The 144,179-nt window shown below is 40.9% G+C and overlaps 1 protein-coding gene across 1 annotated transcript; it reads left to right on the top strand.

The window, feature by feature from the left end:
- Nucleotides 1-40,673: 40,673 nt before the first annotated feature.
- On the top strand, nt 40,674-133,068 carry Adgrg4 (adhesion G protein-coupled receptor G4; the record flags this gene model as incomplete). Its single annotated transcript, XM_041637257.1, has 21 exons — nt 40,674-41,310; nt 69,281-75,013; nt 76,843-76,937; nt 78,588-78,652; nt 80,558-80,597; nt 81,619-81,671; nt 83,181-83,344; nt 85,351-85,483; nt 87,599-87,717; nt 95,078-95,294; nt 96,475-96,637; nt 108,666-108,800; nt 114,396-114,515; nt 115,647-115,692; nt 117,295-117,398; nt 118,570-118,691; nt 119,710-119,978; nt 123,698-123,776; nt 126,829-127,109; nt 131,810-131,911; nt 132,890-133,068. Coding segments are annotated over 21 exons (8,856 nt in total), but the record flags the coding sequence as incomplete, so codon positions are not given.
- Between the last annotated feature and the right edge of the window lie 11,111 nt (nt 133,069-144,179).

The following is a 144,179-nucleotide window of genomic DNA, read 5'->3' as shown; positions in this document are numbered from 1 at the left end:
GGACATAACCAACAGGACATCACCAGAATAATTGGACACTCCCTGGATCCCTTGACACCCAAAGCCAGCAGGAAGCAGTCATGAAAGACCGGGCTACGCCCCAATTCCCTACCCTTTAAGACCCCCCCCCCAATTTTTTTTAATAAAACCAAAAGGGTGAAATGTTGTTCCTTTTGGAAACTACAGCTCCCAACACCCCCTGGACTACGAATAATGCGCGCCCAGAACATTTCTCCCAGTTGCCCTTGTGTTCCCCGTTAAAAAGCGGGGGTCACCACGAGCCCCCTCTCTTCTTTCCCCCTCTCCTTTCATCTCTGCACACCCATACCTTACTTGTTGCTACCCCTCCCCCAATTAAAGTGCACCCACGTGGGACCGCCACGTGTTCGTGTCTCCTTCTTAACCCCACACCCTGTATGTCTCACTTAACGTCTCCACTCTCTAACCCCGCAGACAAGAAAGGCAAAAACAAGAATAACAGAAACTGTGCCAGCCTTCAAACGTCTCAGCCTTGCAGAAGATTGACACTGCCCGTAACCCTCTCCTAGCCTAGGGTCATGCTACAAGTGGCGGGTAAGTCCATTACTTTTATTCTCACTTGGGCCTTAAGTTTCCCTCACCAATTTCAGTTATAGGGGTAGACGGGACCTATTCCTTCCTACTTAAAACTCTGCCACTGTCCTACATTCTTGCAGAACATTTTTTCTCTCATTCTTTCTTAGCGATACCGGCTTGCCCAGCACATTTACTGGGTGGAGATATCCTTAGCCACTTCCCCAAAGCTTTGTTCCACTTCTTGGAGCTCCTTTTAACCCCGCCCATCTCCAAGATTCTATTTTACAGGTTCACTCCTCCTGCCAGATGTGTGCCCAGGCCAACCCACAAGGAGCTTTCCACATACACCAGCTTCGTGGACACAACCGGGCAAAGATTGGCAGGTTAATTTCACCCATATGCATACTCATAAAAACTTCATTGTCTCTTAACACTTGTAGATGCTTTTACAGGATGGATAGAAATGTTTCCAGTCTCCAGGGAAACAGCAAATGCGGTGGCTCAGACTCATGGAGCTGGTGTCAGAAGCTCACATCTCCTGGACAATGGGATTCATCAAACAACAACTACCAAGCTCTCCACTGAACTAAGGTTATCTTGGCCCTCGCCTCAGGGCCACCCATGTTCCCCTATGGGCCTGAGCCCTTTTAAACTGCTTTATGGCAGGCCCTTTCTCCTTAACCATCACCTCCCAGTTCAAACTCCTCCACTGGTGGGGTACCTACACTACCTCTCCCTCTTAAGGACAGGACCTCACACACTAATCCTCACCACACCCTCAGCGGCCAAGCTCCTGGGACGCCCACGCTGGTACTATTTCTCCAGGCTCAAGCGGGCACCTGCTCAAGACACTTGGTCTGTCCAGCAGACAGGACCTTCTACCTTCCTGTTTTCCAGGATGCCATAATGAAGGGCCTACCTGCTCCTCATTCTGGCACACTCATCTTTATCAATAACAATTTTTTTTCCTAGCCACCTGCCTTCTCATCTCCCCCAAGGAACAGATTCCTGCCTTCTCTGGGATGACAGTTCATGGGATGCCTTTCCAGCCACACCTCGCTAAACGTGGACACCTGGCTCTCCCCTTCCCCACGCCACCCCGTACCCGCAGGAAGTAACCAGATTTGAGTCTACGCCCTTTGTTCCCGAGAGAGCCTAAGTGTTTGTCATAAATACCATTCCAATTTTCTGTCACCCCTATAGCTAAAGAGTCTGGAATGTTAGGCTGGGAGCCTAGGCCCCAGTCCCTGGCATCTATCTCAGCCCCCAGGCCTGGTCTAGACTCCAAATTCCAGCAGGCCAGTCCTGACCCCTCCCTAGGGCACTTAAATGATCCCCCAAAAGAAGAACACGTGGTCCCCCTTTCTTCCTCCCGGGGTCGCATTCCTGTGGCTTCCTGATTTCCCCTCGGGGCCACCCGAGAGTGCAGATCTCCCATTAAACCTGGATATTTCTTAATTCTGCTTGTTTTGATTTGGCTTGATTGGGAATTTTTGCGTCGTCAGAGAGCTCACTTAGGAAATATTCCTAACAGAAGCTATTACGACATAGGCAGGGGCTGGATTATATATGAGTATATGTCAATGTCTGAATGCTTTTCAAGGTAAAAGAATCATAATTATGTATAAGCACAAAGACTTGTATAATCATTGTTTATCACAAAAATTTTCTAACATTCTGTATCCACAGTCCCACTGACTATTTTGTTCATAAAGTATGTGAACAGGTACTAGCAATATTGGTACAACATCAGTATCATCAGCCGCTTGTTTATTAAGTCTTATTAGTCCAGTAGCCATGACATATTCCTTTATTTGAGGGCTATAATAGTAATAGCAAGACTGAAGAGGTAAGTCAGTGGTTCAGAACACACTGAGCTCTTCCCAAGGATCGACATTAGGCAGCTTACAATCACCTGCAGATCCAGTGGATCTGATGCCTCTTGTCTCTGCGGGCACCTACGCTCGTGTGCACACCCCCACACAGACATATGTACATTGTCATGATAAAAAGAATGAAAATAAACCTAAAAAGTAGTAGTAGCAAGATATGTGAAGACTTAAACTTGATAGTTCACCATACTGTAAAAAACAAAAACCAAAAAGAAAAAAAAATTGTCTTATAAAAGCCCTCGTTGGGAGTGGAGCTTAATGATAGAGCACGGGGTTAATATATACCAGGTCCTGGGCTCAAGTTCTGTCATCGAACACAGCCACAAACCATAGAAAAGCATGCTTGACTCTGATTTGCTATCTGACCTTTGGAGATTTTTTTTTACTTGTTTATAAATAGTAAAATCAGCCAGGAATGGTGGCACACACCTTTCATCCCAGCACTTGGGATGCAGAGGCCGGCAGGTTTCTGTGAGTTCTAGGCCAGCCTGGTCTATGTAGCTTATTCTAGGCCAGTCAGGGATATGTGACGAGTTCCTGTCTCAAAAGACAAGACAAAACAACAACAAAAAATAAGTAAAATAGATATACTAGTTTGGCACCATATACTTACATTTACAGAAGATACACATACCACATCTACTCAGACAGCTTCAGTGATTGCTGTAATTACCAACTGAGACAAAATGCAGTATTTATGGTTATTGCTATATGCTATTAGGTTAGTTTGACCTCAAACTATTTTTGAAATAGAGATTTTCTGACTTCAAAGGAAATATCTGTAGAAATGGACAAAATAAAGAATGCTTATATGTATACGAGCATCATCCTAGCAACAGGAACTAGAATCACATGTCTTAACTAACAACCAGACCAAAAGAAAACAGCTTCAACCACGATAATTGCCTCTGTAATCATTCACAAAGCAGAAGCCTTAGAGGAATTAAATGATATTGTTGTTCGCCATCAAAGATAAGCCTCTAATTGGGAAAAAAATATACTGGGAAAATTTTCAATACTCTGCTGCACAAAAATAACATTTACCACTGCCAGAATGGCTGCCTGAAAGTGTCAAATCTTTCAAATAAAATTAAAAACTTCTTCGTGATATCATCCACAAGAAACGAGCTAGATTAGCCAGATAATAAGTGGATGTTGATGGAGGCACTTGAAAAGTATTGTCAGGCGTGTTCCCAAGACAAATTCTACCTACTAACAACACAATCCTGGTTGACTGGGAGGGCGGCTCATATACTGGAGCCAAATCCTTGAGGGCCCTTTGAACACTGCCAAATGCGCTTCGTGCAAGCGCATCCTCAATAGGCTGTAAATACATCTCCTGATTGTTCGCTTTCAAGATGGCACAAAACATCGCCTTTGATGACTACAGTCCTGCATTTGTTTGCTTGGGAGGCTGTAATTTAGGTTCACAAACAGGAGTCAAGTGGTAAACAGACATTTATTACCTCACATTTTCAAACAGCGATGCCAGCAGAGCTGGCCCTCCCTGAGGGATATGGAATTAAGGATCCACTCTAGTCACCGCCCCCTTGGCTTGAAGATGACTGTAATCTCCTGGCCTTTGTTGTTGCTTGCTTGTTTTTGTGAGACAGTGAATTTCTCATTTCTTTACTTTCCATTTCTCTTTTCTGTGTTTTAATTACAAAATAAGGTATTTTAAAGATAGCCTCAAGTCAATGGTTCCCCACCCCTCCCTAGTAGGGGGATTGAATTTAGGGTCCCAGGCATGTTAGGCAGGTAGTCTACCAATGTGGTACAGCCACAGCCCTTCTCCACTTCTCTTGTTGCTTCAACAGAATACATGAGAAAAGTAACTGAAAGGAGGAAGGAGTTGTTTTGGCTCACAGTTTGGGGCTATGGTTTCTCATGGCAAGGGCTATGTGGCAGTCGGGGCTTGAGTCAGCTTCCCTTTGCAGTCAGGAAGTTTCATGGCCTAAAATGGTGCCAGTAGCCTTACCACCTTCAATATCACTTTCCTGCGGGAGTCTTCGATTAGCTTGTGAGTAAGGCAACCCAAGTGCCTGGGAATTGTTATCCTCACTCTTAGAGTCTACCTTTATTACAAACATAAAATCAATCAAAGCAAGAGGCTCGGAAGCACGTCCAGTTCTCGTCATCAGCAGATACAAACTGCATCTCAAAGATGTCTATTCTAACAGCATCTGGAGGATCTTGAGCTCGCAGGCTTAGTCTTCCGGAGAAGACACCAAAGAAAAACACTGCCACCAAGCCTAGTTGAAGAGGACTTTGTCAGACATCTCTATTGGCTGATTGACTCTCCCATTGCCCAAATACTGATGCTTGGATTCCTGTTTCCCCAACTCAAAAGAAAGACATGCGTTCATCTTCATTTTCTGCAAGCTTCAGAGACAGACAGTTCCCAGTCAAGTTGACAGAAGAAGATTAATTTTTGGATTCTGCAACACCATTTTCTGTCTTTACCCTTCTACCGATCCTGCCTATTATTCCACTTAGATGCTTTCTGGAATACTAATGTGACATCCTTTATCGCCATCCTATTATTTTTGCCTTGCTATGTTACCACTTAAGAAAAAAAAGCCCTGAGACTCTTACATGTTTTTCCCCGTAACCAAGGCTCTGCAGTTAACTGAGTGCCGCATATGTCACCCCCTGCCTAACACCGCTGACAAAAATGTAATAGCTGTTCCCTTAAACACTTCAGGAGGTAGATTCCCTTTTACAGGTTTCTTCTGGTACTTGTTTCCTTCACAGCATTCAGCCCCACCACCCTTTTATCTGGTAAAACTCCTATCTTGACCTCACATCAACGAAATGCTTGTACTTGAAGTCTTTAGAATCATATCACAAAGATCCAGTCAATGAGGAGTTGACACTCATTTGAAAGATAGCTTGATTACAGAGATTGGTTTTCTCTCTTTAACCTCTGCAGGCGCAGTTTAACTCCGCTAAAGGGATTTGTCCGTCCTGAGAGACACTAATTGCCTCATTCTAACGTAGTAAATAATAGCCATATTCCTAATACAATCTATACCACGGTACTGCTTTTTCAATATGTCTCTGTTTGCCCCCTGCCACATACTGTCATGTCTTGGGTAGTTGTTATTAAGATTAGTGCACTTATTTTTGCGTGTGTGTATGTGTATGTCTGTGGGTGCACGCGTGCCACAGTGTGTGTGCAGATAGCAGAGGACAGCTTGCTGGAGTCACTGTCATTGCCAGCACCAGTGGATACAGGGATTGAACTCAGGCCAGCAGGCTTAGCAGGAAGCATCTTCGTCTTACCAACCTGCTTGGAATTCATTCTCGGGGTTTAAATCTAGTGGCTCACATCTTAAGAGGGACATTTAGAAGCCTCCAGAACGAGGCAAGTACAAGTTATTTCGGGGGAACTTCAAGGTGGTCTACCTCTTTCTGCTTACGCTTTGCTGTAATTTCCATAGTGCCTATAAAACAAGTAAGGCAGTCTGGAACATGTTTCTAATGCCAGTTCAAGTTATCAATGATAACGTTTCTACTCATTAGGTAGTGCGGTTGGGACAATCACGTGGTCCTTGATTTCCCCCTATCCAGTTAACGGGCAACTGTGCAGGAATAGATATTACTTGTGATACCTGTGAAAAGGCTACAGTAGAAGCATAACGGTTTGTGAATCGGCTAAAAGAAAAAGCCTCCTACTTGCCTTAAAATCTCCATTGAACTTGGAGATGCATTTTCTATTTTCATTTTTTAGATTTCACAATCTAGTCTTTTGGCCTTGAGACACATTGTTGGTACCCATTTCTGATTGTTGTCTTATAGCTGGCGTACACAATCTTTGCAGAATCTTTTTATATTGAATTCTTACCATACAAACAGGTTTAAACTAGAGACACGATTATTCCTGCAACAAACAGGAGAGGTTCGTTACAGTTTAAACATAGACCATACACCTTTAACTATCTTCCCACCAGCCATGTGGAGGATGGAGATAGCATGGAGCAACAACCAGCCATCTGACTTCCTCTGTCCTGGCTAGAGACGCAAAGGAGCCATGTTTCATATCTTGGAATTGGTCTGATGCCCACAGCAGGACCTCAGTGCTACTGGAAGCCAGCTTCACAGTCCTAACTGCCACATGTAATTTACCTGTGGGATACAAACAATCTCACAGAATTGTGTCTCATAAGACACTTCACTATTGTGAACAGAGGTTTATCATTTTGCCTAAGCACAGACAGCAGCAGAGCCACTGTGCAGATAATAAAATGCCAGCCATCTTCCCTTCCTGCTTATTATGAGTGACAGCTACTTGTGTACCTCGTGTATCAGCTACAGCTTTGTCCTCACTCGAGATGTCTAATGATAGAATTCAGAGTGAATTCTCACTTACATGCATGCTTTCCAAGTCATTTAATGAAGCCCCGAAATCCAGTAATAACTCTTCAAAATATTTAATAATATTGTTAAATAAATGCCAAGGCATTTACTCTTTGAAAATTTCTTACAAGGCTATAATGCATCTTGATCATGCCCATCCCTCATTTTTTTCCTCCACCTCCCCCAGAATCCCCATCATATCTCTGTCTCAACTTCACATCCTTTTATAATTTTTAAAATTTATTTTTGATTAATTTTAATTCACGGAGTCCAATTAATGCTGCCTATATGCATGTGGGCATAGATTCATCTATAGGTACACAGACAACATTCTAGTGGCCGTCCTCCTAAAGAATAGTGACTCCTTTCCCCAACAACCATCAGCTGCAAACAGGTTTCCAGCAAGAAGTGGAACACTGAGAGCCCTTTGCCCATTATGCTGAACTCTTAACTGGCTTGATCTGTGCAGGTAAAACCAGCTATTGTGAGTTCATGTGTACAACTGCCGCATCATGTCCATTGGACAGCACTTCACAGTTCTCATCTTCCAGCTCTTCATTCTTTCTTCCCCTTCTTCCTAAACGTTCCCTGAGTCTTGCTAGAGAGTGTTGATGTAGATGTCTCCTCTATGATTGACTATTCAGGATTGCTTATTCTCAGCACTTTGAGCAGTATTGTGTCTCTACATTAACCCCTACCCACTGTGATAAAAAGATTCTCTGACCAAGGCGACAACAGCACAGATCCATAGATACACACATAAATAGAGGGCAGCTTGATAACATGGCCTTTAAGGAAAACAACATCAATAGGTTCTCATCTGGGCTTATACCTTCCCCATGTTTATAGAACCAGGCATTAATTCTCTCCTGTGGAAAGGGCCTTAAATCTAATAAAGACAACAGTTACCTATGCCTGTAAACAGTCTTGGGACTATCACATCAATGGGAACCTCTTGTCTGTCAGGTCAGTATTGTAGCATGCAGGGTCCCATGTTAGTTAAGGTCACTGATGTTTTTCCTTGCCCAGCAGTCCACACAGCACCTCCCAGCGCTATGGTAGCTAGTTAGCTTAGAATTGAATGAACGACTTTAAAGCTTTGATTGCCGCTAAGGCCTGCTAATGAGACCTGTCTCCAAGACCCTAAAGGAGATGTGTTGGAAAGAAGGATCTTTTCTAGTTTACTAGCTTAAGGCATCATAGAGTTTTCCAACTGGCCTAAAGGATATGACTTTCGTGGATAACCTCAGCTCCCAGTCACAGACTAGAAGGAGGAAGGCTTCTTATTAGGCTCTGATAAGATTTCGAGGCTACTAGGGAAGGCATGTGTTCCTCTATCTATTATTATGATTATTGTAATTTTTGAGATTATAACTTAATTGCAACTTATCTCCCTTCTCTTTCCTCCCTCCAAACACTCTCATATATCTTTCCCACTCTCCTTCAAATTAATGGCCTCTTTTTTCACTAATTGTTATTGCATACATAGATATATATGTATATATATATATATATGTGTATGTATTTATACACAACATGCTGAATATATTTAATATTACTTATTTGTACATGATTCAGGGCTGATTTGTTAATATTGGATAATCAAATATGAAGCTCATCCCTAAGATTTTCCCCACTCTCAGCCATCACTATTTATCTATCATTCTTTGTCTTTGTGTTCCCCTGTCCACATCAGCAGGTCTATTGGTATTGGACATGTTCAGGCCTTACTTAGGTAGCCATATTGTTGAGGTTATCATTGGTGTAACTTCCCTGAAAGGAGACACAGTCTCACCGCCAACTTTCTGGTCCTCTGGTTCTTACAGTCTTTTTGCATGCTTTTCTGTGATGTTCTCTGAGCTTTAGGTACAGGAACTGTGTTGTAGATGTACCCACTGGGGATAGCTAGGTACCCCACTATCAGCTGATCACTGCACTTCTACCAGTTATGGTTTTCTCACATATTCTTTTTTTAATTTAATTTTATTTATTTAATTTTTTAAAGATTTATTTATTTATTATGTATACAACATTCTGCTTCCATATATGCCCACAGGCCAGAAGAGGGCGCCAGATCTCATTACAGATGGATGTGAGCCACCATGTGGTTGCTGGGAATTGAACTCATGACCTCTGGAAGAGCAGCCAGTGCTCTTAACCACTGAGCCATCTCTCCAGCCCCCAGTTATGGTTTTCTGTAATGGCCTCTTTTACTGCAAAGAGAACTGTCTTTGACGATTGCTGAGACCTACACTTCTCTGTGGGCGTAAGGGTACATTTTAGAATGCTGACAGCAATTACGGTGGTCTGGTGGAGTAGCAGGCTAGCCCCAGGCTGTTGGCTAATTTCTTTCTTTCTTTTTTTTAAAGATTTTTTCAATTTATTTTAATTTTACATATATTGATGCATTGCCTACATGCATGCCTGTGTGAGGGGGTCAGATCGCTTGGAACGAGTTTACAGGCAGTTGTGAGCTGCCATGTGGGTGCTGGGAGTCGAACCTGGGTCCTCTGGAAGAGTAGTCAGTGCTCTTAACTGCTGAGCCATCTCTCCAGCCCCTGTTGGCTAATTTCTACTATGAGGTGTGAGTTAAGCTCTTGTTGAGTAGGCCTTAAGTCCAATTAGAGAGTTGTTGGTTATCATCAAGATATGAGTGCCACTATTGCACCTTTGGGGATAAATTATTGGGGTTCATAGATATCATAGCTGGGTGGAAGTATAGACTGTGGGAGGGAGAGATGGCTCAGCAGTTAAGAGCACTGACTGTTCTTCCAGAGGTCTTGAATTCAATTCCTGACCACAAGGTGACTCACAACCATCTGTAGTGAGATCTGGTGCTCCCTTCTGGCTTGCAGGGATACATGCAGGCAGAATACGGTATGCATAATAAATAAATAAATAAATGAAAAATGAATAAATAAATCTTTAAGAAAAGAAGTCTAGAGTGCTTCACTCGCTTGGCAACTTGTATCCTATCTTCCAGTAACTGTGAAAACAAACCACAGGGAGTTGGCTTGTGGCTCAAATCCAGCTCAAATCTTCTAATTTCTGTGTCCAAATGTGTGGTGTCTTCAGCAATAGGGGCTTATTTTCAACCTGGAAGAGTCAACCAAAAGCAACAATAGTTTATATTGTTTTTGGAGTCTCTTGGGCTACCCTGACCAACAACCCCAAAGGTACTGGGGTTTTTATTAGCTAGCTTATGGCTCTTGTGGGGAGCATTGTCAATATTCAGCCTGAATAGAATGAATAACTTTAATAATTCTCTCTCTCTCTCTCTCTCTCTCTCTCTCTCTCTCTCTCTCTCTCTCTCTGTGTGTGTGTGTATGTGTCTCTGTGTTAATTCCTCTCTCCCAATGAAAGTCTTCTCACCAAAAATGTATATTTGTAATTTTGTTTATGTGTATGTGTCTCTATATGTGTATGCCATGGTATGTGGGTGCCCACAGAGGCCAAAAGAGGTCATCAAATCTTCTGAGTGTGTAGTTTCAGACAGTTGTGAACTGTGGGTGCTGGGAGCCAAACTTCAGTCTTCTGCAAGGGCAGTGGCTGTTCCTAAGTACTTTTGTGAGCCTCCACGTGGGTGCCGAGAAGATCTTTCTAAATGAAAACAGGATCCTTAGAGGAACAGTGAATTCTAGGTACAAGGCCAGGAAGAATGCAAGATAAATGTGGACAATCTTGTGCAGAAAAGCAAAGAAGTGCTCCAAGTACGCGGAGACCATGTCAAAAAGGTCAGTTTAAAAGCGTTTCTGGCTAAATAAACAGGTCATTCATTGTTCTTCCAGAGGACTGGGGTTCAATTCTCAGGATCCACATGACTCAAAAGCTCTAGTTCCAGGAGGTACAGTGTCCTCGTTTAGCTTCTTCGGGCACCAGGTATGCAAGTGGCACAAAGATACACTGGCAAGAAAAATACCCATCCACATGAAATGAAATAAATTAAAATGGGGATTCATTGAATAAATCTCTGGCAATCTGCGTCTCAGCACATAATCATTTCTGTTTTTATTTGATCGAATGCGTATGGGTGTTTTATCTGCATGTACATCTGTGCACCACATGTGAGTGATGACTATGGAGGTCAGAAGCATCAGATCCTTGTAAAGTGTCACATGGGTGCAAAGACTCAAACCCAGGTCCTCTGCAAAAGCAGTTAATTCCCAAACATTGAACCATCTCTCCAGGCCACAACCTGATATTTTAAGATAGACTGTAACTCTCTGATTCCAATAGGGGTCCATGAAGCCATACTAATAAAAAAAAGAATGAGTGGATGTGTGAGAAAGGAAAACTTCTCTTCCTTTTGGTAGAAAGCTGACTAATAATAAGACGATGGGAATAGAACAATTAACGTGTGGGCTGAAGGTGTTTGTATGAACACGATACTTGCATGGACTGACGGTGTTTCCCCACAGTTCTCTTGCAAATTACAAATGAGAAAAATGATAAGTAAAATAGAGGAATTTGACAGACAAACAAATTAATCAAAGTTAACATCCTCAGTCATGGGATGTTGACATCACATATGTGATAATGTGATCTGCTGAGAAAGGCACCACATCACTTCCGTGCTGTTTCTGTTGAAAATTCCCAACCTGAATCATGAAGATTAGACAAGCTCAAATTGAGGAACAGTCTATAAAATAGCTGGTCTGTATGCTTCCAAAACGTCAATGTCATCAAAGCCACAGAAAACAGTGGAACATTTCCAGATTAAAGGAAACTGAAAAATCGTGACAACTAAAAGCAATGTGTGATCTTAGACTGGATCCATGATCAGAAGGGGGATATGAAATGGAGAACATTAGTGAGCCAGTTGGCTAAACACAAGCATAGACTGTATATGAGATAGTATTACATCAACGTCACTTTTCTCTTTTAGATAATTGTTGTTATGTAAGGAATTATTCCTATTCTTAGGAAGATGCCTGCTGAAGTATTTTGAGTAAAGGGACATGATGTGTCCAACTTATTTTCAAGTGCTAAAAAAAAATACACATAAGGAGAGATAAGGGAATAGTAGCAAAATGTCCAAACTCAGGGATTCTTGATGAAGGCTATAGCAGAGTTCTTTGTGCTCTTCTGTAAGTTTGATGCTATTTTAAAGTAAAATATGTTTTTCAAATCCAGCATGGCTTTTCCATTTCTCCAGAGCAAAACCGAAGTTCCTAAAATGGCCCACAAGACCCTATGTGATCCAGACCTACATGGCTTCTGTAACCTCTTCTCACTCTTTCCTTTTATTCTTTGGAGTTAGGCACATTGACCTCGGTGTAGCCCCTGGAAAGGTTGCATTATTCTTTTCTTCTTCCTGGCACCCACTTTCCTTGGGTACCCATGAGGCACTCCTTTACTTCCTTCAGGGCATCTGTTCAGAGGTCGCTGTATTCTTAAAAATGCCTTTAACTTCTCTATTTGAAATAACACTTCCTACCTTCATTTTAGAAAGCTGTATTAGTCTATGGTATTTATCATAATCTGATATGCCGTATGTTTTATTCATGTGTTTTCTTTAGAGTTCATCTAATCCCTTGACATCTCAAAATTTATAAGGCAAGACAAAAATGTCCCTGCTTTGTTTGCTGCCAGATTCTTAGATCTTTTTATTATGCGTTATAATAGTGAGCAATCAAATATTAATTAAATAAACATAGTTGGTCTTGAGAAATAGTCTGCAAAAGAACATACAGTAATAGTCAATGCTTATAAAGCATTTGTGATATACTAGACAGTATTCTAAGTGCTTAATGTAGAGTATTTCATTTACAACATGAAAACACCAGAAGTGGATCTTATTATCACAATTATGTCATCATCGTCATCATTATTTCCATTCTGCAGTGAGACAGTAAGGTGTCAGGGACCCCAAGAAGTCAGGTGTGACAGTCTGTTAGTTCATAAGCTGTGCTGCCTCTCTTGGGGTATGGTACATTTTATGTCATGCTTATTCCAAGTACACAATTTTTTTTTATCCAAGAACACAAATTTATATCATGGTTTAAAACATGCAGCAGTGGGGCTGGAGACATGGCTCAGAGGTTAAGAGCATTGCCTGCTCTTCCAAAGGTCCTGAGTTCAATTCCCAGCAACCACATGGTGGCTCACAACCATCTGTAATGAGGTCTGGTGCCCTCTTCTGGCCTGCAGACATACACGCAAAACAGAATATTGTATACATAATAAATAAATATTTTAAAAAAAACATGCAGCAGTATTCCATAAAGAAATAGGAAGCATTGTTAAGGTATGACAACATAGAGAGGAAAATAGGACAATTAGTTTTATGGTAGTGTTTAAGCTCTAATATAATCAAAACTGTTTTAAAAACTCCTTTATGAAATTACCAACACACACGATCACATGAGTTTTCCTCTAGCATGGATCCTTTTGCTGCTTCTATAGCTGAGCCCATATTCAACCGCTGTCTTGTAGCTGGATCTTTATTGTGTAAAAGTCACAATTCCCCCACATGCCTTGCTAGAGTGCTCACACCTAGAAAGGGAAAAGGGAATGATGACAACTTAGACCTCCACCAGATTAAGAATATTTTCTAGTGTCAGCAATGGGGACAGAGTCTCAACTCATTCAGCTCAGCCTGGTATGTGAGAAGGCAAATAAACCGGGAGAGCCATATGGATATCTAGACCTTTGAGTTTTCAGGGTTGGGTAGCTCACAACATCCTGTGCTATCCTTTTCTGGTATTTATCAACTCCCATCGTCAATAACGACTTGTTTGTGTCTAACCCCATCTCCCGCTGCAATTTCAGCCCATTTCCTATTACTCTGTAGATATGGAGAACAGATGGTCAACATTCTCCTTCTAACCTTCCACAGAATGGAAGATACCCATAGAAGCCCTCCCAGGTGGCACTTACTTTCCTGGCAAAAAGAGTTCCAGCTTCATTTTTTTTTTGCACAAGTTTCATTTTCTAGTTAGTTATTTCATTGAACTGTGTTGGATTTTCTTTGAAAAAAAATGCAGTGTTTTTCTTTGAAGATCACACAAGCAGATGATCAAAATTCAAACACTGTAAAAAGTATGTGCAGTGAAAGCTAAGCCTCTTGTTCACCTAAGATCCCCGATCTGTCTCTGTGGAAGCAGCTACTCTCACCAGTGTTTTCTCCAGAAAATTCTGACTGATATATCTAAGTATATATGAATGCATTCTCTCTAAATTATCTTCATCTTTATATTAGTAAGCTTTCTAATACTCTATTAAAATACCTGATACAGGCTACTTATGAATAAAGAAGTTTATTTTGGCTTACAGTTTGGGAGATTTAAATCCAAGACTGGGGTTATTTCTTCAAGGCTCTGATAGGGCAGTCCTTCGTGGAAGAAGCATATATCATACTTACATTTTGAGGAAGGCCAAAGTAAAAAAGTAAAATGAGAAACTAAGGTTCCACAATCTCTTTCCAGAGTCCATTCCCAGTGACCTAAGGATTTCATGCTAGGCTCTCCCTCTAAAAGGTCCAGAGCCACTCTGTGGCCCAAACCTTTACATTTGGACCTTGGAAAGACTATTCATACACAAATCATAGTAATCTACAGTTTAGAAAATATTCATTAAGCAGTTTTTATGTCAGGCATTGTATGAGTTCCTGTGTCAGGATACAAGGAAAGTAGAGACATGTTCCTCCACTTTGAGGATATTTACACTGGAGCAGAGGAGACAGATGTTGACACCTACGGATCATGTATAGATTGTGCACCCTCTATGTGCCAGGCTATTGTGAACCCCTGAATAACACGGAATTCATGCCCTCTCACAGCTCAGTATGTAGAGAGACCAATGAGCAACCACGGTGTGAAGTAAAAATTGGCAGAGAAGTACCATGGTACTCCTTGACAATTTCCATATCACTCTTTGTAAGCCATGGGGTGGGAGTAGGTACAAACTTCAGTATTATGCCTCATGTAAAGGGAGATGCCTTGGGGTCCCAGACAGGATCTGTGGCACTGAAAGTATGATTTAAGCCCCTTTACACAATGTACCTCACAAAATCTTTATAATGTGTGGTGAGCTCTACTATGTTTTACCATTGAGGGAAGTTGGGGCTTTGGAGCTTCAGAGACGTCAAGGAACTGACCTTAAATCATATGGCTGAAGTCCCAATCACAAGCCTGTCTTTCTACTAAGCCTCTCTTATCAGTCTCAGCTTCTGTGTCCAGGAGTCAGTGATGGGTAATTTTTATACATTCCTTATTTATTTTCCTCATGGAGACTCCTGGCCTTCAGACTGGTTGTGGGAATCTTCCATTAGACCGAAACGTTCCACTGAAAGAATGAAATGGGAAAGAAATGCCATGGTCTGAAGAGGCAGATCTTAGCAATCTTAGCACTAATTCCTGCTCTGATGTCACAAGCTCTGTGACCTTGGGCAAGTCAAGTCTACTCTAAGGACCTGAGAGTCCTCATCTTTGACGTACAGAAATTGGCAGGGGTTATTTCTGGATTTCTGGTGGGATTTGATGATATGTTCATGGCCAATGATATTTTCATGATAGCCCAAGGGCTGTATTGCTGTCTTTTGAAACAAGAACTACTCCCCTGCATGCCAAGAATGGCTCAAAAATTGGTTCAGTAAACATATTCATCGTCGAGGAAGATGTGAATGTGTTGTTGCCTTCTTGGCCTTTGCTGTTCACTTACAGTTCTGAATGCCTTTCAAGCTCTATTTTCTCAATAAAGTGAAGTGAACCTTAAGTAAATGAGCAAGCACTCATTTAATATATCTAACTTAATTGATGTAATAATTAACTAGGAACAGATGATAATCCTTAATGAAAATTGGGCAAGAGTTCTGAAATTAATGGGTTATTGCAAGTATGTAATAATCCGAGAACTTTGCTCAGGCTGATTTTATGCACCAGAGATCAGCCTTATGACGTGCTGCAGGCCACAAAAAGAGGATCTGCTCTGGTCAATACATCTCCATAAGGCTAGGGGCAGAAAGGCTGTTTGGGTCCAGAATAAAAGGGGACTGAGGCATGGCCAGCAGAGAATAAATCCCCTTATTCTGTCCCTTCCACTTCATGCCTAAAGGATAAATTTGGAGTTCAGATCTCACCATTTGTGAGACAAATTCTTCTTTTGGGCACTACAGGAACACGGATGAGAAGTTAAAGGGACCTATTCCCAGGTAAGTGCTTTTCTCCTTCCCTTCTTCTCTCTTTTTCTTCTCCTCTCCTCATTTCCACTCTCTTCTTTGTTTTCTTCCTTCCTTTCCATTAGAACTGTGATCATAATAGTTATTGATCATAAAAGCACCAAATTGCATGTCATTTTATGAGGTATAAAATATAAATCCTCAACTTCCACCACCTTCTCTTTGCTTCCTTTCTTTTTCTTCATCTTTTCATTCTTCATGTTAGTTTTTAAAATTATGAAAATGATGCAGGTTCTTTGCAAAAACAAACAGCAATAAAAATCCAAATAGCACAAAATCGTAAGTAGTATAAAGGAAATATACTTATTTTCATTCTTCTAGCATTAATCCTTCCATTTTCCCTCCTCCTTCTCTCTTTGCTTTCTCATCCATTAAAATCATATATTTACATTACAAAAAATCAAGCCATATAAAACTGTATTGGACGCACGGGGACTCTTCTGAAGCTACCGTCCCTTTCTCAGCCTACCATTTCATGCCAGACACATAGACTTCTCCTATGCCTTTTAGCAGCTGCATAGTATTCTGAAGTGAATGGCAATTGATTTATTTACTCAATGTCATTTTATAAAAGTTTAAAGGAAATGAAAGATGGATATAAATTGGCTTGTTTGCTGCTGAAAATTCCATTTTATAGATAGCAATCCATCATACCCATTTCTATAGCACTTTATATTTTGAAAATTGCCTTTGAAATATCATCTTAATTGATTCTTTCTTGCGACAGCCCTGAGAAATAGGCAGATTATTATCAACATTTTACAGATAAGGAAACTGAGGCCCAGGAAAATTAAGGAACAGAAATAGGTATGGTCTCACAGATAGTTACTAGATTCTCAGCGAGCCATCTTATGACAGTATAAATTTAAGGTGCATTTTATCTCAGAATTCATAAAAGATTTGGATACCTCCTTACTTCCAAGCTTGTAGGTTAGAAAACCCACCCAAGTCATACAAATTCTCTCATTATCCTAATGAGAATGGCAGGAGGACGCAGTAACTATGAAGAGCTTGATTAATGGCTAGTGCTCATAGCAAGCTCAAGATTCATCAGATTCCCTAATTGGCTTTTATTGTGATATTAAATGTAAAAGTGAATCTATTAACTCCAAACCACACATAGAAGTGGTAAGAAATTCAATATATTACATTACCCTATAGGAGGAAAAAAATGCTTAAATCAGTAGCAAATCATTCAGGAGTGTATCTCATTCAGAATCAGAAAATGCCTGTTAACATCCTAGTTCCAGCTTTCTGTAATAAATTCCCACAGGATTGGTGGTTTTAGCCGCAGTTTCTATTTAAGCCACAAATGTGCTTAGGGAAAAAGGATGCAGACGTTCAATACATTTCCCAAATAAGAACCTTCAGTTGCAGTTAATTAAAGAGAGAAGCTGGGTGAAAATAATGAGGTGGTGGCCAGGTTGCTAGAAACAGACCTGGTTCGAGAACAAGACTTATTTGATGAGTTACTTCTGTCAATAAGGCCATCTTGCATGGTGCTCCTTCCACTCTGACATGATTATTACACAGAGAATACATGTATCACAGCAACACCGTGTAGCCCACAAAAATAGATAATTGTATGTCAACTAAAAATCACATAAAAATCCTGAAAGCAAAACCCACCGAGAAACTAAGGATCTTTAAAACTTCAAGTAGTTTCTTTCTAATTATGTTTTGTATATGGCTCTTCCCACTGAGCTAACTGCTTTCCTCACTCTCTGCCCAGCTAGTAACACAGTGGCACACAGTAGGGATATAGTAAGATCAGCCAGTGTGGCTGTAGCCACTGAGAATGACTCATGGGGGGGGGGGGAAGCCCTTATGTGAAATGCGAGGGAATGGTGTGATCACATGCACCTAGAAATTGCTTGTTTGGAATCTGATCTGAGCATATTTTGACTCTTTGAACACAGGGTAGACAATGAAGAAGCACACACTGCATCAGAGACTTTATGGATTGATTCTTGTTTTGAGTTTTATCTTTCTTTCAGGTAAGAAAATACGTTTTTTTTTTATCCTCTCTCCCAACCTATAGAAGGTACTAGAAATCAACTATTAGAAAAAATACTACCACTTAAGACTTACTGGCTGCCTCCTACTGGTCAGCATAGCTGTAGGACATCTAGAGTTTCAGGGTAAAAGTGCATTCATTAAGTATTTTATGTGAATGAGGGCACACTGTCCTCATACAAAAGCTAGTTTGGACCTCTTTGATGCTTTTCAGAAATACCATCTGATAATCAGCACACACCTAATAAAACATTTGGATTTTCCTTTCGACTGTTTTCTCTCATGCACGATACTTTTTAAGAAACTTCCTGGAGGATTATGACGCCATCTTTCTGCGTCCTGTATATTTTATGGAGATAATAGACTATAGACGAGGAAAGTGAAGTGTGCCAAAATCTGTTACCTGATTGACAGTAACACGTGGTTGGATGTCTAGAAGGGTTTGTACCTTATGCTCTGGGACAGGAGGAGTGGGGATAGAAACTGTTTCTATGTTAAGTAGGTGACAGGCAGTTGACTCAAGTAGCCAGTAATTTGAAGAATTAAGGAGAGACTGTCTAAAAAATATAACAATCTCATCCATATGAATTAAGTTCAGTTGGTAACATTGCTCATTTTAGCAAATAAACCCTTAGCTGAAAGGTTATCCATGCCCGTGACCGGCAGTTCCTGACAAAACTAAGCTGGGCTTTAATCTGAACAATGCTCAGATTTCAGAGCTAATTTCTGGAAAAATACATCATCATCACCATCAATAGCAAACACCGACTAACTCCTTGCTGCATCCAGGGCCTGTTGGGAAACCACATTTCTTATAATAAAGGTTGAAATGGGACCTGCAGGGCACAGTGGCAACTTTGTCACTTGGCATTACCTACCTGCTAAGATGTTGATTTATCCTTCCCCAGCCTGCTTCCCCAAGGCAAGAAAGTTTTCTTCTATTTCCTTATCCAAAATCTACACCACAGGTCTTGTTATGTAAGTTAGGCATTTGGTACATGTGTGCTCAGGTTGAAGCCCTATGACTTTAGACCTCTGTTTGGTGGTGATGAGTATTATCCAAACCTTTCTGAGTTTGCTGTGACAGGACATGGAACATGAAATAGAAACAGAGTGGTATAGGAGTCTAATGTGGTCATGGCATGAAAAATGGAAGAGATGTGGCGTAGGAGAGCTTGTATCAAGTTTTTGAGTAGTGTCCTTAGTCAAAATTATGACATGTGTACAAGGTTTTATATAAACTTATGGAGCTCACTTTAAAGCATTACAAGTTTGTTGAGAATGTTTATGACTCAAATTCATGAATCCAGGCAATAATTCTTTTTGATTAACAAACTGTTAAGTACAATTGTTCTTTAATTAGTGAGCAATGCATTACTTTCTTCCTGGAAAATATTTTTGTCCTTGAAATAATGATATAGCTTCAGTCACTGGCCTCCTAACTGTGAGGGCCATTGTGGGGGAGAGACTGGGGGCAGATCAAGCAGAGAGTGACTCAGAAATGCTTCAACTGGATGGGTTGACAGTGGAGAAAACTGTGTTCATAGAACAATACCGAAGTTCAGTAAGAAGAAATCACCAGTCACGCAGTCCAAAAGTTAAGAGCAGGAACAGTAAGAAGGGACAAACAGGTAGGCTTCGGGGTCAAATAATCACGGAATGTAGCAAGAGTTAAAGTATAAGGCAAGAATAGGTAGAAAGACCTAGGAGTTAAGTTTCCCTGTGCTGTTTTAGTTGGCTTGGGCTGCTGTGACTGCATGTTTTAAACAACACATCTTTATTTCTCATCGTTGTAGAAAATGGAAGATTTAAGGTCAAGATGTCAACCAATTTTCCTACTAGTGAAGGCTCTCCTCCTGGCTTTCAAGTGGACCTTTCCCCAAAGTCCTCATAAGGCTGAGAAGGAGATAAAGAGAAAGGGAGAGAGAGCAAGAAGGCAGGCTAAATGTAACAGGGCAGGCTTTGCTGTATGGAGTGTGTTATAGGACAGGCTAGGTCATGCACACCTTTAATCCCAGCACTCAGGAGGCAGAGGCAGGAGGAACCCTGTGAGTTTCAGTTCAGCTTGGTCTACATAGTGAGCTCTAGGACTGCCAGGACTACATAGAGAGACCCCGTCTCAAAAACAAACAAACAAAAAACAAACTGCAAAACCAAACAACAAGCTACTCCAGATACCAAAAACAAACTCAACAACAACAGAAGAGTGTTTTATGATTTGTCTGTTAGTTTAAAGACAGGGTCTTGTTATTTATTTATTTATTTATTTATTTATTTATTTATTTTTTTAGGGTCTTGTTATTGTAGCCCACACTGTCCTCAGACTCACGAGCTTCCTGCCTCAGCTTCCAAAGTGCTGGAATTGCAGGCATGTAGCACTATGCTTTCCTTGTAATGTGTTTTTAGAGCATTCTCGACGAGTGGAAGAATGGCTGACTTTTTTGACATTATCACAGGGCATTGAAGCTTCGTGTTTGGTACCTTTGAATCTTTTACACTGAATAGTTAATTTGGGCTGAAATTGACTTTATTAATAAGTTCTCTTTCTCATATATATATATATATATATATATATATATATATATGATCAATGCTTGACAAGGTCTAACTTGGGGAAAAAGGAGATGAATATAGAGTTTGAGCTCTATCTATATAGTGAAGGATGAAGTTTGAGAGGGCATTGTAATTTTTTTTTATAAACTCAAGCTGAACTGTACAATATGGTGAATACTTACAACACAGGGCTCTTTAACCCATTCCATTAAAATAAGAGAAGCAAAACTCACATGTTGAGTACTCAGCTCCTACAGGTGGCAAGTTGCTACTATATAGACAAGTGCCAATTACTAACACTTCTGACATCACAAGAAGGGACTTTGTTCCCCTGTGAGCACCCTTCAGCCCCGCCCCCCCCTCCCCATTCCTGAAGTCTGCAGTGGGAGCCTCCAGGCTTCTGAGGGGCCAGTCTCCAGTTTCCTGGTTGGGTGCTGAGAATTTTAACCCTAATGTTCACCGTTTTTTGAATGAAAGTTTTCTTTTTGGCAAAAAAAAAAAAAAAAAAAAAAAGAAGGGACTTTGTTGTTCTGGAAGGTTTCGGGAATTGGCTCTTTGACAAATGACATAAAACACAGGCTTACAGAAATGCCTTTTCTGTCCCATAAAGTATACCAATTTAAACGTTCAATTCATTGACTTTTAGTGTATTTACAAAGTTGCACGCTCATTATTATTATATAATTTCAGACAGTTTTAATCATCCTCAAAAGAAAACTCAAACTCTAATTTCATCTCCTCACCCCCCCCCCCCCTCCAGTTAGACCTTGGCAAACACTGGTCCGCCTTCTCTCTCTATGAGTTTATTTTCAGGGGTTCACCCAGGTGCCATGTAGCCTTCATCCATTCCTTTTATTGTTGAACAATATTTACTTTTACAGAGAAGCCTTGGAGTTTCCCATTCATCAGGTGATACATATTTAAGATTGCTTTTACTTTATGCCTAGTGCAAATAATTCTGCGGTGAGAATCGTATGCAAGGCTTTAATGGACATGTGCTTCCATTTCTTTTGGGAGCATATTCAGGAGTGAAATTGCTGACTCATATGGTACCTTTATGACTAATGTTTAAGAAGCTTCCAGGCTATTTTTCAAAGAAGCTACTTCATTTTGCATCCCTGCGAGCAGTATGTGAGGGATCTGATCCCTCTACACACTTGCCAATTCTTGTTGCTGTTTATCGTTTGATGATAGCCACCTTAGTGGCATAAAGTGATGTATTACTGTGGGTTTTTGTTTTCCTATGATGTAGATCATCTTTCCTATGTTATATAGATGATATTTATTTATTTATTTGGAAAGGGTCTTGCTTTATAGTACAGGCGAGCCCGCAAATCACTGTGTAGCCCAGGTTGATATAGGAATCATGATCTTACTGCTCCAGCCTTCAGAGTGCTGGAACTGTCACAACATAGCACTATACCAAACCAGAAGTTATTGCTGGCTTGCTTAGTTGTTTTGTGATTCTGGAGATCGAACCCAGGGCCTTCTGCATATTAGGTAAGGGGGTTATTACTGAGCTTCATGCCTGCCCCAGACATTTCATCTGTCAATGTGCAGAGCTCGTGGGCTGCAAAATTATACCTCTTAGGGGCTGGAGAGATGGCTGAGTGGTTAACAGCAATGACTGCTCTTCTAGAGGACTCAGGTTCAATACCCAGCACCCACATGGCAGCTCACAACTGTCTGTAACTCCAGTTCCTGAGGACCTGACACCTTCAAACCAATGCACATAAAATAGTTAAATAAATTAGTAAAAATTGCACCTTTCAGATTTTGCTGGTTATATTTTTTATTTTGAAAATTTTCAATACATGTTTTCTTTTTTATTTATTATTTATTTTTATTTTTTAAAATTTGTTAGATTTAAAAAAAAATACCAATCCAAGTTCCTATTCCTTTCTCCCCTCCTCCCATTCCCTCCACATACCCTCCCACCCCATCCCCATCCACTCCTCAGAGAAGGTAAGGCACATTGCCTTGTGGAAAGTCCAAGGACCTCCCTATTATATCTAGGCTAAGCAAGGCATATATTCAAAGAGAATAGGCCCCCTAAAAGCCAATACATGCAGAAGGGATAAATCCTGGTGCCATTTCCAGTGCCCCTCAGTCTGCCCCAGCCATGCAACTGTCAACCACATTCAGAGGGACTAGTTTGGATCTATGCTTGTTCCTTCCCAGTCCAACTGGAGTTGGTGAGCTCCCATTAGCCCAGACAAACTGTTTCAGTGAGTGAACCCATCATGGTCTTGACCTCCTTGCTCATATTCTCATTCCTTCCACTCTTCAACTGGACTTTGGGAGCTCAGTCCCGTGCTCCAATGTGGGCCTCTGCCTCTGCCTCCATCAGTTGCTGGATGAAGGTTATATAGTGATTGTTAAGATAATCATCAGTCTGACTAGAGGGCAAGTCAAGATCGGGCCCCCTCTTCTCTATTTCTTAGGGTCTTAGCTGGGGTCATCCTTGTGGATTCCTGGGAATTTCTCTAGAGCCAGGTTTCTGCTAACCCTATAATGGCTCCTGCAATCAAGGTATCTCTCTCCTTGCTCTCATCTCTGTCCTTCTATCTCGACCATCCCATTCCCTCAAGTTCTCCTCTCCCCCCTTCTCCTTCTACCCTCCCCTCTGCCCCCATCCCATGTTCCCAACCCTGCCAGTCAATTCTGTCCATTTCCAATTTCCAGATTGGTCTATATATATTTTCTTTGGATTCACCTTATTACTTAGCTTCTCTAGGATCATGAACTATAGGCTCAATGTCCTTTGTTTATAGCTAGGATACACTTATGAGTGAGTACATACCATATTCATCTTTTTGGGTCTGGGTTACCTCGCTCAGGATAGTGTTTTCTAATTCCATCCATATGTATGCAAAATTCAAGATGTCATTGTTTTTACCACTGAGTAGTACTCTAATGTGTAAATGTGCCACATTTTCTTTATCCATTCTTCTATTGAGGGGCACCTAGGTTGTTTCCAGGTTCTGGCTGTTACAAATAGTGCTGCTATGAACATAGTTGAACAAATGCTTTTGTAGCATGATTGAGCATTTTTGGGGTGTATGCCCAAGAGTGGTATTGTTTCTTGAGTGAACATAGTCATAGTGCTTTTGGAGCCAGCGCATCACACAGAGGAAAGGTAGAATGGTAAACAGTAGAACGTTTTTGAGGGACTTTTTAAGTTAGCTAAAAACCCATTATATTGACACAGGCTAATAGATAAAAGAATTTTCATTGGTCAGCAGTGAAAATATTAATGGGAAAATTGCACAACTTGAAGAGTAGGCCTCAAACACTGGACTCCCCTGTTCACCTTGCAGATGGAGATAGATACCTAGCCTAGAGTTTTATTACATATGCCCCTTTGAGTTAGTCTGTCAGGCCTGGCCTTGTGGGAACTCTTATCCTCTCAGCATAGAAACCTCTGTGGGAAGAGGCAGAGGTCCTAGTAATTTTACTGTCAGGTAATAATCTTCATTCTTTTCCCATAGGTTCTCTGTACACCATTGGCCCATCTGCCTCCTTCTCTTTCTTCATCCATATCCAATCCATTGAATCTATTTTATGTCACTTCTATATCCCAACCTCTTGTGTGTGTGTGTGTGTGTGTGTGTGTGTGTGTGTGTGTTTACCCCTTCCCTGGCCACCATTACATCCTTTCAAATCGCTTCAAAAGCTTCCCAAGTGGAATCCTTGCTCCACTATAGTCAGTTTTCATTGCAGCTGCCAGAATGATCTTCTAATATATCAGTTTAGACTGTGGCGGACTTCTCGACTGGCGAGAAAGAACAACCACTACATCAGGATTCCACTCAGATCACGCTTTACTGGAGTACCCTTGATTGATGGGGAGCGTGAAACAAAAGGGGCAGGAAACGAGGGGCAGGAAGGGAAGGGCAGGGAGAGCATGAAGCAAAGGGGCAGGGAGCGAAGGGGCAGGGAGCTAAGGGGAGAGACAGCATGAAGCAAAGGAGGGAAGGGCACTGAGGCAGCTGCTTAAATAGGAAATTGGCACACGGGTCGCCCTGTGATTGGCTGCCACCAACAGCTGACACCAGACCACATCAGGATAGGCTCAAGGATCCTCATCCACCGCGCATGCGGGAAGCAGGGGACACGCAGCTCTCAAAGGCATAGCCAAATATGGAGTTGTTTATTTCCAACAAGACAGGATGTTGGCGCCATCTTGTAATGGCGATCCTGTCTGGCTCACTACATTAGACAATGCTATTCTTTTGGCCAAAACTTTCCATGAAGTTCCTATCACAAACTGCAATCCAAACCCTAAAAGGCATGACATAATCTGGTACCTTGATGCTTCTTGGGTCTCATTTTTCTACCATGTTTCTCTACTGTCTTACTCTAGATACGACGTTCCTTGAAAATGGCGATACAGTCCACTAAAAGCCTCTTCTGCATGTGTTTATCCATGTCTGAGTTACCTCTTACCCCATATCTTTGTAACCCTAGTTCACCAAAGACTTCATCAGAAAAGCTTTTAACTAGCTTGTCAACCGTTGGCGTTCTTATTCCCCTCATTTCTGAATTTTTAATTATCTAACTCATCAGCTTGTTAATTTCCTTCAGAACATTTCTCACAATTTGTAATTATTTTATTTACTTTCTTATTGTCTGCTTCTATCCTTACAAAGTAATCTAACAAGGCCAGAGACCTTTTGTGTCATATTCATTATATAACTGTGCTCTAATACTGTCACACAGCAAATTAATTTTCTGAAGGGCTTCTGTATTTATAAGTAAGGTAAATTATTTTGTTGGATTACCAGTGGGAAGTGTTGTTAGTGGGTGGCAGATAGCAACTATGTTCTCTGTGGCTACTCACACTGGGACCACGATGATCTAGGTAACAGAGACCCCTTGCATTATCAGGTGTCAGTATATGTAGCTGCTTAAAAAATTATAGGTTTGCTTGCCAAGAATTTTGTCTACAGATGCTTTAAATGCATCAGAATATCGATGAGCAAGAATATATGATAGTAAGAGCTCTTCCCTTCCCTTTGATAAATGGGTAGTGGTATTTACCATTTGAGACACGGAAGTGTCCTTTGCAGAATGCTCACCCAAGAGTAGTCAGATTCTCTAGACTCTTAACAATTGAAACATTTTTATTGTTGTTTTGCATTGCTAGGGATGGAAACCAAGGCCTTGTGTAGACCAGGAAAACACCCTCCCAATAAACTGTATTCTTAGCACCTCTCCAAAGTACAAACATGACCATAGCCCTGGATGGGCTCTTTCTCCCAGGACTACTCTGCCTCTCTGATGAGTTATGTTTCCTGTTTTGCTGAATTACTGCACTCCAACACTGACTTATAGTTATTGCTCAATTATCACCACTGTTTATTGCAGTCATTTTTCAGAGAGCCTTTGGATTTATGAGTAAAGAATATACTTGTTGAGTGAGACATGGACTTTGAATACAAGATTTTGGTGGGCTTTGAGCACTTCACAGTATCATCGGTTGAGTCACACCTTCCCCAAATTGTTGAAGTCTTAACTCTCAATACCTCAGAATGCGATATTGTTTAGAAATAAGGTTATCGTGAAAGTGATTTATTAGGATGTCATCATACTGGAGCAGTGAACTCCCAATGCAATATAAAAATCTTTATTAAAAGGAGAGATTTGGGTCTGGACACACACACAGGGAAAAGACCACATAAATTTAAAGGCACATACTGAGGTGATTGGTCTGTAGGGCCACATACACGAAGTATTAGCTACAAACCACCAGAAACTAAGAGAGGGCTATGGGGCAGATTCCTCCTGGACACCTACTTAGACAGAACCACATTTGTTAACAACTTGACCTTGACGGTTAGTCTACAAAACTGTGAGACAGTAGGCTTACATTGTTTAAGCTCTCTAGTTTGTGGTTCATTGTTATAGCAGGCACTGGTGCTCTGTTGGGCTGACTAGCTTAGACATTGTCAGTCCAAAAGAGGAAAGTGGATTCTCTAATGACTGCATCGCAGGGAGCAGACTGCTTCCACAATGCTTGATCAGAGGAGAACCCTGTTTTTTCTCTCCTCTAAAATGATGTCAGTCAGTCCATCTGGAACCCTCGTCCCCACTCTTGGCAACACTTGTGCATGTTAAGAGAAAAGTTCACAAAGAAAGAGGACAAAAGCTAGCACAGAATACGCCCAGGGATTATTTAGTATTATCTTCAGCTTAAATACATCATTTCAATCATCCGCCTTTCAGAGTTCTAAACATTTGATTCATGTATTTAAAAATTAATTTATTTTTTCTTCGAGAGTCCGGTGGGGAGAAGTAACTTTCTGCTGATCTTTTGCCAAAAGTTCTCTAAAAGCCAGGACAGGGCACAAGTTCAGTATGGTCATACCTTCTAGATTCTACATGCAAATTCCGACACTGATGCATAATGGACAGCTCTCCACTTTCCTGCTCGCCCACCTGGAACGCTGTCTCCTAAAACAGGGCATAACCATGTATGAAGTAAACAGATACAAAAGACCTTCTATGTGCCAATGAAATGGGACCCCGATACCAAGTGTTATATATAAATTTTGACACAAAGATGAATGCAAGACTTAAATGCAGGAACAATTCATATAACATTATTAGAGGCAAGCACAGGATCCAATCTTCAGGGCCTGAGATTTGGTAATTAATGCTTAGAAATGACACCAAAATCACAAACAACATTAACAAAACCAAAATAGACATGTTGGATTTAATTAACACTTAAAACTTTCATGTATCCAAAGGCATTATTGAGGTAACAACCAGAATGAGAAACTGTATTTGCAGATCATGTCTGATAAGGGTCTAGTATCCATAAGACTTTATAAAGACTGCTTAGTTTTGTTTCAACTACCAGGTAAAATCTGGGCAAAGGGCTTAATAGTTATCTCTCCAAAGAAGATATGGAAGTAGCTGAGAAGAATATGGAGAAATACTCTATGTCATTAATTATTAGAGACGAGCAAATCAAAACCACAATGAGATACTATTTTGTACTCCTGAAATTAATAATAATAAAAAAATAATAACTCAAATGTTAGTGAAGATGTGGAGAAACTTGAACCCTTATACATTGCTAAGAGGAATATAAGATGTTGCAGTCTGGAATATAGTTTTGCTTGTGTATGTCTGTGATCCCAGCATATGAGAAGCTGAGGCAAGAGGATCATGAGTTCAAGGTCAGTCTAGGCTGTGTGTGGAGACCCTGTCTCAAAACAAACATAAAAAAACCACATCTGTTTCAAAACAAAACCAAAAACCTATAATGAATAGAATGGAATGAACTGAAGCAAATGAATGGCACAGAAAGAATTTAAAACATTTTATTGAGACAAAATAAGTGATAGCCATCATATAAACGCTTTTCCTAACAGGTAAATATGAAACAAGCTGTCAGATGAAGCAATGAAGGCAATTTAATATCCACGTAATGGGATGCTGTTTAGCCATGGGAAAAATGGGGTATCAGTTCATGCTACAACGTGTTAAATAAAAAAGCTACACATTTTATGGTTGCCTAGCCTAATTCCATTTCTGTTCCTGGGATAAAAATACCCCAACAAAACAACTTAATGGAGGAGCAATTCCAAGCCACAGTTCATCACTCTGGGGAAGTCAAGATAGGAACTCAGGCATTCAGTTGAAAAGCAGAAACAAATGCACCTATCCTGACTTCCTGCTTCTTACGGCTAGCTGCCCCCTGTCTAGGAAGCGGTGCTGCCCAGAATCGCCTGGGTCTTCCTATTCAAAACCAACAACTAGATAATTCCTCAACTGAGAATATTCCTAGTTGATTCTAGGTTGTAGCAAGTCAAGGTTTAAAACTAACTAGCCGAATGAAATGCCCAGAGCTGGCAAATTCACAGAGATAGAAACCACCTTTCCAGTTATCAGGGGTCTGGGGGGGGGGCAAACATAGACAGATCCTCTGCTTGTTAGGTGCAAGCTCTCTTTGGGGGTGCAGAAAATGTTCTGAAACTAGATAATGATCATGGTTATATACTAATCCAAACATGCTAAATGCCACTGAAATTATATATTTGAAAATGGCGAATTTCCCAGTAGAAATGAAATGGTGCCTGGTGCTCCTTAGGATGAAAACATTGGTATTCTAATCAGGCTTCTGATAAGTTTCCCTTAAGGTAGAACATGATTATGCTATAATGTTAAGTGAAAAAAGCAAGGATCCTGGAACAAACAAAATCAACACATAGAGGAAAAGAGTTAGAGGAAATATATCAACACATTAATATCACCTGTTTCTTGGTGACAGGGCTCTCTAGTTGACTTTGGTATCCTCTTTTAATTTTCTGATGATTTTCACTATTTCCTTAAAACAACCCATACAGGCTTAGAGAGATGACTCAGTGGTTAAGAGCGCTTGCTGCTCTCCCAGAGGACTTGAGTTCAATTCTCAGGACCTACATGGTGGCTCACAATTATGTGTAGCTCCAGTGCCAGGGGTTTGGATGCCCTCTTCTGATCTCTGCAGGCACTAGGCATGTACCTGGTGTACAGATATATGTGCAGGCATGTTGAGGGAGCAGCGGGCTGTGTTCCACAGCCCATCTCCTGGCCGCCTGGCTAGCTTATGCCCCGAAATAACAACACACAAACTGTATTAATTTAAACACTGCTTGGCCCATTTCTATTAATGTGTGTAGCACTGAGGTGCGCTTACTGGGAAGATTCTAGCCTACGTCCATCCTGGGTTGGAACTTCATCACATCTGCTCCAGAGAGCCCAGCTATCGAGTCTGAGCTCACTTCCTCTTCCTCCCAGCATTCTGTTCTGTTTACTCCACCCACCTATGTTCTAACCTATTAAATGGGCCAAGGCAGTTTGTTTATAAACAAATGACCTTCCTCCATCATTTCCCCTTTTTCTGTTTAAACAACAGCAAAAAGTTTAACTTTAACATAGCAAAATTACATATAACAAAACAGTTATCAAGCAAGAATTACAGTTATAATTTTTACATCTATTTTATCTTTTATCATGACAAAGGAAAATTATAACTATCTATATATTCTTTAACTCCACCAAAGACTCCAGAAGGATATAATATTACCTGAGCAAACAAGAAATAAGCAACTTCCAAACTCTAGAAATGACAGAGACATCTTGCTGCCTGGACAGTCACCCAAAGTTCCTCTGTACCGTTGGGGCATCCATTTTCAGCCTACAGGCCCATAGATTCCAGCAGACATTTCCATGAAGCAGGAAATTTCAAAGGCAGTCACTATCTGCTGTGTCCTGCAGAATGTCTTGCAGACTCTTTCATGAATCAGGAACCCTGAAAGATTATCTCACCTTTAGGCAAGTTCAGTAGTCCTCTCTCTGTGGGTTCTCTGTGTCCAGTTTATGCAATAGTCCAGGCTAGAGCAGTTTCTTGCCCAAATGGTTATCAATCTCCATAAGGATCCTCTTCGATGCCCATCGTCCTCTTGAAGTAGATTGGTGCTGCCGGGAGCAGAGGGTCTCATTGTCATGAAAAGTCCTAAGTTATTAAAACATTTAAAATGCCATATTCTATAATCTTTGAAAGATATGAAGAATGCATATCTAAAATATATCTATGTACATCTAGAAAATCTAACATGACTACAAACTTGACTATTATTAATGATTATCCATTAACAACCTATATACATTACATTTTTACATGAACTATACAATCACAATACTTTAATCAATATCAGAAATACATATAACAAAATTGACCTTAAATCTCTATCAATAAAGCAAAATCTATACTAATGCAAATTATTCATACCTATATCATATCCCCCTTTAAATGTAAAAGAACATTTATAAACAATATATGGGAACATGGGCGCAGTTATTTCTCTCCAAACTGCTTCCTGCTGAATGGGGGCGCTGTTAATCAGGTCTTTTATGGTATAACGTGTCTGCTAGGTTCATCTTGGTCAGCAATTGAGTGAAATATTTTTTGAAGGTGTTCACAGCAACCCTTCAGGAGGGCGTGGTCCATCATACCATATTGGGATAGAAGGAATCCACACGGTCTCATCCTCTGTGAAAACAAAAGAAGAAACTCTTTTCCAAAGTATCATATCCTTAGATGCAAATTTTAAAGTCAAGGTATTTTCAAAATATCTATCTTGGATTAGTTCAGCAGTATTTATAAACAAATATCTTTTAGCAGCTTTTGCTCTTTCCTCAGCATTCAAGCAATTCAAAGAGAGAATAATATCATACAGTATCAAAATTCTCTGTTTATTTTCCATCTTTGTACAGCTTTATTTTAACTCAATTTTGTTTATTTTTACGTTTTGAGACAGGTTTTCTGTATATCTTTGTTCTGGAATAACTCTGTAGACCAGGCTGTCCTTGAACTCTCAGAGATCCGCCTGTCTCTGCCTCCCAGGCATTGGGATGAAAGGCGTCTGCTACCACACCTTGAAGTCTCAGAGGTCAATCTCCCCCTGCCTCCCAAGTGTTGGGATTAAAGGTGTGTACTACCACACCCAACTACTCTCTTTCTTCGTTTTTTTTTTTTTTTACTTTTAAGAACTTTAACTTTTAGCCTGCATATATTTTTAACACACTGTAAATCATTGAAAGGTCTTTTTGTTGTTGTTTTTGAATCTCTCTTTACTGTATCTCTCTCTCTTTTTCTGAACACATGAGCCTTTAAATTATGGAGCAATATGGGTAGGATTAAAGCTGTGGCTTTGGCAGCTTGATCCAGCCCATTCCTTAGCTTTCCAGCCTCATGGCGGAGGTACTGGTTGTAGCCATGTTTACCGCCACAACTCTATGGCGTTTTAAGGTCCCTGCCAGCAAGCAAACTGCAGCATTCTGTTCACAGACCACATTCAGTCAGACTACCTGCTTGAATCGGAGTCAGAGTTTGCCCTGGCAGGACGGCCCAGAAAACCAGCATTTTAAAACAGCACAACTTTTTTCCTGCTACGGCTGAAAACCGAAAAGCATGCATTCAGCTTTTATCAACACTGTTTAAATGTTTCGTGGCAGGACCTCTTAAAAGAGCTGTAGGGTTTTGCAGCTAAGGCTGAGTCAGGAAGCCTCTCTTAGATGAGAGTGCTTCCTTACCTCTAGCAAGCAGCGCAGACCGGAGAAATTGCTGCTACCACGTTGGGTGCCAGATGAAGGCGAAGGCATAAGTCAAAAACAATCCCACACCAGTTTAGAATTATGATTAATAGAATGGTTATTTATTTAAAGGGGAAAAAACTTAGAGATCACCGTCCCAGACAACAGCCCTCTGCGCAATCAGGAAGGGAGTCTAGTCGCTGGAAGTGGAGCAGGAAGTAAGAGAGAGTGAGAAGGGAAGTGGCCGCTTTTTTAAAGGGAGAGGGACCACGCCCCAATGGGCTGGTATCTCAGCAGCTATTGGATGGAGGAGCGGAAGGACCTCCCACAACACAGGCAAAATACTTCCCCCCACACACAACACTTTGAAAAATTAAAAAACACACAAAATCATCACTATTATGATAGAAAGAACACCCCCTCACTTTATGTAGGAAAAACAGCAAATAGAATTTACAGTAAAAGGCATGAGTGTATAGAGGTAAAGAGACACAGGGAAGCCCAAACCAAGAGAGAACACACTTTGGGGGAGCAATCATGCAATGTGGACTTGAGGATTGGCAGGGAGCAGATGGTAGCATCCAAGCAGACATCTGCAATGGACAGCAAAATCACATGCAAAGGCACAGGTAGCCTTTTAAGCATGCCCTAGAGAGGCCCACTGGAGAAGGCTTGCATAGCCAAACAGAAGGGCCAAAGCCCTGTCCACTTTGCCATAGCCCTACCTCCTCAGAGGCCTGCCTGCCAGATGCCTGGAGGTTGCAAAAGGGCACAGAGGGAGCACAGATGAAGTTGTAGAAGAAAGAGATTTCTACTGATGACACTGGCAAACATTGCAGTTGACATTTACATAGCACTTCATAGTTTATAGACACTGATACCCTAAATGGTAGTATTGTATCATCTTCTATGATGCCCTTCCACCCCAGATCTGGTAATTACTATTCCCATATGACCATGGGAAAAGGAAGCATAAAGAAGTGACAGGAATTTGTTTGTTTGTTTTTGTTTTTTGAGACAGGGTTTCTCTGTTTAAGAGCCTGGCCTCGAATTCATAGAGATTCACCTGCCTCTGCCTCCCAAGTGCTGGAAGTAAAGGCATGCAGCACTGCCACTGCCCAGCAGGAATTTGTTTACCATTTGTATAGCACTCACTATCTGCCAGACACTGTCCTGAGAGCTTTAAGTGCACTAATTGCTCCTGTCTGAGGGTCTGGGCTACCTCACTCAGGACAGTGTTTTCTATTTCTATCCATTTGCATGCAAAATTCAATATATCATTGTTTTTTTTACCGCTGAGTAGTACTCTAATATGTATATATTCCATACTTTCTTCATCCATTCTTCCATTGAAGGACATCTAGGTTGTTTCCAGGTTCTGGTTATTACAAATAATGCTGCTAAGAACATAGTTAAACAAATGCTTTTGTAGTATGATAGAGCATCTTTTGGGTATATTCCCAAGAGTGGTATTGCTGGATCCTGTGATGGAGGAAGGTCATTGGTTAATTAAATAAAGAAACTGCTTGTCCTGATAGGTTAGAACATAGGTGGGTGGAGTAAACAGAACAGAATGCTGGGAGGAAGAGGAGGTGAGCTCAGAGACGCCATGCTCCCCTCTCCCGGGCAGACGCACGCGATCAAGCTCTGACCCAGGATGGACATAGGTTAAGATCTTCCCTGGTAAGCCACCTCGTGGGCTACACAGATTATTAGAAATAGGCTAGTCCAGGTGCAAGAGTTAGCCAAGAAGAGGCTAGATATAATGGGCCAAGCAGTGTTTAAAAGAATATAATTTGTGTGTTGCTATTTCTGGTGTAAAGCTAGCCATGTGGGACAAAAAGCAGGCCCACAGCTCCAATTACTACAATCCTGGGGTAGGTTGATCCCAAATTTCCCGAGAAACCACCACACTGATTTCCAAAGTGGTTGCACAAGTTTGCATTCCCACCACATCCTCTCCAGCAAAGGCTATCATTGGTGGTTTTGATTTTAACCATTCTGACAGGTGTAAGATGGTATCTCAAAGTTGTTTTGAGGGGCTGAAGAGATGGCTCAGTGGTTAAGAGCATTGCCTGCTCTTCCAAAGGTCCTGAGTTCAATTCCCAGCAATCACATGGTGGCTCACAACCACATGGTGGCTCACAACCATCTGTAATGAGGTCTGGTGCCCTCTTCTGGCCTGCAGACATACACACAGACAGAATATTGTATACATAATAAATAAATATTGTTTTTTTGTTTTGTTTTGAGACAGGGTTTCTCTGTAGCTTTGGTGCCCGTCCCAGAACTAGCTCTTGTAGACCAGGCTGGCCTCAAACTCCCAGAGATCCGCCTGCCTCTGCCTCCCGAGTGCTGGGATTAAAGGCGTGAGCCACCACTGCCCGGCTATAATAAATAAATATTAAAAGTTGTTTTGATTTGCATTTCCCTGATCACTAAGGAGGTTGAGCAGGACCTTAAGTGTCTTTTAGACATTTGAACTTCTGTTGAGAATTCTCTGTTCAGTTCAGTGCCCCGTTTTTTAATTGGTTTAATTAGGATTTTAAAGTCTAGTTTCTTGAGTTCTTTATATATTTTGGAGATCAGACCTTTGTCTGTTGCGGGGTTGGTGAAGATCTTCTCCCAGTCAGTAGGTTGCCTTTTTGTCTTAATGACAGTGTCCTTTGCTTTACAGAAGCTTCTCAGTTTTAGGAGGTCCCATTTATTCAAGCATATTCTTAACCTTACAGAGAACCACTTGGTTCTGCCCCTTGACTTCTTGGATTAAAGGTATGTGTCACCATACACTATATATACATACCTGAGTCCCATTTCACAAACCATCCAGCCTTGAAAAGCATCTCTGCGACTATATGAATCTACCTTATGTGTTTCCATACTCTGTTGTAGAGAGGTAACAATATTCCCAACCATTACAGGTCATCTATTGACACATTCAGTAATGCTTCAATAGATAGCCTTGCAAATCTGGATAACTGCTGAGAATAAGCGACCATTGAGTGCTCAGCCCTAAGCAGAGTATCTGTGCCACCTACTTCAATTCTCAGGACTACTGTGGATGAGAGGCTAGAACTGCTACAGGGGCTGAGCTCCATCTTCTGGATCTGACATGCCCCATGCAATCTTGAACATACCGCAGCTGGGATTACTGGCATAAGGCCTCTCCAAACAAGGAAGGAAGAAAGGAAGAGCGTCAGAGTAGGATGGGGACTAGTTGGGATAAAGGGGATTGATGGGAGTGGGGAGGGGTTGAGACAGGATACTGAGGTAGAACGCGGTCTCAGCGCACTGTATAAAAGTATGAAGTTGTTCAAACTAAGAACTCCCAACACTACCACAATATATCCTTGTACTTGCATCTCTGTAAATCTATCCCTGTGTATATGTGTATTCGTCTAGAATAAGCTGATGAACTGCAATCGCAAGGTCAAAAGTATATGTACAATTATACACAATAAAAATTGTCAAGACATTCACAAATTGCTTTTCAAAAATGCTTCTTAATTGGCCCTCCTACTAGCAACATGTAGAAATGACTCATTTCCCCGCAGGCCTGCCAATGCTAGGTATTCTCAACTTGTGAAAATTCCAGCAATCTAGAGCAGAGCATCATTGTAGCACACACTTATATTCCCGTCACAGTAGAGGGTAAGGTAGAGCTAGGAGGATCTTGAGTTTGAGGCCATCCAGGGCAGCTTGGCTATATACCAAGACCCTATCTCAGAAGAAAATAGCTTTTAAAAACCAGTCTACTAGAGAGACATAGTACACCATTCTTTCAGAATGTTTGAATATAGTGAAATGATATACTTCTTTATATTGTTAGTCTTCACATTTCTGATTTTGTAACTTGATCATTCCTTTCATTTGGTAACTGACTTTGTATAAGTGAATTGAAGAGAGAAGATGCCCTTAAAGACTACCTAACATTATGATGCATTCTTTTTAAAGGGCTAAGTAAACCCTAGAGATTTATGCTCACCATAAACTGCATTCTTATATGTTGTGTTTGATGTTATTTTACTGAACTGAACAGAATGACACTGTTAAGCAACAAAAACGGATACTTGAACTTCATGGTGGTTATCATCTTGTTTCATATTTCTTAACCACATGATGGTAAGATCATATAATCACATAAACTGGGAACAACAGGAGTTCTTGGATGTTGATGTAGTGTGTATGTGTGCACATCCAAGTTGAGAATGTGTGTGTGTGTGTGTGTGTGTGTGTGTGTGTGTGTGTACATGCAAGCTGAGGATGTGTGAAAGTGTGTATGGACATGAATATACTTATGAGTCTCTGCTTTAAAAGGTGTCAAGTACAGGAATGGAGAGAGAGGGAGAGCATGATCAGAGATTGTCTGGAGCCTCTCATTTGGAACCATCTCTCAGAAGCAGGAAAGTGGTCACTTCTGTCAGCCTCTGTAAGGTGCTGTCATAGCTGTCAGTGTTTCAGATCAGTGGTCCTAGAACTCCCACCATAGGTAGTAGATATAGATTGTAACTGCATTTTGTCATGGGGATTTTGGGTTATCTTGGGCTGTGTGGAGACTGGAAGTAGGTTGATATTGGAAGATCTTCAGATATTTCTGTTTTTTTTTTTACAGAGTATTCTCTTTTTTATTTTTCATTGACATTTATTGAGCTCTACATTTTTCTTTGCTCCCCTTCCTGCCTCTCCCCTCCCACCTTCAACCCTCCCCTAAGGTCCCCATGCTCCCAATTTACTCAGGAGATTTTGCCTTTTTCTACTTTCTACTTCCCATGTAGACTATATCTATGTAAGTCTCTCTTAGTGTCCACATTGTTGTCTAAGTTCTCTGGGATTGGGTTTCTAGACTGGTTTTCTTTGTTTTATGTTTAAAAACCACCTATGAGTGAGTACATGTGATAATTGTCTTTCTGGGTCTGTCTGGGTTACCTCACTCAAAATGATGTTTTCTAGCTCCATCTATTTTCCTGCAAAATTCAAGATGTTGTTATTTTTTTCCTGCTGTGTAGTACTCCATTGTGTAAATGTACCACGTTTTTCTTATCTGTTCTTCGATTGAGGAACATTTAGGTTATTTCCAGGTTCTGGCTATGACAAACAAAGCTGCTGTGAACATAGTTGAGCACATGTCCTTGTGGCACGATTGAGCATCCTGTAGACATATACCCAACAGTGACATGACTGGGTCTTGAGGAAGGTTGTTTCTTATTTTTCTGAGAAATCGCCACACTGACATCCAAAGGGGTTGTACCAGCTTGCATTCCCACCAGCAATGCAGGAGTGTTTCCTTTTCCCCACATCCTCTCCAGCATAAGTTGTCATCAGTGTTTTTGATCTTGGTCATTCTTACAGGTGTAAGATGGAATCTCAGAGTTGTTTTGATTTGCATTTCTCTGATGACTAAGGATGTTGAACATTTCCTTAAGTGTCTTTCAGCCATTTTAGATTCCTCTGTTGAGAGTTATCTGTTTAGGTCTGTACTCCATTTTGTGAACTGGATTATTTGTTCTTGAGATGACCAATGTCTTGAGTTCTTTGTGTATTTTGGAGATCAGATCTCTGTCTGATGTGGAGTTAGTGAAGATCTTTTCCAATTCTGTAAGGCCGTCGTTTTGTCTTGTTGACCGTGTCCTTTGCTTTTCATAAGCTTTTCAGGTTTAGGAGGTTCCACCATTAATATATTAATTGTTTCTCTCAGTGTCTGTGCTGCTGGGATTATTTTTAGGAAGTGGTTCCCTCTGCCAATACATTCGAGTGTACTTCCCACTTTCTCTTCTATAAGGTTCAGTGTGGCTGGCTTTATGTTGAGGTCTTTGATCCATTTGGACTCGAGTTTTGTGCATGGAGATAGATATGGGTCTATTTTCATTTTTCTACATGTTGATATCCAGTTATGCCAGCACCACTTGTTAAATATGCTTTCTTTTTTCTATTAGATATTTTTTGCTTCTTTATCAAAGATCAGGTGTTCGAAGATGTGTGGATCGATATCCAGGTCTTCTATTCGGTTCCATTGGTCCTCCTGTCTGTTCTTATGCCAGGACCAGGCAGTCTGTTTTCAGAATTGTAGCTTACAGTGTATTTATTAAGGTGGAGCACAGAAGAGGTTAAATAAGGTACCTTAGCTCTTCTGCTTTTCTAGCACATCAGAGCCCAGCTGACAGGAATCCAGTAGAGATGGTGTCAAGGTTCACACTAACACTAACAGCTGTAACTTGAGCAGGATTTGTGATCCACATGAAATCCACAATGAATTGCAGCAAATCTGTGACACTCAAACTTGCTCAGGCTCAGTATCTGAACATACAGATGTTTGCAATGATCACTGGCTTCAGGGTTTTTTTTTTTTTTTTTTTTTTTCCACGAGACAGAGTTTCCTTGTAGCTGAAGTTTAATGGCCTGGTGTTTTGAAACGTCCTCCCTACTTCTATTTTTGTGATTTACTGCTTCAAAGAACTTCTCCATTTCTTTATCCCTAAGGGTTAAGAAATATAATCACTAAATACTTCTTTTTTATTTATTTATTTTTTATTGAAAAAATTTCCACCTCCTCCCCGCTTCCCATTTCCCTCCCCTCCCCCCACTCCTCTCCCCCTTCCCCCAATCCTTTTCCCCTCCCCCCTCCATCCCCCCTCCCTCTCCAGTCTGAAGAGCAGTCTGGATTCCCTGCTCTGTAGGAAGTCCAAGGTCCTCCCCTGCTCCATTCAGGTCCAGGAAGGTGAGCATCCAAACAGGCTAGGCTCCCACAAAGCCAGCACATTAAGCAGGATCAAAACCCCGTGCCATTGTCCTTGGCTTCTCATCAGCCCTCATTGTTCGCCATGTTCAGAGAGTCCGGTTTTATCCCATGCTTTTTCAGTCCCAGACCAGCTGGCCTTGGTGAGCTCCCAATCAGCCTCACTGTCACAGTGGGTGAGTGCACCCCTCGTGGTCCTGACTTCCTTGCTCATCTTCTCCCTCCTTCCGCTCCTCATTGGGACCTTGGGAGCTCAGTCCAGTGCTCCAGTGTGGGTCTCTGTCTCTATCTCCATCCATCACCAGGTGAAGGTTCTATAGTGATATGCAAGATATTCGTCAGTATGGCTATAGGATCGGGTCATTTCAGGTTCCCTCTCCTCAGTTGCCCAAGGAACTAGCTGGGGACATCTCCCTGGACACCTGCGAGCCCCTCTAGAGTCAAGTCTCTTGCCAACCCTAAGATGGCTCCCTTAATTAGGATATATCCGTCCCTGCTCCCATATCCACCCTTCCTTTATCCCAACCATCCCATTCCCCCAAGCTCTCCCCATCCTCCCCTTCTCACTTTTCTCACCCCAGTTCCCCTTACCCCCATCCCACCCCACCCCCAAGTTCCCAGTTTTTGGCCAGCAGTCTTATCTACTTCCCATATCCAGGCGGATGACTATATGTTTTTCTTTGGGTTCACCTTCTTATTTAGCTTCTCTAGGATCACAAATTATAGGCTCAATGTCCTTTATTTATCAGATATTTCTATGTTAGCTATGGTTTCTAGTGGTGACTGCGCTTCCACTCAATAGTGTCTCATGACACAGGAGCATGCCTACTTTCATTTTTTGTAGATATTATAAAACTGCTTGTCAAAGTACTGTAGCACAGCTTGAAACAGATTCAGGGAACATGGTGGAACAGGAGGCAGAAAGAACGCAAGAGATGGACGATGGGGAGGAGTGTTGTGGAATGCTCTTTTCTGGATATGGCATGAACTCACAGGGGCAGTGGTGACAAGACTACACAAGACTTGGCCCATCACCATTCCATCACTGATGGAGGAGGGGACTTCTCCCTCCCAGAGAGCGCAGTTGTAAGCTGTTAAAAGGTATTGAGTGGAGGTCATGTTCCTCAGTGACATAGCCACTGGTACATTGTCCCCACTCAACCAAATACATCCCACATACTCAGGCATGCAACCCTAATTCAATTTAGTGTGTTCACAAAAAATAGGCATGAAAGTAGGGAAGGAAATACAGAAGAAGGGATTTGGTGAGAGGGGGGAAATTGATAAGAAAGAATAATGTAAACTTTGATCACAGAACATTATATATTATATACAATTGTGTATAATTGTAGAAGAATAAATAAAAAGTCTCAATGAGATGTCTTTCAGTGAAGTTTGAAAGGACTTTGTGAATATCATCTTATTTTATCTTCAAATAATCTTTAAAAACCTTGAAGATAGGGATTATTGGTCATAGGCTCTAAAGTAATTGATAGCTCCTTGTGGCAACAGATGCATAACACTTTGGCTCTAAATTCCCATTTTTCTGAAGCAAACACTGAGGCTGGGGTAGGTTCAGTTACTTGTTCAAGGTTTAAGAGTGGATGAGCCCCAGAGCCAGGGCTTCCAAGGTGTCTGACTTTCAATAGACATAACTGGTTTCGTGGATGTCTTGAAGTTTTTAAGTCAATGTGGGCCTTAGGAAGGAAATGGGAGGGTGCCCTGTGGAGGGCCATGTCTGCCATTCATTCCTGAGGCCAAGAAGACATCCTCGAGCTTTGGGGCTATCCAGTTATGCAGCCCTCAAGCCTTTGTCAGGGCCTTCCAGTGAGAAGCAGTCTCAAGAGGCACAAGAAATCAGTCATTTGGCTCAGAAAAAGGCATTGGGGAAGCAAATTGCTGTTGCATCATGAATGTAATAAGGCAGTTAAGTGGGTGGAAATAATTCTCTTTTGATTATATGCATGAGGACTGTGTAGCAAATTTGAAGTCCAGGCTGCCTTTTTTTGGCCTTTTCCTCCCACTAGCCACACTTCTATATGTCCAAACTGTCCAGCTGGTGTGTGCTTGGGGAACACTTAATCTAACTTTTCATATTAGCCCAGGTAAAATAGAATCAGGGAGAAACTCTTCTGCCAAAAGAATCACACATCACTGTCAAATAGAGATGATTTTTGTATATCTATTATTTCCTTATTTGCATCAAGATTGACTCATAATTATATTGTACAATTTGACTATACTGCCAAAGATGATAGGAAAAAAATTAACTGAAATTTCATTTGTTTTCTCTTTTCTTTTTCTCCAAATTTGCACAGATTCACTTTCCCTGAAAGGAAAAAGGCTGGATTTTTATGGCGAAGGCGAGACATATGTCAGTCTGGCCAACACCGTGCCCGGACTCAGCCGTCTCACAGCATGCATTGATCTGATATCCATGACCGACAGCTCCCATCACTGGATGGCTTTCTCTTATATTACTAATAATACTCTCCTGGGAAGAGAAGATATAGCCCTTGGACTTGCGGGAGACCAGCAGCAGCTGATACTATACAACTTTGGCAAGACCTTTTACATCAGCTATCCTCTGACTCCATTGCATTGGCATACCATGTGCTTGACATGGGATGGAGTGAAGGGCAGATTAGAGCTTTTCCGGAACAAAGAAAGGATACTCGCAATAATGGACCAGCCACACAGCCTGCCTTCTGATGGGACTTTGTTCTTAGGGCACTTTCCTGGGAATGGAGAGAGCCCGATTAAAACTGTGGTACCTCGCTTTACCAGTAGCTTGTATTACTTTCAGCTCTGGGACCGCATCCTGGAAAATGAGGAGTTTATGACATGCTTATATGGAAACGTAGTTAGTTGGGAAGATGACGTTTGGCTCATGCACAAGATAAGTCCAGCTGTTGACAGGAGACTGCGCTGTTGTGAGTAACGTACACCTTTTTTTCCTCAGCAAGGGTAGAATTGGTGCATCCCTGCTCTGTTCACAAATAAGGCTGAAATTATCCATTCCTAGATCAAGGCTCTGTCTTCCTCCAAGGCACCCAAGGCTCTCACAATTTTGTCACCTGCTTTTTGATGTAGAGAAAACACTGTTTTCTTTTCCCTTTTATTTTTAATATAACTTCAAACTCATAGAGAATATATGCGAACAACAAAATCTATAGATTATTTACCTATGAATCAGTGGTTAACCCTTTTTTGTCCACCTGCTTTATCATTCTTCTCATTTTCATCTCTTTCTTGCTGTGCATTTGCCCATCTGTCTGTCAGTCAGTCTCTGTCTGTCTCTGTCTCTCTGTCTTTGTCTGTCTGTCTGTCTGTGTCTCTCTCTCTCTCTCTCTCACACACACCCCATATCACATTCCTCATTTGTTTTGGGGTCATGATTCTTTCTTACTCCCATTTGTCTCAGCATATGTACCCTAAGGATTAGAAATTGTGTTAATTGTATCACAGTGAAGAAAATAAATTTTAACATGAATACAACATTAACATCTAATTGCTAGCTGATCTTAAAATTTAGTCAACTATTCTAATAATTTCCTTTGTAATTTTTGTTTGGCCTAAGATCTGTTTTACAACCATGCATTGCATCTAGTTACCAAGTCTCTTTACATCTTCAGTCCTTCCTTTGGTTTTGTAACCTAGACATTCCCAGTATATAGCCCACTTGTTTCATGGACCATCCCTTAGTTTGGATTTGTCTGTTGTTTTTGGTAGCTAAATTCTGGCTGTGTCTTTTTGGTAGGAATACTGCAAAAGTAATGCTGTGTTCTCTCAGTAGAAACATGGGGCCAAATTGTCCCCACATTCATGATGATAAATTTGATCACTTGGTTTTGATGTCTGTCAGAGTTTGTCACTGGAAATGTGGTATCCTTTGCAATTAATTTCTTGGGAGATGTTTGGAGACAATGTAAACATCCTCCTATCAAACTGTTTTTTGTTTGTTGTTTCAAGACAGAGTTTCTCTGTGTAACAGTCCTGGATGTCCTAGAACTCACTCTGTAGACCAGGCTGGCCATAACCTGGCAGAGATCCTCCTGCCTCTGTCTTCCAAGTGTTGGGTTAAAGGTGTGTGCCATCACTGTCCAGCTTCTCATAGTCTATTATTCTATTTTAAAGAAGACATCTTCCTTTTTCCAAATTAATTAATTAATTCATGTTTATTTGTGTAGACATGGACTTATGGATTCTAATTTACTCATTAGGTTTCCAGTTGTTACTATCGCTTATTTTGATATGACAGTTGTTGTATATTTGGCCAGTGGGAACCCTTCAACCTGGCTCCCCTGTCCCTTTGATACATTCCATCATTCTTTCCATATCCTCTGGCTTTCTGGTAAAAGAGGAATACTGCAGGCTCATTTCATACCTTTTTCTGTCAGCCTAAGAGTCAGCCATTTTGCCAAGGAGACCTGGTTCCTTTTTGTAAATATATATATGTACATATGTATATCTAGCATTAATTATATTGTAATTCATAAATATGATAACATACACACATAAATATTTTACTTTTCTTGGTATAATGATGTTAACCAAAGCCTTCTTGAAATTATATATGTATATTTATCCTTCTCTCTGGTTTTGAGATGGCAATATAGGGTTACTTTTCTCGATGCAATGGCATTTTCCTTTCAACTTCTATCATGATCAACAATAGCATCCCTGAAGTACATGTGTTCAATGACAATAGGATTTTTCAGAAATGTATGTGTTCTGTTCTTTTGACTTTGGCAACAAGTTAGGCAAAGAATAGGGCCTAGGTCTAGACCCAGGAATGTTCACATAGGTTTGGGGCATATGCTTTCTGGGTGCAGAATGGGTTGAAGGCAATCACTGGGTTTCTGTTGCTTTGGGACCAGTATGGAAGAAAAACTATTCTTTATGATTTTAGGTGAAGACACTGGTTTTGTTGTTGGATTCCCTCCTTTTTGAGGTCTTCCAAATAAAGGAGATTGGTTCTAGTTGGCTCTAATTACAAAACTGAGTTAGAGATTAAGAAATCAAGCCTGAATGGCTTATTCAACATATAATGAAAATTTACTTTTGTCCTAAGAAACCAGAAGACTAGCCCTTATAAATGCACAAGCTTTAGAGCAGCCTTTGAAAACACAAGGAAGAGTTCTCCTGCTCCCCCAACCAAATAACCAAGTCTAATTAAAATTAAGGTGCTGCAAACCCTCATTTATTTTTTCTCTCTTGCACACCTTTTTCTTTTATTTTTTAAAAGAAAACAAACTATCTTTTTTCATTTTACATACTAATCCCAGTTCCCACTCCCTCTCTTCCTCTCATTCCCTCCACCTTCCCCCATTTCACCTCCCATCCACTATCCAGCAACTGATGGAGACAGGGACAGAGACCTGCAGCAGAGCACTGGGCTGAGCTCCCAAAGTCCAGTCAAAGAGTCAGAGGAGTGAGAATATGAGCAAAGAGGTCAAGACCATGATGGGGACACCCACTGAAACAGCTTACCTGAGCTATGGAAGCTCACCAACTCTGACCAGACAGGGAAGGAACCAGTATAGGACCAAACTAGACCTCTGAATGTGGGTGACAGTTGTATGGCTGGGCAGATTGAGGGGCCACTGACAGTGGCACCAAGGATTTGTCCCTATTGCTTGTACTGGCTTTTTGGGAACCCATTCTCTTTGGATGTATACCCTGATCATCCTAGATATAGTAGGGAGGGTCTTAGACCTTCCCCAAAGCATACGTCTTGTATACTTTTTAAGGTACAAATATACAATCCATTGTCATGGGCTGAGTCCTTCTGAATATAATACATAATAACCCAAAATACCAAACAGGAAAAACATTACCTAAAATGACAATTAAGCAAAAGAACAGAAGATGTTCTCTCTCCTATTCAGGTTTCTCCAAGTGTTCTTTCAAAACCTTTGAACAGGAGTTCCTAAACTGAGGGACAGAGTAGCCTAGACTTGAGTTGAAAAGGCCCTTGAAATTGTCTAAAGCAGCCACGTAGATTTTTTTCCCCTGAAGACAGAGGCTCCAGTTTCCGGTATATTCTGGAAATATTAGTTCCTGCCTTTTACCAAGTTCTTGCCAAGGTCTGGGCATTTTAAAAATTAAGAAAAGAGAGCTGATAAGCATTCTCTAAGGTTACCAGTCAAGGAAGTTGTGCTGCTGGCATTTAAGCAGAGATGTTACAAAATCCATGTTCCTTTCACTCCTACACCATGCAGAACAATCTAAGCCAGGGCGTCTCTGCCTTCCTAATGCTGAAACTCCTTAATACAGTTCCTAAGGTTGGGGTGAGCCCCAACCATAAAATTATTATTGTTACTTCATAACTGTAATTTTGCTGCTGTTATGAATCGCAGTGGAAATATCTGACATGGAGGATATCCAATATGAAACCCCTGTGAAAGGGTCATTGAATCCCCAAAGGAGTCACGACCCACAGTTGAGAAGCACTTGACTAAGGAGAATCTGCGACTCCACATGCTTCTAGGGTCAGAGGTGCTTTCTTTGCAGGGAATTTCTGCTGCTGATAGTCTACCTGCAGAAATTAGGCAAGCAGCTTGAGTCACTGCCATCCTCACCACTAACGGAAGGGTAATAGCATAAAATTTGTCTCATTTCTGTCTTCGTCATAGGACAGCTAGGAACATGGTGGATAAGTATGAGTGATTACAGCATGCCTAGCTTCAGCTTCTAATACATTTGTATTTATGCTCTATAGAAGGATTATGACCCTTAAAGATCAATTTTAATGAGCACATTACTAGGTCACAAATCTCAATAAATCTGTTTACACATAAAATATATATACATATACATTTTTATTCATGAGAACAAGGTTTTGGGGGAACATGTAACAGAAAACCATGACCCCTGTCTAGGTTTAATGACCATGTAGTCACGACAGCTGGAGCTAACTCAGAAATATTTAAACAGCATACTGATAAATAGTAATCGTAAAGGTGCTGGTCATTATGAATTTATTTCTTGGACGATTAAAGTTTCTTTATTTTTGAAAATTTCATACATGATTGTGAATGAAATAATTTTAACAATACAAAAATGTGCAAAGCAAAACTTCCCCTTCAGTTTTTTCATAGAGGTATCTATTCTTAAAATATATTTTAATGTTGTATATAAGTACATATGCACATATGCATGTATATGTATGGTATGTACAACTTAATAAATAAAACATACATACTTAACTACATATTGTCCTACAAGTTGATTCAACAGTAGTATTATCATGGACATAAAAGTACATTTAAATCTATTTTTGGAGTTCTCCATATTTCATAGTATATATGTAACTTAATTTATTTAGCTGACCTACGATTGATGAATATTTAAATTGCTTCACTGTTTTAGCCACAAATAATGCCACAACAAATTTCCTCATGTGAGTATGCATCTTGTTCTTTGGCTTGAAATGTTGTAGAATTTTTTTTCTAAGAATACTATTTTTCAGAAAAAGTAAATGAGCTTTTATAATTTTATTGATCAGCATTTAGCCAGTTATTTTTTATCAATGTTCACTAAAATTAATATACCTTTCCAGGTAAAATTATTAGATACATACAGTAAAAAGATAATACATAAAAGTATAAATAAAATCTCCTTTCACTGCAATCCCTTACCCCAAGTGACTCTCCTCAAAAGTAAGAGTTGCTAAGTACTTCTGCAGAAAGGAACTTTGGTTTAAACATGACTAGTTTGCTGCTTCACTGTTAGGTTCATTACTCTACTGTATCTTTTTCTTAACCAGTATGGATTGGTGATATTTCAATTTCAGAAAATGTAGAACTCCCTGATTATTTGAAGGTATAGGCTATAGAATGATATAGTAGGTGAGGGTACCCTATACTTTAGTCCGTAAGGTCAAGCCATTTAAAGGACTTTTTGTTTCCAGTTTTGCCCAAGACAAAAGCCTCCATGATTTTAAAGTGGTGGTGACAAAAATCCTTGAAGCAACCATTTAGCACCAATACAAATTTCAGTTCTTCTCTTGTTTTCCGTTCAGAAACATGGCACAACAAAGGCTTTGTTCTAATGTGTGGATGAATGCATGAAGACAACGAGTCTTCCAAATACACAGAAATAAAATTCCTCTTGGTTATGTATCAGAGACCCTCCTATTGAAAAGAATGAAACGCTATGAATTGAGTCCATCTTGGGAAATCTACAGTCTATTAAAGCATAGCTGTCCTCCATCTGTGGAGGCATTGATTTGTTGAGCTTTATTAATTGATAGAATGTTCCAGCTGCCTTGGATTACTTTATGAAATATGCAGAGATGGATTGTATTGTCGGTGTACTTTCTAAAGGCCTTTGTTTGCCTCGCTATTAATCCTTCTATCCAATTATCGGTTCTCATCCGGACAATTCTGTGGTGGTGGGCTCTCCAGCTAACAGGCAACTTGGCCTTGCCCTTGTGCATCAATTCTTTCTGCTAGCCTCGTTTTTCATCAGGAAAGATAAGCATGAACAGTTGTAGTTCGCTTTGACCTCCCTTATTGGTATTCGCCCGCACAGGGTGACATTCTGTAGATTCAGAGATGGAGTTTGTAGCTGGTCTTTCTCTTACAAGATTCATTTTCTACTTCCTTACTTGAGAACTGAAATCAGGCACCATTTTGGCAAAGCACTTTTTAAAATTATTATTCAAAGATACTCATTTTGGATTTTCATACCCCATGGGCAATTCTGTTTGTGGCAGTTTCTGGTCACCATTAGTTCTCACAAATTTAATCAACACATTGAATTATATTTACAGGGGTTGTGATTGAAAGAAAAGCCAGATGCAGTGTGTGAGCTAGAACAACACACAGATTTAATATGAGTTGATATATCCAAATCACAACCAGAATTTGGTATCTTGCTAAATGTTCTACTTAATATTCTGTTGGCAGGTACATCTGCCACCAAATGTCTCATAAATATTCAGCTACTCTATACCTCTGATCTCCAGCTCCAAATGACTACACTAACACAATTTAATGTAGAGTGAAAGAGCAAATGGCAATTAAGCCCATAGGCCCCTGTGCTTTCGCATGGATTATCTCCACTTTACCATACAGACAGGGAGACTCGTGTATGTCATTTCTGAAGTGATCATTTGCTCATAAATGAAAACAGAATGAGAGTGGCAAAATAAGTTGGATCCCATGGATTTTGAGATCCCCGCAGTACAAATGGATATTTGTATTTGATATTTAATATTGTTTTACTGTCTGGGCAATAGGAGATTTTATGGTTGCTGTATTCATTTAAATTTTAAAAATGTGTTTCTATTATGTGTATGCCGTTTTACCTGAATGCATTTCCACGTACCTTGTGTGAACCTAGTGCCCACAGAGAGCAGAAGAGGGCATTGGATCCCCTGGGACTGGAGTTACAGATGGTTGTGAGCCATCATGTGTCTGCTGGGAAATGAGCCTGTGTCCTCTGGAAGAGCAGCCAGTACTCTCAACCACGGAGAAATCTTCCCAACCCCCACCACATGCTTTGTTTTTAACCAGAAGTTTTAATAAAATAACTGTAGATTCCACGGCAGTTGGAGGTTCCTTCTATACCTCACATAGTTTACCTTAATGGCAACATTATGTAAGACTTTAGTATAGGAAAAAGGATACTAACATGGCTATAATGCACCGTCGTTTTCAGATTTCTCTAGTTATACTGGTACACGTTTTTGTGTGTATATTAAATTCCGTGTGGTTTTATCATGTGTGTTTGTTGGCATATCCACCACCAGAATCAGTTTTGAGTACTTTTTACACCATTGACCTCCCTCACGCTGAACTCTCTCACCGAACCCAGCTCACGTAGTTTCCTCCAGGCTCTGCCCCTTAATGATGATGATTACATCCTCTGTTGCTAAAATTTTGTCATCTTAAAAATATAAAAAAATGTGGCTTCGGAAGCCCTCTTCTGGCCTCAGAGAGTATTGGGTATATGTGTGGTACACAGACAGGCATGCAGACAAAACCCCCAGGCACAGAAATAAATTAATAAATAATAAAATTGAAAAAAAATATATGAATGCAATTCTGTAGCCTGTGGCCTTTAGAGTGTGACTTTCTGTTGCTCAGCCTGACGCTGTGGAGAGCAGGTAGTTATTGTGTATCCACAGTTTCTTCCCTTTTGGAAATCTTTTTTAAAATTTATTTATTTATTAAAAATTTCCACCTCCTCCCCACCTCCCATTTCCCTTCCTCTTCCCCCCCTCGCTCTCCAGTCCTAAGAGTAGTCAGAGTTCCCTGCCCAGTGGGAAGTCCAAGGCCCTCCCCGCTCCATCCAGGTCTAGTAAGGTGAGCATCCAAACAAACCAGGCTCCCACAAAGCCAGTACGTGCAGTAGGATCAAAACCCAGTGCCATTGTCCTTGGCTTCTCAGTCGGCCCTCCTTGTCAGCCACATTCAGAGAGTACGGTTTGATCACATGCTCCATCAGTCCCAGTCCAGCTGGCCTTGGTGAGCTCCCAATAGATCAGCCCCACTGTCTCAGTGTGTGGGTGCACCCCTCGCGGTCCTGACTTCCTTGCTCATGTTCTCCCTCCTTCTGCTCCTCATTTGGACCTTGGGAGCTCAGTCCAGTGCTCCAATGTGGGTCTCTGTCTCTATCTCCATCCATCGCCAGATGAAGGTTCCCTTTCATTGCGGATGGCGTGCTTGGTTCACAAATCTTCTTTTAACCTGTGGAGAGTACCTGAATTGATTCCAATGTGAGTCTATTACAAAAACGTTATGAATGGTTTCATGCAAGCAAAAGTTGTTTTCCTTTGTGGTCAGTGCTTAGTTTAGCTTGTGGATCATGTGACAGTTGCAGGTATAGTTTTATAAGGAACTTCTGTACAGGTGGACGTCCATTCCTTATCCACACTGGCAGAGTAATCCAGTTTCTCTGCTTCCTTGGTGGCATTTAAAGGTACATATTTAAATAATGCTTGTCAATATGTAGTGATGTTTCACAGTGCTTTGAATGTGCATTTCCTTGATGCCCAGTGTTGTTCAACATCTCTCCTTGTGCTTTCTTGACATCTGTTTGTTAACAGTCTTGGCTGTCCTGGAACTCGCTCTGTAGACCAGGCTGGCCTCGAACTCATAGATCTGCCTGTTTCTGCCTCCTGATCGCTGGGGCTTAAGGTGTGTGCCACCACCCTGCTGTTCTTGTCTCTTGCTTTTTTTTAAAAAATAGAATCAGGACATTTGTTTGTATTACTGTTTAGGTTTTAAAATTTGTGGCTATTAAATTTTATTAGCTCTTTGAAAGTTTCGTACAACATTTTTTGATCATATTCACCCCTCCTCCAGTTCTTCCCAACAGATCCACTGTCCTCTCCCATCCTTTTGGTAGTAGATACACTGAAAATACTAGATAGCTACTTCTCCTGCTCCAAAGAATTAAAAAAAAAAAATCTTTCATACCGGCTTTCACAGGGCAGAAACTTAATAAAGTCTAATTTATTTTTGCAGTTTGTGGGTTTGGGGTTAAATGCAAGGACTCTTAGCCCTAGAATCTAGTACTTTCTATTTTTTTCTTGTGTTACAATGAGGAGATGTAGCTAGAGTCTCTATCTTTTGTCTTATTCCCAGTCTTTGTAGGAAATCACTCAGCGTTTCACCATTATAACAGGCTTCTTCTCATTTTAACGTCTACTTTTACGGAAAATCACACCGTGTTCCGCCCGTGTATGTGTCTGTGTACCACGTTCATGCTCAGTGTTCACAGCAGTCAGAAAAGAGTGTTAGGTCCCCTGGAAGGGAGTTACCCATGATCATGAGCAGCCACGTGTCTGCTGGGAATGGAACCCAGGTCCCCTGGAAGGGCAGCTAGTGTTCTTCACCTCTGAGCTATTTCTCCTGCCCCTGCTGGGGATTTCTTGACAAAGCTCTTTTCAAGTTGCTGCAAATTCCTTCTATTCCTTACCCACAGAGAAAGGTTATCGTGAATGAACGTGGTAAAGATTTTGTTAAATGCTTTTTATGCATCAATTGATAAGAGGATGTTATTTTTCATCTTTAACCTTTGGATATCGTGAATGTTGATTGTTTTCCCAATGCTTAACAAGTCTTGCATATCTGGAGCTAGCATCACTTGATCATGGTATAGGACTTCTACAGACCGCTGCATTCAGGTTGCTAATATTTGGTTGAAGATTTTTGTAACTGTCACATTCTGCAGAATAAAGCAAACTCACGAAGTTGAATGTAGCTTGTTTTTTTCACCTGTGTGGAATATAGAAAATGGAATCTATGAAAACAGAAGGGACTATTAGAGAAGAGGAGCAGACTCAGAAAGGGGAGTGAGATAAATATGATTAAAGTACATTATATGCCTGCACAAAAACATTACAATGAAACCCAATGCTAGGAACAATAAACCTTTGGTAATAGAATTCATCAAACATTCTTGTCAGAGAATCCCAGCATTTGGTTCATCTTGGTGTTACTATGAATCGATTGTCTTTTCTCATTCAGATTGTCTTTGTGTCCGGATGTCTGGTCCATGTGAAGAGAGAACGGGTCTTATTTACATTTTTAACTTCTGCAGCGAGCCATCATGTTTAGGTTTAGCACAAAAGACTTACTCTGTCTTTGTGAGCTGTGCTTTTAAATGCAGATTAATTTTTAGAGTCCCTTTGGTGTTTGGTGTTACTTTGTCTTACTTGGTTTATTTTGTGACTCTGTGGCTCCCACTGCTCCCTGGCAGGACTGCCTGTGTGAGAAACATAACGATTCTCTTCAGGTTGGGAATCTGGATTCTCTCATGGAGGGGTTGGGGTGATTCCTTGGTGATGTCTCTTGACTTTGCTTTACCTGTGTCTTTGAACCAAAAAAGGTAAATTTTCAATCAGGCTTCCTGGGTCAGGCCACCTGCTGCCACTGGGTCCCCATTGTTTGCCTTGTTGTCCCTGAATGGGGAGAAAAATCTCAGGGCTCCAGAGACAAAGAGGCTGCTAAACCAGACCACTTATTGTTACTGGCTCCACCATTCTTCCTTTTTATGGATTTGTGTTTCTGTATGAGCTCAGATACTCTTGGGGCAACGGAAAAAAAAATAGTCTTCCTGACCCAGGTACTATTAAACAGGTATCTACTGGTCAGGCAAGGGACCTCAGGCCGGTAGGGATAGAGAGGCATTTCATTTGGCTGCTTATTGGTAGCAGGACTCTTGCCTTCGCTGATAGTGTCAGGCTTGTAGAATGTTGTTAGAGATCCTCCTATTGGGTCCAGAAAGAGAGTAAGTCCACTTGGACTATATTCCGTCGCCAGGTTGGTGACTGGGATCCCAGCTCTTGGGTCACATTTGTTGTTTGGTTGAGGGGAGGCTTTCAGCTTATGCCATTCCTTTACTCCTAGGAAGAAGAAGAAGAATGATTACAATAACAACAACATCAGGAACTAGGCAGCCAGTGGCCTACAGAGTAACATGCCCAAGCTTTATTCCTACTATTGTGATATGTATTTTGCCCATGACTCCCCATCTGTGAGAAAGACTCACTGCAGTATAGGAAGTGCAAAGAGACTATGAAAGGCTGCTACCAGAAATGGATGGAAAAGAAAGCCCGAAACCTGTTGGACAATATAGCAGCTGCACTTCAACAACAACAAAAAAAGTTATAATCTCTTGTTCCATTCTCTGTTCTTTCTCTTGCAGAGGCCAAGATCCCACTTCCTCCAAACTCCCCGAACCTCCGTGTCCTGGTACGATGATGCATGGGAGGTCCTCCTATGATGTCAATTATGGCCCTATTCTTTCTGGGATGATGCCCATGGGACATATTTCTGGAATGAGGCCACAAATGGAAGGTCACAGGTCCACGATGCCTGAGCCTCCAATAATGAGGCCTCTTGCTTGTTCTCTGATGGTACCCGGAATGACATGACCAGGCAGATACAAGCCGAGGGGCTCTTTTATCTGTTGCGTGGCAGGGCTTTCTAACTGCATGCAAGAGACTTTCCCTCCTTTCCTAAAAAAGAAATAGTTTTTTTGGGGGGGAGAAGTGGGGTTAAAAGGCACTTTTCAGTTGTGCTATGAAAAGAGAAAACAAAAATAGAAAGGAGAAAACCATCTACTCTAATAATAAAAAAAAACAAAATTTAAGTTTTTAAATAAAAGAATTAAAATAGAGGCTCTTCTGGGAGTCAGCTGACTTGGGAGATGGAAAAGCAGATGGGATCAAATTGATTGCCAATTTAAAAAATTTGTTTGAACCGCATGGCTGCATTATCTGTTTAAAATATCATAAAAGTGAGTTTTTAACAACACCAAGGGAAAAAAAGCCCAACTACTTGCCTGGGTGGTGAAGTGGTAAACATTAATGCAGCTTATTTTCTTGAGTCTTGGCCAAGATTCTTTATAATTCCTGTCATAGTTTTATGTTCCCTTACCAGCAAATCTCAACCTTCCTGATGCTGAGACCCTTTAAGACAGTTCCTCATGATGTGGTGACCCCAACCATAAAATTATCTTCATTGTTACTTTATAACTGCAATTTGGTTACTGTTATGAATTGTAATATAAATACCTGATAGGCAGGATATCTGATATATGACTTCTGTCAAAGGGTTATTCTAACCCTAAAGGAGTTGTGACCCACAGGTTGAGAACCACTGTTCTGTGCCATTTCCTGGACTTGTAGTTGTACTTAGTGGTGAGGTGCTGCAGGAGAAAGTAGGTTTGTGCCATCTTGTTCTGTTGAGAAACGTGCTTTTTTTTTTTAACACCAGTTCTCAGGCAATAGAAGCGCGCACGTGCGTGAGTGCGTGTGTGCGTGCGTGTGTGTGTGTGTGTGTGTGTGTGTGTGTGTGTGTGTGTGTACAGATAGCATATAACAAAATGACAGAGCTGACATGGTTAGCATTGTAGCTGCCTCAATCACTTGCAAAATTTTATTTCTGAGTAGGCCAGTCATTACATTCAATGGAGATAAGTATAGCATTTAGAGACCATAAGAAAAAAATCTTTACCACATGGAGAAAAGGGACTGATGAAGCAGAAGTGCAGCGAATTGAACTTGTCCAAAATGATGGGGCTGGAGAAAGTCTGCAGTGCTCAATTTGCTAAAACCCAAAGTGCATGTGGATGAGGAGTCCCAATGAAGAAATTATCGAAGCAGTTTATGTTCACAATCAGCTTCCATTGCACACTAATGAGCGTGAACACGTTTGTTGCTTCGTTGTCATGGATTGCTAAACTTAGCGTTTGAAAGCCAGAGACTGCCTGAGAAATAGTGCAGCTTATATTGCTCTATTTCAACCACGGAAGCTTGCGTTTGTATATTTCAGAAAAATCTCCCGTTGAATCTTTTGATGCAAAGTTTTCTCCCCAGAATGACTGCTATATCAATCCCCCATTCTTACAACAGATTCCTGTTTTAAAGATTGGTTTCTTTCTGAGATATGAGCAAATTTAAGGTGGATATTGTTCCAGGGAATGTCTGTAATTTGAGATCCCCATTGGTTTTCAATTCCTGGACTAGCAAGTTCACTGTAATGTTTAAGTTTAGCAGTAGGATGCCTTCCATTGAGATGCGTATCTTGGACGCTATTTGGATGATTGCTGTTCAGCATTTGTAGAACTTAGCTTTTTAGTATCAAGTTTGTTTTTCCTTGGTTATATTGAGTAGTCTTTGCATTTCTTTCTCTTGCATTTGGAGTATTTGGGGTTCATGCATTTTGGGGTGCAAGTTCCTCCTTCCTGTTTCTCTTCCTATAGTCTCCTTCCTTCTCCCAATCTCTCTCCATCTTTTATTATATATGTATATATGTATGTAATTTTTTGTATCTATAAATAATTTTAGGACTCACATTTGAGAGAAAATATGTGGTATTTGTCTTTCTTATTTTACTTAATGTGATGACCTCTGGTTGCATTTATTTATCAGCAAAGGACACAATTGTTCTTTATGGCTGACTAGAACTCCATTATGTATATATATACATAACATATAATATATGTATATAATATATAATAATATATATATATATATATATATATATATATATATATGATATTTTCTTTAGCCATTCATCACTTGACAGGCACCCAAGCTGATGTTTGCTTTTTCAAATAATGCTGTGATAAATGTGGATGTGCAGGAATGTTTGTGGTATGCTGACTCAGAGTCTTTCGGGTATATACCTAGGCATGGCATTGCTGGGTTATACGGTAGTTACATACTTAATTTTTTGAGGAACTTCCATTGCTCCGTACTTATTTTCATAGTACCTGGACCAGCGGGTATTTTTACCAACAGTCTGTGAGTGTTCCCTTTCCTCCATACCCTTGCCAACATTGATTGATAGTTGTCTTTTTAATGATGGAAATTAAGACTGGGGTGAGATAAAATCCGTGGTTTTAATTTGCTTTTTCCCAAAGAGGTTCTTGTGTGCTTATTGATTTCTAAAGGAAAGCCTGGTGAAGATGCTTCAAGATACGAGGTGTAAGGTAGAACTCTCTGAGAAGGACTCCAATAGCTCAGAAAATATGATTAAGAATTGACAAATTAAAAGGTTTTGAAAAGCAAAGGAAACAGTCAAGATAAGATAACTTGTAGATTGGGAGAAAATCTTTATTATACATTTGACAGAGTTAATATCTGGAATACTCAAAGAACATTAAAAAGACCTATATAGCTCCAAAACCACAGAGAAACCCTGTCTCGAAAAACCAAAAAAAAAAAAAGACCTATATACCAAAATAAACAAACAACTCAATATTTCTGTGATTTTCAATGAATGAAGATTTGAATCTTTAGTAATAATAATTTTATAGAAAAAATAATAGAAGAAGTCTTTGCATCTGAAAGATTCAGTGGAACATTTTCTGAAATATACAAACCCAAGCTTCAGGTTAACATGGATCAACACAAGATACATTGTTTCCTAAGCCATCTCCGGTATTTAAAAGTCGGCCTGCTTGCAATTTTGTTCAACTCATTTTTTTTTTTTTAAATCTTGGTTTAATTTTATTTTTTGAAACAGGGTGTCTCTATGTAGCCAAGACTCTCTTGGAACTCACTTTATAGTCCAGACTGGCCTTGAACTCCGAGTTCATCTGCCTCTCTGGAGTACTGTTGTTAAAGGCAGGCTGCCACACGAGGCCTTCTTTTTCTAAAGCTTTTTCTAAATCTTAGTTTCCTTTTTGATAGACTTACAGGAAAAAAAAAAAACGAGACTAGTCATATCTGTGGCTCAGCTCATTCTGATGAAATTATTTCAGAGTGCTCTCCTCTGCTTGATAAAAATAAAAAATGCTTCCTGTTACATATTACTACAGATTACTCTAATAGTGTTCTGAATGCTGCATCTGAGCACGTGACGGGCTTTTTGTGTGTATGTGATATTTAAGGTTACCCCCAAAATACAAAAAACAAAACCCCAAAACCTGACTGCAGCTCAGCTACTAAAGGATTAGGAGTCGTAGACTATTAATACCAGTAATTAGCATGTCCAAGAGCAAATCCAGCTCTGTGTGTGTTAGAAGTGAGGTCTTAGGCAGAGGATCACAAATCCAATTAGCCGAGAAGAAATCGTTGTAAAACTAGAAACCCAAATCCTGCCACTCTTTTCACTCATGGTCATTGTCAAATTTAAAAGCAGAAATCTTAAAACGAATCGTGTACTAAAGAAACAAAATGGCCTCCTGGCAAGGCCTAAGAGAATGGAACTCTAGTAGGGACAACAATGTTTTCACTGCCTTAAAGCAAGATGGACTTCTTATACAGCTTTGATTTTCCTCCTTTATTCATTCATGCACTTTAATGAACTCATCTATATAGTTGATTGAAGACTTCTGACTGTTAGCTTTTTCCTTTCACATGGCCACAAAATCTTAAAAGCATCCTATACAGACTTTAGATTTTCTGTATATGCAAAGAGAATTAATTGTAATCAAGGCTGTGTCATAAGCCAGTAGTTGTCTACTGCCATAATTATTTCTACATCATAGATAATATGCTTCTCAGGCAGGTAAATTCAAAATACCAATTTCTCTAAGATAAATATGCGCAATTTTATTTTGAGAGATTTGAATTGAAGAAAGATTGTGACTCACTTGTGACTTTTACTGAGTGCCATTTTCTCTAGGATGTTCTGTCCTCACCTTAAGTTACACATATCCAGGTCTAGCAGGATATTTTCCTATTCCAGTGAGCATCATCCATCCTCTGTGATTTTTCCAAAAGCAAAATGTGTGACCTCTGAGGGTCTTCTGTCTTCTTTGCCTCTTCCTCTCCTTTGTTACCGTGCAATGCCAGCAATTCCTCTCCGGTAGCTGGAGGCGTAGGGATCTTCATATTATTTTGACCTCATCTTTTCAATTTATTCACTAAGCCAAAACTTTTGTCCTGAACATCTATCATGGGCTAGGCACTCACTAGAAACTTAGTTAAAATGGCAAGAAGTTAAAGGCTATGTTTATATCCTTAAGTCTTACTGAGGAAGGCAGGCATGTTACCACATGTAAAACTACAGCTGTGGTAAATGCTCTAAAGAACGGGGATGTGGTAGTGCAATAGTCCTTGATGAGCTCGTCATGGGCATTTGGGAAGGGAGACTTCTCAGAAGGAGTGATACATGAGTAGATGCCTGAAGGCAGGATAGGTGCTACTGACATGAGGAACTATGGGGGAAACTGCAGTTAGTGGCATCAGCACGCGCAGAGCTCTTCTGGTAGAATTAAACGTTAAACACTGAGTTGGTATGTGTGGGGGGACTCACAAGAAGGGTAGGACCTAGCCCAAATTTACACTAGCCAGTGAGAGAGAGAGAGAGAGAGAGAGAGAGAGAGAGAGAGAGAGAGAGAGAGAGAGAGAGAGAATTGTGTGAGACTCAGCCTGATTTACATTTTCAAATGTTCGTATTTGTTGCATCTGAGATGGATTGGAAGGCATCCAAGCATACTTAGCAGAGACTTTACAGGTAGCTGGGGAGTGCTGAGAGTGGGAGAAACTGTCCTCTCCAGGGAAGAGCACACCAATTGGTTACCCAACAAGTGGTCATCCCTGAAAACATACATACTGCATACTGGAATGTTTGAGGGGGCCCCTGGCAGTGGGACGAGGATGCATCCCTGGTGCGTGAGCTGGCTTTTTGGACCCCATTCCATACTTTGCTCAGACTTGATGCAGGGAGAGGGCCTTGGTCCTGCCTCAACTAAAAGTGCCAGGCTTTGTTGACTCACCATGGGGGAGGCCTTACTCTTTTGGAGGACTGGATAAGAAATGGGTTGGAGATCAGGTAGGAGGAGCAGAAGGAGGGGAGGGAGAGGGAACTGTGGTTGATATGTAAAATGAATAAAAAATTTAAAATAAAAAGAAAACATATGTACAAGTAATGTTATACAGATGGAGCAGATTATATTTAGGAGTACACATACATACATACATACATACATAGTACATACATACACACAGACATATATAGGTATATATAAACAATTAGTGAAAAAGAGGCCATGAATTTGAAAGAGAGCAAGGGGGGTTATATTGGAAGGTTGGGAAGGAATAAAGGGAAGGGAGAAACAATTATAGTATAATCTCAAAAGTAATAGAAAAACAAACCAAAAGAGGGTAGGACCTGTTGGGAGGTAAGCAATGGAGAGTGAAAGAAATTAATGGGGTCAAGGGATATTTAGTGGGTTGATCTCTAGGACAAGATGATAGGTTTGTTATAGCAAGGGAGGGAGACTATGGAAGAGGCACCTGGAGAAGGATGGGTTGGCATAACTGAATGGACTACTCAGTGAAGGAATACTAGAAGACCCAACATGGAGAGAAGCTAATGTGTTCAAGTTAGGGTGTGTTCAGTCTGAGGTATTAATGAACTAGCCAAAAGATAATGCAAAGAGACTGATTGATTCTTAAAAGTGTGGAGCTCAGAATAGAGATCTGACCTAGAGAGAGATTCATTTGCCTCTTAATATAAGTTGCTAGCCTAGGTGGGAAAGTACCATGGAGTTAAAGGAGAAGAGGGGTTGGGACAAAGCTTGGTCCAGGCAATCTGGCATAAGTGACTTCAAAGAATTTTAGATGTGATGGGAGGGGGGCTATGGGCAAGAGGGATGTGGTATTTTCATCTTTATTGTAAGAGAGGAGAATAAGTTTTAAACCAGGAGGGAAAGGCTCATTAGGGAAAAGCGAGGCAAAGTCTGTGAAACAGCGGATGACAGGATCTAAATTACAGTTGAACTTCTGTCTGATGATCTCAATTACTTTTTCCTTTGAAGAAGGAGGCGTGATTATCTGATAAACATGTGGAGGCGGTGCTTGACAATGGGGCATGTTTGAAAGGGTTATTGTAGAATAGGAGCATAAACTGAACAGAGAGAAGTAGTGGGAGGCAGCGTGGAAGGCTCATTTGAGGTTGGCGATCATGAGTTTTTCAGAGGAGAAAGGCATCCTCTTGTCACTGGCTCTGTCCGTGCTTGACTGCTCAAGGGAAGGTATAGAGGACATGAACAGATGAGGAACCTTGAACTTCCAAGTTGAACTTGAGCTAGTTGTGTGAACTTTCTGGAGCTCCATTTATTCAACTTTGAAATGGTGATAATTACAATATTTTCCACAAAAAGTGGTTTGGTGGGTTAAACAGGATAACATATGGCACAGCACTTGGCTTGGGAATAATAAGTGTTCCATACGCAAAGCGTGTCGCCTTCCCTTCAGATCCTAGTCTCATCTGAATGCTTCATTAATACATACTGCCTCTCACTCCTAGCTGAGCTGACATTTTCCTCCATCCACTCTTGCTGCCATATGTCTTTGTCTTCTCCCCTCAAGCCCCATCATTGCTCAAATGTGGCCATCTTCTCAGACAATGGTTATTAGTCTCCCTAATGCTGGGACCCTTTAATGGCATACTTCATGTTGTGATGACCCCCACCCATAGTTATTTTCATTGCTACTTCATAACTGTAATTTTGCTACTGTTATGAATCCTAACGTAAATAGGTGGTATGCAGGATAACTGATATTCAACTCCTGTGGAGAGATTATTTGACCCCTCAAAGGGGTTGAGAGTCACTGTTCTAAGTTAGAATCTCTTCATCTTCAAGCCAGTTTTGCTGCACTAATTTTCTATTATGCTTTAAAGATATATTGAGGCTGATTATATTCCATTGTTGGCTTTATTATAAATCATATCACTTTACTGTTTTGTTTAAAATACTACTTTATCTTTTCTTTTAAAAAAGAAAACATTTTAAGTCAAGCGTGGTAGCATGTGCCTGAGCTTCCCAGTGCTTGTAAAGCTACGATGGGAGGATCCTGAGTTAGGCTAGCCTACACTACATAGTGAGTTTTAGGGCTGAACTAAATAGTGAGACCTCATCTCACCCCAAGCAAACAAAAAACAAAAACAAAAAACAAGCAAAAACTCAACTGAGCAAAATATCTCAATAATATGAAATTTCCAATAAGAGTCTGAGTTCTCTAAGGGAAGGAAACATGGCCTAAAGCTTTCTCCTCCTCCTGGGGCTTATAATGGCATTCACCATACTTGTGAAGTTTAACTGACATGAAAGGGAGCATAAACTGTGCTCCTGTGGTCTTCACAGTAGGATTGCACAGTCATATGGGGCGAATAGACACTATGATAGGGTGCTAGAAGGTATTATACTTTGTTTATTGAAGGCGTAAGTCACAAACAATGCCACACCAATTCGGGGTTATGATTATTAGGGTGGTATTTATTTAAAGGGGAAAAAACTTACAGATCACTGTCCCAGGCAACAGCCCTCTTCGCAACCAGGAAAGGAGTCTAGTCGCAGGCGGAGCAGGAAGTGAAGAGAGAGAGGAAAGGGAAGTGGCCACTTTTTTAAAGGGAGAGAAACCACGCCCCAGTGGGCTGGTACCTCAGCGGTGATAGGCTGGAGGAGTGGGAGGACCTCCCGCAACACCTCCCCCTTTTGTTTAAATAAGAGAGTTTTAAACCTACTATGAAATTATATACAATAAGTACAAATATCCTATTCTAACTAGCTTAGGTCTTGTATAATAAATAACTTGGCCAAGTCATGAGAGAAAGTAACTACATTTATATAGTCTTCAACCCCATCGAAGATCTGAGAAGGGAAATAATGTTACCTGGGTAATTAGGAAGTTCAGTAAAACAACTTCCAAAACATGCAACAAATTACAGAGACAACTAGCTACCTGGGCAATCACCCAAAGTCACATTAGCAGCGTTGAAGCAACCAACTTTGGCTAAGGCCTAACATAACTGACATACCATTTTCTAAGGCAAGCAACTTTTCAAAACTATCTTATCCTGTCTTGGCAGGATATGACAGTCCTGTTTTATCCATTGATGCATGCTCTGTATCTTTGTCCGTTGTTGAGGTATGGGCATTTCTTTGCCCAAACGCCAGTTCTGCCAAAAAGAAAGGCTCCAGGTGGAGTGTCTTTGGTGCTCAACATTCTCTCGGGAATAGAGTGGTGTTGCCAGGAGCAATTGTGTCTCACTACCACAAAACTCTGAGTTAGATTAAAGGCCATTTTCTACAGCTCTTTGAAGAAGTTGAAGATTATCTATCTATACTGAGTATAATCTCTATATATCTAAAGAACCTGATTAGTCTATTATAAATGACAAACTTAGATGACTATTAGTCTATATAATTCTCAATATCTATCTAACTTAAAGACTAAGACAATAAACGACTGTGAAACAAATGAGGACAATGACCTCCATATATAAACAATGTACAAATATATATTGCAGTAGGTAAATATATATCAATACACAATCATTATATAAGTATCTTAATCAGAGGTAGAAATGTACACTGCAATATGGTAAATATATACAATATATATATATATATCAATACAATATATGTCAATACATAAAAAATGTTTTAAACAGAGGTAGAAACATGCATGCGTACAATAGTCAATATAATTTAACTTTGTATCAATATACAAGAATCTATACCAATGTATTTGTCTAAAAACAGTAACTCACAATTACAAATCTATTATCCCATCATCCCTCTTTTTTTTTTTTTCAAAATGATCCCTGAGCGTATAAAATTCCTCCCCCAACCCTCAATCGTATACTAATTATAATCAACCCCTAAATGATGTCCCTAAACCCAAGGGCAAGTTTTATTGGGAAAGGGGACGTCGTCCTCTAGAATTACTTCCAGCTGTCATGGGGGCGACGTTCTTTCTGGGGGATCCTGTGAAAGTGAAATGATGGTTAAATTTCAAGATCAATGTCTTTTAAAATTGCCAATAGTCTCTGAGTATTTTGTGCAGGTCTGGCCAAAATGTTGTATAAGATGTGCACCATTTCAGCTAACCAAGTTGGAACTGTCTTGTGCAGCTGGTACCCAAAGCAGGTCTTGTAGTAGCGCTATCAGTATCATGACGTCATATCAACCAGGTGGAGTTGTTGTTATGGGGCCCCATCTTCTTCCTGGAAACTTCAAATGTCACTTCAGGAAAAACTCATTGTTCATTATGAAAAACTTAAACATTAATCATATAGACATATATAGACATATATATATATATTCAATGAAAGCCATGATAGATATATTCAATGAAAAGTATGATAGATATGAAGAAAGCAAAGATGTTTTCTAAACTCATATTTCTTTCTGTCCCATATCATGGCTCTTGACATGAGACAGAAACTCCAGAAACTCTGGGTTTTTCTCTTACTAACAGGCTTGGAATTGGAGAGGGACTGAGCCAGAGTCCAACTTCAAAACCAGCTTTATAAATTTAGAAATATGGTTTAATATTACTTACACAACCCATTCAGTTGTCTTGATATTTCCTATTGGGCAGGTATTTTTCCATCTGTCAGTATCCAAACATCCAGGGTCCCTTGAATTTCTCAAAGATGAGTGTTTTCCTGTGGAGATAAGAACAGAACCCTGCCCCCATTCTATGTTTTTCTTACCACCTGTATGAATATCATCATTGTGGATGAGTTGTCATTTCTCCTTTCCAAGAGGTTTCTCCTCTTCAAATCGAAACTTTATTAATTTTGATGGTATCCACAATTTTTCTTCTCCTGTGGAAACAAGAGCAAAACCCCTTCCCCAACGTAGCACATCTCCTGGCTTCCACTGAGAGGTCAGCACATCTTTGAAATAAATCGGTTGATTTAGTTCAGCAGACTTTTCCATTATCCAATGTCTTTCTGCTGCTGTCGTTCCTTTCTCATTAGCATTAAGAAAATTCAAGGTTAATAAAGCATTATGTAATCTATTTCTGGGGGTATTTTCAGTCCCTTTCTGTTTGTTCAGCATATCCTTTATAGTACGATTTGATCTTTCTATAACTGCCTGACCTGTAGGATTATTTGGTATACCTGTAATGTGTTTTATATTATAATAATCAAAAAAGCGTTTCATTTTCTTAGATACATATGCTGGACCATTATCTGTCTTTATTTGCGCAGGTATACCCATGATGGCCATAACTTCCAATAAATGTGTGATTACTGAATCAGCCTTTTCTGAGCTCAGGGCAGTAGCCCATTGAAAACCTGAATACGTGTCTATGGTGTGGTGTACATATTTTAATTTACCAAATTCCATAAAGTGGAACACATCCATCTGCCAGATTTCATTTCTCTTAGTACCCTTTGGGTTACTCCCTGCAGGCAACGGTGTTTGATTATAGAAAGAACAAGTAGGGCATCTCTTTATAATGTCCTTAGCTTGTTGCCAAGTAATGGAAAATTCTTTCTTTAGGCCTTTACTATTGACATGATGCTTCTTATGAAATTCCGAGGCCTGCAACACACTTCCAATCAATAATTGATCAATCTCAGCATTGCCTTGGGCTAGAGGACCAGGCAGACCTGTATGGGACCGGATGTGTGTTATGTACATCGGACAAAGCCTGTTCCTGATTATGTCTTGTACAATGAAGTCAACTCTGTGTCATCTGGTATAAATTCAGCGGTTTCAATATGCAAGATAACTCTTTCTGCATATTGTGAATCTGTAACTATATTAAGAGGTTCTTTAAAATCCCTTAGCACCATAAGAATGGCATATAATTCTGCCTTCTGGACAGAATTATAAGGGCTTTGTTCCACCTTACTCAATTCATCTGACTTGTAACCTGCTTTCCCTGATTTATTTGCATCAGTATAGAACGTAGGGCTCCAGTTATTGGAGCATCACGTACAATTCTAGGAAGAATCCAAGAAGTTCTTTTTATGAGATTAAGTCTATCACTTTTGGGATAGTTGCTATTAATTTCTCCCAAAAAGTTAGCACAAGCTCTTTGCCACGGTTCATTGTCTTCCCATAACTTTTTTATTTCTTCAGTAGTAAAAGGCACTATAATTTCTGCTGGGTCTATACCTGCTAGTTGACGAAGTCTCAGCTTACCTTTTATAATTAATTCAGAGACCTTTTCCACATAAGTTTTTAATTTTTTACTTGGTTTATTAGGTATAAATATCCACTCTAAAATAATATCTTCCCTCTGCATTAGAATCCCTGTAGGAGAAATTCTGGAAGGCAATATGACTAGGATGCAGCTAAGATTTGGGTTCACCCTATCCACATGTGCCTCCTGTAATTTTTCCTCAATCATTGTCAGTTCCTTTTCTGCTTCAGCTGTCAGTTCTCTTGGACTATTCAAATCTTTATCACCATCTAAGGTTTTGTTTAAATGAACTATTAGATCAGGTGTTATCCCAACAGCTGGTCGTAGACTGGAAATGTCTCCTAACAATCTTTGGAAGTCATTAAGAGTCTTTAACCGGTCTCTCCTAATTTGTGCCTTTTGCGTTTTAATTTTCTCTAACCCTATTCTGTAACCTAGGTAATTAATAGAATTTCCTCTTTGAATTTTTTCAGGGGCAATTTGTAATCCCCACCTAGGCAAGACTTTCTTTACTTCTTCAAACATCCTTTCTAAAGTATCTTTATTTGAATCAGATAATAAGATGTCATCCATGTAATGATAAATGATGGACTTGGGGAATTGTTTACGAATTATTTCCAATGGCTTACTTACAAAATATTGGCACAGTGTAGGACTATTGAGCATACCCTGTGGGAGGACAGTCCATTGATATCTCCTATTAGGCTGAGAATTATTGTAAGTAGGCACTGTGAAGGCAAATTTTTCTCTATCCTTTTTTTGTAACGGTATAGTGAAAAAACAATCTTTCAAATCAATAACTATAAGAGGCCATCCTTTTGGTAACAGAGAAGGCAAAGGAATTCCAGATTGTAGTGGGCCCATAGGTTGAATTACTTTGTTGACAGCTCTTAGATCTGTCACCATTCTCCATTTACCAGATTTCTTTTTTACAACAAACACAGGAGAATTCCAAGGGCTGGTTGATTCTTCAATATGGTGAGCATCTAGTTGCTCTTGCACCAGCTGTTCCAATGCCTGTAGTTTATCTTTAGCTAGAGGCCATTGTTTGGTCCATATTGGCTTCTCAGTTATCCATTTTAAAGGTAGGGCCATTGGTACCTCTAAAGGTTTGGTATTTGCTGTATGTTCTTGTACAGCCTGAATGGCTGGTGACCTTTTTCCATAATACCTCATCATATCCTTCCCAGAATTATGAGTTCCTGGAAATACAGGAATGTTAATCTGGGTATTCCATTGCTGTAGCAGGTCACGGCCCCATAAATTTATGGCAATATTGGCTATATATGGCCTTAGTCTTCCTATTTGCCCTTCGGGCCCTATGCATTCAACCCATCTTGTGCTTTGTTTTACACGAGATAGGGTTCCAATTCCCAGGAATTGAACATCTACCTCTTGAAGAGGCCAATTCGGATGCCAAGATTCTGGGGTAATGATACTTACATCCACACCTGTGTCTAATAAGCCTTCAATAAAAGTGCCATTTATACTGACTCTTAGCTTTGGTCTTTGATCATTAATAGAAGTCTGCCAAAATATACGTTTATTCTGTCCTATTGGGTTTTTTGACTCATCCTCCACACGTAATTCTTCATTTAGACCAGTATTACTTTTTACAGCAGAAATTGGAGCTTTTAATTTTCTTGGTGAGGCACGTTCTCCACTGTGACTGGGAATGACTGGGCCACTGTTGGCTTGGGGGCCTGCGAGAGGCCCCCCCAAGGAGTTTCCCGATGATATCGGATTGCCCCGTCTGTCTGTTGTTGACCTACATTCGTTGGACCAATGCCTGCCTTTACCGCATCTCCTACATATACCTGAAGGCCGAGGTCTCCTATTTTTGTCATTCCCAGAAGAGATATTATTCCTAGAAATTCTTTGTCTGCAATTCCTTTGCAAATGTCCTAATTTACCACAATTAAAACACCTGGCAGTTTGATGTCTCCTCATTGCTTTGGAAATCGCTTCTCCTACCCAAGATTCATCATTATAGCTAAACGTCTCTACATTCATCGTATGCTGAATCCATTCATCCATAGGTGCTGATCTAGACTTTAAAGGCCCAATTATCTTTTTGCATTCTATGTTTGCATTCACAAAAGCTAGAGATTCAAGAAGTATTCGTCTAGCTTCTGGGTCTGTTACCCCTATGTCCAGAGCCTTAATTAATCTTTGCAAAAAGTCAATAAAGGGTTCTCTCTGTCCCTGCCTAATTCTGGTATATGATTCAACCCTTTTTGCTGGATCTTGTATCCTATTCCAAGCATTTAAAGCTGCTTGGTGACATAGACACAGTACTTCATCGTCATAAAGAGCTTGGACCTGTGGATCAGCATATTCTCCTGCACCAAGAATTTGATCTTGGGAAACCTCATTACCTTTTGCTCTTCCTTGCTGTTCCATATGTTTGGATTCTTCTCTGAAATAAATTCCGAACATCAAGGAAGGTCCATTATCTAAAACTGCAGACACTAACTGATGGAAATCATGGGGAGTAGCTCTAGCATTAGAAGCCCAAGTCCTTATCATTTCCTTTACATATGCATTGTGCAAGCCAAAATTAACAACAGCTTGCTTAATTTCTTTCAGATCATTCATTGCTATTGGCGTCCATCTAGCTTCTCTGACTCCCTTTGAGCCTTTAGAAGTTGATGCTTTTTCAGAATTAAGTATAGGGTATGTCGCTAGAACCCTGGGTAAGCCAGTTCTAATAGCTGGTGGAGGCCTTATATCCTGTCCTTGTGTCTCCTTACTCTGTTCACCAGCTGTAATAATTTCCCCAATCTTTTCAAATCTTTTTATCATTGTCTCTCTTAAATCCTGAATCTCCTGACCTGTATATATTTCCAGTGATTTCACTGAGGTATCAATTTTTTGGTCCCCATTCTGCACCTGTGATTCCAAAGCTTTAATTTTTTCCTACAAAGATAACATGTCCTCCTTAAACTTTTCTTGTATATCATGTAGATTCCCATCTTGGAGGTACATTCTGTCTGTTACCTTATCAAAACTTTGTGATAAAGTCTGAACGTCAAATTCAACAGCCTGAACCCTTTCAGGTAACTTTCTAATACCCTTGGATATGGAATCAATTTTGTCTGTCATAGTATCCACTTGTTCAGATAACCTCTGATTTTCAATAATTTTAATCCTGTCAATTAGTTGTTCATTATTAGTTCGTAAAGATTCTATCATTCTTAGGAGTGCCATATTCTTCTGTTCATTATTAGTACGTAAAGATTCAATCGTTCTTAGGAGTGCCATATTCTTCCTTAATGATAGAATATGGAAAAGAAAACTGAAGGCTAGTAACAAGCAAATTAAGGTATCCCCATAATCATATAAACCTTATATGATGTAATTCATTGTATTAGTAAATATAAATTTACTAATCCATTGTATTAGTGAAAACAAAGCAGTAAAATTTGCGTTAGAAACAAAAACTGCAATATTACCTATTATCCAGCAGGTGGCGCTGTTGCAGAGTCGCGGTGAAAACATGGTCCTGTTTCAGTGCCTTAGTAGATGTTAAAAACTGGAAAATGCAAGTTTCTCAACAAAATAAATCTAATTAAATCAATTCCTGAGACGGAACAAGTCACCCTGAGGGGTTGCAGCTTTCAGCAGCCACGTGCTCTGGTTCGTGCCACTTAAGAGCTGTACTTGCAAGGGAGATTTAAAAATGACTCAGAAAAGAGCAAACCAGGCGGCCAGAGACTACGCGGGCCTGTGGAGTTTAAATCCACATGGGGAGTCCAAGGCCTCTGGCGGCTGAGGAAGGAGGGGCTCCCGCCAAGCCGAACTAGAGCCCGCCAAGCCCGAGGCCGCCAAGCTGAACTTGCGCCCGCCAAGCCCGCAGCCGCCAAGCCGAACTTGGGGCCGCCAAGCCGAACTCGCGGCTGCGAGTGGGGAAAGGAGAGGTTCTAAAACCAAACGTTGGGCGCCAAAATGAAGGCGTAAGTCACAAACAATGCCACACCAATTCGGGGTTATGATTATTAGGGTGGTATTTATTTAAAGGGGAAAAAACTTACAGATCACTGTCCCAGGCAACAGCCCTCTACGCAACCAGGAAAGGAGTCTAGTCGCAGGCGGAGCAGGAAGTGAAGAGAGAGAGGAGAGGGAAGTGGCCGCTTTTTTAAAGGGAGAGAAACCACGCCCCAGTGGGCTGGTACCTCAGCGGTGATAGGCTGGAGGAGTGGGAGGACCTCCCGCAACAGTTTATTTTATCACAGCCTTTGAAATTCCTATTACACATGTTTATAATGTCTATAATGCAGATTTTTACAACATATACAGTCATGCATAATCTACAAATGTATATTCATATGCACAAACATAGATGGTCAAGATTCAAGACTTTTTGATCCAGTCTTCAGTGTTCTAATGACTGATAGAAATTTGACCAAGGTAACTGGTCATAGAACTGTTGATGGAGGAGGGTTATCTGTCTATTGGTTAATAAAGAAACTGCCTTGGCCTTTGATAGGACAGAAAATTAGGTAGGCAGAGTAGACAGAACAGAATTCTGGGAGAAAGAAAGCTAAGTCAAGCAGACACTATAGCTCTCCTCTCCAAGATGGATGCAGGTTAAGATCCTTTCCAGTAAGCCACTACTTCGTGGTGCTACACAGATTATTAGAAATGGGTTACTCAAGATGTGAGAGTTAGCCATTAAGAGGCTAGAGCTAATGGGACAAACAGTGTTTAAAAGAATACAGTTTCTGTGTAATTATTTTGGGTAAAGCTAGTCGTGCAGGAGCTGGGTGGTGGGAAGCGACCCGCCACTCTCACTACTACAAACTGTGAGCCAGTAATTCCTTGAACCAGAAGGGTGAGGAATTGAGAAGAATCTAATCTCCATAGCAAGACCCTGCCTTGTGGGGAAAAAGGAAGAAGAGGTTTAATCAACTCAAAAATCAAAGAAACTTTTCTTTTATTACTTCTATGCACCAGACAGTAAGCATGGTGGTTTACACACATTAACTCACAAGTGTCAGGTAAGTTTTATAAGGTAGGATTATAATTCTCATATCACAGAGGAAGGTGCCGAAGCACAGAGAAGTAGACTAAGGCCATAAAGCAAGTTATAAAGCCTGAATCTAAAACTACATCTGACTGAATCCAAAGCTGAAGTTTTGGGGAAGATTTTTAACTCCACAATTGAGTTTTGGTAATGGATATGAACTAATCAGGCTATTGATTTCTTCTTCCATGAGCTTCGATAGGTCTCTTTGCAAAGGTGAATCACCTCAATCAGTGTACAGTTTTGTACGCCTGCCCATATCTTTTATGCAGATACTATGTAATGAATGTCTTCCCACTAGTTATTTATCCAGGGTATTATGAAAAGATAGAGATTTACAAAGTAGAAAATTATCTTCAGAAAAATTAAGTAATCAAATAACACGATTATTTCTGGCACTTACCTCTCTTTAAAAATGAAAAGAAATTATAGAGCTCTTTCTTAAAGAATTGTCTCTAATTTCTAAGGCTGAAGGTAAAGTAACACACGCTTTCTGATTTTTCAGTTGTTTCTGAAAATATGACAATTCAAGAAAGAAGTACAACTGTTTCCCAGCAAATAGACTTAACAACTCCTTCTCAAATTACTGGGCTAAACGCACAGAAAACTGTACTTCTATCCACAGTGGCACCAGAAAGCATGCCGATCTCTACAGTCAATCATGCAGCTATATCACATTCTAATACAATACCCTCACCTCTAGCCACAGTGAGTGTATCAAAAGATTTAAAGACATCTATGGCTCAGACTGCTACATTTTCAGATGGCTTGTTTACTTCAACAGCCATCCCTCTGCCTACCCAGAGTACACCCATTCCTACTGCTACTGACTCCATGAAAGTAACTCAATACCCACATTTAGGAAAAACAAAGACAACAAAAATAGTGGAGGTCATGGCTACTGAAACCTTTCATCCAACTACAGCTGCTGATTTCTTTGACACATCTGGAATTACCAGGAATTCCGTTGTACCTGAGACTTTAACATCTAAATTCCAGTCAGCTGTTGGGAAGACAACTTTATTCTTGGTGACTGAGTCAACATCCATGTCTACAACGTCTTGGTGCAAACACAAACACACAGATGTTGCTACACTCCCTACCTCTAAATCTGGGCAAGAATTTCTTGTATCTCCAGCTTCCAGAACCGCACCTTGGTCCACACTAGAAGAGACTTCAGCTATTGCTACTGACATTGGAATTGCATCAACCTTCTCTCCAGAGTCTTTGCTCACCTCCACAGCTGCTCCCACGAATCCTGTTTTTTCCGGAAATCATGTGACATCTACCTTGTCAACAACTAATGCGGAAATGGCATTCGCAGTCCATTCAGTGTTGCCTATGAAGACCACATCTTCCCTAAGAACAGCGAAAGCAGAGTTAGTATCTAGAAATTTCCAAGATGTCTCTTCATCCAAAATGGAGGATGCTATATCTACCCCTATGCCTAAAGAGACCTCTCCTATGGCCTTTTCTTCCACTACATCCTCTCCAGTCATTGGAACGCAGGGTGTACCGACAGTTGATACTGAGAGTACACATCTAGCCTTAACTCCCAGAACCAAACTTGTCCTCCCATTGGCTGCTTCAGTATTCTCTACCATAGAAGGGCTAGTCCACACCAAGAATATGCCCACCACTGATGAGCCCATGCTCACTTTGATTTCTACTGAGTCATCTTCTACATATAATGCATCTGAATCAGGTCTCACATTTGTAACTGAGAAAACTGACTATCAATTCTTCACCACTTGGACTCCAGAGCCAGATCAGACACTGTTGACCTCTAGGAATACAACCACTCCACCTACATTCATGCCTAATGAAAATCTTACATCATCATTCCAAGATAATATTGCTAATATAGACAATTCATCCATGACAACTAATATCACTCTACTTGAAACATCCACAGACAGCAAGGGTACCACCAACTCTGATGCTACTACTGCCAGGTATACAACAGTTCTATCCAAACCAACATCCCAATGGCTTAGTAATTTCTCCAATGTTGCTGAAATCACATCTATAACTAGTCAGCCTGAGTCGAAACTCACCACCTTCTTAAGGCAAAGCAACTCTAAGCCCACAGTAGCTGCAAATGAACTTCCCTCAATACCAAGGGAGACAGTTGTTCCATCAGTGGCTATATCTACCCTCACTTCCATTAAGTCAAATTTTTCTACTGAGAAGAGCACTTCTGAGACAGCACAGGTATATACAAATGGTATGAGCACATTGGGTGATACTATGGTCCCTCCACCAATGTCTGCGACAACACAGAGATTCCATACCACTGTGGCAAAAGAAACCACTTCCCATCATCCTAAAGTAAAATCAACTATAGCAGCAGTAGCTGAGATTTCTCCATTTGCAGCAATGCTGGAAGCAACAGATGAATCAGCGCAAATGGTGACAGCTTCCATCACTGCTTCCCCCTTTCCAGATATAGATACATTGACTACTGCATTGGATAACCAAACTGCAACTACTGGGATAGGAGTGAGCTGGCTTTCAACAAAACTGACGCAAAGCACACCTAAGAGTTCACCAGAACCCTTTAACTCAACCCATACCTGTACAGTACACAGTACTGCAGAGACATCTGAGGGGAATTCAGCTTCATCACCCATTTCTCCAAGCACCCAGACACTCCCTGAACTTCTGGGTTCTTCAACAAGGATAATAGGAGCCACTTTCTCCACTACTTCTTCGCAGAAGACAGCTGTTTCTTTCTCTGCTTCCATCTCGCCTCCACAGGCTGCAGCTACTCATTCCTCAGAAATCCCTCAACCTACTACCCACAAGTTCTCACTGCCAGTTAATGTCTCTGCTGTCACCTCTCCTGCCACCACTATGGTGTTTTTCTTTGAGACCAAGGTTACCCTGCCTCAACCTTCTACTTTGGCCGGGGATGTCACAACATCTACACTCTCAGTTGGCTCTCCTCTGCCAACAGGGACAATGACCACAGCAGCGGTGCCACCAGTGAGCCCAACAGCTTCTAGAGCCAGTGATATCTTGCTTACCCACAGTGACTCATTTCTTACGACATCAGGAGTCACAACTGTCCTTTCCACAACAGCACCCATGGCAGCTTCCTCACTGAGACCTCCCACTCCTGTGATAACTAAGGCTATAACCACCCTCCCCCCTATCTCAGCTGACTCAGTAAGTCCATCCGTACACACTCTTGTCTGCTCAAGACCTCCCCCTAAGAACATTACTCTTGTTTCCTCTACTTACGCTAACTCTACCACATCTACATCGGTAGCAACACCATCTGGATCTCAAGTTGAGGATTCCACACATGTTTTTAGCTCTCCCTATACTTTAAGTAGCAGCGGAGATGTTGGTATGGCTTCTAGACCTGCAGAGACATCTACTGGTGGTGAGACCATGTCCCTCGGCACCTTTGTCGATAAGCTTACTACCTCAGCAGAAACCAAATCTACCGCATATATTGTAAACACACTCGTCTCCACCCAGTTGGCGGCTGCAACCTCTATGTTATCTTCTGAGAAAGAACAGACCAAAACCTCCATGGGGCAAATTCCCAGAACTACAAGGGTGGCAGAAATTTCTCCATCCAAGACTTCCTTTATTTCAGACTCCCAGGGCACCTTCCCCTGGGAAATGTCAGACACAGAATTTTCTGAGACTACAGAAATCTCCAGCCACCAAACACAATTGCCTTCTGAGATTCCACCTGGGAATCCAACTTCTCTGAATTTCACCACATCTTCTTCTGGGAGCACACAGACCACAGAAACATTGACCTCAAGTACCATAGTAGGTCTTCATGTTTCAGAAGGGTCGACTAGTCTTGAGGAAACAACACCCTCTTCACAAATTCAGACAATAACCAAGTCTTTGTCTCCTGATAAAGAAAGGACAAGTGCCCTTTTGGAATATCCTCCCAGGACTGTGGAAAAGATAGAGAGTCCCTCTGCTGTGACTCATTCAGACACAAGTCACCAGGCTACTTCATCCGTAGACACTACAACTTCCAGGACAGCTAGAACATTCCATCCTGTGCTCATCAACACAGTTCTTTCACACCTCCTTTCACCAAAGACACAACCTGAGTCAACATGGATTGCTTCTTCCACTTCTGAAAGCACACAGACTCTCCCTCAATCCTTCTCTCTTCTCACACCTGGACCACTTGACACCAATTTTACAATGATCACTCCTGATGGGAGCACCACCGTCTTTTCTGCTCCAAATAAACCTATAAACTTTCCTGGAGAGACCTCTACTGGAATGTCCACTCCTATTCACCAGATGTCTTCATTGCCACTCAGCATTACTACCTTCACCCCTAAAAAGGTTTCTGACACCCCTACGATACTAATGACTAAGTCTTCCCGAACAACAAACTCAGGCCATTTGAAAAGTGTCTCTATAGGTACTTCAGGACTGACGTCGGAGAAGTCATCAATGCCAGTTAATAACTCTGTTTTCTCAACTACAGTGCTTCCTTCTAATAGTCCTACAAGCCTTTGGGCATTCTCTTCTTCATTGTCTTCACCTTCCCCTAAGCCTACAAAAACCACTCATGCACTGACATTGGGTACCACACCAGTATCATATGCTGGACCTCCTTCACAAAGCATAGTCCTTTCCCCTACTTTCACTAATTCAGCAGAGGTAGAGGTGCCATTCAAGAATACAACTGCACCTGTTTCCTCTCCAACAGAGCTAGATTTTTCATCTACAAAAACTATTCCAACCGTTATGGCGGCTGGGACAGTGACTTCAGTTATAGGTGCCACCTCCTCCTCTCCGCTCAGTTCTAGGAATACTGAAGCCATTTCCTTCACCCTAAAGACCATGTTTTCTTCGTTACTTTCAACAACCCAGCAACCATCACAAGAAAATGAGGCTACTACTCTGGACATGTTGCCTGGGATTACCAACAGTTCCCCATCTCCTGAGAGCAGTGGTGGAGAGACACAGCTCATTAATACCTACTCTGCAACTCCCATCCCTGCAAGTGGACTTTCAGCTACACCTTCAGATAGTTTTTATACTTCCTCGAATATTCAAGTTTCCCCATCTTCGACTAACTTTAAAGGCACCCCTACACCTACAGAAGGTATAAAGTCCACACAGATATACCTTTCCCGTGATACAGGAATGATGAGTTCCTCGTCAGAGAATATTTTGCTAACCAGTGAACTAACAAGTAGCAATGGATGTGTGGTTACTCCCGCTTTATACCCTTCATGGACCCAACCCCCTGGAACTCCACCTTCTTTGGCATCGTTTCTTTACTCACCTCATAGCACTGAGGCCAAGTTTCCCCTTACATCTCAAATGGGTGAGGTCCCAGCATGGAGAACAAGAATCACACCGGGTATTGCCCAGTCACTACCTACAGCCTCCAGAAACACGGCCGGAGGTGAAGAAGATGCTCCACTTCCAGTTTTCATAACTAGTATAATGACACCAGACAGAGTGGAAACAGAAAGCCCTCACTTTACTCTTGGGACTTCATCAACATTGCAGATTGGTCTGGTTTCTAGAGATAGTGAGACAATGCCATCGATTTTCACATCAGAAAGCCTTCCTACTTTTGGGCTTTCTGAGAATACTTCTTTATCAATATCTTCCACAGTTCTCCCTACCACGTTGGCTGTCATTTCCGGAGCTACCTCATCGACTAGGACTTTATCTAGTCTCCCTTCAGGCTCTCTGGCAACTGTATCTAATCCTTGGCATCTTCTAACTTCACCTGCAGGAGAAATGGCAGAATCGATGTTTTCAGTTTCAGGCACAATAGCAGCATCCCCTAACTTTCCAACAGTATCCTGTTCTGATGGAAGCACCACTCCCACCCAAAGCACTCCTCCAGCTACACTAGGCATCATCGCTGCTGACTCTCTGACTTCTCCGCTCCTATCTACAAAAGCCAAAGGTGAAAGTCCACACACGTCTACATCCCTTAAATCATCCCCCAGGACTACTGTGGCTCATAACTCCAGGACTGCGTCTGAATTCACATCCTTTAGCAGAAAGAGTATATCACCTTCTGTAAGCAGTCACGACCTATCTACTACATCCACAGCTATAGGGCCCTCATTTCCACTGATGTCTGCTGAGATGACACACCCTTCTGCAGCGACTGGGTCTTCATTAATCTCTTCATCTTTTAAGTCAACTTGGGTAGACTCCACGTTTTCCTTTCTGTTTACACAAGCATCTACTTCGCCAATTGCTACAGTGTCTACAGGTATTTTATTCATATATCTTTACAAGTATTTTGTTCACATATCCTTAACGGAGTACATGAACAATGAATGGGCCATTTGTTCTCCGAGTTTTCTGAAGGCAGAAAATGAGAGAGAAGGATGTATGTGTTTCTTTTCCCCTTAACATCTTTGGCACACAATTGCCTTTTCTAGGCACAGAACTCTCCAGCTGTCTTTCTTGTCTCTACTTAAATATATTACAAGTGGGTTGTTTCACAAAGTATGGCATTTTGAAGCATTCTGTACAGTTGTCTTGTTCTTGATGTCCTGAGTGTGACTCTGCCCATATGAATATAGACTAGGAACATCATCTTTACCCTGTAAAAGCATTATACTGGGGGTGGGAGGTATGGAGAGATGGCTCAGTTATTAAGAGTACTGTCTGCTCTTCCAGAGGACCCTGGTTCAATTCCCAGCATCCACATGGAGACTCAAAACCCTCTGCAACTGTCATTCCAGGAGATCTGATACATTCTTCTGGCATCCTGAGGCACCAGGCATGAACATGGTGCACAGACATACATGTAGGCAAAACACCAATGCATATAACAAATAAATAAATGAAAAATGATCATATACCTTTAGGCTTGATGATGTTTTCCACACAACAGAAATTACACACACACACACACACACACATACACACACACATGCGTGTGCACACACACACATGCGTGTGCACACACACACACCACCACCACCACCACCATCATCACCGTAAACAACAACAAAAACCAAAACAACACATGCACACAAAACCCAAAATTGTATCGTTGTGTCTTGGCTCTTGAATTCCTCCTGTGTAGGTCTGAACCCTCTCTAATCCTTACATTTAGATGACTAGAAATGTTTAGGGAGTATTTGACATTCATTTTGTTCAAATATTAACAGTTCTGCATCTTTTAAACCATTTGCTTAATTTATTTCATTTTTATTATTTTTATATTATTTTATATGTAGGAGTATTTTGCTTGCATGTGTGTATCTTCACCTCATGTATGCCTGGTGCCCAAAGAGACCAGAAAAAGGTGTTGAGTACCCTGGAAATAGAGTTACAGGTGGTTGTGAGTCACCATGTGGGTCTGGGAACTAAACACAGGTCCTCTGCAGAAGCAGCAAATGCCCTTAACTGCCGATTCATTTCTCTACCCCCTATTTGTTTATTTTCTGTATGCATGTGGGGGCATGTGTATCACTGTGTACTTGCAGAAGAAATTGGACAACCTGTGGAAGCCAGTTCTCTCTTTCCACCATCTGGGTCCCGAGAATCAAACTCAGGTCATCAAAGCTAGGTGGCAAGTGATTTTATTTGCTGAGCCATTTCCTTGGCTTAAACCAATAACTTTTAAGATTCTAAAATAAAGATATAAAAAGATAAGATCAGGAGGAACATAAAGAAAGAAAACTCTGAAGTAGGAAGGAAAGCAGTGGGGAGAAAATAATTATTTTCTTAGAACAAATAATCTTAAGACACAGCATGTAGTGTGGCTGTTGAATGAGCTAGAAATCAGTTGGCCAATAAAAGTATGGATTTTTAGGGGATTTGTAGCAAGTCTGTATAGAAACTTCATAGAGACCCATGGGAATGGCCACATCATCAAAGCAAAGATGGGATGGTAGTACCTTGCATATTTTGTTCTTAGTTATGCAACCTCAAATGCCAATTCTTGGTGTTAAACTAAGCAAAATTTAGGAATGAAAATAAATTGTCGTTTTGTTTGCTATATAATGGAGAGCACTTCTCAAATTTTGAGAAATCAGATTTCTTCATGTAAATAGCTAAAATCAATCTGTTTATTTTTTATTACAGTTTCCTTCTACAATATCAAAATTACCTTCTCTGTGTTTGATGAAGAGCCAAGAGTCCTTCTTACCACTGCTATACATGACTTTACAAAAGATTGGGTAAAATGCTCTTTTAAATATTTATGGTACTTATTGAATACATATGACCAAGGCCAGGTAGATTGAAAGTAGCCTCCCTTTTCTACTGATAATCCATTTCACAGATAATCAGTTCAGATTGTTTTCACTGCATATGTATTTACTCTGCAGGCAACACTCTGAAGATGTATGCAATCCCTTTCATAAGAGCAGTGTTGAAAGCTTTTATGAGATGTTATTTTCATTTGTTGAGATCTGTACATTTTCCTCCACAGACACAAATTCTGAGTCACTGCCAAATTTTTCTAGTTAGAGGAAATAGAGCACTGACGACCAAGTCTATGGCATAGTGTTTATGTAGCTCTATTTTCTGTACTTTATTTTTTGTTCGTCTACAGCACAGTGAAAATTTTACTTGTCCTTACATTTTTTTGATAATAAAACTGAAGCATACTGTGAAATTGAAGTTCATATGAAAACACCTAAAACAGACGACACCTGTCCTCTACTGCTCCTCCGAATAAGTTAAGATATATTTTCGAAGATTTTTCTATACAGTTACAGAAAAAGAATTGGTATACTAATTATGCCACTCTTTACCTTGTTGGTTACCTGTGGATTTTTTCTTAATTCTGGGGAGCAAACCCAAATCCTTGTACAGACTAGGCAAACATCTTACCAGTGATAAAACCAATAGTGGTTTACAATGTGTCTCTGAGCATATTTGTGGTAGTGGGTATAGCTATGCTTATACAGTTTAGCAGACACATAAGATTTTACTATATGTATGTAACAGAAGTTTTCATTTCACTTTCAAATCTAGATGTCTGTTGGTAGGCATTTAGGTTGCTTATATATTTTCTCTATTTTAAACAGTTCCAAAAATGTTCCTTCAATCATTTTAGAGATCTTTGAATATTTTTATAGGATTAATTTTTAAGTTTTTAATCATTGGATCAAAAATCATGAACATTTTACATGTTAAAGGTTATCTTAAAATGGTCTTCAGATAAGTAACAACACCAGTGTACACCTTAGGCCCAGCAGTGAATGATCATACTGGTTTTCCTGGCCTCCATTAGCACTCATGTTCAAGTGTGTATGACCCAATTCTAAAGTGCTTGAAAACAGTGAGTGTTTCAGAGTGTTCAGGCTGTCTCACAAAAATACACCAACCGAATGGCTTCAGAACAGCCATTTGTAATCTCCCAGTTCTGGGCAGTAAGTAGTCAGGGTTGGGTAGAGAAGCTTAAGACAACAGTGCTGGGAGGGTTGCATTTGGGTGAGATTTCTCAGTTTGGCCTTTTCCCTGTGCCTTCGAATGGTGTTTCTTTTGTGCAATACATCTCTGCTTTCTCTTTGTTTTCTTATAAGGATAACAGTTTTTATTGGATTTGGGCTCCCTAATGGCTTTATAAATGAATATGATCAGATTGCTGATTAGGGTTTCCAACTTGACGATAGGTTGGGGGGCCCCTTAGCTCCCAACAGTGTGTACAAATGTTAAATGAAATCTGGAGCACGTTTGGGAACGTTGGGTTCACTGAAATGATTGAAATGATTACTGCAGCTCACATTGTCCCAAGTGACTTCCTTGACTTAAAATGGAAGAGTGGCCACACAAACACTGATCTTCTCCTTTTTTTTTTTTAATGATTTTTGATTTTACAGCTGAATTATATGCTTCAAAACAGCGAATTTTCTCTTGCTAACTTGACTATTCAAATCATAAGCAGGTATGTAAATGGCATCTTTTGTGAGTTGAAGTGAAATTGAGGGACCACCTGGGCCTGTGAGTTTCCTTTGTTGTTATCTAGGAATGAAGAACACATTTGTCTCACTGTAGGTTGTAAAACCAATGGAAGAACAAAATAAAACAAAACAAAACAATTCAGAGAGAAAAACAGGGAAATCAGAGACTCATTTTGCAACATTCTATTTTCAGTATAACAAATCTAGTTTTAGGAGAGTGAAAATACACTCACATGTGTTGATGGAAGTTTCTGTCCTGCCTAGTTCTGTAGCCATTCAGTCCCAAATAAACACACAGAGGCTTAATTAATATTAAACTGTTTGGCCTATTAGCTCAGGCTTATTATTAACTAGCCCTTATAACTTAAATTAACTCATAATTCGTGTCTATGTCCAGCCATGTGGCTTGGTACCTTTTCTCAGAAAGGCATTCTCATCTTGCTTCCTCTGTGACTGACTGACGACTGACTGCCTTTCCTCTTCCCAGAATTCTCCTATTTTGGTCACCCCACCTATACTTCCTTCCAGGCTACTGGCCAATCAGCATTTTATTAAACAAATTCTAGTGACAAATCTTTACAGTATACAAGAACATTATCCCACAGCACACATGAGAAAGGCTTCTACCCATCCGTGAAGCTTCTGATCCTAGACTCAGACACTTCTCACTAGGTGACACCTCAGAACATTGCCACATGTAGCTGTCCCTCCGTGTGACTGTCTACTTTCAATATGTTGGCTCTTTGGTTTCTCTTATGTCTTCAAATAAAATAGATTTATGAAGGTATATTTATAACTGCAGGTTATCATAGGTGATTGCCTTAGTGTAGACTTCAATAGTAATACTTAACACAGACTGGTAAGTTTTAGCCACAAAAGCTGTTTTCCTCACACTTCAGTGTGGTTGGGTTCTGAGGAAGGACCTTCTTGAGTCTTCACATGCTAGGGAGCACAGACAGGAAGCACTTCTGTCTTTACTTAAAATGTTTGCTAGTTCACAAATGCTGTTCATGGGGGCTCCACCCTCATTAACTATTACCTCCCAAAGAACTCATCATCTAATACCACCTCATTAGGCTTCAACATAAAAATTTTGACTAGACACACAAATTCAACACTCCCCCCCCCAAAAAAAAAAATTGAAAGCAAATGGGAGGTATTTGGAGTCTTCAATATTGTTTTAAAAGTCACATGGTGATTTTATTCAATGTAAAAGTGATGTTACCATTGTAAAATCTATGTAGAAATAATGTATAGAAATCTATGACTTGGATATTGAAAATCTATAAAACCCACATTTTCCCACCCCTTGAAGAATACTTGTGGACATCTAATATCATATATTCCTGTAGCTCTTTTTAATGTATTTAGTAAAAGAGTTCCAACTCTGTATACTGCTTAAGAACTTTCTTTTCTTGTTTCATAATAAATCATGCACATCTTCTATGTCATAATACAAAAGCTAGGTTGTTCTCTTTTCTTTTTTTTTTTTGAGCCAGGGTCTTGTTGTATAGCTCTGGCTGTTCTAGAACTTGCTATATAGACTCAGGCTGGCCTCAGACTCATAGAGATTTACTTACTCTTATCAGGGGTAGTGTAATTAAATGCCTGTACTACCTCTCCCACCTTGGCATATTCATTTTAATGATTGCATAGATATATTTGAGTAATTCCCACCATTGCATATGCATTTTTAATGCACTGTTGCTGAGTAAAAGTCTTACCACCACTTTAGTGTGCAAATAATGATCAAGCTCATTTCAAGGGTCCCCTTGGAGCCCCAGCACGATTGGAATTCTGCTGCCTCAGACCTGTTGTTAACCTTATCTTGCAACCCATGTATTTGGTCCTACATTTCATTTTCCTATGATTTTGTGATGCTTTAACAGAAAGACTTCTGAAGAAGAGATGGCCATGTACAGACATATTGTAAGTAATTTTTCTAAATGAACCTACTTGTGACCCATTCTGAAAATGATTAGCCATAAGTAAGTAACTCTGAACTGACCAGGCGGCAGCAATTAAAAGATTTTGTGGGCAGAGTGTGTGAAATGACTTAGGGATCATAAATGGTAACATGTTTTCTTGATTGTGGACATCTCACAGAAAAGTCTCACTCTCCCACGATGCAATTGTTTGTAAGTCCACAATTTGACTAAGAAATCTAAATCCCTCCTTTCTGTATTTGTCGTTAGAGCGCAGCAAACAAGCTCTCATCTTTTTTGACCCAAATTCCAGTACTTATTTCAGTTCCTCAGAACTGTGCAGTGGCACACTCCAAAGTGGTTAGAAATCACACAGCTTTTAAGGCATTTAAATATGATCTAAATATTTAGACTATATAGAATACAGTAAATCCAATAGTTCATTCTAAGTCATCTGCCACCCTTTAAAATACTTGCTACAAACAGCTGTCAAAATTTAAAAAATGCAACACACAGCTAACACAATATAACTAAAATTTCTGTAAATACTATGTTTAAATGCTCTCAGGTTGCAATCTGCCAAAGCTCCTAGTTCCTTCACATTCTGACTGTGGGACCTGGGGCAAATGAACCAACCTCTCTGTGCCTCCATTTCCTTATCTATTAGATGGACAGAACTAAGTAGTATTTGTTAAGTGCTAGCTCGGCTTAGAATGATAAAACATTTTATGCTTGTCATCAGCACCATGTCAGTATCCAGACTGGGATGCTGAGTAGATGATTACCATTCCTGAGAGTCAGCTGTTTCATCGAGAAAGTGGGGTGACAGTCCTTGTACGGTCTGCTCTTTAGGCTTGGTTTGAAGGCTAAACACATTAGTGTTCTGCTTAAGGGATATTTGAAGAAGGCATTGGTTGTGTGAATGTAAAGAATAATTCTGATTTTCTTGTTAATGATAAGCCCTCTGCTTAAATTTGATGTTTGTTCTAAGACTTTAGTGACTATATTATCTTTTTTCCTATCAGTTGGAACAGAAAAATGGGCAAGGAATGGCCACAATTTTTCATGTACCATACAGGCAAGTGATATGTTTATTCATAGCCGGTACATTCAGTTCTGATTCGCCTTCCTTCTAACTCTGTGTGTGCAATGTGCAGCCTTTTTTTTTTTTTTTTGGTCAGCATTGTCAAAGGGAGAGTAAAGTACCTGGTAGCTATTTCATAGATGCTCCAGTTAGGTTTCCACATTCATGGGGCTAAGTTGTTTTCATCGGTCATAGCATAGCCTTAGCTGCCTCTTTGTATGGAGGAGGAAATGGGGTTCAAAGTAGCTATAACTTGGTGTTAGGGAAATAAAATGTTTATCATGGTCAGTAAGGTCAATGACATACTGAGAAAACAATGAGAACTCCATGGGAAACACTCCAGATAGTACACACTCATGGTCCAGATCCTCTTGGGACAATGGCTATTGCTTGTCTTTTGATACACACCATTAAGGACATAGAGTGAAAGAAGGGTCATGAAGAGATTGTTGATATGTCCAAAGTGCTGGATTGAGAGTCAACTACAAGTGAGGAGGAGAGGTTCAAACAGTGGAGTCCTCTTTATAGAGAACTCAGAGAAGAGATGGGCTCCAATCAGAAGTGATAGGGTGAGTGGAGTCTAATCCACCACTTCTAAGTCAGGGAAAGAATAGGAATTCTTTTGACTTGCCATATAGCGAAACTTGACCTAAAGGCCAGGGCATCTAATTTCCAACAATTGTTAGGAAGCTCAGTGAATATGTTCATCAAAAGCTATATACAAAAATAGAAATCAAAAAATTTAGGCAAGTTTTGAGTCTGAAATATTCTCCCCAGTAGAATACTAGATTAACCTAAAATATTTAAAGACCTTATTGTAGAGATTGAAGTCAAGGCCTGCTCTATTCTTTATTATCTTTTTGTGAATAAAAAGGCTTGGTAGATTTTGCAGGAAATGATATCTCCCTAAACCTCAGTTCTTTCATCTGTAGAATGGGAATCATGACATCACTATCTTGGAAGGTTTTTGTGAAAATTAAATGAATCAAAACATGTGAAGCAAGAACTCCTCAAAAGTTAGCTATCATTACCATCCTTATTAGTCTTTTATAGGGTTAAGCCTTCAGCAGAACACTTCCGTATCGACTAATTGGACATGTGCCTATTTGCCTTATTGCAGTAATGATGGATAAATTGAAGTGCCAGAACGATAAAAGGTTTTCTCTGAAATAATGACTCCTGAGTACTCTGCCTTCCCTCTTAATTATTACAAACTCCTAGAGAAATCTCCTGGCTAGGCAATTTCAACCTAATATAAATGTTGTACACCGTTCTTTTGAAAATAGGTTTTGAGTTGTCCTTTTTGGATGGATGCAAGAAAATTTATTAGAATACTTTCTTGTACTGTCTTGCATCATTTCTCAAGGCCTATCACTTAGTGGCTAAGCAATATTTAATATTCCTTGACTACCAATGAGGGCAGCTCTATAGAATCTCAGCAGCATCAGTCAACTTGCACTCTGGTGACCTGACTGTCGCGTTTCATTTTTGCCTTGTTTGTAGTTGTGCCTGTTGGGTCATTATAAAAGCCAATTCCTCTTTGGAACCAGAAGAACTGATCAGCAGAATCCAAATGAAGATATACGGGAACCTCACACATGCGAACTTCATACAAGATCAATTGACTCTGCTGGCAAAGTCTGACCATGTTGTAGTGGAAAAGCTAGGTAATTCTTTTGGCAGGGTATTTCAGTATGAATGCACTTTTCTTATTATAAAACTCATAATGAATATACTGTAAGGGTGCTAAGTTCAAAGGAAAGAAAAGGCCTATCTCTATCTATCTATCTATCTATCTATCTATCTATCTATCTATCTATCTATCTATCTATCTATCTCTCTATCTCTCTATCTCTCTATCTCTCTATCTCTCTATCTCTCTATCTCTCTATCTCTCTATCTCTCTATCTCTCTATCTCTCTATCTCTCTATCTCTCTATCTCTCTATCTCTCTATCATCTCTCTATCTCTCTATCTCTCTATCTCTCTATCTCTCTATCTCCCTATCTCCCTATCTCTCTATCTCTCTGTGTATGTATTTATGTATCTATATCTATCTATCTATCTATCTATCTATCTATCTATCTATCTATCTATCTATAGACAAGGTCTCCCTTTGTAGCCCGGGGTGGTTGGGAACTCACTATATAGCCCAAGTAAGCCTTTAACTCACCGAAACCCTCCTATCTCAGCCTCTGCCTCCTAAGGCTTATAGGTATGAGTCACTATGCCCAGCTGGGAAGTCATCTTTCCACATAAATTTATGCCCACATGTCCTGATGATTCTTTTACATTTAAGAGCTTATAAACGAATAACAGAGACTTTCCAAGGGACTTTTGGTCAGCTGTGACTATCAGCTGTGGCCCGTCTATGAGCAGTATGAGAGAATTGCCTCTCTGCTACAAAAACCTGGAAACATGGGAGGGCGGGGGGCTTCATCATTACACACAATACACGCCCTATAGATAATTGCTATTTTATTGACTGATTCAGCCAACCTATTCATCTTAGGAAATGATCTGAGCACTGTCCCAGATTTCCCTCATAGGCGTTTTCTTCTCTAATTAGGAAAGCTTCAGTGGTAAAAGGGAAAGGCTACCGGGCCACTCTACCTCCTCCTTTCCATTGCTGCCAGCTTTGTCCCTTTCCCCTAGTAGACGGCTGTAAAAACTTTGAGTTAACACAGATGCATTAGAACAGACTGTCCCTGAAAGCACGCTAATTAAATAGCAGAGGCTTGTGATTACACAAGGTTAGAGTGGGTTGAAGGCAGAGGAGAGTAGAGGTCACCGTCAGAGCCCACCGTGTAAATGGCACTAATCAGTGTGTACTGGAAGTGAGAAGGAGGTGTTTCTTTTCTTGTTCATAAAGAAGGTTGGACAGATCTGGCTGGGTCACTCTGCCACCATCTAAGAGAAAGTTTCTGGAGTTAGGAACATGGATGCAGTAGGCACTCTGTAAGGACTGGGGACTTTTACATAGACAGCCTAGACCACATCTGCCTTAACATGACAAAGCCTGAAAAGTAAGTGTGTGGCTCAGCAGCCTTCCATGACAGAGTTAGTCTTACCTTTCAGCACTGTTAGCAGAGACATAATGGCCTTGGGTGTATTGGTCATGGCAGGCATACTGATTTTAGTGAAACCAAACGGCCCTGAGACCATTGGGAAGGGGATGACTACCATAGGGAAGAGATGTCTGCGCTCAGCCTCCCGTGTTTACATAGCAGAACAATAACAGTGCATACTTTGAAAGAAAATCAGCAGACAGGGTCTCCAGATGTGTTATGTTAGTACCACTTTTCTGCTTTGATTTTTTTTCTCCAATGCATATCTAGCACTTTAAACATTAATTTCCAAATTGCATAATATGCATGTATGAAATTGTCAAAGAACTTTTGAAAATGGGAAAGAGCAACCCCCACCCCCATCAATGGGTCTAATGAGAAGGACTAAACTTGAGGTTGCACTGAAAAAAAAAAGGCTCATTTAAACAAAGGCTGACCTTAAAACTGGTTTCCATGAAGCTTAGTTTGTATGTCCTGATTGAAATGATCCTCTTGTATCTGCTGATGGTCACGTGCAGGGTAATAATGATGGGCCATAATGTATGTTCATCATACTTTTAAGTGGCTTTTGCCCTTGAAAATGGTGCATACATTTTTCTTTGTAGAGCCAGGAAAATGCGAAACAGATGAAACGCCTTTGAAATACAAAGGGACATATAAGTGGCCATTAACTGACCCTACGGAGACAGCCCAAGTAAGGTGCATTAAAAATGAGAATGGGAACGCCACAAGAATCTGGTATGTATCTGTGAAGTTCCAAATCCGAGTTTACATGCACCAAGGTCTGCTGCATTTGGGGGGTGTTTCTGTGTCCTTTTTTTCTAAGTCCCTCTCCTTCATCCCGACTGCCAATTCTTTTTCCTTCTCTCATCTTTCAGAGTCAAACATGCATGCCTAATACAAATTTCAAGAGGACAAAATAGAAAACTCCCCCACAATCCCACCACCTCAACATAGCCAGTTTTAGGCTGGCAAGCGTTTGTGTTGCCTCTGCCCCACCCCCAGCCCTCAAATCTGGCCCTTCTCTGTATGCCTTTAAGTTTTCTGTAGTGGTTACCATGGTTTACATACCAATAATATAATTTACCCTTTCATTCAATAGTTTATCAAACATTTCCATGCTTTGCATTTATCTTTTTAATGATCATTTCGAAGGCAGTCTCAGCTGCTCTCCCATTGATGGGCCATCATAATTTACCCCATCACTCTTCGATTGTTCGGTTTATCATTTCCCTTTTAAAATCATCAACCTTCTTTTCTTACTCTCCGATGTTAATGGCGTATGCCAAATAACTTAAATGGGCAAGAACAGAGGGGCAGCAGGTTTCAACCGAGGCTTAAAAGCATGGATAGAAAGCCACATCTCTGCCTGTATCATCCCCACTCCTGCTTCCATCTAACGAGTCAACAAAGCGAGCAGCTTTGGCAGCCATAGCCGGAGATCACATAGAGCAGTCCACTCCTTGGTACAAGCCCTTTGCTAGCTCTTGCCTACTATTAGAACTGTCTCCATGGTTTCTCCCAGGCTGCTACTCCCCACTGCCAGTTCACTATGCTGCCAGTATGATTTTCTGAAGTCTGCCTGCTACCACGGCAGACTTTTTGTTCAAGAATGAAGTCCGAATCTGTAGCATAGTCATCAAGACAGCAGGTTGCCTTTCCTGTCATTGCTTGGTTCCATCCTTTCACCATGTACTATAGCTGAAGAGATAATTTGATATTGTAGACATGACTACTACTTCTTTGTGTCTCTTTCTCTGACTGGTGGTAGCAGGGAGGCTCAGCTCACTTTAAATGTCGAAAGTTCTTAACTAGGTATGAGTGCTTTGTACTTGTAGTCATGTAACTCCAAGAGCCGAGACAGAATTGCTGTGAGTTTGAGATCAGCTAACACTCCTTAGAAAGTTCTAGAACAGCCTGGTTTACAGAGTAAGACCCTGTTTAAAACAAAAACAAACAATCCCCCAACAAAAAGCCCCACCCAAATCAAAACTCACCACTACCACAACAAACATACAAAGGAAGGAAGGAAGAACAAATGAAAGAAAATAAGTTCTTCTTGTGCGGTGTTTTGATAGACTCAGTTTTATTTATGCAACCCTTTCTCATATTTTGCACAAGTCAGAGTGTAAGATCACGCAGTTCCAAGCTCCTAGTGAGGTTCAAAACCCTGTCCTGTTTATCTAATGCCTCCTTAGAGTCTGGGGATGCTGAGTGAGTATATTGGCTTACTTGAACTGGCCTGAAGTAGATGAGGCATGGGTGAGGGTTGATAGCTCCTTAATCACTTGGAGACATGTACTATGTAGAGACAAGACTGTATTCCAACAGGATTTTTTTCTTAAAAGAGGCAAGAGAGGAAAGAGATGGAAAAGAGTCGTATCTAGAGGGGCAAAGCCTCTTCACTGATTTTTGGTGATCTGACTCTTGCCCTGACCCATTCCTAACTATTTGATTTCCATCTGTGTTATTTTATTTATTTATTTATTTATTAAAGATTTCTGTCTCTTCCCCACCACCGCCTCCCATTTCCCTGATTCATCTGTGTTATTTAAACACAAAAGCTGGGAATGGGCACAGGAAGCATGCCATGGAGGAGTCCTCCTCTTTTTGCTTTTATTTAGTTGATTAATTAGTTAGTAGTAATTATTCTTCATTTTGAGACAAGGTCTTACCCTGTATCCCAACCTGGTCTGGATCTCATGGTGATCCTATCAGCATCTCAAGTGTTGGCATTATAGACATGAGCCCCTGTACCCAGCTAGTACCATTTCTTTTAAGACTACTCTTTTCTAGCCCTTCAATGAGAAATCTGTTTCATGCCTCTTATTTCTCCGTTCCATTATTTTGTAGTTCCATCAACATCCAAACTGGCAAGTGTCAATGGGAAAAACCAAGATTTAAGCAATGCAAGCTGCTTCAAGAACTCCCTGATAAGATTATGGATCTTGCTAATATTACCATAAGCGATGGTAAGACAGTTTTGTGCATGCCAGAGAAATCATGGGACCTCCTTTAGTTGGCCTACTTGACCTGAAATAAGAGAGAGTATAGTCAGAACTTACTCTATGAGAATTTACCTTACAGAAGTTCCATTTTAGATACCATGTGCTTATTGGCGAAGGTGGCGGTAGGGTAGGAATTAGGGCTATCAGACTTCTCTCTTTTGTAGATTTTCAATTTATATTTTTAGTATTATTTTCCCTTTCTTTTCCATATTTAAAAACTTTTAAGAGGATGGCCTTGTGGCACATTTCTTTTTTTCTAATTTTTTTATTACTTTATAAATAATATCAATTAAAGTTTCTACTTCCTACCCTCCTCCCACTTCCCTCCCGCTCCTCCCCCTCCCCTCCCAGTCCTAAGAGAGGGCAGGGTATCCTGCCCTGTGGGAAGTCCAAGGCCCTCACCCCTCCATCCAGGCCTAGGAAGGTGTGCATCCAAACAGATCAGGATCCCAAAAAGCCAGTACCTGCAGTCGAGACAAATCCCAGTGCCATTATCATTGACTTCTCAGTCAGTCCTCATTGTCAGCCACATTCAGAGAGTCCGGTTTGATCCCATGTTTGTTCAGTCCCAGTCCAGCTGGATTTGGGTGGCACATTTCTTTTCTTTTGTTCTTTTTAAAAAAAGAAAACAAGTTATCTTTTTTTTTGTTTTACATAACAATCCCAGTTCCCACTCCCTTTCCTCCTTCCATTTCCTCCACCCCTCACCCCATCCACTCCTCAGAGAGGATAAGACACATTGCTTTGAGAAAAGGACCAAGCCCCCCCACACACATACACACTATATCTAGAATTCCAAAAAACCAGTACAAGCAGCAAGGATAAATCCTGGTGCCACGACCAGTGGCACCATAGTCTGCCCCAGCCATACAACTGTCACATTTAGAGTGTCCGCTTTGATCCTATGCTGGTTCCTTGCCTGTCTGACTGGAGTTGGTGAGCTCCCATTAGCTCAGGTAAACTGTCTCAGTGGGTGTTCCCACCATGGTCTTGACCTCGTTGCTCATATTCTCATTCCTCTCACGTTTTAACTGGACTTTGAGAGCTCAGTTCAGTGCTCTGCTGTGGGTCTCTGCCTCTGCTTCCATCAGTTGCTGGATGAAGGTTCTATGGTGACATTTAAGATATTCATCAGTCTGACTACAGGGCAAGGCTAAATTGGGCACCCTCTCCACTTAGGGTCGTAGCCGGGGTCATCCTTGTGGTATTTCTCTAGTGCTAGGTTCTTGCTTGCCCCATAATGGCTCCCTCAATCAAGTTATCTTCTTTCTTGCTCTCATTTCTGTCCTTTCCCCATCTCGACTATCCTGTTCCCTCAAGTTCTCCTCCCTGCTCCCCTTCTCCCCTCCTCCTTGTCTTCTGCCCTCAATACCCTGCATAGGCCCAAAGCTGTCCTTTATTAACCAATGGTGTTCACAGAATACATCACCTGTTTGAATATTTTTTTCTGGTTTTATTGGGTTTCTTTAGGAGATTTGTTTATTTCTTCCAATTTTTTGTATTTCTTTTCATCCATTTCTTTAAGGGATTTTTTCGGTTCCTCTTTAAAGGTCTCCATCCTCATAAAGTTACATTTAAAATAGTTTTCTTCTGCTTCTTCTGGTTAGACTGATCAAGTCTTCCTGTTGTATGACCACTGGGCTCTGGTGTTACCATGTTGCTTCTTAGGTTGTTGAATGAATTCTTGCACTGGCACCTACCCATCTCTTCCTCCAATTGGTGCCAGCAGTGTCTTTGCCTCTTAGTCCAATCCTTGAAGTTGTTGTCCATGTCGTTGGGAGCTGTTCTTGGTCTGCTCTGTACTGTCGCTGTCTGTGTCTCAGGGAGCTGCTGAGGTCTCTTTTGACCTGCTTTCTTGGTCCACTCTCTTGGTCTGATTTCTTGGTTTGTTCTCTGAGTAGTAGTCGCAGCCTGTGCTTCAGAGTTTATCTGAGCTTACAGGGGATAGATAGGAGGGTTTGGGGGTGTAATGGGACTTGTAGTGTACAGTCTCCAATTGATGGGATGGGGGTGTTGGAGCAGCCTACCTGCAGGAAGTTTGCCTGCTGGCTGGCCAAAGAAGCTGAGGCAGGTGGGGGAGGGGGCCCGGGGTTTTGCCTAAAGAGTGGTGTGACCCACTAGGTGGGTGATCACTCACTTCTTCATCCTCTCTGTCTAGTTGCAGCACAGGGTCAGAAGTTCAGTCCATTATCATCATGGCAGGGAGCATGTCAGCATTCAGGCAGACATGGTGCTGCAAAGGCAACCGGATTTTGGCTCAGCCCATTTCTAGAATCCTAGCACTTGGGAGGCTGAGACAAGAAGATCCTGGGCTCAAGGCCAGCCTTGGTCACATAGTGAAAGAATCTGTTTCAAAAACAAACTAAAACAGCAAGCACACACACACACACACACACACACACACACACACACACACACACACACACACACGACTCCTAATTCAGGGATTTATCAATTTCAAAGAAACAGAATGCTCCAATGGATATTACAAATGTCACAATATTTTGCAATTACAATATTCAATTTTATAAACAATTTGGGCAGTGTAAATTAGTGTTAAGCATAAATTCTGGAAAATGCTCTTTGTACTAGTTGTATCAATTTATAATCCAGTCTACAGGTTGTGGAAGTGCCTGGTTCAGAACACCTTCATGATCACAGTGATAATATATTAAAGTTATCAAGCTTTAGAGCCTTAGGTGATTTGATTAGCAAAATCTGATATCTCAAAGTAATGTTAAAACTTTTTCGTGGTGGTATGCACAGGTTCCCCCATTTAGCAAATACAGTCTTGTGGGTCATCTTATTCAGTAAGGTTTTCCTCAGTAACTCGGTTGTGCTACCAGCATTGTGAATTCTATGAAGGGGATTTGTAACAAAGACCCTTTCATTGCCCAAATTGCTGTACGTGTTAGCATAACCTCTATTTCCTTCTTCCCACAGTTCCTGACAGCCATCCATCCACTTTCTACCTGTGTGAATTTTGCTAATTGTAGGCATCTCAAAATGTTGGTAAAGTTTCTTCATATTGCAGCATGGGCCATTACCCCATTCTAAATAGTTGAATAATACTGTATTAAATTGACCTATATCACATTTTATGAGTCAGTTATCAGTGGATGGGCATTTGATTGATTGCATGTTGGGGTATTTTTTATAGACAGATTGTGAATATTTGTAGTACAAATGGCTAGTAGACATGTTTTCTTCTCTTAGGACATACTGAAGAGTACAATTCTGAAGTCATCTGGTAACTCTATACTTAGCCTTTGAAAGAACTGCAAAACTGTTTCCCACAGCTGCTGAGCCATTTTGCATCCCTGCTGACACCATTCGAAGGTTCCAATTTCCTCCTGTTGTTGTGAACACAAGCCCATCTTTTAGTTACAGCTGGTACCAGTGCCTTCTCTCCCCATCATGTATACATTTACTCTGGATTTTAGTAATTTATGTCTTTTCTCTTGATGTCCTGCTCAGTCTAAGGAAGAGAATTTGAATTTTTCATAAAATCTCTTTGTCTAGGAGAGAAACAGGTTAAGAACAATAGCTAGTCTTTTGAGATAGAGTTATGCTAGGTATAATCTGTACCCCAAAATATGATATTGCCCCAGCCTCCTAAGTGTGGGGATTCCAGTCATATACCACTATGCCCAGCAACCACCACAGCAACAGCAACGACAATCTAGAGCTCCTCTGTGTGCTTGCCACACACGCACAGTCCCCACTGTCACCAGACAGGTGGCTTTGTTAAAATGGATGGCTCTACCTTGACCCAGTTGACACTTTGTATTGGGGTTCACTCTTGACACCGCACAATACATATCTTAGTGAGGGTCTCTACAGCTGTGATAAAAACACCACAACCTAGGGCTGGAGAGACAGCTCAGTGGTTAAGAGCATTGCCTGCTCTGCCAAAGGTCCTGAGTTCAATTCTGAGCAACCACATGGTGGCTCACAACCATCTGTAATAAGGTCTGGTGCCCTCTTCTGGCCTATTGTATAAATAACAAATAAATAAATATTAAAACAAAACAAAACAAAAAAAACCAACAGAACACCAAAACCGAAAGCAACTTGGGGGAGGAAAGGGTTTATTTCAGCCTATAACTCTCAGGCCACGCTCCATCACTGAGAGAAGTCAGGGCAGGAATTGAACACAGGAACCAGGAGGCTGAAACTGAAGCAAAGGCCATGAGGAAATGATGCCTACAGGCTTACTCACTCTTCTTTCTTATACACACGGTACCACTTGCCCAGGGATGGCACTACTCACAGTGAACTGGGCCATCCCACACTTATCAGTAACTAAGAAAATGCCTGACAGACTTACTTGCAGGAAAGTGTGATGGAGGCATGTTCTCAATTGATCCCAAATGACACTAGCTTATATAAAATTGACATAAAATTAACCAGGAACTAACCAGGGCAGTGGATACTGGTAACTCTGAGTATAAATGGGCATGACATGTATTCATAGAATCACACTCCTCTAAGGCCTCCTTGTAGTGCATTTATGCATTCCACATTGCTTTCCCCCCTCTGGTCTCTGGCACTCAGTGGTCTTTTTATTATCTCCATGGTTGTCTTTCCCAGAATGTAGTGTAGTTGAAGTCATGCACTGTGTACCCATTTTAAGTTGACTTCTTGCTCTTAGCACTGTACACTTCCACTCCCCTTTGTCTTGTTATGGTCTGCAAACTCATTTCTTTTTACTAATGACTAGTATTCCATTGCCTGGATGTAGGACAGTTTATCTATGCTCCTACTTGGGGACATATGGTTTGCTTCTAAGTTTTTTTTTTCTTTCCCTACATCTTCTGCAGCATTTGTTGCTCTCAGTGTTTTGGATTTAGGCCATTCTAATAGCTGTATGTTATTACCTCATTGTTTCTTTAATTTGGAGCTTCCTAGTGACATATGGATTGAGTATCTTTTCATATGCTTATCTGTCATCTACATATCTCTTTTGGTGAAATATATGCTATACTCTGAATGTTTCTGCTACCACTCCACCCCCAGCCAAATGTTTATGTTGACATCCTAATCTCAGAGTGATTGGGGCATTTGAAATGTCATGAGTGCTGGTCTTTAGGAATAGAATTTGTGTTCCTCCAGAAGAGACCTGAGAAGCTTTGTTTTTCCTCTTCTACCACGTAAGGTTACAGTGAGAAAGGAGCTTCTTTGAACTAGGAAGTAGGGCCTGAAAATATAGGAAATCTCTTTTCCTCATAGAATTTCAATTTCTACATAGCTTTGTAGATATGCCTGGCTGTACTACCATATTGGGTCTCTGCCTCAATGTAGGCATCAGTGTAGGCATAAGCACAATAGCACCTTACAGAAGGACCAAAGGATTGACCAGAAGGCAGAGGACTGTTTTGGCTTGTCTTCCTCTACCACTAATTTTGTTGATTTCTTAGCTTCTTTTCCAAGTTTTATGCTACGTGTGTGTGTGTGTGTGTGTGTGTGTGTGTGTGTGTGTGTGTGTACACAACTTGAAGGAGTTGGTTCTTTGCTTTCACCATGTGAATCCTAGGGATCCGACTCAGGTGGTCAGGCTGAGCAGCAAGTGCCTTTACCAGCTGAGTCATCTCCCAAGCCACCGACTTCCCTGTTTCTGAATGAATCATAAGATAGATATTAACAGGGACAAAATATCAATTTAGAATCAATTTCCTTCCTTTCTATCTCCTCGGACAAAACACTGACATTGCTTGTGAACTTATTTCTGCCTAAGCCATGGGTAAGTTGGGGTAATGGGCAGCAACTTGAGAAGGCCTTCCTTAGAATTGCCAAACTTCCGTTGATGAGCTCAGACTTGCTCATGAAATAAAAAGAAAAAAGGAAGAAAACTTGAAAAAAAGAAAATGTCCTGGGAATAAAATTGTGTGGAGCTTGAGGTAGGGAAGAGAAGGAGGAGGAGGAGGAGGAGGAGGAGGAGGAGGAGGAGGAGGAGGAGGAGGAGGAGGAGGAGGAGGAGGAGGAGGAGGAGAGGAAGTGAATTTTGCATTCAAATTGTTTGTTTTCTTTTCCCAAACAGAGCTGCTTATTCAGAGCTGTATTAAATTTGCCATGAGTGCTCTTGCGTGCGCTATCTCTCTTTCTCCTGAATCTTTCTCAATAGATCAATTCTTCTTCAATTTTCCCCTGCATATTTTGGTTGCTGGGTTTTAAGTTAGGAAGACGTAACCAGGAAGATGAGCTTTATGTGGATTATAGTGAAGTAATATCTAGTTTGCATTGTATTTGTTTAATAGTTTTCTTCACTTTAAAAGGGTGGTTGATGACTCAAGGAAAGAATGATTTAAACAAGCATTTATGAGGCAACTAACGATTATCTGAACACTGATTGGACATTTGATTTGGTGCTGTAAATATCATTGGCAATTTTCTTAATTTTAACTTAATTAGGATAATGGTAAGACAAAAGTTGTTTAATTTTAAAGATATGTATTAAAATGTTTGTGAGGGAAGCAATAGGATATGTAGATGGGGCAAAGGTAGATGAGAGAGGATATAAATTCTTTTCTTTTCTTTTTTCTCTTTGGTGTTTCAAGACAGGGTTTCTCTGTGAAGGTTTGAAGCCTGTCCTGGAACTCACTCTGTAGACCAGGCTGGCCTTGAACTCACATAGATCCACCCTACCCCTGCCTCCTGAGTGCTGGGATTAAAGGTGTGCACTACCACCAGCCGCCATAGAGAGGATGTAAATTAAGATTAGCCTTCCACTGACATGTGTTGAAGCTGGCTGTTTCATAAAGTACATGGCGATTCATTAGACTATTCTCTTGCTTTCTGAATATGCTTGAAAATTTCCATAATAAAAAGTGAAGAAAAAAGTGGGCGAGCTAATAGCTATTGTTCTTCCTCCTTAGAAAATCTAAATTAATTGCTTCTTATCATGTGGTCCATATTTTCTTTCTACCTGTGGATTATCTGTTCTTGACAGGGAATAGTAATCACTACTCTTGATTATGAAAACTTAGACTCAATGTTTGCTGATATTTGAATATAGGTGGGATCTTAACTTGAGCCAACACTCAAAAGTTTTAATTAGCATCAACCTTCAAGATAATTCTTCAGTGACAAAAAGATTCCCCTAGCACAATTGAAATCAGAGTTAATGAAGACAAAACTGGCTTTCATTCTTCCCGGGACTATGTCTATTGGAGAACTTGAGATTCAGTAGCTTCCTTTGGTGAACTTTGCCCACTTGATGTGTGTTCCAGTCACTGCCTTTTCTCTTTAAAGGGGAGGAGGCCATGTAGCATAGCCCAACACTAAGGGCGGAAGTGAAGGTTTCCATTTTGTCCCCCCCTCCCAGAGAATGCAGACGATGTCGCAGAGCACATTTTAAATCTGGTGGACAAATCTACAGCTCTGGATGAAGAAGAGACAAAGATTATTGTTTCTAAAGTAACTGATATTTCCAACTGTGATGATATAAGTGCCAACCTAACCCAGATGATACTCCAAATCATCAGCACAGTGACAGAGAAGCAAAGCGATTCAGCTTCCAACCTCCCTCCAGTAAGCAATAAGTAAGTCCGAATGCTTGGCTCAGAGACACGGCTTCATGAAACTTAGACGTTAGTGTATTACTTCCTCAGCAACCAGGCAGTTATGCATTGATAGGGTCCAGTGCAGTGGATAGAACCATTTGAATATGAACAAACTCTCAGTGATGATGACTCTTCAGATAAATTCTTATCCAAGTCCCAGTCTGAAATCCTTCTGACTGTTGCACATGTCTACAAAATGCATCCAACCATGGAACCCTGAAAAATGGAGAAATGGTTCTGGTTGATACTTTCTACCTCAGTCAATAACCAACTCTTTGTTTTCCCCTTGAGAGGTTGACTTATGAGTGTCTTATTTTTATTTATTCATTTCATTTTATTTATTCTTTGAAAACTTTCTATATCTACCCAATATAGTTTCATATCTCTCTCTCTCTCTCTCTCTCTCTCTCTCTCTCTCTCTCTCTCTCTCTCTCTCTCTCTCTCTCTCTCTCTCTCTCTCGTATTTATCTCACTACTCTTTCCAACTCCTCCTAGTGATCTTTCCCCACCTTATAGGCGGTGTTAATTGGACACAAGAGGCTATTCATAACAACATTAAAGAAGACATCAACTTTTATATGAAGCACTATCTATATATACACCCTTAAACCTCTTAAAATATTCTAGTAGAGTCAATGAATCCAACCATTTCTCCCTCCTTCAGTTCTACTCTCAGTTCCCTCCCCTGTGCCCTGTGCATCTGCTCAAACCTTCTATTCCAGACCTCTGCTTCCGCTGCTGCCCCTCTGTGCCACGTTTTCTATATAGCAGTCACTGTTGTGTTTCACTGTGCACATAAGATCATACATTGCTTTTCAAACCACTTGGTGGCATTCCTTTATAGGTCAAATAAAATCTGAACTTCTAAGGCAAATGAGACCATGAGAGATCTGACTTCAGCAATAAGATACATGCTATTACTACCTCTGACTTTGCTTGCAAGGGGACCTAAGCTCTAGGAGGTCATTTTGTTCACCCCTACAGAAGTTAGAGGCACTGAGATACAGACTTCCATCTGCTGGGCTCCAAAGTCAGGGCTCTTACTAAACAGTATCAAGATGACAATGAAGTGACCAAGTGAAGCTTTGCAGCGAGACATCGTGGGAGGATGAGTTTTATTAAGGCAGAAAGAGTGCTGTTTGCCTGTGATTCCTTTCAGGATCCTGAGTATAATTGAGCGTGCTGGTCACAAGATAGAGTTTGTGGGGAGAACGGCAAATCTCACTGTGGCCAGACTGGCTTTGGCTGTGTTACGGGTGGACCACATGTTTGAAGGTATGGCCTTCAGCATCCATGCCTCTGAAGAAGTCACAACCCCCCAGGTGAGTGCAACTCAGGAAACTGAGAGCCAGGCAACCAAATGTATGCTCTTCCAGATCTTCACCCATGAAGGTCTTAGGAAAACCAAAGTGCATCCTTGGAAACTATTAACCTGAATGGGAATATGAGAAAACATCGAGATCCCAGGGAAGACTTGTGTATAACCAGTGGTAGGTTAACATCTTAGTTGTACTGGTGTCTGTGTGGTGTGCAATGATGTTACAGTTGGCTCTGTCACTTAAAATCATTCCAAATATTAGTTGACTGTTGACTATCATGCAAGGGAGAACTTATTGGGTGTTGGATGTTACACTACTGAGTATTGTTGGAGCATATAAGGTAACAGGAAAGTCAAAGAATGTGCCCAAGGAAAGATAGCCTAACAGTTAAGCTGGAACTTGGACCTATGTTTGGCTGGATTTAAAGTCTGGGTTGAAGTTAGATAACAGAAGCAAATGACAAATGTTTCTTATGATGTGGATGTTAGTTACCCTGAATCATCATGCTGTATCCCATAGCTAAATGCAACCATGGCATACCAATTATAAAAATTCTCAGCCCATTCCTCCATCCAGCAGCACTTCAGCCTCTGGCGGGTCGCATGCTACTCCAGAGCAACCTGAGGGACCGGATTTTATTTTTACACTTTAAAATTATAAATTTATGTATGGGAAAACATACAAATCCTAAGCCCATGGTCTCTGAGTTTAGCTAAGGCATATGCACACCTAACCCCACACGCCCTCAAGAGCAGACTATTGCTATTGCTCCTGAAAGACCCCTACTTTCCTCCAGGGCCACCACCATCAGGACATTTTCCTGGCATTATTTGTTTCTGCTCTAGATCTTTATAACTCCAAAATGAATCATGTGGTATATACGTGATTCTCTTCTTTCATATATATTACTTTGTTTTGAAATTAATCATTTTGTTTTCCATATTAATCACTCAAAATTAGTCATTTTGTTTTTACTGATGAATTTATTGTTGAATAATATTTCATTGAATAAATATATTGTGTACATTTTCATTTATTCTACTGTTTCTGTATATTAGGCTGTCTCCAGTTTGCAGGTACTACAAATAGTGTGCTCTTGTGAACATTTGCATGAAAGTCTTTGTGTGGACTTGTTTTCATGTGTCTTGGACAAATACTTAGAAATTGAGGAGCTGGCTCATAGGGTATATATACTTATACAAACTCCCATGTTCTTTTCTGCTGTGGCTAATGATGGGCAAGAAGCTTTCATTTTCATCTTGATTGCTCACATAACTTCTTTGTTGACTTAGCTGTCAAAGTCTTTTGTTTGTATTTTAATTGGCTTGTTGTTCTTTACAACTTTCCTGTCATTTTCTCAGTGGTGTCTTTTCATAGGCACACATTTAGAACTTTTTCTAAAATCTAATTTGCAGTTCTTGCAGTTCTTTTACCTTACTAGTAACTATATATGATTTGTCCGGAAAAAAAAATGGCAGGGGGTCCATCATGAAATCATTCTCTTATGTGTTTTTTTTTTTAAAAACTCTTTGGTTTTTAACTTTTATGCTTAAGAGGAAGCATCTCCATGAGCTAATTTTCTTACAAGGTATGAGATCACTTTCTTACAAATGAATATTTAGTTTTGCAAATAACACTGCTTATTAGGGACTTTCCCCTTCCCATTGATGTTCTTTGTTACATTTAACAAAAGAAAATCAAGTGATAATACATTTCAAACAAACAGTTGGGGAAAGGATCTCATAAAACCTCACCCCTAAATGATGAGCTGCAAGCAGTTAATGGCTGCTAAGAGAAGAAGAATCAGTCTTCTCCAGGAACAAACTTCTAACAGGTGATCCAGTCTCAAGCCCTGAACACACAAATATACTAAATGAACTTAGCAGGTTGTATTCATAAATGTATATACATCTACATCTTTTCTCCGTGTGTGTGTGTGTAACAATATTTTTTTTCACTTATTTATTTCATTTTTTATAAAAGGAAAACAAACTATCTGTTTTCATTTTACACACCAATTCCAGTTCCCACTCCCTCCCCTCCTCCCATTCCCTCCACCTTTCTCCCACCCCACCCCCATCCACTCCTCAGAGAGGGTAAGGCACATTGCTTTGAGGAAGATTCAAGGCCCTCCCTACTATATCTAGGCTGAGCAAGGTATCCATCCAGAAAGAATGGGTTCTGAAAACCCAGTACAAGCAGCAGTGACAAATTCTGGTGCCACCACCAGTGAGTGGCCCCACAGTCTTCTCTAGCCAAACAACTGTCATCCACATTCAGAGGGTCTAGCTTGGTCCTATACTGGTTCCTTTCTTGTCTGGCTGGAGTTGGTGAGCTCCCATTAGCTCAGGTAAACTGTTTTAGTAGGTGTTCCCTTCATGGTCTTGACCTCTTTGCTCATATTCTCACTCCTCCCACTTTGGGTGCTCAGCCCAGTGCTCTGCTTCGGATCTTTGTCCCTGTCTCCATCAGTTGCTGGATGAAGGTTCTATGGTGACATTTAAGATAGTCATCAATCTGATTACAGGACAAGACCAGTTCGGCCACTCTCTCCACTATTGCTTAGGATTGTAGCTGGGGTCATCCTTGTGGATTCCTGGGAATTTCTCTAGTGCCAGGTTTCTTACTAGCCCTGTAAAGCAAAGGATAATGAGCCTACAGTCCATGACCTTAGAGAAGCTAAGCAATAAGGTGAACCCCAAGAGAAACATATACAGATTCCCCCTGGGAAGGGGAAAATAGACAAGATCTGACAAAATTGGGAGCATGGGGGTGGGGGGAGAAGGGCGGGCAGAAGGGAGAGGAAGAGGGAAGAAGAGGAGGTGGGAAGGAAGAAGGGGAGGTGGGAGGAGAACTTGAGGGAACTGGATAGTCGAGATGGGGAAGGACAGAGACAAAGAACAAACAATAATGATTTAAGAATAAGAGGTTATGAATATGAATTTGATAAGGAGTGAAGGGGACATAGGAAGAACTGGAGGAAGAAGAGGGAGGGAGATATGATATACAGTGCTCATACGTGAAATTCTAAAAAAAAAATAAAAAAGTTGGGAAATAAGCCCGTTTCTAGGCTTTCTATGTTGTTACATTTGTTTATTTGTTTTTTTTATAAATCCTTGTGTTATTGCTACACTGTATTGGTACCTATACTGGTGTGTGTGTGTGTGTGTGTGTGTGTGTGTGTGTGTGTGAGTGTGTGTGCATGGTGTGTGAGTGTGGTATGGTTTGTATGTGCTCGTGTGTGTATATGTTCACCTGTACATACATGTGCACGGGCTAGAGGAGGCTGTCAGGCATCTTGATCTGTCATTAAGACCGGGTCTCTCACTGAACCTGAAGCTTGATTTTAAGGCTACATCCTCTTGGCTATTTTCTTATTCCCCTGGTACCTGCAGTGTGAAAGTCAGATAGTATGAGCCCTTCATTTTTTTTTAAGTTTGTTACTCTAAGCCTTTTCTAAACCTACATGAATTTTTACATCTACCTGAAAATCTATGCAAAAAAATTATATTGTGACTGGAATTGAAACTACTGATCAATTTTAGAGAAATTTAGTCCTTAACCATATTGAGTCTTTTAACCCATGGACATTTGCTTAGTTTTCTAGTTTGTCTCCGCAGTGTTTCATAGTTTTCATGTGAAGAGCTGATATGGTTGTTAATCAACATATTTTGCAGTGCTGGGGATCTAATCACTATAGCCTTGCGCATAGTAGACAGATGCTCTACCATGGCGCTCCAGCCCCTGACCTCAAGATTTTAAATGAAGTCTTGCTTTATAGGTCAGGCTGACCTTGAACTCACTATGTGTTCCAGGTTGGCTTCAAGCTCACAGTCCTCTTATCTCTGACTCCCAGTTGCTGGTATTTTAATAGACTTGTGCCACCACACCTGGCTGTGTTTTGAGTTTATTCTTGAATATCTTTTTTCTATGCTGTTGTTGCAAATGGAATATTTTAAAATTACAATTATTTTATGCTAATATGCCAAATGCAATTGATTAAATGTAAAATATAGAGTATGAGTTGACTCATTTGTCCTAATCTTAAACTCCAAAGTGCAAAATATTTTACATTTTGGGATTTTGAGCATTTCTAATTTCAGGGTTTTGGATTAGGAATTGTGCAAGCAGTAAGTAGAATCTATGTAAATATTTCATCCAAAACCTGCAAAATCTGAGACACTTCTGGTCCTATTATTTTGGACAAATGATATTTAACCTTTGTACATCATTTATGTATCATGTACATTTGTAAGATTAGTTTGCTAGTTTTAGATATTTTGTAGATTTTTCACACAACAGTTTTGTGTTTTGCTTAGTGATATTTCTCTTTTTGAGTGTGAATGTGTGTGTGTGTGTGTGTGTGTGTGTGTGTGTGTAAACAGATTCCAGAGGAGAAAATGGGGTGTCCGACTCTGTCACTTCCTACCCTGCTACCTTGAGACAGCTCTCACTGAGCCTGAACCTAATATGGTGGCCACAGCAATCCCCACTCCTCTTAGTGCAGGGCTGCAGGTGCACACATTATGCTTGACTTGCTACTCTGTTGTCACGCTAGTGTAACAAGCATTCACACTTCTCCAGATGTTTTCCTACCTCTCACTTTATTCCTTTTATTAGCCTTTTCAGTTTTTTAGTTTTTAGTGTGAGTGTATTTGTGTTTGTAGGTGCACTTGCCTGTGCATGTATGTGTGGAAGCCAGAGATCAGCATTGGGGAAACAACTTCTTCTTCTTCTTCTTCTTCTTCTTCTTCTTCTTCTTCTTCTTCTTCTTCTTCTTCTTCTTCTTCTTCTTCTTCTTCTTCTTCTTCTTCTTCTTCTTCTTCTTCTTCTTCTTCTTCTTCTTCTTCTTCTTCTTCTTCTCCTTCTCCTTCTCCTTCTCCTTCTCCTTCTCCTTCTCCTTCTCCTTCTCCTTCTCCTTCTCCTTCTCCTTCTCCTTCTCCTTCTCCTTCTCCTTCTCCTTCTCCTTCTCCTTCTCCTTCTCCTTCTCCTTCTCCTTCTCCTTCTCCTTCTCCTTCTCCTTCTCCTTCTCCTTCTCCTTCTCCTTCTCCTTCTCCTTCTCCTTCTCCTTCTCCTTCTCCTTCTCCTTCTCCTTCTCCTTCCTTCTCCTTCTCCTTCTCCTTCTCCTTCTCCTTCTCCTTCTCCTTCTCCTTCTCCTTCTCCTTCTCCTTCTCCTTCTCCTTCTCCTTCTCCTTCTCCTTCTCCTTCTCCTTCTCCTCCTCCTCCTCCTCCTCCTCCTCCTCCTCCTCCTCCTCCTCCTCCTCCTCCTCCTCCTCCTCCTCCTCCTCCTCCTCCTCCTCCTCCTCCTCCTCCTCCTCCTCCTCCTCCTCCTTCTTCTCTCTCTCTCTCTCTCTCTCTCTCTCTCTCTCTCTCTCTCTCTCTCTCAGACAGAATCTCTTGCTGAGCCTGATCTCATTGCTTTGGCTAATGACTAGTTAGTGAAAGTCCACAGTCTTCCTGTCTTTGCTCCTCAGTACTGGGGTTACCAACATGTAATATACTGTCCAGACTTTTACCTGGATCCTGGGGATACAAATCAGGTCCTCATACCTGCACACCATGCACCTTATGAGCAAAGAGATTTTCCCCCAGCCTTTATTAGCCTCATTTTGATGTCTACTATTTCTAATAGGATGTTAAAGGGATATGGTTGTAGTGGGTGTCTTGTCTTATCCTTGATATGAAATGGAAAGTCTTCATTATTCTACTGTTGCTGTCAGGCTAGCCATGGTCCTGATTTTCAGACCCCTACATTTTTACTTTGTTTGAGGATGTTATGACTCTCTCTTTTCTTTTCTTGAACTGGAATTTTATTCTGTTGCCCAGGCTGATCTTGAGTTCCTGAGCTCAAGACATCCTCCCAAGTACCTGAGACTAGGCACACACATCTGCACTCATCTAGAGTTACCAATTTGCTGAAAATTTGTTATGAGTTTTGTTAAATGATATTTTGGATCTCTTGAAATAATAATTTTCTTTCATTTTTAAAATTTTATTTTTTTTTAAAAAACTATCTTTTCTCATTTTATATACCAATTCTAGTATCCACTCCCTCTTCTCCTCCCACTGCCCCTACCATCCTCCAGCCCATCCCCATCTACTTCTCAGAGCCAGTAAGGCTTCCCATGGGGAGTCAACAAAGTCTAGCATATTGCTTTGGGGCAGGAAAAACTTGTCTTTTGATCCTGGGTAATTGGGTGCAGGTTTTGGGTCCATGAAAAAAGGTGTGCATTTTATAGTTCTTAGGTATATTATAGCATAAGTATTAATAAGGTAAAGGTGGTTGATAATATTTGAATCATCTTTGTGTTTACTAATCTTTTTCTTAGTTAATTTCTAGTTGAGAGGACTATTAAAATCTCCAATTTTGTAAAACTATTTTCCCTTTAATTCTTTTAAATTTTGTCATATTTATTTCATATACATTTATGTTGTGGGGTTTTCCTAATACAATCCTTAATCATAATTTATTTATCATTATAAGATACCTCTATCTCTGATGTGTTTCTTTGAGGCAAGGTTTCTCTGTGTAGCCAGGATTGGCTTTGGATTATCTATATGGCCCTGGCTGGACTGCAACCAATGAGCCAGCATTCTCTACTTCCTGCTTGCTAGGATTATATGTGTGTGCCACCATGTCTGCCAGTCTCATCTTCCTCACAGCTTTCTTAGGATGCATATGTGTGAGCAGAAGCATGTGTGTGCCCTCTATTTTCTTTATATTTAAAGTATAATACTTGTAGACATCGTATAGTTTGGTTTGAACTTTTTTTTTAATCAATCCTGGAGATTTCTACCTTTTATGTGTATACTCCTTTGATGGAAGAGGGTCATCTCTCTATGTGTTACTTTCATTGGTTAATAAAGAAACTGCCTTGGCCCTTTGATAGGACAGAAAATTAGGTAGGTGGAGCAGACAGAACAGAATGCTGGGAGGAAGAAGGCAGTGAGGCAGACGCGATAAAGCTCCGGCCCAAGATGGATGTAGGTTAGAATCTTTCCGGTAAGCCACCACCTCGTGGTGCTACACACATTAATAGAAATGGGTTAATCAAGATGTGAGAGTTAGCCAGTAAGAGGCTAGAGCTAATGGGCCAGGCAGCGTTTAAAAGAATACAATTTGTGTGTTGTTATTTCAGCTGTAAAGCTAACCATGCCAGAGCCGGGCTTGCCTCATCACTAAACTCCTTAAATGTTAAAAAAATTATTGACATGATTAAACTTTAAACTTAAAGCTATAATTTTAGCCGAGTGGTAATGGCACAAGCCTTTAATTCCAGCACTCAGGAGGCAGAGGTAGATGGATCTCTGAGTTTGAAGCCAACCTGGTCTACAAAGTAGCAAGTGCTAGGACAGGCTCCAAAAGTATGCAGAGAAACCTGTCTCAACCCCCCCCCAAAAAAACCCCAAAACAAACAAACAAAAAACCCCACCAACCCCCAAATCCTGTAATTTTATGTTATTTTCTATATGCTGGACTCTTATTCTGCTATTCTTCCTTTTTGTTATATTTATTTTAAAATATTTATTATATTTCATTTTAATTTTCTTTTGGCTTTTCTGAGACAGGGTACTTCATTTTAATTTTTATTAGTATTTGTTTTTCATATTATCCTAAGTCAGCAAATAGTTTTACAAAATAGTTGATTTCGGGGGCTGGAGAGATGGCTCAGTGGTTAAGAGCACTGACTGCTCTTCCAGAGGACCCGGGTTCAATTCCCAGCACCCACATGGCAGCTCACAACTGTCTGAAGATCAGTTCCAGGGGATCTGACACTTCACACCAATGCACATAAAATAAAGTTAAATAAACCATAAACATAATAAAAAGAAAAAAAAAAGATCAAGAGACCAGATCTAATGTAAGATACAAGAGTCTTATTTAAAAAAAAAAAAGAAAAAAAAAAACAAAATAGTTGATTTCATTATGACATTTCATGCAGTGGCTTTTGATCAAATCCACACCAATCCTCCTCTTTTGTTATGTGGCTTCCCCTCTTCTATTGATTCTTCATTCCTTCGGATGCTCTCCTTTATACTTCCATGTCTTTTTAAAGTTAATAGATCCCGCAAAATGGGCACATGCAATATTTTTATCTGAATCTGACTTATTTCACTTACCATGACAATCTCCAGTTAGACTCATTTCCCTGTGGTATATTTTATTCTTTCGCATGGATGAATTAATATTTTATTGGGCACATAAATCACAATTTTAGTCCACCATTTATATGTCAATGGTCAACTCGGCTGATTCAGTATCCTTGTTATTATGAATAGTTTCACAATAAAAATGGGTGTACAGATGTCTGTCATACATGTGACTTTGATTCTTTTGTGCATATACTCAGATGTGATATCGGTAGATACAATGACTATGCTACTTTGGTTTCTGATCGAACTTCCATAATGATTTCCATAGTAGATGAACAATGTCATGTTTCTACCAGTAGCATTTGTCCTTTCTAGCACAATGTCTTAGTTAGGGTTTCTATTGCTGTGGTTGAACACCATGACCTAAAGCAAATTGAGGAGAAATGGGTTTATTTGGTTTACATGTCCACATTGTTGTTCATCACTGAAGGAAGTCAGGACAGGAACTCAAACAGGGCAAGAACCTGGAGGCAGGAGCTGATGCTGAGGCCATGGAGGGGACCTGCTTACTGCTTTGCTTCCGTGAGTTGCTCAGTCTGCTTTCTTATAGAATCCAGTACTACCAGCCCAGAGATGGCACCAACCACAGTGGGCTGGGCCCTCCCCCATTGATCATTAATTGAGATAATGCCCTACAGGCATACCTACAGCCTAATCTTATGCAAACACTTTCTTCATTGAGGTCCCCTCCTCTTAGGTGACATTAGTTTGTGCCAAGTTGACATAAAACTATCCAAACACACAATTTTCTTAATGCTTGCTCTAGATATTGAAATATACAACTTAATATTTCCATAGTCTCCTTAGAGTTAATATTGACTGCTTCACAAAAATGTAGGAATTTAAAACCATAAATACTTAAACTCTCTGTTCTCTATTCTCTAATTTTCATATGTTGGTTATTTTTTTTAAACCAAGGAATTTTATGATTATCTATCTATCTATCTATCTATCTATCTATCTATCTATCTATCTATCTATCTGAGATTTTTGAGATCTGGTCTCAATATCTAGCCCTGGATGCCTGGAACTGGCCTAAGCTGGGCTCGAACTAATAGAATCTACCTGCCTCTGCCTCCTAAGTTCTGAGGTTAAGGACATCTGCCATGATGCTAAAGGAGTTGAGAGAAAGGGTTTTCCCCCATTAGTCAGGTACTTACTGAGTTGGTTATTTGCTGTCCTATTCTGAAGAGCAGACTTCCATCCAGCATCGTATGCCTTTAGCATCACAAGTATCATTTAGCCTATCTCGTAGTCCAGGCAGGTGTTGTGATGATTTGCCTTAGTTTTAACTTTCTGAAAACATCTTCCCTTGATTTGTTGAAGGATGTTTGATCCCTCCCCCCATCATGTTTTGAAAATCTCTCCCTCTCTTCTAGTCTTAACCTTCTTTTGGTGAGAAATTGGTATCCTTTAAATTTTATTTCTCTGTATCAAATACAAAATATATCAGTTCACCTATTGGCTTTTTAATATTTTCTGTGATTTTTCTGCAGTTTGACTATTATGTGCTTTAGTGCGTTTTTTGTTGTATTTATCCTGTTGGGATTTGCTGAGTTTCATGAATTAATAATTTATTATTTCTTCAGATCTTGTTTCTTACCATGTTATCTGTCCATTTGAGACTCCAATTTCATGTATATGAGACCTTTTAATTCTGCTTCAAAAATCCTTGAGATTCTGCTCAGTTTTTTGTTGTTTTGTTTTCTGAGATGAGGTTTCTCCATGTATTTCTGTTTTCCTGGAACTCACTTTGTAGACCAGACTGGTCTTGACTTTATAGAGATTCCTCTGCCTCCCATCTGCTGAGATTAAAGGCATGCACCACCACCGCCTGACTTCTGTTTATATTTTCAATCATTTTATTATCTGTTTTCCGATGAGATGATCTCTATCCATGTATCTCAAAATAGTAGCATTTGTTATTATCATATAACTGATGTTCTCATCTAGTACAACCAGAATACTCCAATGGCCATCCTAGAATTTTCTTTTCCTCTTCATATCCTTCTTATTCTTATTGTTTTATTATTTCTGCTTTTCTCGTATTATTCATTCTCTTTGCATTAATTGAAAGTACATTTTATTTCAAATACCAGGGCACAGCTGTACTTGAGGCTTTAAAATCATTGTCTGTTGACTTCAGTTTTGGCTGTGAGCCTAGCCTTTAACAAACCTCTCCAGTTCTCTCTGTTAATTTTAGTGTCTGGGTCCTTTCAAGATTGTTCTCCGTCATTTGTCTTTGTAGTTAAAAAGTAGATCATATGTATTCTTTCTCCATATATTCAGAAAATTTGGATTGCATTCTGAACACTGTGAATTTTATTATGTGGAAATTAATTTCTAATATATTTCTCTGAAAGCTGTTGATTTGGTTATAATAGGCTATTAAGTTGTTTGGAATCAAAGTAAACTCCATGTCCTGGAAGGCAGTTCAAATCTTAGTTGAGTCCCTTGATATTTATTTGGACTCAGCGACCAGGAGCATAGTCTGTGCAGAATTTACTTCTCTCCGTTCCATATGTCCCCCGTCCTGTCATTCTCTTGATCCTTTGCTTCATATTCTTCACAATAGGAAGGAGTAGATTTTTTTCTAGCAACATTTTCAGATGCCCTTCAAAGCAGTAGTAGTTTTAGCCCAACATCAGCTGAACAGCTGAAAAACAAATAGTTCACCTTGCGCTTTTACCTTTTTCTGAGTGCTTCCTCCACTCCAGAATCTATTTGCCAGCGTTCATTTTCCTGGGCTTTCAAAGGACTGTCAGTTTATATAATTGTTAGATGCAGCAAAATCCTCATCCATTAAGAGCTATTTAGCTATACTAGAAACAGGCTTTGACCTCCTTGTTTACATATGGAGTCTCCAGTATAAGCATCAGTGGATAAACAGACCATCAGCCCCAGTCACATCTTCAGCCTATATTACCTATAGGCTGAAGCTAAATCGTGACCTACAAGGTCATCAAGTAAGTATGGGTCCTCTGTGTTAGAAAATCCATATGGGTTTTACATTCATCAAGTTAATCCGCAAACATTATACACTACCATCCATACCTCCCTTACTCTATACTTGACTAGGTTATAGCTCACTGAGCAGCACCATGGATAGTAGGGAAAATATGGCTTCAAATCCCGTGTTTTTGTTCAGTTACCTCCTTGCCTTATGATCTTTTTGCTTCCCTGAGAGACTGTTTACTAATATCCTACTAAAACATACTTCTCAACTTTGATTAGGATATTAAAAAAAGAATGCAAGTAAGGTGCCCATACACCCCTTTTTGCCTGGAAGATCCAGGTTTATGATTGTAGTCCAAGTGTAATTTCTAATAAATCCCGTTTTCATTCTCAAAAATGGTCTAGTGTGTACCAAATGCTATTTATTTCCAATGAAACAAGCATATTCTTCTCACCGTGAGTCTCTAGCAGAATTGCTAAAGGCTAAAGGCTGACTTCCTTGGCTCACTTTCCATGGGAGCATTGCTCAGTGGACTGTGCCTAATATTGCAAGGTTCGTTGTTGCGTCTGCTTTCAGAACTACACGGGAGATGGTAACCCAATGTCTCAACTTGCCTTTATTTCTGAACATTTCGAAATCACCTAATTTGCTATTCTTCTTTTCACCACAAGTGTGGGACTTAGGTGAAAGGGAGAGAACTTTGGAAGGAACAGTGTGTGTGCACGTGTGTGTGTGTGTGTGTGTGTGTGTGTGTTGGTTGGTGTATGGATGTGTAGGAAGTGTGGTAGCCCATGGAGCCAGGCCCCATCCCTCAGCTTTAGCCCTCTGTGGGAATTCTGAATTGGTTGGGATGGGAGGAGGAGAGGCTGTTACTATGATGGGTGAGGACTCTGGCTTTCATTTCCTGATTTTTCTTGGCAGATTTTCCTCGGCAGTATCCCTGTAAAAAGGGTTTGGGCTTCCATATATTTGCCTAAATCACTGGGAGAAAAAGTTCCTGTTAACGGCTTAGAAACTATCTTGTTTAATTTTTTTGGCCAAACTTCACTCTTTAAGGTAAGTTCTTGCCTCTGGTAACTGTCATGAACTGACATGTTGACTCACTTTAATTACGAACTTCTGCTATTTTCATGATGTTCTGTTTATTTTAGAATATGCTCTGATTGATTCCAAAGTCTTTCAGCACAACCTCTGGCCCTCCACGTGAATCAACATCGACTTTAATGATGTTTTACACTTTTGAATTTTCACAGCTCCAAAGCTTTGGACGGGACCTTAAGGGTTATCTGGTGACCAAACAGAGGCCTTAAAATGTTTCAAAGCTAGAAAAGAACAGCATGTTCTCCCGAAGAGATTGCCTTTCAGCTTATTAATATTCCCTCCTCCATCTCTCACGGCTTCTAGGTCTGCGTGATCTAAACCTCTCCTTAAGTGAATTGTGGTGAGGCTTCTGCTAGGATTTGAAGCCGACATTGCTATCTTCTACCTGTATGATTTCTGGCAGGCGATTCAACCTCTGTATGCCGTAGTTTCTTGTAACGTGAAATAGTCTTAATAACAGGACATCATGGACCTGTTAAAGGACTGAAGGAGTTAACATCTGTAAAGTACTCATGATTTGCCTGGCACATCCTAATTACAGACTAAATTCTTTCATTTTCTTTTCTTTTTTATTCATTTTCCATACCAACCACAGTTCCCCCTCCTATGTCTCCTCTCACTCGCCATCACCTCCTTCCTGCCCCATCCCCCATTCCCCCAAGGGGCGTCAGCAAGCCTGGCACATCTAGTTGAGGCAGGACCAAGCCCCCTTCCCCTGCATCAAGTCTGGTCAAGGTATCCCACCCTGAGTAAATGTTTTTTCATTGTTGTTGTTATTATGGGATTGGGTCTCTGCCTGTGACCATCTGTCTCACTGTGCTGTGGAGATGACAGCAGCCAGAGCTGGCGTGAGCTTCATGAGAGTGAGTACTACTTATTTGAGACAAGCTCTCATCATACACCTCTGGCTGGCCTGGAACTTTCTAATAGACCAAGGTATCAGAGATGCTACTGCTTCTGCCTCCTGAGTTCTAGGACTAAAGGCATGTGCCACCACATCCGGCTTTAGTTGTTGTGATTTATGCTTCCTGCCTTATTAACTTCTCAAGGGAAACCGAGGCTCACCAAATAACTTCACCCAAGGCCGCACAGAGACACAGTGGTATAGTTAGGGATCAAATTCAGGCTGTCTAAGGACAGAAAGTTCTGAGATCAGTGTGTGTGTTCATGTGCATGTGTGTATATGCATGTTCATGCAAGTTTGTGTGTACAGGCACGTAAGCCCACACATATGTGGAGGCTGCACATTCACATGTGTACGTGGGCATGTGGAGGCCGGAGGATGATGTCAAGAACCATTGTTCTTCCACCTTATTCTTTAAGGTAATGTCTCTTAGTCAAACCCAGAGCTTGCCAATGTGACTAGTCTGGGGATCTCATGTATCTGCCTTCCAAGGCTGGAGTTACAGGCCATCCACCATTTCTGCTGGCATTTTATATGGGTTTCTAGGGATCCAAACAATGGTCTTTTGCTTGCACAGAAAGAACTTAGCCACTAAGCCATCTTCCCAATCCCAAAGTTCCTATGTTTGAAGTTAATACATTAATTTGTTCACGTGTGCTTGCATTTCTAAGGAATTATCCAAAGGAATGAATTCTTAGTGGTCAAACATTCACAAATGTACTGGGGGGCGGATATTGTACTGGTCTAAAAAGAATATAATACTTTTAGTGTAGCAATTTAAGTGTACCACATCAGAACGGAATGCGTTTGCAAGGCGTTCTGTTTCCCTGGCGTACTGTGATCATTCTTCTATCCAGCCAAATTTTATTTGTTCCTGTAGGTTTAGTTTAAATCCTACCCAGGATGCCTCCCCAGAATTAATAACTCTGCTCTCTCTTCTTTGTACCCTGGAAAAAAATTAGTGGACAAAATTTTGTAATAATGATTTAAAATGTGTTCCTTAACTGTCCGAACCTTTTGATATTCTTGTCACTGCTCTGTATCATCAGAGATGCCATTATTTTTGGTCTTAATTTCCCTCCTTCCTTCACAGGGCTGTGCTTGTCTCTTAGAATAGGAGATAAACTTGCTTTGCATAGATTTCACACTTAATAAGTAATTTTGATTCGCTAGCACCTTCCGTTGAAATAGACTAAAGACCATCGCCAAAATTAGCCTGCAGACGTCATAGTGCCAGATGAAGAAGGGTTAGAACCAGCTTGGCATCAAATGCAGAGCTGGACGGGCGCTCATAACTCAAAGTGTCCCATATCTTCATTGTGCCAATGAGGTCACCAAGACCCAGAAAGGCGAAGGCGCTTGCTGAAGGTGATGCGATTCATTCTTTTAGTCTTTCAATAAATTATTCATCCAGCAAATAGTCATTTCATTCCTACTGTGTGTCTTCCATGGCACTGGGTGCTGGGTGCTGAGTGCTACTCTGTATCTTTCATGGCATTGGGTGCTAGGTGCTGAGTGCTATGGCTGCAGTGTTAAGCAAGGGAGAGGTTGGGGCCTGCTCTCATGGAAAAGGCAATGAGTTGAAAGAGAACAGAAGCTACTTGGGGTGGCGCACGCCTTTAATCCCCCACACTCGGGAGGCAGAGAGAGGCAGATCTCCATGAGTTAGAGGCCAGCGTGGTCTACAAAGTGAGTACCAGGACAGGCTCCAAAGCAACAGAGAAAGCCTGTCTCAAAAATAAAAAAAAAAAAACCACCTCCCATTAAAAAACAAAACAAAACAAAAACAGCAACAGCAAAACCCAATAAAAGAGAACAGAAAGTAGAAGTTTCTAACACTAAAAGCGGGACATGAGCCTGGGCCATGTGTCACTGGTGACTGAGGAGTACATGGACGAAGACATGCTACCCTGTAACTACCTACCTTCCTCTTCAGTGCCCAGGCCCCACAGCCTTAGTTTTTACACAGCTTCTGCTAACATCTTTTGATCGAAATCTTGACAGGCATTGCAACCTCCTCCTTTAGAAATTGTTACAACTACCCCCACTCTGGAACATCTTGTGTCTCCTCCTTCCTTTCGGCAGGGGCAGCTCTCAGGGAGGAGCAAAGGCATTGAGCCATCACACTGTGGCACAGGGACTCTGGGACTGTAGGAGATGGAAGAGCAGGAGCCACTTGAGTTGGGGAGATCTCAGCTGGAAAGGGGCCACAGAATTAAATGAAGAGTGAAGAGAGCTGACACAGAGGAAGCATCTGTGCAAATGTTGAGAGGTCTAACATGATGGAGGAAGGTCATTGGCTAATAAAGACACTGCCCTGGCCCATTTTATTGGTTAGAGGATAGGTGGGAGGAGTAAACAGAACAGAACGCTGGGAGGAAGAGGAAGTGAGCTGAGAGACTCCACAGCTCTCTCGGGAGCAGACGCCTCAGAGAGAGACGCCATGCCCCGCTCCCGGGATGAAGCTCCGACCCAGGATGGACTAGGCTAGAATCTCCCTGGTAAGCGCACCTTGGGGTGCTACACACAGATGATTATAAATGGACTAAATTAATATGTGAGAATTAGCCTAGAAGAGAATGGGCCAGGCAGTGTTTAAATGAATACAGTTTGTGTGTTGTTATTTCGGGCATAAGCTAGCCGGGCAGACAGCCGGGGTGCTGGGGACGCAGCCCCGCCGCCCCTATTACCACACTAACAGGCAGAACTCGAGGCTAGAGGAGTGAGAAGTGATTTCCCCTCTCTCCATGCTTATCGTGTTGTAGGTGAGAAACATGAACCCAGAGAAGAGGTTCGTTAAGTGGGTCCCTATGGATATTTCCTCCTTTGGTCTTTTGGCTGCAGAAAACTATATCCCTTAAGCTAAATTGGAGGATAGTTAGAGGTCATCTGGTCTACCCTCCTTCCTCATGTTACCAATGGCCCAGAGAAGAGAAGGTCTTTGGAAGACCCAAAGGGCTTAGGCTAGCTCTTAGGCTTTTGAGTGTCAGTACTACCTTACCCCCATCATGGTTTGATGGTGTTCCACTTTAGCAGGCTCTCTCGGGGAACTCTGAAGAGAAAGGAACACCGAGTCACCAGAGTGTGTATTTGTTATTTTCCTAATTGTTGGAACTGAAGCAAGGAAGGGTTGATTTGGTTCACCGTTTGAGGATACTGTCCACCATAGTAGGGATATCCTTGCGGCAGTGGCTTGAGAAAGCTGCTTGCATAGTGTCTGCAGTCGAGATGCAAATGACTGGTGGTGCTTAGCTAGATTTCTCTTTTTTTATTCACTCCAGGACTCCTAGTTGAGGTAATGATGGCACTGACATTTAGAGGGGGTCTGTTGATTAGCCTAATCTAGATAATCCCGCAGAGGTATACCCAGAGGCCAAACCAATATAAATGATGCTTCTCAAACATGCCCTGTATGAGTCTAGATCCTGGCATGTTACAATAGTAACCATCACACGACTGTTTAGGATGAACAAAAATGGTCGTAAACATAAAGTCGGGCACTCCCAAGTTGACCAAGACCACATTCATGGTTAGTTACTCAAGTGCTTAAGTTGACTAGGGAGTAGCTACTGCACACTATTTTCCCAGTGGCATCTTTTAACCATGTCCACTAGGCGCTTCAATGGATGTCATCTGAACATCAGGCTTTCTTAGAAAAATTTTAAAGAATTTTATTCAATTTCTTTCCATCTTCCTTTAGCCTGTTTGAGCTTCCATATATGCAACAGGGAGGTGATCACTCAGCTAACTGGCCTTCTGGAGTCTTGGCCTTTGGAACTTTGCCCTTGCTAATTAAAGGATCTCATATCTCTACAACTATAGTTTAGTTTGTTGTCTTTAAATCAACGTATCTGTAGGGATACGAGACTCTCTAATTAACAAGGTCAAAGTTCCTGTTTTGCCACTCATTGGCTACGCGATCTTTGTACATACAGGTATTAAGCCTACCCAAGCCTCAGTTCAGTTGAATAACAATGGCCATGCCATGTCGGTGAGAGCTGAAGCGTACACATGGGGAAAGCACTTAGCCAACTATCTGAATCCTAGAAGCCCAAAGAGGCAATACCTGCTGCATAGTAGACTGAGCAAGGCATGCTGGGCTATAACGTCTGGACCTTGACCTCAGAGCTTGTGGTCTTCTAGAGTACAGATGACTATCCTTGAAGACGTGTTTCAAGCTGGGTGTAGATAAACCTACTTCCTTCTCCTATGGGGGGGAGGGGGTAGACCATGAAATGACTTGTAACTAACATGATGGATTCTGATTCCTTATCAGAAAATCTTAGATGGATGGTCAAGAGTTAGAACCAAATTACACTGTGAAATGTTTAGACCTGGAGCAATATCAAGGCAGAATATTTTACTTTGTCACAAGGGCAATATTAAGTATCTGGTACAAAGCCAATATTGGTTGGATAGATTTGTTCTAAATGGATGGATGGATAAATTAATAAATTGTTCGAGTTTTTAAAAAAAAAACACTGTGCCTTATGTGAAGAGGTGAACTTAATGACTCTGAAAGTTCACTATTAGATTGTGATTTCCCCACACTTCTGTGCTAAAACTATGTAACACATCACCGATTCTAGACTGATAATGATTATATAAGAAATTAAACATTTAGGACTTTTATGTTTCTTCTGCAGGCTAAAACCATCACTACTGCATTAATGACATATGTTGTGAGTGCAAGCATCTCAAATATGTCAATTCAAAACTTGGATGATCCAGTGATTATCATTCTGAAGCATATTCAAGGAAACTGGGTAATATATCTATTTTCATCTAGGAACCAAACAGGATCCCTCTGTGGTTTTCCTGTCGAAAACAAAAGATCAATTAACATTCAATTCAAAGACTTTATGAGGATTTTTCTAACTCCAGTTAGCAGAAGAATGTTATAATTGGGCATTTCTAGAAACAATGCTGTATTCTCAAGGGATCATGAATAGTGGACATTCTGGCAAGACAATAACTAAGACTAAGGAGATCTCTGGTTGTAACAGTAAAAGCCATTGAATTTCATTTATTTTTGAGTGAGACAAACAATACCTTCATTGAAAATAACATTTTTATTCTTTAGTTTTCTGTGAAGAACATTAAAACATGTATTCATTATCAAAGGATTAAAATGATAATCATGGAATAACATAAGGCTTCTCTTACTAAAATGATCAAATTCAGTCTTAGTAAAAGAATGAGTTACTGTTTTATTCTTTGATGTTAATATGTGTCCAGTGTGGAGTTTTAATAATTTCTTTCATTCCTTGTCTAAGAGACCATATGGTCTAACATATTGTCCACTAGTCTTAAAGAGAAGGGAGAGTGGAACAGGGAATTTAAAAACCAGATTGGAAATAAAACATGTTAGGTGGGTAAGATCTCTCAATTTTGACTATGACTCTGAGATTATGCCTGGGAATTAATTATCCCTTACCTCCAGTCTCTCAGAGATTGTAGGAGCTCGGGAAATTTTGGGAATCTTCAACAGGCTTAATGAGGAAGCAACTCAATCGTGTGTCCATAAAGGATGATCACAGCTGTGAGTCCCCAGTTCCGAAGCCTCATAAAGAACACCTACCATACACCAGTCTCTCGCTGATTCTCTACAGCTTCTCCCAGGGCCTTGTACCAACTGACAGATCCCAATGCTACTGAATGGCACATGCCATACAGTGAAATGCTATTTTCTTACTTCTAACTCGAGAGCTAGGTGGAGTAAGACTTAAAACCAAGTCATAAATGATCTCTCTTTTTCTCTCCTCTCAGTGTGTGTGTGTGTGTTGCATGCTTGTGTGTCTGCTGGCTAACAACCTTGAAAAAGCACTTCTGTGTATTATTGCTGTGTAGGAGCCCTTACAAAGAAAGTTATTTAGCTGTAATTCTCATTTTTGCAGAATTATGATCAAGTTTACTGTGCTTTTTGGGATTTTGACACCAACTGTAAGTATTTATAGAAGCAGACTGTGACCTGTTTGGTGGCAGAGGCCGAGGGTTTGTTGTGCAGCTGTTGTCTAATCGGGCCTCACAGAGCACTCTGCATGACCAAGACACGCTCTATGAGTTTTAGGGCATGAAATTTAAGAAAATTTATATTGGTAAGACATTTGTTATAGAAATTACAAAAATAACTCAACTTATGGGTAAGCAAGATTGGAAAAAATATAGTTAGAAGGCCCAGTGCCGAATTAACTGTGAACTATTGAGAGAGGGCTGAGGAGCGATCACCTGCCTCTTTAGGTGTACTTTCTTATCTTTTTGGTTGTGAGCCTAGCCTTTAAGAACTGAGCCTTCTCTCCAGCCCTGGGTGTACTTTCTTACAGAGAATATCACTAGTCACTTTCTCCCCATCTTTTCCAATGATGGTGAATCCTTGGGTAGGCCCTATGCCCTCTAAGGGACCCAATCTTTTAATTATCTCATTGAGGAGATGAGACTTCTTCATTAATCCTGAAAAGTCCTTCTTCTTGGATAACCACATCTATGAAGGTGCTGGGTGTGATTACTCCTGACTGGCTTTCTCTTAGATTTGCTACCTCCACTGGAATCTCTAGTGTTAATGCCAAATCTTAGAGAATTTTCCCACACAACCAATCTCTCCCAGGAATGTCATGGCTAGTGGTGAGAAACGTTCTTCTACCTAGGGAGCTCTGTTTGGGTACTTTTCCCATCTAGAAATCTGAGAGAAAAGAGACATTCTTTTTTGTACTTAGCTCCTTAGGGAACAGAACACTATCTTTTTCTGACAAGCAGAAACAATGTGTCCTCCCCTGGCTCCCCCCAAGTCTGTCAAAAAAATGGTCTTATAGAGTGACAAGCTGTTGATAATTTGGTTCCTGTGTTGATTTTTGGCAGTTGTTCCCATTCCCAGGAGACTTTTTGCCTCTGGCTCTCTATGCCAGGAATCTAGAACATCTGGAATCTATAGCATTTTCCCATGGTGACAGTTCTGCTCACACCTGGATACTTGTCCTGAGATAAATCTTTTGGTGCAGTACCATCCTCAAAAAGCTGGAGAACCCAAGATCTACAAGGCTCTAACGGGGCGAAAGCATCTCTAGACCATGATCACGTGAGCCCATTTAGTTTCTGGGTGCAACTGGCTGTTTCTAACATAAATGCCTGGGTTGGCTAAGTGGCAGCCTATATTCCAAAAGTCAAGGTCCTTATGAAACTTCCAGATCTGTCTGTTTATTCTATTGGCCACTTACATAACACGTGTCTCCAGCATGGTGGCAGGAATAGTGGCTCATGATTAGAATCTGCTTTAATCTGTCTGTAGAGGTGTGGTACAGAACCAGGAGCAGTGAGTGACAAGAAGAAGTTAGACTATTTACAAAGCCCCCTCCCACCCTGCACCCCTGACACACACGTCAATTTGGCCTATTAAATGTAATTTAATTTTGTTATTCAATTGTATCTCTATCTTGCTGTCTTAACAAACAGTGCTAATTATAACACACGTTTGGATGGTTCATATAATGAAAAATTAAGCATTTCTGAGAAAAGTAAAATTGCTTTGAAATTCCCTTCTGTCCCCTGCAGATGGGCTAGGTGGATGGAATTCATCAGGCTGTGAAGTAAAGGAAAGCAACGTAAATTACACAATCTGTCAGTGTAACCACCTCACCCACTTTGGAGTTTTAATGGTGAGTTGTCTCTTTATCACTCCTCAATGGAGTCTTGACAACTTTTAGCAGGCTCTAACTATTAATGTACATGTAAACCAAATAATGAAAAATGGCATATGAGCAGAAAAAGAATGACTCTCCTCCCATTGTGTTTACTAAAATGGGGACGATCGAAACAGGTGCTTATATTTCTCTTAAGAAAATGAAGACCCACTCTTCAAATAAGAATCTCTGGATAGCACGCAGTGTCAGTGGGTAGCCCAGGGTGGTCTGGAACTCATGATCTTCCCGGCATAGCCTCTCAAGTACTGGTTGCATAGGGATGCCCATCCACACCTGACTTGAGTATGTTTTATATTCCCCATGGACATTTTATTCACCATATTAGAATCCACATTGTGAGAATTTTGGCTGGCTCATTCCCACCTGGCTCGAGCTTTATAACAGGCATCAAAAGTCTCATGCTCAGGTTCTAGTTCTGTCAACAAGTAGTTTTGCAGTTTTGCTTTGAGGGGTCTGACTTGCTTGGAACTTAGCTCTTTCTTCTGAGTTGCGAATGTTAGAAGGTAGGATTACTCTTAACACTATTGATACTTAGAACACATCATTCTATGGTATGGTAAACAGTGCATTGGAAGATGGTCAGTGACATCCCAGGCCCTGACCCAGTCACTGTCACTAGCATCCTCCTTAGTTGTGACAACCAAAAAACATCTCTAGGTGCTGGAAAATGCCCCAGCAGGGGCATGAATTCCTTCTAATTGAAAACTTCCTGGCTTTTATAAAAAACGCCCCAACTTCTTATGAGGCATTAGAACAACAAGTGTTTAATGAAAGCTGTGGATTTTCTCTTACCAAACACTCGGTTCAGATAATGATTCACTTTGCGTCCCCAATTCAAATCCATTAGCTTGGTTATATTTTTCAAGTGGCGAACATGTTAATGACAGGGACTAAATGTTCTTTCAGTGTTGCTGATGGCTCTCCATGCTCTGTATACAGTAAGCTGTACTAGGCCTGGTCAAGCTGTGGCTGGTCTTCTCACATGCCCAATCCCATCCCCTGACTGTAGAGAAGCTCTCACAGAGTGGCTGTATGTCCTGGGAGCCACCTGATTGTGAGCACCAGAAGCGTTGTACTCAAAGCTTGTTCTGATGACTATGTAAAGTACTCCATATTGCAATTCTAGGATTTGTCCAGGTCTACGGTGGATGCGGTGAACGAACGGATATTAGTGATTATAACATACACAGGATGTGGGATCTCTTCCATTTTCCTGGGGATTGCAATGGTGACATATATAGCTTTCCAGTAAGTTGATGCACTTAGCTCTGAGTAAGTTTAATTTAGTCTAATGGATGAGTTGTCGTTGAAAACCTTGTTAAATTCATGAATAGAACACAGCAGCAAGAGTTTTACATCATCAGATTATGAAGTGGGCAAGGTAAAAATAAAACAAAATAACTTCCTGGAGTACTTTAAAAGCGAAAGGTTTGTAATTGGGAGTGCAATCTCTCTACCCTGATTCACGGACAGGGACCATAAGAGAAATAAAGTTTCATTAGAAACAAGAACTCTTACATCAGAGGAAAAAAATAAAGTGAAAGGACAACCACAAATTGGGAGATGATATTTGGATAGTAGCAGTGTGTTGTACGTGTGTGTGCACGCGTGTATGAGCACGCACACAATGCAATTTAAAAAGCAAGACAGAAAACTGAAAAGTGATCAAAAGAACTGAATGAACACATCACAGCAAAGGTTGCCCATAGACAGCCCTGATTCACATGCAAATGGTTGGTGAGTATATGATCATATGATAAGTTTCTCAGCATCTTTACTTGTCACAGACATGCTAATTAAAACCATAACTATTTTAAAAACTGACCTTACATTGAGGGGGAGATGAGTTGGGGGAATATGGGAGGAGTAGGGGAGGGAAATGGAGGTAGATATATTTCATGGCAATTCTCAAGAACAAAAAAATTAAACAAGCAAAATACTTAATTTTATTAACAATAAAAACCAACCAACCAAACAAACAAACAACAAAAAATCCAAACCCCACAGTTACATGCCCAGGCAGGCACCCACCAGAAGGATGACATTTTCAAGTATCAACAGTAGAAAGTGTTCACAAGAAAATGAAGCCACAAGAACTCCCATGGATCGCACAACCATTTATTACCGAGAGCTCCGCAGAGAGGGACGGGACTTGTGAGTCCCTGGTGCACAACCCTTGTTCTTTTGCTGCCTAGATAAGATGAGGCAGTGCTTAATTTGGAAGGGAGACCCTGCCTGACCTAACATTTGTTTCTTTGTTTTAAAGCAAACTTCGAAAAGATTATCCTTCCAAAATCCTGATCAACCTGTGCACAGCGTTGCTGATGCTCAACCTAGCGTTCCTGGTTAATTCCTGGCTGGCATCATTTCAGAGCGTGGGACTATGCATCACAGCTGCCTTGGCACTTCATTACTTTCTGCTTGTGTCTTTGACGTGGATGGGGCTGGAGGCAGTCCACATGTACTTTGCTCTAGTCAAAGTCTTCAATACATACATTCCAAATTATATCCTGAAACTTTGTCTAGCTGGTTGGGGTGAGTATTCTGCAGTTGGGCTTGATGTCTCTTTTTAAATACGGTCTTTTTTTTTTAAAAAAAAAAAACTCCATCTTAGTCTATTTTTCTTTTTCTCTTCCTTCCTTTCTCTTCCCGTCCCTTTCCTCCTTCCCTCCCTCCCTCCCTCCCTCCCTCCTTCCCTCCCTCCCTTCCTTCTCCTACTTCCTTCCTTTAGAAAATCTGAGACTGGGTAATTTACAAAGAGATATTATTCCTAAGTTTCATAGGAAGGGAGGTATCTGGTGCAGGCTATTCTACTGTGCTAACAACATGGTGGAAGGCATCACATGGCTGTGAGTGAGGGGAAGGGAGCAAAACTTATATTTTTATGAGGAACCTGAAGCTGAAAATGCATGAATTGATTTGTTGCAATAAAGCAATAATCTATTTCTGAAGGCAGGTCCTTTATCACCTAAGCAACTATTGAAGATTTCATTTCTTAGTAATGTGCCAATGGGGATCCAGTTTCCACCGAATGAACTTTGGAGGACCTCTTCAAAGCACAGCAGGCACCACTTGCCATGTTGTTTCGGACCCATCTCTTACTAGTGTCATTCAGGAATCAAGGATTGCATCCCTGGAGTTTGGATGGGCATCTCTCTTCCTATTTATGTGGTTCTCTTTACATTCAACTGTAAAACTTTAGAGTAGAGAGTTTGTGCACAAGCAGTTATTGAACACCCACTCGAGTACAATACTAAAGGCTGGGTCCATAGGGATAACCTTGTGAGGTTTTAGTGCAATACTAAAGGCTGGGTCCATAGGGATAACCTTGTGAGGTTTTAGTGCAATACTAAAGGCTGGGTCCATAGGGATAACCTTGTGAGGTTTTAGTGCAATACTAAAGGCTGGGTCCATAGGGATAACCTTATGAGGTTTTAGCCTCCCTTACAGAAGTATCAACAATACTTATTGATGTAAAAGCGAATGGTCAGCTCTCCACTATAGGTGGCAGCTGATATTCTAAGAGCTTTTTGTGTCCATGGAATTTTCACTGCATCTATATAGAATGCATTCCATTGTTATTCTCACTAAGACATGAGGGGAGGGGGGGTGGACTTGCTAAAACACATGCCCAAGATATGAATCAGGGGGCCTCTCTCCAAAGTTTGAACTTTTAATACTGACCATCTTGCCATATTGCTTAAGGGACAGGAAAAAGACTTCAAATTTGTAGCATGGTGTCTAGACAGCCATGATTAGACCCTTACCACCTCTTTTGACTGTCAAGACCACCGTTGTCCTCAGGAGAAGCCAGGAATGGAAGTCAGCATGGATGCATCCTCCTCTCTCGCCAAGCCTTCTCCTCATCCAGTCATTCTCGCTCCATCTCCCCTCCATCCTTTACTCCATTCCGTACACGGTGATGGTGCCTACAGCTTGTTTCTTTTCTCTTGAGGCATCTCTTTTTATACAACTTCCTCAGATACAGAGACAGGCAGGAAAGGCTAGGGATTGTATTCAGAGGCAGGAGAATCTTGAAAAAATGCCAAGCATAGTCACAAGCTAAGGTCAAGCCAAGGCTAAGGTCTGAGTGACTTTTGAGAAAGGTACAAAGAGCCACACTTTGATACATTTGTTACTTACAAAGTAAACAGGGGAGTAGCTAAAATTGCCGACTTCCACTTCTCACCCCAGGCTTGGAAAAGAGTAACACCAAAGAGAAAGGGGACAGATGACGTTGTATCAGTGGCAGGATTCTCCATGGCTGAGGGGCCAATTCGAAAGGGAAGCTACGTGATTTTCTACTCTACCGCTCCATTTTGAGGGGTGCAGGGTATAAAGCTCCACACCTCTGAAGACACAAGAGGTGATAAAAAAGTGTCTTGTGACAGCTTCCCAGAGGAAAGAGGGAGAGTAGAGAAATCACCCCCAAGGCTGTTGGCTTCTCCCATTGGTGAAGACCCCAAAGTACATTCTGTCAAAACTGAGATAGGCCGAAATGCAAGGCCTTGCAGGCATGGCTCACGTGAATGCACACAAGGTCATGGGCGAGGGCCACTGCTAAGCTTCTGCGGGGGTTTGGAAGCATTATACAGTCAACAGAAAGACAAATGCTAAGATCTCTGTAGATGTAACAGCTCGTCTTCCTAAGCCAAAGCAATCTCTTATGAAGGTGGGTGCCTTTAAATTTCTGTCCAAGAAAGTAGATTTTTCCACATTTTATAAAACTAACAGAGAAACCCTGTCTCGAATAAACAAAAATGAACAAACAAACAAAAAACTAACAACCGAGTGCAGTGCCCCATGCCTGCCCTCCCAGATTCAAAGACATCCTAGACTACATACTGAGTTCTAGTTCAGCCAAGTCTCCAGCATGATACTGCCTTATAAATCCAAACCCCAAACAAACAAACACCCAACAGAACGAATAATAGGGATATTTAAAAGACTTTTTATTATGTGTGGGTGCATTGTGCTGTGGTGTACAAATGGAGGTCAGGCGACAGACAGCTTGAGGGAGTTTGTTCTTTCCTTCCACCAATTGGGTCCTCAGGACCAAGCTCAGGCTTAGAAGCAAGTGCTCGAACCTGCTGGGCCATCTTGTCAGCCCCAGTAGGGATTTTTTAAAAAAATATGAACATACAAACTTGAATACTTCCACACAATTTGATCCTAAATATGAGGCCCCCTTTCAGGCCTGTTTTACAGTTTCTGGGGACATTTTTAAGCTACCATAGCAAGTAACGGACCTCATTATGGTATTTTCATACTATACGCATTATACTTTATTATTTTTCACCCTTCTCTTCCTCTAGTACTCCCCGCCTGTCTTTCCTGCTCTCCTCTTGCTGGTCCTCTTCTTTCCACCAATAGACCCCTTTCTTCTTTCACGTCCATGAAAAAGAATTATGTGCATGAGGGTCGGCCCTGGGCCAGGTGTGGGCTAGCTGAGTTGGAAGGGATTGATATCTGTTTATCATAGTTGGGGCAATGGAGGATTTTTCAAGATGCTTACCACTGTAGGGAACGGAATAGCTTTGCAGAGTATTTTGCAACCCCCCTACAGGGTGTGTGGGTGTATGTGCTCCCATTAGGAGAAATGCAAGCTTAGAAATAAAAAAAAATCAGTTCAGTTTTGCAACTGTACATGAAATTGAATTTGTATAGCCTGTGCCCATACTCCTATCACGTTTGACCGTTTTGACTGAGCTGATTGCTTTATTATAGTGTGGCTGAATTGAGCGGCCGTTAACTGGTCGATCTAGTCAAAATGTCAAACTAGTAACGAGTGTGGAAACGGCTTGCCTGTCAAAAAAGCAATGAAGGCTGCAGCTCATGGTCTGTGCCCCTTCCTCCAAGGTGACCTAGACAAAGACATAGTAGGAATAAAGGGGTAGAATCAAAAAGCAGAAAAAAATTGGTGGCCCATCATATGAAGAGAAACGCTTGGTGTGGACCTGTGTTCCGAAGAACTAGATGCTTCTATTGCCAAACTGATTTTTCTTTTGGCGCCTGAGCCATTTTAATAAGTAGCAAGTGTTGCATTGGAGCCACGGGCGTCCGGCTTAATTTAGCAGATTGGAAACTAGAAAGGTTTGTCTTGGAAGACTTCGCAAACATCTTGCAAACAATGGTAGATGAGCTCAGATGTGGCCCCTTTAAACGGTGCCTTAATGTGTTAGCTTCACTGCTGTTTGGTTAGGCTCCTTGCCCCTAGATTGACCAGGTTCTCTTGCCTTGTTCACCCTCTCTAGGAATCCCAGCAATCACGGTGGCCATTATACTCAGCATAAGAACGGATCTGTATGGAACCCTGAACCCAGCAACTCTGTTGTAAGTACCAACATCTCTTGCTTTCAGGCAGTGGGTGTTCTAGGCATGGTGGGATGTTCCTGGCCAGGAACGTAGTCTTAGCACTGTCTTCATGGAAAACTCCGTGTCAACCTTTCTGCTAGAACACAGTCATGCCCACTCGGAGAATGGGTAGGTGTTTGGTTTCTGTACGATTGTGGCCAAGTCACCTTGCCCTTTAGATGCCTTTCTTCTGTGAAATGGAGCTAATATAATTTGCTCTCAGTGGCAGGTGCAAGTTTCAATGACCTTGCTTATATGAAGTGCTTGACCTGTTGCTAGATCCGTGGCAAATGCTACAGACCTGCCAGCCTTTTTGATTGGAAAAACTCACAGGCCATGGGAAAGATGTAATGGCTAGTCTATGGAAATACTGAGATGAATTAGAAACCATGGTCTGTCTTTTAGCAACAAAGCTTTTCCCAGAGGGAGTCTGAAAAACTTCCCATTGTAAACTAGCCAGATTTATTGTTCTCTATTTGCCTGTTGTTTTTCTCTCTGTGTTTTAAAAATTTGATATATAAGCCCATCTCTTAACTACAGTCAGAAGAACAGCTTTTTATTCCACTCCATCTCTTTGGAGCCTTATTTGGAGCTACACAATCCCTCGGACTACACATCTTTTTATTTGATTTCCCTATATCCATTCCCTTTGCCGCAGCATCTTGAAATTACGACCACTATATAGATTTCTTGTCCAGCTGTGCTGGGATCAAGTGCAGGAGGCCCTGTACCTAACCCTCCTCTGTCTTTCATACCGAGATGGCAGTTGCAGAGGGTCAAAATGACATTGCCCTCCACAGCAGATGCTTTCTAATTAAATTCCTAGTTCTCCCTCAGTTCCCTCTCTTCTCTCTCCTTTCTGTCTCCCGCCCTGTCCTCCCTCTTTGCTGGTTGCGTGACTTAAAAGGCCCCCAGTATCTGTCTCATAGCGATTCTTCTTCAAAGATCAAAAGCAAAACCAAAACGAGAACAAAATCAACTCTGTGCTCCCCACCCCCAAAGAGCCTTTTCTTATGTGATTTGTTAGGAAGAGGCAGATGGCTCTGAGAGTTTTGTTTTGTAAATGATTATACTTGGAAAGGTAATTCATCACAGGGCACAAAATCCAAGTGTACAAAAGGCTAGAGGCTGAGAGCTAAAGCTAGAAAGTTTTTCTCCTTCCAGGTAACTCCTGTTAGCAACACTCGAACATGTGACCATTTCCTTGCACACAGTTTTTGGCTGGCTGGTTTTATTTTTTCAAGGTTATTTTATTATCACTGTTTATGTTTTGGATCGTGTCTTGCTATATAGCCCAGGATGTCCTGGATGTGTAGCCCAGGCTGACTGCAAACTAGGTAATGCTCCTGCATCCTCAGCCTCCTCAATTGTTGATATTACGAGCCTGAGTCACAACATCCAGATAGTTATTTTATTTTTGACATGTTATTGTATTTATTTGTGGAGTACTGCAAAACATTTGAATACAGACTTATATTATATCATGGGCAAATCAAGATAATGAACATATCAATTTCTCAAATATTTATTTTTTATTTGGGTGCCAATATTCAAGCTCCTTTCATCTCAGTAATCTGAAATAAACTTCACAATATTGCTTACTATAGTCATTACACTGTGCAGTAGAACACGGGGACAGACCCCTTCTTTCTGCTGGAGCCTGGTGCCTTTCCTTCTCCTCTCCCTAGGCTCTGTGACTGCTAATGTCCTCTCCCATTCTCTGTGATAAACTGTAACAATTCTTTTAGATCTATTTATTTTATGTGTGTGAGTGTTCTGCCTGCATGCATGTATGTGTGCCATGGGCATCTCCAGTGCCCAGGGAGTCAAAAACGACATCCGGTTCCCTAGAATTTGAGTTTTAAGTGGTTGTTAGCCACCATGTGTGTGTTAGGAATCAAACCCAGGTCCTCTCCAAGAGCAACAAGTGCTTGTAACTTGAGCAATCTCTCCAGCCCCAGGATCCCCTTTTCGTGTGAGTGAGCTCTCGCACACTTTATATGTACGCTCTTTTGCACAGTGATGTTTTCACCTGCAGATGATTCTGTATCCTGAAATATAGTGCTGCCCCATTTTGAAGGTTTTCTATAGTTTTGTTTGAGGCTGTAGATGATAGAATGAGAATACCACGTATGAGACTGTATTAGGGAAATTAAATGATTTTTTCCCTCACCCTCCTAATTCACATCCATACAAACATGCACACACACACACACACACACACACACACACACACACACACACAATGTGACATGTGCCAGGATGGATAGCATGTCCCAAAGGAAATTTTCTGGATTCAGAAAGAGATTTCAGCTAATTAGACACACAGTTGATTTAGTCAAGCTTGTCTGCCTTCAAGACTCAGAAGCAGTGCATCTCCTAGTTAGAGTTGTTGTTCACTGAAGCATCTGCTCACAGGAACCACTGTTCATCTCTTCTTTAACAGAGACCGTAGAACCAATAGGCCATCCAGTCGTCACGGCCGCCTTTTGTGGCCCAAATCCGTCATCCTTTAAAGCAGTGCAACGAGGGCTGTCTTCTTTTGTTGCATCTTCATTAACTCTGATCATCTCATCATCATTTGATATAGCACTCGGAATGTTCTTGCTTGCTCATGTCCTTTTATTATGATATTTATGATGCAAAGCAGGATTCATCTGGCAAATAAAAGCTCTGGTTTACGGTGTGTTCAGGGTGGGGAGGAGAGTTCCGTTGGGGGAAAAAATACATAATTTTTCTCTTGTTGAAGAAGAGAATAATTTCCCAGGGAAATTTACTGAGGTTTCTGTATGTGTGCCCTGTAGGATTCTAGCTTGTTTTGGAAGGTACTCAAAGCAGGGATCGGGGGAATAAGGTTTAAGTCCAGCTCCACCTTTGGGAGACGTGAGTGGATGCCATTGTCTTGATTCATCTCTCTCAGTCTGGATGTCCCACGATCCACTGAAACTGGCCAGGTGATCTTAGCGTGCCCTGAAAGCAGGAGTTTCTGTTTAAATGCCTCACAATGTCTTCTCTTCCTTGACCCGTACAGCTGTTGGATTAAAGATGACCGCATCTTTTACATCTCTGTGGTGGCTTATTTTTGCCTCATATTTCTCATGAATCTCTCCATGTTCTGCACCGTTCTCGTTCAATTGACTTCAGTGAAATCCCAAAGCCAGAAGACCCGGAAGAAGATGATCCTGAATGACCTCAGAGGCACAATCAGCCTGACATTCCTACTTGGCCTCACCTGGGGCTTTGCCTTTTTTGCCTGGGGACCTGTGAGAATCTTTTTCATGTATCTTTTTGCCATCTGTAATACTTTGCAAGGTAACTGCTTGTGGGGCCTTTCTGTGGCTAGCTAGAAAGTTTTGTTGCTTTGGAACACATTCCCACCTATCAAAATTTAAAGGAGGAAAAAAATACACTTCAGGCACTCCTTCCTCCCAGTGGGTCAACAAGTGGTCTTTAGAAACACTGCTTAGATTCACTGAATGAATAGGCAGCTCTCTCTCTCTTACTCAAGGCTGGAGGGAGCGTTACAAATGAGCTAGCACAATTCTTTCTAGTTGGTAATGTCTGCATTGAACACTGGCTGGCAAGGTTTCTTACAGTACTTGCCGTATCAACACACTGTTGACGTAAGGATTCGCGCTTGTGTTTAAATTTTGAAGTGTGTGTGTGTGGTCTAGTTGAATATACCAATTACTAGATGTAGGGGCATTAAACTTGTAGCTTTATAGGCTCCAACTGCATCATATGTCTTAATAAACCACCAGGCTAGAAAATTGCAGAGTCATCCAGAAATGAAACTTAAATGTAGAGTCTAGGGTCAAAGTTCTGGGTGGAATACGGGAAAGCACGGAACCTGCTGCTTTTCTTCTTCTCCCCCCCCCACCTCTCCCCCTCCCCGTGTGTGTGTGTGTGTGTGTGTGTGTGTGTGTGTGTGTGTGAGAGAGAGAGAGAGAGAGAGAGAGAGAGAGAGAGAGAGCGCACGTGTATGTGATATGTGAACGCGGGGGCTCACGGGTATACATCCAGGCTGACCTGTTTTTGCACTCATTCCTTACTCCCTTGAAGCCTGGAGCTAGGCTGTCAGCCAGCCAGCTCCAGCAATCCCTCTGCTTCCACCCTGAATAGCACTGAGGTTACAGGTGTATGTGCAATTCTAGCTTTCAACATGAGTGCTACGGATTTGAAAACAGACCCTCAAGCCTGCGCAGTCAGTGCTCTTACCTGCTCAGTCATCTTACCCTCTCCCCTTATGCGTCTTTTGATTGCAACTGGCAGTGGAAACAAACGTCTTCGGGACTCATGACGTACTCTTTTTCAGTGCCTTTTGTGGCTGCTCATACTTGATTATAACTGACGTAATGACTCTACACTGGAAGAAGAAGCCACCCGCCTCAGACTGAGGTGCTCTGATTTGATATTCTCACATGTCACAAGAACTAGCTAACCTTGGTAGGGAGTGCCCATAGACGTGGATTAGCATCCTGTGCAGGTTCCCTTCTTCGTGCTCACTCCAGGATGCTCCCTGGCTAACTAACGTGAGGAGAAATTTGTCCCGAGTTTTGAAGGTGTGGTTGAAGGAAAACTATAAAGCTGGTTAAACCTTGAAAAGCAAGGAGGTTTTTGGGAAACAGCCAGTGCCCCATCACTTGGCAGAGGGGGAAAACGGTATGTAAAATTGAATTACATGTTCTCTTGAAGATGAAAGCAAGCATCTTGTAGGACCAATTTAAACAAAGGCATGCTGTCTGTCTATCAGACACACTCTCTGTCACTCACATGCTCCTAGTCATGCCTACAAGATAGTTTGTGCCATTGTATCACAAAGGTGTTGTTAGAACCTTGAGTTTCAAAGTCAGTCTCTCTCTCTCTCTCTCTCTCTCTCTCTCTCTCTCTCTCTCTCTCACACACACACACACACACACACACACACACACACACACGCTGTGATGGATCATTTGAACAAACTAGCAATTTGAATTCCAAATGGTTAATTTGCAACCGTGACGGAAAGGTGGATGCCCTGTGGTCAGGTGAGAGAAAAATTAAGCTTATGATGAGCCCTTTGTGAAGGAGAAGGTACACACAGAGAAATGATGGTGGCAAAAACCAGAACAAACAAGCAAGCAACCTGGCATTTTCCCTCCTGCCTATCTTATAGTGAATAAGCAGATCAATGTGTTGTGGGAAAGCGAAAGGAAAGCTGCCAGAAGAGGAAGAGCTGGCAGGCAGCTCATTGGAATGCACAGAATAACCTTTAAGTAAAAGAACTCACAGGGCCACATGCGGGAGAGCAGAGCGGCAATGGGCGCTCAATGTCACTGTCGTCTCTTGTCCATGCTGCAGATGGAGCTCCCTGCTCAGAGGCTGAGGCTTGGTCTCCTCAGGTTGCTGCACTGCCTTCCAGGTGACTGTCGCCCAGAAAGAGTCAATGCTACTGAATTTCATCCCTGCAATTGTTTGTTTCTCCATAGTGCTACGGCCCTTGGGAGAATTAGTGATACATGCCTCCAGATTGTTGCCTCCCACCTGGAATCAGGAAGTCTCAGGGCTGGGACGTGGGAACGAGGATCTTGCCAATCCAACTCTCCATCAAGTGACAGAAAATCACTTGACTCTTCCTGCTGCTTCCCAGGGACTGAAAGCTCACCATTCCATGAAGCCAAGCATTTAGCTCCTGATCCTCTCTGATTCTTATCCCAGTTTTCTTCATGGGATGAGTGCCATGGTTTTTAAGATCTTGGGGTCTATAGTCGGGGGGCCACTGCTCAGTGCCGAGGTGGCTAGCTCAAGGCCAGCTCTGTGACCTAGGCAAAGCTTACTAAGCATCATGGAGTTCAAAGCCTCTCACTATAAACGTGAGGATAACAACACGATGTCTGCCATGGTGCCAGTGCTTAGAAAACACTGGCTGTTGATCTGTTAGTACATGGCTATTGTGGAGGCTCTTCCCATCCCTTTTAGTTGCGACCTGGCAATCATACAGAGCAGGCAGGCATGATTTGTCTTCTTTATGACAGTGCCCTCAGATCTGTGACGGATGCTTTCACTTCTCCACACCCTGGATTATTGACTCCAAGGATTGCTTATCCAGACACAGCATCCCAACCTTTTCTCATGGCCATCACCATACCAACTGGCCCTACTTTTGAGTACTTCTATTCATTAGCATCCTTTGAAAACAAAGCCCTTCCTCTGAACATAACTGGTGGGAGCTATGGTCAAGCTTGGGGCAATTTCAGCAGATTTATCGCTAGCATCAATCCAAGATGCTTTTTGCCTGACCTCAGGGCACAAATCTGTAATCACAACTACTTTGGAGATTGAGGCAGAAGAATTGCAAGTTCAAGGCCTTTCGTGGGCTACAGAGCAAGGTATTTAAGGCCACCCGTGGGACTTACTGAGACCTTGCTTCAAAATAAAAAGTTTTTTTAAAAAGAGGGCTGGGGACACATAGTTCAGTGGTTACAGCACTTTTTGAGCATGTATAAGGACCTACGTTCAATCTCCAGTACTTAGCAAAAGCATTTACTTCCACTAAGGTAGTAGGTGATATAAGTTTTGAAGTTATTTACCCTTTTGACTTGTGCTCGGTTTGCAGTGAGTGCCAGGAGTAATTTACCGGCAGGACAATTTGCCAATGTGGAGAGGCAAGTTGAACCCTTTATAGCGCATGAATATTTCCAAATAACACTTGTGCCAAATATATATATTTTGAGATCCAAACAAGTATATTGTTATATTGCTGAGGCTATAGATGACAATGAGAATTTATGTGTCCAATGTCCAGAAGTTCAAGTCAACGACTGTTTGTTGAGTTGCCACACATAGGGCTGGAGGCAAAGGGAAAGGTGATGCGAAGATGAAAGGAGACAGAAGTCAGACCTTCAAAGACTTGGCAGCTGGAAGATAAGATGGCTAATATGCAGAGAATTCTGCGGCTAAGTAGGGCACACATTATGAGTGGCAAACTATTACGGCAGCTCAGAAGAGAGAAGGGCGCTTTTCAGGTTGAGGTATCTCCAAGGGCTTTGTGGATAATGATTTTGAACATGGACCATAAATAAAAGTCAGAGTATTGACAGGAATTACTCCTGCCAATTTAACCTCCATCTTGAGGAAATCCAATTAGGTCTCCAGGGAATTTTCAGTCAGGATCATCTTAAGTCCTACTTTCATTTCCCCAGGAGCTATTTTACAAGATGGAGATGAAAAATATCTCACATTACCGATTGATATCTCCGGCACTACCCTCTCATTTGCTGGGCAAAGTCAGAGCTGTATCTGCTTTGCACAAGCTTCAGTTATGCCAATGGTCACGCGCATCAGATATTTATGGGTGTGTAACAACCTACACCCCAAATTTAGCAGCTTTAACACTACATACATTTCTAATTTCACACAATATCTGAGGGTCAGGAATCCAGACACAACTTAACTATATGCTTTCAGCTCAGAGACCGTCACGAATTTGGAGTCAAGATGTATTCTGGTCCTGTAGTCATCCAAGGCCTTGTCCAGGTCTGGAATGTCTGCTTCCTAGAAGATTCAGTCACATAACTGGGCCTCACTATGTAGACATTTGCAGGGGAATACCAAGATTGTCAAGATACAATGTTTGATCTCTTGAAGAATGGGTGCATGCAGGGGGTATATCTTTTATAGCTTAAAGACGTGACACATCATGACTTGTGCCACTTGTCATTAATATGTGAAAGGATGCTGTGTGCCAAGGATGTGAAGATGAGGATGGTTGAGCGCTCTCTCTGAGTCTGGGTATTCTCGTAGCCCTTATGTCCCATGCCTTAGGGGAGATGGAAGCCTGGGGAGAATGGTACTGGATATGATGTCTTAATACTGATTTTGTGCTGTTGCTGTCTTTGGGGAGGCCATAAAGATGTTAGAAAGACATTAGTGCTCCTGGGGTTCACTGGAAGCAGCAGTGATGGCGCCAAGAACAGGCCTGAGTCAGGGGAATGGTGCAAGCCGAAAAGTCTGATCTTCTTCTCCTGGCTTAGGGTTCCTCATTTTTGTGTTTTACTGTGTGATGAAAGAGAGTGTGCGGGAGCAATGGCACACGCACCTCCGCTGCCGATGGCTTCGGCTGGGCAACTTTTCCGGTAAGACGTCCGTCCCCTTGGGTAAGATTTTAAATTGTACATAGTTTATAGAACTGATCATATTCATTTGTCTCTGAACAAATTCTCACTACAAGACTACCAAAATAGAGACTGTTTCCATGTTACGGAAATGATTTGTGCTTTCATGCTAAGATGAAGAAACTCAAGGGACAACTGTGACTTGGACCATGTTTTAACCTGGTAGAGAGCTCTTTTATAGACCCAGATTCCTTGGATTGCTTGTCATTTCTGTTTGTCATCTCACCCATGATTCAGTTAGAAGAAGACCGACTGAGTACTTCATGTGTTTCAGGAGCTGGGTCATAGGGCCTTCAGGCCAGTAGCTAACAGTAGGTCGAATGGATGTGGGAAGCCAGGACTGGCGACAGTGGGAGTGAATGTGTTGGCATTTCTAAGACGCCTCCCAAGTGAGCTTCCTGGGTGGGTCTTCTGATGGGGCTCTCTGCCAAGTGGGAGATGTAGTGGCCTCTAATGTTTCTTCTTAACACTGGCACTTTCCCTGAGGACATCTTCAGTGCAGGCAGACTTGTGTTCTGTTATCAAATGATCGTCTCTTTAATTTTTGGCAGCTTGTCTTAGTCTCTATTCAAAGCCCAGTCTGCTTCCTTTAGGGAGGCAACACTCATGCTCTAGGGGTCTACAGGTAGTGCCCAGGGATCTTTCCCCTGGGTGTACCAGTGACCTGCAAGTCCTTATGGTCTAGGGAGAGCAGACATCCTTGGTAAGCGCAATGGGTTTTCATGTAGCACACACCGCAGAACAAATTCACTTCTCACAACTTCTTAGAAAAGCCAACTCCCAGAATGAACAAATATTGAACACTGGACTTGATAATTTTTGACTTCATATTTTAATGGTATTATTGAAGGCAGTATAAGTTCTATACCACAGTCTCACCCGTTTTAAATATAGAATTTGATAACTTTTGCATTTAACTTTTTTCTGGTGTCATTTCAGATGGGAGCAACAGGTTTGGGATAAATATTAGGTATAAACAGAAGAAACTGAAGAAAACCCATGAGTCCAAACTATTGACACCATCGCTCAAGTCAACAACAACCAATTCCATTTTCAAATCTATAGGATCTGTGCCCAGCACTCCTTCAGAAATAAACTTCCCAAATGGTAAAGTATAAGGCACTGTTGTTTGCATTTGTGTTCCAATAAGATGAGACTAAATGTTAAATCTTGGATATTGCCTCTTCCTCAAAACAACACATAATTTATATACAATATAACATGATGCTATATTCTATAATAATGTATGTGATATGATACATAATATAATTAATGTAAATGAACACCATCCATGATATAACCAGGTAAGCACTAAATCTAATATATATATATGTACTTTTATATAGATATATGGTGCTCATTATGTATATATCTATATTCAGTATCTATATTCTATGTCTATAGAACATATCTACATTCTATAGATATATTTGTACTCATTCTTAGCTAAGAAAAAGTATATATAGATTGATGGGTTGTTAGACTAATGGGGAAGGGAGGAGACAAAGCTTAAGGACTTCAAAGGCTCTTTTTAAATTATTTATCTTTATTTTATGTGCATTGGTGCTTTGCCTGTACATGTGTCTATGTGAGGGTGTCAGATCCCCTGGAACTGGAGTTGTAGACAATTGGGAGCTGTCATATGGGTGCTGGGAATTGAACCTGGGTCCTCTGGAAGAGCAGCTAGTGCTCTTCACCACTGAGCCACCTTTCTAGCCCCTCAAAGGCTCTTAAAAATAATTATTATAGACTATTGAAACCAGGAAAAAAATACTCTAGGCATAGTCTAGATCAAATTTCTCATTTTACCCAAAGGAAAGCCAATGGCTATGGACAGTCACTAAGAGCATTGGTGACAGACTGAGCCAGAACTCAGGTCTTGTAGCTCTAATAGCCACTGCCTCCTACCATTGATTCTCCTTGAGTTACTACCACAGACACCTATACTTCTAGGTAGAGACCGATGTTGACCTGAGGATGGCACATTAGGAGGGAAACTGCAGGGAAAGGATGGGTATACAAACTAAAAATGGGAAATCTTCTTGAAATAAAGAAAAATAATAAAAAGAAAGAAAAAATGATCAAGAATGTTTGAAAATTGTAAGTTAGAAACTGGATGTACATGCCTATAATTCAGCTCACAGGAAGGTTTTCCAGATTTGAGACTAGCCTGGGCTGCACAATGGGGCGCCATCTCAAAAACCTGAAAAAAAACCCAAAACACCCAAGGTCCTTAGGCCAATGCTGGGATAACTGTATCCTGTTTTACATGGACCATGATGCAATGGCTTGTGCTTGCTTGCCTTAAAGACCCAACTAAGCTTCAGCTTCACACATAAGAAGGTCATCTTGAAAGCCTGACGGTGTCACCTTTGCAGTGCTAATGGACGGACTCGCTCTCTCACTTCTAGACTTTCTTACACTGGGTCCAAAAACTCATTCTATTTTCTAGACCTATGACTTATTTGGAAACTGCATGGTGTATTTGGAAAATGTTTTGGGTCAGGGTCAGGTTTTGTTCTTCACTTTGTGGACTGCTTAGAGATGTATTCTTTCTATCCTTAATATGTGTAACTCTACAAGCTAGCTGTAAATCTAGGTGACCACCCAAGGCTGGGTGAATCATGCTACACAATCTTAGTCTCCATCACTGTATGGGGAAATTAGTGATATCTATGAAAACAAACTTTCTCTGGCCAGTTGTACCTATTATACTCTGGCCAGCTAACTACAGATGTTTATTGCTCTTCTTGGAAGCCCTGGACTGTCATTGTATCAAGAATTCCTGAGTTGTGGAATGTTCTTAGTAACTAATAGTTGTGTCTGATTGGTAAATGTCAGTTTTGCAAGAGAGTATCCCTACTGTCCAAGGGATATCTTAATATATTTGCAATTAATGCATTAAATGTACATTTATATTTTTTCAAAGGATACAGTAGCAAATACATGTCAGAAAATCTTCACACTTTTGTACCAATCAATAATACCGGAAAAGTTTCAAAGTGCTCAAAGCAGGAAAACAGCTACAGATCCTAAAACTCCAATCTTGATACTGCCATCAGACGTGGCAAGTACAATTCCATCCACCGATCACAGTGGAAAACCACGCTTTCAGTCCTACCAGGGACTTTCAAACGTGAGAAACGTTCAAAACAATTCTATCAAATCCATAGGGAATAAATTCGTGTTCTTCTCCATGAACTTCTCCAAGTGCTGGTGAAGAATGGCCTCCTCTAGGTTTAAGATGGAAGTCGGCAATGCTAACTTTAATTCACAATGTAGGAAGTGCTTAGATACCTGTTGTCTTGCCAGTGCTGTCAGAATGAGCTTATCTCCCCCATGCTTATGTTAGCAGGATGTTTTTCTCAACCTTCGCTTCTTTTCTACTTATTTGTGGCACCATTCTATGATGTTTTCATACTTGTCTTCCTTGTGTAAAATCCTTTCTGCACCTGCCTTAAGCATTCTCCGTTTTCATGCAGGTAACTTTGATGATGGTCCCTATACTTTCTCTTCCTTGGTTTGTGAAGCTGCACCCACTTCTATAAGAAGAGCATTGACTGCAGAAATCAAAGCAAATTCCGTTCAGAAACAAAGATCATTTTCAAGAAATGTTAGCAGAGATGTTCACCTGGCTCCCGGCCCTGGACTGGGGGAAATTTTCAATTTGTGAAGCAAATCTGTCCCTACCTTGTATTCTAAGATTGTTTTGGGATAGGCAGAATGAAATTGTGTTCAGTAAATATTGATCTTGGAATAATTCTCTTCTTTAGTGTTATTTTTTTATTTAACAAAACTTTTTAATTAAAGACTTTGTACTAGATAGAAGACAATGAAGAAAAGACAGTCCTTTTAAAATTTGTTTGCTTGTATGAGTCTGTGCCTATATGAATGGATGTGTGTCACAGGAGCCTTTAGAGACCAAAGGGCTTCCAATGGCTTCCAATTCATTGGCATTGAAATTACAGGTGGATGTTAGCCACCTTGTGGGTGTCTGGTATCGAACCTGGCTCCTTTGCAAGAGCCGTAAATGCTGCTCTTATCTGCTGAGCGACCTCTCCAACACCAGTGAGTTTTTTCTTCATTTTTAAAGAGGAGATTGAAGCCCATGTATGATACATTAAGAGAGAAATGTCTATAACATTGGGGATTTTGTTTCAAAAAAGTTGTATGTCCTAAACCAAACAAACAAGGCCAAGGTCTTTATTGCTCTGTCCTGAGGCAAACAACTCCAGGTGACCTAAGTGTCAGAATTCCTAGCTGGCTAGATACCCACAGAAGAAGTAGGTAGGAAAGCCCCAAGGTCAGAGCTTCTGAAAAAATAATCCTGCCTTGTTTGGCTGTCACAATAAAAAACAAAAAATAAAATTAAAATACCTCCAGAATTCAAGACTTCTTTTTGATTGAAACCTTTTATTTAAACTTGTTCTGTGGAAATGGTGAATCATCTATTCACACACGCAGGGATTCTATCTCAGCCAAGATAGTCCCCCAGGGGGTAGCAAGCAGGGTCCTGGTGAACAGAACAGAACAGGAACTAGCTGAAGCTGTTGGCTCTCTAAGAGAAACAGAGGAGGAGGAATGGATTAGGAGGGGGAGGTAAAACTGTATTAGAGATGTAAAAACAAAAAATAAAAAAGCAAAACAACAACAACCAAAAGAATTGAAGGGTGGGTCAGAAGAAGCAGTGTGGAAGGGTCTGGGACAAAGAAGGACCATCTGATGACAAAATCAGCAAAGAAAGTGAAGTCCCATGGCTTTGTGTTCTATGGCTAAACAGGATGAGAGCTTTTGTATTTGTTTCGGATGGGTTGCATGCCTGTGTGTGTGTGTGTGTGTGTGTGTGTGTGTGTGTGTGTGTGTGTGTGTGTCTGTGTGTGTGTGTTTGTGTGTGTGTGTGTTTGTGTGTGTGTGAAAGGACAAACATAGAAATGATTGCCAAAGTGTCCTACATGTTATATGTCTTTGAAATTATAGCATTAAGTTACTGCTACCCCAAAACAGAATTAAGGACAAGATTTGGTTGCAATTCAGAAATCTAAAACACTACCACCAGTACCAGCAATAAAACCACCAATACATTCTGCCAAAGATTTTATTTGAGGGGCTCTTTTGGCTGCATAATGTCCGCAGTTGTATTTATTGTCAACAAGTAATAGGATCCTGAATTGTTTGCTGCCACTGGGACGATGAGTTCACAGCTTGCCCCTAATGCCTTGACGCTCTGTGACAAACAGGAACATTATCTGATGTAAGAGTTCATGATTCTTGCCATGACTCCTCCTGCTAATTAGTAATAATAGTAATAATAATCTAGCTGCAAATTAGATAACAATTTAAAATCACAGGGACAACACAGATAAATGCCCGTATATTACATACTGATTTACCCTTCCTGAGCCATCAAATGGTTGATACTTCTTTTGTGGAAGATGGATCCAAGAGATTCCGGAAAGGAAGCCTCAGAATTTTTATAGTGCTTTAAATCAGCAATCGACACTTAACTATTCCCTTGACTTGGAGCGAAAGTTAGACACCCGAAACAGTCTCCTCTCTCTAGTGGATGTTTGACTAGGGAGGTCAGGCACATATACTACAACAAAGAATGATTAATGCATGGGTGTGGTGGAAGACTCGTGGCTCATGGGAAGAAGATGATGCCAGGGCTACTTGGCCTGGGACCAGAGGGTGGGCAACTTGAGGAAGGCAAGTGTCCATTTACGATACTTCAGAAAAATACTCATTATTCAGTTCTGGCCAACAAACTTTAAAGCCCATTAAAGCTGCAGGGCATGCAAGCTGGATTCCCATTATCTTCTGTGCCTGTGGGTATGTTGCCAAAAACAGAGCAGTATCAAATACCAAGGCTCAAGAGGTTCTTGACTAGGACTCAGTCTTTACACCTTCTTCAGAAATCCAAAAGGTGACTGTGACCATCCGTGATGGCTCATTTTCCTTACATCTAGGGATATAGGAAGGTAGCAAAGAGCAAAAGGGCCAGGGAAGGTAAGGATTCTAATTATATTGTCAATAGTTCAAGTCTATGATTAATTGGTAGACTTGGCCATTACTTTTAAGCATTTAGGGGACGCAAAGAGTCTAGAACAATAGGGAAAGGTCCAGGTATACCTCGAATGATTAGGTAAACCGAGGGAAGCAGCATAAGCTCACACTTGGAATGCCCAGCGCTTCATTGATACTTTATATTTTTCATGTGTATAGCAGGACGTGCATGACGGAAGGGAGCAAAATTGTGAATGAAGGAGGAGAAACAGTGCCCTCACTACCGCAGAAAGTAATGTTTCCCAAGAGGGAACCCAACTGGAATTTTTTTCCCAAAGACTCAAGGGTTGAGAATCTGTGACAGTCACTGAGATAGGAACAGATGGCATGTCATCCTTCCTTAGCTGTTATGTTTAAATGAGTGGGCGCAGGGTGAGAACGATAATTGTTTTCACCAATTTCTGCCAGATTTGGTCAATGGATAGGATCTTTCTGCCTCCTCTTAGCTGGAATTATGGGACATCTTTATTATTTGACTGATTATTTGGGAATTTCAGCATCACACGCCCTGATAACATGCATTGCTCAGTCTTTCCATGTCTGCCCCTCCACCCTGGTGATATCTCCCCTCCCTACCCTGAAAACAGTAAAAAAAAAGGTCCAGTTCGTGTTTTCTATCTATTCACTGGAGCACGGTTAAACTCTCAGTGGCCTGCCCCCTTAAATGGAGCCGAGTTGTTCTCATCACACACAGAATTATGGGAAATCTTGTCTTTTCAATGTGTCTATAGAAATTTTCTTTAGAAAACTGGAGGTCCTATCAGTAACCTTTTAGCTATTCTTAAACAAAATCATAAACTATGATCTTTTCTACAGAGGCAATTTCTGCTTAAATCAATAAATGCGTGAGCAATTTAAATTTCCAGATGAACTTTGATATTGGTAAACCAATCTATAATTAGGCAGGATAGTTAGGTCAGCTGTAAAATTAAACAGTTACCCTAATCTCATAATCTTTAAAGTTTCTGTGTGTGAGTCAATTTGCAACAAATAGAGTATATAAATTAATACATATGAAAACTGTTCATCATTTGCTAGATTTGATCAAAGATAATTGATCAAGATGACTTTAAAAGTCCCTTCAGCCTGAGCATATGTGTGGAGGGCAACAGATAGGCTTTTTCCTGATAAGAAATCCTAAACCGCCCTTTTCTTTTTATAGACTCTTTGGAATCATGATTTCTTTCTCGGTGTCATTAAAATGTAAATCCTCTCCCAGCCTCGAGAAGCTGTGTTGTTTGCTTTTGCAGTTCTGGGATGGCACCTCGGGCTCTGCGCATGCTGGGCAAATGCTCTCTCACAGGCTGAGCTGTCTGGCCCTTGTTCTATCTCCCCTACATCTGCCTGTGGTGCTTATGTATGTATTTATGTGTTCGCCTGTGTGTTAGGTCTAGCTAGCCAGTTGGTCCCCGGTAACCTCTGTCTATCTCGTAGGTGCTGCCACACCTGCCTGTGGCTTTGAGGGTTCTGCACTGTGGCCCAAACTAGTATGGCATGTCCTTTCTCCATAGAGCCTTCTGCCCCAGTTCACTCTTGCTTTTTTTTCTGTTTTGAAAAATTGTCTAACTTTGAAACTATGCTGGCCTGGAATTCTTGGTCCTCTTGTCTCAGCCTCCCAGACACTGGGATTGCAGGTGTGAGTCATCATACCCTGACAGGAATGCATTTTTTAAAGATAGGGGCCATCCTTTTGAAATGAATCATCAAGAAATCTAGTGTTTCTATCTCTTAGTCTTTGTGAGACACAGTGAGCCCAACTGCAAGTACATTTCTTGATGTAAAAACAGAACTGTGAATAAAATGGATACCTTTTCCCTCAGCTTCCTCCAGTGAGTTTTCTTTAGTTTGTCTCAGCACTTAAAACTCCTTCAGATGTTTTGACGGAGTTGAGTTCAAGATCTCTCAATGATGCTACAATAATGCTGATAGCCACACTGTAATAATCCTAGATAAAGTATTCCTTGCATGTTTAAAAAAATAAGGATGCACAAGTCTCTGGAAAACAATATGAAACTCTTCACACTGAAGGTGCTTAAGGCTGAGCAAGCACACGCTTTCCATTAATGTGTGCCCTTCACAAAGGGGCCCTCCTTGTCTGCATGGTCTTGCTATACTGTCAGTGCCACCAGGACAATGATTCTGGCGGAGCTCTGGGGTTGCCAGCAACTCATCATGTTGTCCCCTCCAGTTAATCAAGCAAAGGGACCTTGCTGAAAACATTTTGGCAACTAAATTCATTTGTGGAAAGGTTACAGAGCAAGGCAGAAAATAAGATACAGGTGTACAAAGCAATAAGCTTTATAATTTCCTGGGGACAGTATCCTGGCAACGAAACTTCTCATGAGAGCGTCAGTTTTGGAAGTATAAACGGAGATTTCTTGTATTCCCGCATTACTAGTTTAGACTCAGTTGTAGGAGACTGTGTCTGATCAACTTGAATTGTGCTATACTGAACAATGAGTGGGAAGTGTGGTGCCAAAACCTTTAGGGAGTATTTTGTTTTTGATAATGGTGGGAAAGAACTTTCTCTTTACCATCCCTCCAAGAATACCCACGGCGGTGAAGGCATTCTACAAGCAAGTAGATCTCAGTGGTGTTTATCTTAGTAACACACTATTTTAGGGAGGGCTACAGTGCTTAGAGGAAGAAGTTTCTTTCCCTACCACCTGAAGTCCCAGCCATGCAGTCACTTGCTTGCTTTGTGTAAGCCAGAGGTGAGACAGGAAGCGCTCTGCAGGCTGATGAGTTCCAGATAAGCGAGCCAAATGCTAGAGCAGAGCGCCTGTTAGAAGAGGAACTCTTCCACCAATCTTACCAAAAGCAATCTACAGATTCACTGCAATGCCCATCAAAATCCCAGAAATATTCTTCACAGACCCCGAAAGAATGGCACTCAACTTCATATGGAAAAGCAAAAAACAGGATAGCCAAAACAATCCTGTACAATAAAAGAACTTCTGGAGGCATCACAATCCCTGACTTCAAACTCTACTACACAGCTACAGCACTGAAAACAGCCTAGTATTGGCATAAGAACAGACAAGAGGACAAATGCAACTGAATAGAAGACCCAGATGCCAATCTACACATCTTTGAACATTTAATTTTTGACAAAGAAGCAAAAAATATCAAATGGAAAAAGGAAAGCATATTTAACAAGTGGTGCTGGCATAGCTGGATATCAACATGTAGAAGAATGAAAATAGACCCATATCTATCACTATGCACAAAACTCAAGTCCAAATAGATCAAAAACCTCAACATAAAACCAGCCTCATAGAAGAGAAAGTGGGAAATACACTTGAACGCATTGGCACAGGAGACCACTTCCTAAATATAACCCCAGTAATACAAACACTGAGAGAAACAATTAATAAATGGGACCTCCTGAAACTGAGAAGCTTCTGTAAAGCAAAGAACATGGTCAACAAGACAAAATGGCAGCCTACAGAATGGGAAAAGATCTTCATCAGCCTTACGTCAGAGAGAGGTTTGATCTTCAAAATATACAAAGAACTCAAGAAATTGGACACCAAAAGATCACACAATCCAATAAAAAAGTGGAGTACAGACCTAAAAGAGAACTCTCAACAAAAGAATCAAAAATGGCTGAAAGACACTTAAGGAAATGTTCAACATCCTTAGTCATCAGAGAAATGCAAATCAAAACAACTCTGAGATTCCATCTTACACCTGTAAGAATGGCCAAGATCAAAAACATTGATGACAACTTGTGCTGGAAAGGTTGTGGGGTAAAGGGAACACTTCTGCATTGCTGGTGGGAGTGCAAGCTGTTAAAACCCTTTGGATGTCAGTGTGGTGTTTTCTCAGAAAATTAGGAAACAACCTTCCTCAAGACCCAGTAATACCACTTTGGGTATATATCCAAAGGATGCTCAATCATGCCACAAGGACATGTGCTCAACTATGTTCATAGCAGCTTTGTTTGTCATAGCCACAACCTGGAAACAACCTAAATGCCTCTTGACCGAAGAATGGATAAGGAAAATGTGGTACATTTACACAATGTTGCACTACACAGCAGAAAAAAATAACGACATCTTAAATTTCACAGGAAAATGGATGGAGCTAGAAAACATTGTTTTGAGAGAGGTAACCCAGACACAGAAAGACAATTATCACATGTACTCACTCATAGGTGGTTTTTAAACATAAAGCAAAGAAAACTAGCCTTCAAACCACAATCCCAGAGAACTTAGAGAACAATGAGCTCTTCTCTTGGTAGTGCCACAAGGTGCCTTCTGAGAGTTCTCCTAAATGTCAGACAACACTTACTGATCCCTTTAGAGGTCTTCAGCCCAGGTTAGGAGAGGCAGTTGTCAGAGCCGGAAAGCTGGGAGGAGTGCTACTTATCTTTTCTCGCCCTCTGTGCTAACGGTGGTGCTCTCGCAAAGTGCGATTCATAGAATGATGAGAGGTGGGTGGCGCTCAGGAGCCCAAATTGGACAAGCCTGGTTTGTTGTATGTTAAAACAGACACAGGCCCATGCATGGTGGTCCAGACCTATAGTCCATGAACTCGGGAAGCTAAAGCTGGAGATGGATGAGTTGGAGGTCTTCCCAGCAATACAGAGGAAGTCCAGGGCTTGACAAAAATCATGGTCCGGGACAGCCAGAGTTACATCAAGAGACTTCCTTAAAAAGAAAAAAAGGTGCTGCGAATGTATGTCAGTGGTACAGTTTACAAAGACCTCTCTTCAAACCTTAGGGCAGAAAAAGAGATTAAAGCAAGAACAACAGCAATAAAATAGGCTCCAGATAAATCAGTAATAAACAGTGTCTTCAAATATTAAAAATACCCTCTCATCTAAATGCACGGGGAATGTAGAGAGGTTATCTGAGCATGAAAACCCTGGTGTAAACTGAACACTAAGTTTAGACTGGTAAGGTCCCAAGTCTCTGCGATCTATTTCTATGAACACAGTGTTTGTCGTAGAAACCGAGTTGAGGACTTTTGCTTACTTCCCACATTATTTAGAGGTGAAGGGAGGCAAGACTGAAGGATGTGCTCCATTAATAGGGTGACGGCACTCAAATCAGGAAACAAGGTAGATGGATGGTTAGATAGTTTTCGCCTTCAAATTGTTATCCAGCTCATCCATCACGCTCAGTTGGTTGTGGGTAGCAATGGGACTGGAAATGGAAATGAATCTCAGTTGCAGTGAATTTTGATGAGGGTCTAGTTCATGCAAGAAAGATTTTTTTTTTCAATCCTCAACCCACAAACTCTCAGAAGAATAGATACTTTAGCTGCAGCTACAGGGAAAGAATAAAGACCCAGTATAAAATCTTCAAACACTGGTCCTTTCAAAAGGAGAGAGAGAAGGATACACATTATAGTGAACCATATTTCTCCAATCTACATCACCTAACAAATCAGTGGACCTAACAAATCAGATTGCGGGCTTGAGGTCAATGGACTATTTCCTAGCATTAGGGCTGGTGACCGTGCAGTGAGTGAGTGAGTGAGTGTGTGTGTGTGTGTGTGTGTGTGTGTGTGTACGCGTTCGTGCGTGCATGTATGTGTGTGTGCGTGTGTGTCAGAGGGTGTTAGGGGAAGCTGCTCTCTCTTCCCTTTGTCTCTTCTAGACCCTATGCCAGAAATGGAACAGGTAAAGTTCCAGACAAACATCTCAGTGACATTTGACATTATTCAAATCCATTCTAATCAAGCATAACATGCTGATCACTGTGGATAATTCTTTGTGCCAGGTCCTATGCTAAGCACCTTAGAGGAATATTCAGTGACATAAAAGCTACAGTTCTATCCATAAAATGCAGGCACTGCCCTTGGGATGCTAAAACATCTACATCTACAACAATTTCTCTGAAGCAGCATATGTTAACTCTTCAAACCGTGTGCTAGAGCTCTTTAGACATAACTCACAGTCGCCTTTCTATTACTCATCTAATTTGAGAAGTATTTATTGAGTATTCACTGTGTTCAAGGCATTGGCAAAGGTAGACACAGCTCATGCAATTGTCAGACAATTAGTCTTCAGTGACAATGCAGTGTGTGTTATTCTCATGCAAGCAGAGATGAACAGGTTCAGCCCATTTGTAAACTTTGTAGTTTCCAATTGCATTAAATGTACCCCAAGACCGAACACTTCCACTCCTGTGCACATATCCTAGAGAAGGGGAAA

The sequence above is a fragment of the Microtus oregoni genome, unplaced genomic scaffold (assembly GCF_018167655.1).
Source record: "Microtus oregoni isolate MIOR12 unplaced genomic scaffold, Mior012 000052F_002, whole genome shotgun sequence".
Lineage (NCBI taxonomy): Eukaryota > Metazoa > Chordata > Mammalia > Rodentia > Cricetidae > Microtus > Microtus oregoni.
This window is presented reverse-complemented; position numbering and strand designations above follow the sequence as displayed.